General features: G+C 53.8%; 1 protein-coding gene across 1 annotated transcript; it reads left to right on the top strand.

Annotated features, from left to right (window-relative positions):
* Positions 1-64,150: 64,150 nt before the first annotated feature.
* HS3ST4 (heparan sulfate-glucosamine 3-sulfotransferase 4) lies at positions 64,151-121,831 on the top strand. Its single transcript, XM_057398032.1, has 2 exons — positions 64,151-64,927; positions 120,271-121,831. Exons 1-2 carry the CDS (start codon positions 64,272-64,274, stop codon positions 120,905-120,907), a joined length of 1,293 nt encoding a protein of 430 aa, XP_057254015.1. The 5' UTR covers positions 64,151-64,271; the 3' UTR covers positions 120,908-121,831.
* The last annotated feature ends 20,148 nt before the right edge of the window (positions 121,832-141,979 follow it).

The raw sequence follows: 141,979 nt of genomic DNA, 5'->3' as shown, positions 1-141,979 counted from the left end.
TTCTGCCCCTCGCAGCGGGGACTGTGCCACAGCCCTGCCTGTGCTGGGATAACGGCGGCTCCCAGCAGGATGGGCCCAGCGGGCACTGACCCCAGCGCTGCAGGCAGTGGATGGGGAGGGCAGGTCGGGCTGAGCCTCCATCCCCACAGAGAAGGCAGCTGCTGCAGGACCATGGGCTGGATCCTGCTCATGGAGCTGGGCAGCTCCAGATGTGCTGGGGTTGGAAATGCACAAAGGACTGAGGATGAGCCATGAGGGGTGAAGGGGAAGGGCCGCAGGGTGAAGGTGACCTACAGGCTCCTCACGTGCTGGCCCCTGAGGGCAGCTGGATCCTCCCTCTCTCCATCACAGCATCCTTCTGCCCAGAGTCACCTCCCTGGTGCCAGAGGGCTCCGGTGGCTGTGCCAGCTCTGTCAGCGTCTCGTGCCCAGGAGGTGCCGTAGGAACAGCATGGACCTGAAAATGATGCAGTCGTCAGAGTTCATCTGCACGCTGCAGCAAGCAGCAACCCTGCAACCATGCCCCGCTCCTCATCATTACACCATCATGCACGGAGCTCTGCCAGACTCTCCACAGCATCTGCTTAGGTTAAATCTCATTATCATTCCTTGGGGATCACAGGGGCAGGAGCTAGTTCTCAAATAACTAGAAATATCTCTTTGGCTCACAGACCAACACAATTATATTTAACTGCAAATGAGGAATCTGTACTCAAACACAAGCTGGTAAGTTTTTTAAGGCTTGTTTTCGGTGTCGCCTCATGCTCAGCCGGGCTCTTGCACAGCTTTAGAACCACATCCTCGCCTTACGTAAACGGGAAGGCAGAAAATAAGAAGCAGTCTGCCCCATTCACGCTGAAGGGAGAGACCCGGGGAATTCATGCTCATTCCCAGCACTGCTGCATCCTCTGGCACCGGGTGGAGGAAGACCTGCCCTCTTCTTCCTCATTGCTCTGGGGAGACCCCCTCCCTATGCCAGGAGGTGTCACTCTCCACATTAGGAGCCATGGGCTGATTATAAAGCCACAGAAGGCCAGGAGAGCAGGGTGTGGTGGAGCCCCCAGCCCAGGAGGGTTCCTGCAGTCACCCCAACACCACATCAACCCACCTGCACCATCTTCTGGGCATCTGTGAGCAGTTCCTTCCTCTTCTGACCCCTCCTGGGAGAGCAACCCCATGGTTCTGGTGCTGGGGGACCTGGGCACTGTATGGGGTACCCAGCTCACCCGAGCTCTGTGCCATGTACATAGAACCAGCCCATAGAGAGAGCCCAGGCAACACCAAACCCACTCCTGCCATACCTGCACTGCCAGAAGCCTTTACAGCCTCACCCACTGCCAATTTAAGTGTCCTGACTAATCTCCTTCACACTCCTCACCTGGGGCAGGGGAGACCTGCACCTGCAAGGTCTCTCCATGGGGATGCTTGGTAGGGACCTAGCTGTGGCCTTGCTGGGCAGGCTGGGGAGGGATGCTGAGGCTGAACCAGACACGAGAGGTTGTGACAGGAGGAGCAGCAGAAGCTTCTGTGGCAGCTTTGCTCTAAAATTAACTTCTTTGAAAGCAGTTTCTGGTGCATTTCCACAGGAGCCTGAGGTGTGAGTGAGTGAAGCACATGGGTGGGAGCTAACAGGGGAAGTGCTCCCTGTGTTGGTGAGGTGCAGGCAGTGGCCACACGCCTCCTCCAGCTCATCCTCTCCTGCGTGTCCCATCATGGCCCATGCAAGCCAGGGCAGTAAATGCACCTAAAGGAGAAGAGAGGCTCCATCTGCTTTCCTGTCACTTGATCACTCCAGCCTGCACTGGGGGTCCCGGAGCATGGGCTGCACCTCACCTCCCCACACCAGTGCCTGTGTCAGCAGCCACGGGCACCAACTGCTCCAGCTTCACCGCACCGTGCCACGAGGAGCTGCGGGCTGGTGCTGCCCCTGTTGCACCGGGGCAGGGCCTGTCGTGGCACACATGGCCCAGCACAGCAGAGCATGGCAGCGCATGGCAGAGGAGCTGCACGGCTGCGGGGCTGGAGCTCTCCTGCGGGCGCAGCCGCCAGCTTCAGAAGGCGCGTTTCCCAGCGGATGCACATCCTTCAGATGAGCTCTCTCCAGCAGGAGCACTTTGAAACACCCTGCTTTCTATTTTTAATGGGATTGAAAAGAGAACAAAACCATTTAAGAACTTGAAGAATCAAAGCAAGTGTCCCCACATCACACCCAGCGCTCACAGCGATATCCTGATTAATGGCAAGAAAGAGAGGGGAAACAATATTTAATCACACCCTGTTTATACTGGAGCCAAAAATCAAAGCGCTGCATTCCTCTTTCACGAGAAAAACGAGGTGGGCATTTCCCCTCTGGTGATTAAGTTCTCCACTATGAGCACATCAATTTCCGTGATTTGGCATGGGGTCCTCGATCACACCACAAATGAGGGCTTCCTTAGCAACAAAATATTACAAACCCCGAGCCAGATCCATACACAAGACACTAATGTATATCTATCATTTTGTCTGGATTATCTCAATATGCTTCTCCCTGGGGAGCAGGAGATAAAGCAGCTGCAGCCAAACCACTGTTAACGATTGGCACGGCTGCAGCAGCCCTCAGCCAAGGAGACTGCCACGCTCCAGCCATGGGACAGGGCATGAGGGCTTTGGGGGCTGGATATGGGAGGCTGAATACGGGACCCCATGGTGCCAGCAGCCTTGTGGTGCTGTTGCTGGCCAAACCCACAGCAGGAACCAGGTCCCACATCGCTGTGTCCACACAGTCCCTGTGCTGAGGAGGAAGCACAGGGGTCTCAGAGCTGGCACTGGGCAAGGGGATGACACAGACCCGGGGACCCCGGCTCTGCTCCCAGCCCTGAGAAGTGGGTCAGGCATCGCATCACCCCATGACACCCACTTGCTCCATCCCCTGCTTTCCTCCTGCCCACATTGATTTGCTCAGGATTCCTTGATTAATTAATCTCAGAGAAATGCAAGGTCTGTTAATTACCCCTGATTAATTAGGGTGAACTTTTAATTGTATCCCTAAGCTGGGATGTGCTGTTCAATAGGTTCCATAATTAGTGACCCAACAATCTCTTTAAACCAATTAGCCCAGTGCAACAAGTGGGACGAGCCGGTGGCAGAGGGCTCCTGTGCTGCACTGGCACGGTCTGGCTCGCCTGGGCTGCTGTGGCTCTGCCATGGGGCAGGCAGGACTCCCAGAGCTTCCATGTCCCTGGGGAGCCCCTCTATAAGCTGTGATGTCCCTGTTAAACACACAACTCAGCCCTCATCTATAGAGCGGGGACACGGTGCATGGCTGAGGGACAGCATGCACGGTCAGCCCCTTGCCCTGCTCACCCTTCCCTGCGGTGTCATTCCTCCATCCCTCTGTCCCTCTGCCTGGCACTGGCACAGCTGAGCAAAAGGCTCTGGAGGCAGAAGGAAACTTTCTTGCCATTGAGATATTTTCATCATCTGCTGCAATTTAATATCCAGGTCAGGAAGCAGATGGAGACCAGCCCGGTTGTCCTGGCTAATGGGGACAGCAGCAGTTGTTGCTGAGTCCTTGTTTACCGAGTCAGTTAACGGCACCAACGCAACAGCCACCGGCTCCCTCCTGCTCCTGCTCCCACCTCCCGCTGCAGCCCAGTGGGTTGGGAATGGGGCAGCACAGGGAGGGACTGGAGGATGGTCCCGCCGTAGTGAGCCCCCCCCGGACTCCGGGCTGGGGGGACCACATCTCAGATAGGCCTGTGGAAACGCTCCAGCTCATGTCAAGCAGCCAGGGGTGAGGGGCTGCACTTGCCCCAGCCACAGCTCTGCCTCTTGGTGCAGCCACCGGCTGCCAGGCTCAGCACTGGGGCACCAGGCCCCTGACAGCATCCTCATGGGGACCAGGACCCGTTCTAATGCCCCACAGCTCATCCTGCCACCCGCTGACCAAGGGTCCCTCCCCGCCTGCCAGGCCCTGCATCATGTCAGAGCCGCCCGGGAAGTCATTAGTAATTAATTTGGTTTCTAATCCTCTAATCCAGCTGCTCCTTGATTTGATAAGCAAAAAATCTGCTGCGGCCACATGGTCTTTGTTCTGCGGGGAATCTCCCCTCCGAGGCACTGGCAAGGACGGTGCCACCCCCTGCTCTGAGGGGCAGCCCTTCCCCGGGTCCTGCCCAGCCATGCTGTGCCGTGCTGTACTATGCCATTCTGTACTATGCCGTGCTGTACTATGCCATTCTGTACTATGCCGTGCTGTACTATGCCATGCTGTACTATGCCATGCTGTACTATGCCGTGCTGTACTATGCCATTCTGTACTATGCCGTGCTGTACTATGCCATTCTGTACTATGCCGTGCTGTACTATGCCGTGCTGTACTATGCCGTGCTGTTCTATGCCATTCTGTACTATGCCATTCTGTACTATGCCATGCTGTACTATGCCGTGCTGTACTATGCCGTGCTGTACTATGCCGTGCTGTGTTATATCATGCTGTTCTGTACTACGCTGTGCCGTACGATGCTGTGCCATGCCCAGTTGCTGGAGGAGGTGCAGGGTCCATCCTAATGATGCAGGGACAGGACTAAAGGGCCCAGATCCCGGTCCCAGCCCAGAGCAAAGGGGCTGATGTCACCACATGCCCCCCAGCTTGTCCTTTACCAGACCCGAAGCCAGACAATTCCCAGCTCTGTTTCAGGGTTGAGTTCAGGAGCCACCACACGCCTCCGGGTGCCAGGAGAGCACCCTTCCCTGTCCATTGTCCCACTATGCCATACGGAGTGGGCACAGCCTCTGACAAGCCATGCTCCAGTGGCAGCAGCTATGAAACCTGCCTATAGCACAGCCATGGCATGGTGCCGTCCCAGGGGCTGCCCTCCATTCGCCGGCATTCCCTGGGCCCTGGGCCCTAGTTCTGCTCTAAAGCCTCGCAGCAGAGCAGGAGCCATGTACCTGGTCCTGTCCCCACAGCCCCGCTGGCATCGTGGGCACCAGCCATAAGGCGACCGATGGAGCGGTGAGCAGGGATGAGGGAACATCACAGATGAGAGGCCAAACCCTTCATTAAAGCCCACATTAATCTCCAGGAACAGCCATGTCAGAAATCTTAGCAGCAAACCTGAATTTTGTAGCTATATTTCAGCTGCACAGAATCAATACTAATGATGGTGACACAGACAGGGGCCTGGCCCACGCTTACCCCTGCTCCAAGCCTCAGCTCGGGAGCTTGTTTGTAGAAAAGAACTGCACGAGTTTTTGTGGCAAACGGCTTCGAATCTGCAGGGCTGCTGGGGCTGAATGCAGGGCGAGGCAGCGCACAGAGTGCCCCAGCAGAGGAGAGGCAGCCGGAGCAGGAGGTGGTGGTGGTGGTCCCTGGGCAGTGTCTGTGGTGGGCTCTGCTCCTGCAGCACTGCATCCTGCTGGCATCACCAGCCCCTGCCCCTGTGCTGGGCTCTGCTCCATGGGGACTTGCTTTCAGCCAGAATAAAGCTCGTCTCAGAGGGAGAAATCCTGTGTTTAAACACATTTTCCTTTCAGTTACATTAAAAATTAGACCCAGAGTGCCAAGAAAAACCAAGTGGGACCTTTTCTCCTATCCAGTGGGGGATCTGGGAGGTAAATCATTGCAACTTAGCTGTGAAAACCTGACTTTCTCATGCAGGAAAAGCAGACTGCTGCTGTGCAGGAGAGGGTACCCCTAGGCAGGCCACTGAAAAGAGATGCGTGCCCAAAATCCAGATGCTGAACTCTCAAGGCTGTGGTCTGTGTCCCCGCATAGACATGGCTGGAGAACAGTCAGGGGCAGAGTGAGACTTGCCTTTTGCTGGAGCAGGGGCAGTGGCACATCTGGTGTGGCTGGGGCACATCTGGCTGATGCGCAGCAGCCTGTGCAGGGTAGGGGTGGGTGCTTGGTTGAGCTGCAGCTCATCTGGGCTTGCTGGCACTGGGGTCCCGGCAGGTCGGGCATGGGGCACCCCTGGGTGCCTGTCACAGGCACTTAGTGTCACATCAGGAGATGATCCAGAGCAGGTCGTTCAGGGGCAAAGGAATTAAAATGGGAGGGAGAGTTTTAATTAGAGAAAGAAGTCAGAGCCCATAATCAGCCGGGTGAGTGACTGTCCGCTGTGGGGAATTCTCCATATGTCAAATGGCATCAATCAAAATGCCACTTCTTATACAGCTGCCCCTGTGAGGAGCAGCCGCTGCTCTGTCCCTGCGCCCAGGGCTGTGCTGTGCCTCAGTACGGCATCCCCTGCTGCAGCCATGCACATGGGAGAACGGACAGGGCCAGCCCGTCCTGTGCCATGTGCAGCATGGAACCGGCACCACTGCCGCTTATGGGGCCCATAACCATCTCCTCTGCCAGTCCCCAGGCTTATCACAGACCCTGTTAATCACTGCGAACACTTGTAATTGTCCGAAATACGACAGGAGGAGTTTCCCGGTGTGCTGGGGCAGGAGGTGGTGTCCGTGAGCAGGAGGATGGTAAATGGGTCCCTTGGCCACGTTCCTGCCACATCCCACTCTCCTGTGTGCAAGCTCCCACCCGTGCCAGGCAGTGTCCAGCAGACGCCTGTGGGGGTTCCTGTAGAAACACGTTTCATGCACGATTGTTCAGCAGCGTGGAGGTAAAGGGGTTCGTGCTCTGCATTCCTCCAGGATGTGGGCAGCTCCGCTGGAGACGGAGCTGCTGGGTGGGCACTGGAGTGCTGCTGTGCTGAGGGCTGGGCTGAGCCATGCGGGATGCATGGATGCCGCGGGAGTGACGCAAGGCTGGGGCACCCCCACAGGGAAGTGCCCCTCTGTGGTGTGGGATCCAAGGTGCTGCATGTCCCAGGGTCTCCCTTGCTGTCTCCTGCGCTGGCCCAAGGACCAGCCCATGAAGGGTTGCGTTCCCCGCAGCTCCCTGCTCCGCGTCCCCATGTACAGGGCGTTCTCACTGTGCCAGCAGCTGAGCTAAACACTTTTGGCTCTATTCATTACTAAAACATTATGCAACTGGGTCGTGTTCCTGCTATTTTTTATGCATGAGCCAAGCAGCAAATCCCATTATTTAAAAAAACCCTGTTTTAGCTAGTGATGCACTAGACCACGCAAGTAAATGCCCAAAATAATTCCAGTTGACACCTTTATGAAGGCAGAGTGAAGTTTAAAGACTACACAAGCCTTTCATTTGTAATCTCACATCCCTCCTAACTGTCTGCTGGGAGCTGCGCTTTCATCCCGCTCTTTAATCCCCCTCACTGACTGCTCCGGGGGGTGCAACCCCCACCTCAGAACAGCCCTGGGTGCCTGGGAGAGCCTGGGCTCTGCTCCAGCTCCTGCTCAGCTCCCAGGGCAGGATTTGGCCTGGAGACCCCCTGAGACCCGCTGCAACAGCACCCACCACTTCCAAGCACCTGCAAAGAGCACAGAGCTTGGGACCTGGCCTGGGAGGGCTTCAGGGCAAAACCAGGCAGAGAAATAGGGAGAGGCTGAGCTCCAGAGGGAGCCTGGGGAGCTCCAGAGGTTCCCTGAGCCCCCGGGCACTGGAGGCTCCGTGGCTTGCTCTCAGAGGCTGTGGTTAATCACACAACCTGATCACTTCCAGCTAAATCCCACCCTTCAGCCTGACCTTGCTGCTTCAATGAACAGGACACTGAGGGTTTTCTTACCATAAGAGAACTTGGTTGACCCCAGAAGCAGATGATGACAAACAAACCATGATATAAATAACCTGGCCTTTGGAAAAAAGCATGAAAGGTAACCTAGCAATTAGCACTTTTCTTGCCAATAAATTGCTGCACTGTGGCGTCTGACCCGAGGCTGACATTTCTATAACCCATTCGCCACTGTTCATGTATTAAATGGCTTCCAGTCACCCTAAATTTGGAGATTTTAATCCCTTATATTAAGTCAGTGATTCTTAGTAATTCAGTGATTGTATTTTTATTGGCTTTGTAAATCAGAGTTACCCACGTCAGCGGCCGTGGTCAGGGAGAGAGGCGCTTGTCTGTGAAATTGGGTTGACACAGGCCATTGACTGCAGTGATGACAGGTGATGTGCGGGGCTGGCTGGACCGGCCGCTCACACCAGCAGGTTATAACACAGCAATGGGGAATTTCATCACTGGAAAACAGCCGAAGCTTCGGCACTCCGGGACTAAAGGGGAGGGTGGGTGCTTGCTGCCCTGTGCAGCTCGCTGCCTGCTGCTCCTGCTGCGGCATCCCCCCGCCACCGGGAGTGCCCTGACCTTGAGGGAGAGGAACTCCCGGACAGTGACATGTGCCGTTTTTAAGAGCTATTGCGATTATTTAACTGGCTTCAGGCTAAACATCGATTCCTGCAGAGCTGTGAGCACCCCCGGGAACACAACCTGTAATTAATATGTTTGCCAGCCCACGCTGGTGCTGCTTGTGAACCAGCGTCAGCACCAGCTATGGTGTGCGTGGGCTCAGTGAGCAGCACCTGAGCTGCACTCGGGTCCCTGGAGAGGGGACGGAGGGTCTGGGGGCACCACGGGACCAGCAGGTACAAGCCTGGCGTAAGCAGTGGCAGCACCCCTCGTAAATCTGTGCCTGAGCAGTGGCTGGAGACGTGGAGGAGAGCTGTGATTAACGGCGTGTGCGGAGGGCACGGCAGCTGCCCCAGCCGGCTCTGCCGGGAGCAGCCAGCAAGGGCTGTCGCTGGCCGAGATTTACACACTGGGTTGGTGATCAGTGCTGAATCTCCTCACGCTTTTGGGATGTGCGCTGGAGGGTGCTCTGCGGATCAGGAGGGATGGGACCGGGAGCTGAGAGCAGCTCAGTTTGGACTGGGAGGACCAGCACTGGGATAAGGGTCTGGCCCTGAGCACCAGAGCTGGGCTGAGCTGGGCAGGGTCTGCGGTCTCAGGTGCAGGATGCCCCCTGGGTCTGCTGCAGGCTCATGGATGCTGCTCTCAGGGATGGATCTGCAGCATGAGTCCTGCATGGCCAGGATCACCCAGAGACGGTCCATGTATATATAAGGTACCACACAGCAGAGAGTTCTGTATTTAACAGCCCTTCCCAAGAAGGGGCATGAGGGTCCCTGTGCCACCTCGAGGCACAAGCCTTGTCTGAAGCATCTGCTTGTTGCTGTGGAAGTGCTCGGTGATGCTGCAGGGTCTGCACTGTGCAGAGCACCTTGTCACTGCTGGGGAAACACATCCACGGGTATCTGGGAGTAGTAATTCCCTGGTAGAGCTGAATAATGTCATCAGCTGTTGAACACGTGTCAGATGACCTTTCCCTGCACTCACCACGAAATCCCATTACTCAGAGAGCGGAGCAGAGCTAAGAACTCCTTAACAAAATTATTGTACTCTCTGGGCTTCCCATTCATCATGCAGCTGCTTGGCAGCCTCTGTGGGTGTTAGAGGATCCCGCAGCCTCTGTGGGTGTTAGAGGATCCCGCAGCCTCTGTGGGTGTTAGAGGATCCCGCAGCCTCTGTGGGTGTTAGAGGATCCCCCAGCCTCCGCTGTGGAACACCCTTCCCCTTTCTGCTCCTGTCCTCCAGCCCTGCAGGCCTGGGGCTCCCTTCCCTGCTAGAACCTGGCAAGTTCCCACTCATGGGCTTTCAGGTCACTCATCCTTGGTGGGAACCTTCTGGCACCTTCCCAACTCCCTGCCGGAGCAGCAAGAGCTGTGGGGGGTGTGAGCTGGCCATGGGGTGACACTGACACGTGCCACCACAGCCAGGAGGGAGCAGAGGCACCGCAGCGACCTCGGCTTGCCAGGGGCTTGGTGAAGCCTCCCTGCTGCAAGTGCCTGCACGCATGCACATGCATGGGCAAGGATGTGGCCCCAGCCCATGGGGTGATGCTGTGTGTGAGGCCGTGGTGCTGGGGTTGAGGTGCTGGGGTTGAGGTGCTGCAGGACCCCTGGGCCTCACCAGTGGCTGCAGGGCTCCAGTGACAGCACTTTGCAAGTCCCTGGTGAGCCGGCGGCTCGTGGCAGGGAATGCTGAGCTCCCCGCTGTGCATGCTTTGAGCTGACCTGGGTCTGCGATCCAGAGCCCCCGCCAGATATTCACTTTAACTCAGCCCTCTGGGGAAGGGGCTTGTCAGAGTTGCTGGTTTTGCTGCAAGATGAAGGAAAAGGTGTGCAAACAAGAGGCTGGAGAGACGGAGCAGATTTACAGCAGCGATCGGCTGCCTGGCAGGGGGATTCCCAGGAAGGCTTTCTCCTGGAGCACTCCTGCCAAGCGGCTGCTCACCCTGCGGTCTGTAAGGACCTGTGAGCCTCTCGTGCCCCTCACAGGGGGATGTGAAGCTGAATCAGCCCTTTTCCTTGGGAAACACGGGTGCTGCTGGCTGGGGCTGGCGATGGACCATGACCAGCTCGTGGCACACAGGCACACTGCTCCCCAGGCACTGGTGTGAGCATCCTGAGCTGCAGTCCCTGCACGCACCCATTTAACATCAGGAACCCGTGACGGCCCCAAATCCCTCAGATGTGCTGCACAGATCCAGAGCCTTTGATTTGAGGAGTCTGAGCTTGGCCTGGTGCTTCTAATGAGGATGACGGCGATGCAGGAGGATTGGGGTTGCTGGCTGATGCTGTGCTCCCAAACTAACAAGAAAAGATCGGTTGAGGTAACTCTTTGTCTTTTCAAAGCTTTGCAGTCAACAACTGCAGACAGGAACACTTCTGGCCAGAGCCTGCCTATTGCTCATGCAGGAAGCACAGGGGCTGCTCTGCCGATGCCTGGTGATGGGCGATGGGCAGCGGGCGACAGGCAGGCAGGGTGGGCGCTCCCATGCCATCTCCACCACCCTACGGGACAAAGATCTTCCCTGGTTGCTGGTAGCCACAAATCAGGACAAAGTCTCATTTTGAGGTGTCTTGCGGGTGGATGGCTGGGGACAAAGCGAGTTCAGAGGCTGCAGGAGGATCCCACTGGAACATTTCAGTGTGAACACGACAGTGTCTCATAGAGGAGACAACACTGCAGGAACACTGGAACAAAACAGGGGAGAGCTGTAATGAGAGGTGGCGTTTACACTTCACATCATCTCTGGTTTTCCCAATGAGGGTTTCATCAGGGCTGACACTTCCCTTCAGAACACCTCAGTGTCAGCGAGCTGGGGCTGGCAGTGGGATGTGATCGGCCAAGGGGGTCCAGACCAGCTCCGGTGGCACCCCTGGCTGACCCCGCTGGTGTGCTTTGCTCCCAGTCAGCCCAGCCTGGCAGCTCCTGCCCCCTGGTTTGTGGGGCTGAGCCCTGGCAAGGGAGCTGCACTCCCAGTTTGCCCAGCTCCGGTTACAGTGGGCACCACAGCCCATGGTGGGATGTGACTCCAGCAGCCCCCAGCCTCCCTGCCCTTGCTGAGCGGAGCAGAGCTCCTCTCCAGGCAGGCCTCTACCCCAGCAGTGTCTCTGGCTGGGACTGTGGGATCCCAGAGCTGCTCATTACCAGCTCCAGCCTGGCGCTGCCTTTTAATCCACCCAACATCTCCAAGAATTAATTTTCAGCTGTAGAGCAGTGCTCAGCAGTATCCCCCGGCATCTCCCTCCTCAGTGAGTCCCAGCTTGCACGCTCTGTGCTTAATTAGTGAGTTAAATACTCCAGAGTTCAGACTGCCTTGTTGTTACTCAAGTCATCTCCTGCTGCGGCGTCCCTGCGGACACCCTGAGCACTGGGGATGGTGCTGGGCCCGCGGCAGGGCTGAGCTGAACGCCCAGGAGCTGGTGGTGGGATGGGAGCCTCCCATCCAGTCTGCCCAGTATGGCCGTGCTCCCGGCCACCAGCTCTGCTGGCACAGGGGGCATCTCACACACTGAATTTCATAGAAGGGTTTGGGTTGAAGGGACCTTAAAGCTCCTCCAGCTCCAACCCCTGCCACGGGCAGGGACACCTTCCACTGGAGCAGCTTGCTCAGTGAATTTTGGACACTGGGGAGTCAGGAGCAGGGAACAGCTTTTCAAAGGATGGTTTTTCCCTCCCTCAGAGAGTGGCAGAGATGGACCGAGGGGTCTCACATCCTCCCTCCCACCCCATACCTAGCTCTGGTCCTGGAGCACAGGGCAGGAGGAGCAGGCACGGTGGCAGTGGGGCAGCCAGTGCTCCCAGGGTTCAGAGCACGAAGGTGGCTGCAGTGACAGGGGAGTCCTTCAGCACCAAGCTGAGACCCTGCACCCAGGGCTGGGCTCCATGGCCAGGATGAGCCACGCTGTGGAGCTGCTCAGCCCTTGGTGGCCTTGGTGGCAGTGGGAGAGCCATGGCCCCGTGGGGAGAAGCGGCAGGGGGGAAATGGGGCTCCTTATGGTGGCTCCATACAGTGGCTCTGCGCACTGGATTTGCCAAGGCAAGTCAGTGGAGGAGCAAGCAGCAAGCAAAGGACCAGTAACTCACAGGACCCCTGGAGTGAAGCACCAGTGACTCAAATCCAGCACTTCTAAAAGCCATCTATCAAAGCAGAGCAGTCTGAACTCTGGCCCCCGTGAAGGCCACTTATTCATGAGTAAGCACTAGGTATAAGCACAGGGCGTTAATAATGCACGTATTGATTGGCTCCAATGCTGCTCCACATACGTGCTCAGATCAATGATCCTGCTCAAGTACACGCACCACAGGACTTTCAAATAACAGCACCCTGCACTTCAGCACAGAGCCGGCTGTCCCCTCCTGACAGTGCTCCCACCACACTGAGCCATGGCCGAGACCCCCTCTGCCAGCACCAGGCCCTCACAGCCCCTGTGCGAGCTCCTGAGCCTGCCCAGGGGAAGGGAGATCACAGACACGAGTGTGGGGACGTGGGAACACGGAGCGGGCTGTGGGAATGTGGCTGCAGGTGCCAAGTGCGTGACACGTTCTGATATGGATGCAAAGGGCTGCACTGCCCGGAGCAGCAGGCGAGATCAGCTCCGTGGACCACGTAGCTCACCAGTTTATTGCAGGGCTGTTAAATGCTGCTTTACACATCTATTGAATTGGAGACAGTTCCTTCCTATGGAAGCGTGTGGGCAATCACTCCGCCTGACAAGCAGCAGGGCCAGGAGCAGCATCGGATGCACAGTGCTTGGATTTGCCGTGTTATCCCACAACCCTGCTGCTCAAGGTGCTCAGCAGCAGCCAGGATGCAGCGGCTGAGGGGAAGATTTAGGAGAACACCGGTGTGATGATCCCGGCCCTGGGTGCTGTGTTCTGCACGCCCAACGTGGCACCTCTGATTGATGAGTCCTGCACTCCAATCTGCTCAGAGTTAGGCAATGGCAGTCATTTTTTCCAAGCCTTGTCATATATAAAAGCAATTGAGTCAGCAGGCACCAGTTGTCTGGCACAAGCAGGGATTGTATTTTCACAGGGTTTTGCAGAAGGTCTATAAAAGTTTGTTCTTTCTTTAAGGAATAAACACAGAAATGTCAACACCCTCTGAAAAAAAAACAGAAAAAATTAAACTTGCAAATGGAAACATTATGTCTGCAAAAGATGTGCTTAAAGAGCCTTTCATCACTCACATCAAATGACAAGGGGTTTGTGTATCAACTGCGTTTCAGGCCAATGCCTTTGGAAAACCGGGAATTTCCCTGGTAGTTCTGGTCCCAGGGTGCGGAAACCCTGCTGCTGTGGCTGTGTGCTTCCTCCCAGGGAGGAGAGCAGAGGCCAGTGATGCAAAGCCGCTGGTGCCCCCAGTTTGGTGGCAATGGCCAGCACAGTGGGCACAGGCAGCTGGAGTCAGAGCTGGGGTTGGCATTGCAGTGGGCACTACATTACCATGGATCCATAGGGAATACCCTCAGTCTCTCGTGGAGGGACCAGCTGTGATCCCCACTGGGGACTGGAGCAAGAGCCGAGGGGGAGGGTGCTGCTGCTTCGCTTGCACTGTGACCAGCACCACCCAGCATCATCCATCAGCAGCCTGCAGCACCCATAAACATCCAGCATTGCCCATCTGCACCCAGAAGTACCCAGAATCACCCATCAGGACCCATCAGTGCCCCGCTCCTGCCCCAGGGGAGGCTGTGCCATGCTGGTCCCTCCGTGCCGCGCTGCCGGTGTCAGTTCATTACCGCTGGTTGCTCAGCGGCTGTTGGAGCCGTGGAAACGTCGACATGAATTTGCAGCTATGGATGTGTTTGACAGCCGCTGACCCCGCGGGATTGCTGCTCTCTCCCTGCTCGGCAAGGAGCTGCTGTAGTCAGAGCAAATCTTTTTGCAATGATCTTTCATTGCAGATGCAGCCTATTAATTATTAGAGGCTATTAAAGCAAGCATTACCCCTCTCACCTCTGGAGACGGTCATGGGCGTTTCAAGTGCCTCCCGCAGGTCTATCAGGCCCCTTGGGAGCAGGCCCTGCTCAGCATCCCCTGGGATCACCCGGCTCCCGTGCCCTACTGCAGTAAAACCTACCTGGGGGCAGAGATCTCGAGACCAGGGTCCCCCCTGACCACCCGCCCAGAGGAGGAGGTGATGGGCACTGTGGGGCTGGGCACTGTGTGCACTCCGGCCCCTGCTGCCCATGGGTATGTGTTGAGTGCTGCTGGGTGCCGCTGGTGCTGGAGCTGAGCCGCAGCCCCGCACACCTCCCACCTGGACACACTCATCCTGTGCTTGAGATGCATGTTAAAAATTTGTCTTCGCCTTCATTAATGCCGGAATTTATTCCAGAAGAGAGAATTCCTGCGTCTTAAAAACCTATAGGTGGAACACAAGCAAATTGCTACTTTTACTAGCATATAAACTGGAAAAACCTTTGAGATACATCTACATTACACTAAACTGCATCCATAATTCATACCTAAAGGAGAAATTTTTAGCTCCCTCGGAGGTTTGCTGGTATCTATTATTGATGGGACCATGTTAGGCAACAATAGGCTCCCTCTTATTCACACGCCATTTACTGGCTGAGTCAGGCTGCAGCACCTCCGCTCAGCAGCGTGAGCTCTCAATTAGGTTTTTGCAAGGATTTGGAAGGGATTTACTTAAGAAGCTGAAGTGATGTGGATTGAGCAAGTTGGGAGAGTATTTCTAGAGGGATTCCCACTCCTGTGGTTAATCAATAGATCAGGAATGTGAAAGACACTCGGAGCAATTAATTTCTATTCAGGTCTCCGAGAGCAGCATTTGCTCAGCAAAACTCTGGATACCAGGGCCTTCTGAACTGGGAATGTCGTAATCCGTTAATCCCAGTGACCAGGGGCGGGTGGCTCCTGCAGAATCACCAGTGTTTAACTGTGTCTGGTGCAGGCAGGTCCCAGCTCCCTGCCGGGCAGGGAATTACAGCTGGATTGCACTGCTTGCAGACCTCTCTGTCCCCTCTGTCCCTGGTTTCGGGGTGACAGGAGGGGGGCTGGATGCTGGCATCGCCCTCCCAGCAGGTCTCGGGTGTGTATCCAGACCTGGGCTTGCTGGGGAGCCTGTAGCTGCCGAGGGGATGAGAGCCCACATCCATCCCCAGCCCCTGCCCCATGTTATGGCCCATGGGATGAGGAGGCACCAGCCCTGCACCCCTCTGCCTGGTCCCAGAAGGCTGGGGAGGGATTGCACGGACACCAAGAAGGAGCATTGGCACCACCAACCCCAAACCCTCTCTGGAGAGAGAAGAGGAACCGACAGCAGCTCTCATCGTGGTTGTAACGTGAGGAAATGTGTCTGGCACATGCACGTATTTACACAGCACATAGCAGTTAGCTTAAATCTAAGATAAAGGTTCCTGTTACCATAAAAATCCCATCCTTCCCAACGCATCAATTCGGCACTGAATTAGATCCAGGAACCACAATGCAAATCTCAGGGCTACAAATCTCGCTGACAATATGTTTTGTTCCACAAACAGATGCAAAGACAAGTATAAAGCTGCACAGCAACCCTTATCTGGCAGATTTCTCTTTGATTAGCTTTTAATTGCTCATTAAGATTTGGGTGGTTTATGTCTTTTCTGCACAGCAGAGGAGCAGCATCCCTGCAGGGCCAAATGTCCGGTTGGGTAACCAGTCTCCCACTGGAGAGCAGCATTCCCGCTGCTGCTCTCTGCCTTGGGTGCTGCTTTCTGGTTTGGGAGCTGCTCTCTGCCTTGGGAGCTGCTCTCTGTATCTCCCCCTCCCTGGTTCATTCCAGTGTCAGTGGGGGATATTCGGCATGGATGGAAACAAACGACTGCTGAAGGAGCAGTCTTTGTGGAAGGAAAGCCACCAGCCGTGGCTCAGCACCAGGGCGGTCATTGCAGGATCTCCCCGGCATTACCCACATTGCAGGGATTTGGCTTTGCCTCCACTTGTTGGCGCAGCTGGAGCAGGATGTCAGCACCAGGGCAAAGCTGGTCCCGTCCCTGTGCCAGGCAGGGGCCTTCGGCTGCTCTCTCAGCATCCTTGGGTGCGCTGGGTGCTCCGAGGTGCTGTGCTGCAAGTGCAGCGCAGGGTGCTGGATGTGGATACTGGACCCCTCCATGCTCCCCACTCTGACACTCTGCAAGGAGCCAGATGCTCCTGACTCCTGGAATGAGCAGCGGGATCAGCAGACATGCAGTGTGTTGGGGTCTGTGTTCTTGTTTACGAGAGGTCTGCCTGAAATTTAGGGATTTATAAAGTACCTGTATCATTTAATCCTCTTTAATGAGGTTTGGGGATTTATGGACCAGACACTTCCACTCGCAGCTCACACAATTAACCTTGGTTAACCTATGAGGGAAACTTCAGGAGGAGTTTGACTCGTTCAGTTCCCAAAGCCGAGGCAGCCCATGGTGCCCCGGCTCGCACAGGCCATGAGGTACCGTGTACAGCAACAGCAGCGGTACCCTGTGTGTGAGGAGCTGTGTACGTGCCTGCCTGCCTGCACTCCTGCTCCAACAGTTTATCCAGGGATTAAGTGTTTGCTGGGCTGGGAGCAGCGTGTGCTCACACAGGGACCCTGCAGCCCTCCTGCGCCGTGGGGCTGCTCCCCACACTGCAGCCACGCTCCCTGGAAGGGAGCCGAGGGAACAAATCCATCCAGTACCACCAGCAGACATCACTGCTGTGGCTGGAAGCGCTTCATGGAGACAGCAGTGATGGTGCTGAGTGCTCGGCTGCCAGCAGCGTGGGACAGCAGTGGCAGTCCTGTCCCGGGGAACTGCAGCTACACAGGGCATGGGTGGCTGCGGAGCATCGAGGATGCAGCACATGGATGGGGCAGTGTCCGGGGCAGTGGGAGAAGCTCTTCATCCTGGACCCCGGCTTTGCTGCGGCACTGATGGCCCTGAGGAGCCACCCAGAGCTCCTGAGCACCGGGGACTCCCTGTGTCCTGGGTGAAACGTTGGGCTCCTCCATCCCCAGCAGTGCCTGTGCTGGAGTCCTCGGCTCTGGTGTCTCAGTCAGCATTCAATGCGCTGGGAGGACAAAGCAAACCCTTGGCACCGTGCAGCACAGCAAGGGAGGGACAGGGAAGGCCTGGGCAGTGTCCCCAGCCAGCAGTGACATCGGGGCAGTGCTGCCAGCCGTTTAAGTTTCTCCTAATTCCCCAATAAATCAGTATGGTAATTTCTCCCTGCAATAAAGCCCCTATTCCCGTCGCAAGCTCTCATAACCGGCACCTCGATCTTTCTGTGCTCTTTGCTCTTTATTACCTTTCAATGACTTAAGCCCCTGAACTGAATAACTTCATCAAGGTGTCAACCTAAACAGATTTTTCCCTATAATGGCCCAACTCTCACAGGTTCTTAATGAAAAATATTGATTCCGAAGGATTAGTTGCAGATTTATGTGGTGGATGCTGATCCCTCTGTCACCTGATACCTTATCAGTGGATGAAGGAACTGATCCTCCCCACATGGTTTTAAAAAAGCAATCACAGACTGTGTCAAGCAGGAGCTTATTCCCAGAGAAATGCATATAATGCCGTGTCTGGATCAGATACAATGCTTAACAGATAGCTAATAACAGGGTTGCGGAACCGCCAGCATGGCCAGGCCGGTTTGCATCTCCCTGCCCAAGATGTGAGCCTACGTAAGCAGCACCCTAGCAGCCTCCATGGCATGAGTTTGCTGGGTCTCAGCACACCCTATGCAGTCACACTGCCCTAGGAAAGCACCCCCAGAGCTGCCTGCACAGCACCACAAACAGCCCCATGTTCCTCATCTCCCGCTTTCCCCCTGGGACTGGTCCTTCACATCCCAACAAACCCCTCTGCTCACCGCAGAACCCAGTTAAGGCTGCTTCAGCATCACCTAGAGGAGGGTTTGACGCCAGGAGCACCCACCACTGGAGGCAGAGACCCCCAGCACCCATGGGGACATGCTGTGGCCATCGGGTCCCAGGGCAGTCCCCGGTGATGAGCTCTGCAGGATGCTGTGTGAGTGCAGCGGAGGGGATGCTGGCAGAGCTGCATTTAGTGGCAGCCACACATCCGATCATTAATCTTCCCTTTTCCCCTCCCTTCAGAAACTTGTAGCTGAAATTAATGCATAAATTACGGCCCGGAGCGAGGCGTTATAAATAACAGCAGAAGGGCTTTGATTATTTACATTTTTATGGAATCTGAACTGATCAAACACATGGAAGTCACCAGGCACAGGGGAGAATTATGGGGTGCTTAAAGGCCACGCAGGAGGGACCTTCCAGGAAAAGGGACCGGGCAGGTTTGGTCACCATGGGCTGGATGAGCAATGTACGGACACCAACAGTAAACCTCAGGCCTCTGGAACCTGGGGGAGAGAAGAGGGATCCCTGACTGCCCACGATCTGGCATCCACCCCTCGTACCCCATCCTCCGCCCGCCCTTTGCTGGCGCTGTAATGAATGTTTTGGCAACAGCCTTGCTCAGGACCTAATGAAATGATTCAGGGTTCTGCGAGGAGCCTTGGCAATGGGGCTGTCCTACAGTGACTGTGGCAGCACAGCTCTGCCTTTTGGGTTGATTTAAAACCTCATTCGTTTTTCATTAGCTCAGAATTGCTGCAGACGAAGGTTCATTTCTCCTACGTGCGTGGAACGCGAGCGAAAATCAGGGTTTTGTTTCTTCCATTTACCCAGTGTGTAAACTCACCTGATTTGAGGATGAAAGGCGTTATTTACTTCCAGCTACCCAAAAATGACTGAGAGCAGGTATCTCCCTTTCTTGCTATCAAACGACTCCCATGTTACATGCTCATCCTGACAGGCTGCAGGGCATCGTGCCCATGGAGCAGGTCCCGCAGTGAGCCATGGGTGCAGTGTCCTGCAGCACCCACTGCCTGTGGCTGTGTCCCACTGAGCATGGAGCAGGCAGGAGCTGCCCGTGCCTGGAGCAGAGCGGGCAGAGCTCCCCCAAAAGGGGTATCCAGGCCCCCCCTCACCCTGGCACATGGTCAGCACTGACCCCCATTCCCTCTGCCCAGTGCAACCAAAGCGCTTCCCGCAGAGCACGGAGTGGTTTTGGGCTGGGATGCTCTTCTTCCTGGTTTGTAATTTACACGATCATCACCCTCCGTTCCCAGCTCCAATTACTTTGCCATCCAGCGGAGAAAAAACTATCCTGCTGATTAAAACCGCAATAATTAAAGTCGAGGCTTTGCCTTTTCCACGTGTCACAAACTGCCCCAAATTCCAAATTTCAAAGCTCCCGTCGGGGTCCCAATTTCATGGCTCATTCATAGAGCCAGCGCCTGCCGCGGGGGCATTCCCGCGTGCCCCCTGCATGCCTACATCGCTATTACTGTTATTATTGTATTGTGACTGGTATTTCTTCACTTCTCATTATTGCTCTGCAGACATTGAGTGTTGCCCTGCATGTGGGGGGTGCAGGGGCTTCTCACCCCCCCGTTTACCTGCTCTCACCCCCCCCGTTTACCTGTTCTCACCCCCCCATTTACCTGCTCTCACCCCCCCATTTACCTGCTCTCACCCCCCCATTTACCTGCTCTCACCCCCCCCGTTTACCTGTTCTCACCCCCCCATTTACCTGCTCTCACCCCCCCATTTACCTGCACTCACCCCCCCATTTACCTGCTCTCACCCCCCCATTTACCTGCTTTCACACCCCCGTTTACCTGTTCTCACCCCCCCATTTACCTGCTTTCACACCCCCGTTTACCTGTTCTCACCCCCCCATTTACCTGCTCTCACCCCCCCGTTTACCTGCTCTCACCCCCCCATCCCTAACCGTCCCCGGGTCCCATCCCTGCCTGTGCCCTGCCAGGATTCCGGCAGAGCCCCCTCTGCCCGCAGCCCCCCCGCTGCCCGCACAGTGGGAATCCGTTGGGCTGTAACCACAGGAGGCTCCTTCCCAGCCGCCCATCGAAGCAGCGGGGCCATGGCGCAGCTTTGTTCCGGTTTTCCTCCCACAGTATCACAGTATCACAGTATGTTAGAGATTGGAAGGGACCTCGAAAGATCATCTAGTCCAATCCCCCTGCCGGAGCAGGAGCGCCCTCTGCTTCTGGTGGAAAAACAGGAGTGGAAAAGCAGCACATCTTTTGTACACATTTATATATGGTGTCCCTGCCCGTGGCAGGGGTTGGAACTGGGTGAGCTTTAGGGTCCCTTCAACACAAACCAGTCTGGGATCCTGTGATTCTACAATTTTGTATGCAAGAATAAATGAGAGTGGATTTTAATTACTCCTAATTGAGCCTCCAGAATTCAGACAACTTCCACATTAACACCCATTAACACAGCATGCTCGATATCCCATAACATTTAATTAAACCTCTTAAAATAAGATCTTGAAGCTCCCCTCCACGCTTCACAGAGATGATCCCATCGGAAGCTGCACCATAAGGGTACTTAAACCCTCACATCAGCAGCGGTTGCAGAGGCTGTGGGGAAGCTGCACCAAGTGCAGGGTGCTGGGGATTCCCCTCACCACTGCCTGAAGATGTCCCTGGGTGCTGGGAAGTGATGCATGGGCTCTCTTTAGCCTGAGCCTGGTTTATCTCAAGCCCAGGGTGCCCTCACATGGGGCTGCCAACCACCCCCACACAGCCAGGGGCTGCTGGCTGCATCCTGGCCACGATGGGAGCTCGCTGGTGGGCGCACAGATACACGTCCCCCCCATTCCTCATTTATTATATGACATCACAGGAACACTTCCTGTCCTCATGGCATAAGCCGGTTACACCAGACCAACAAACACGACACAGCTTTGGAAGTAAACATCTGCTGGGGAGCCAGCTGAATAACTGCTAAAAATTGGTATTTTTCTGCTTGTCACCATCACAGATCACAGCCCTTATAATTTGCTACCTACAGCTCCCTGCTGGATGTGCGTTTCTCCTTCCCAACCTGCATCTAAGGCAGAATCCAGCTGTGCACAATTATATTTATTTAGTGTCATGGAAACCTTTGCCTAGACAACAGAGGCACAATGCCAGCCTGGTGCAAGGCACTCAGCTCAGGGGGGGCAGTGGGGTGAGGTTCCCGTGCTGCCCTTGGTGTCTCGCTCAGCCCTGGCCATGGCACAAGCCCCTGTGGTGCTCAATGTCCAATACCAGACCAGCCCTGCTGTGCTTCAGGGGCTGCTGGCTGAAATGGGGGTGCCTCCGGCTGCAGGCAGCATCCCCACTGAGCCTGAGGATGCTCATGATGCCCTCAGCAGCCTTGTCCTCAGGTCTCCCCCTGGGTCTCCTCCTGGCCCCGGTGCTGACCAGGGGGTTGTGGGGTCCAGGGGGAGGCAGGTTCCAACAGTGATGCTGCCACAGCCTGGGGTGCGAGGGGAGGGAAAGAGAAGCCCCTAAATAACTGACAGGGTGGGGAGGCAGGCAGGGCTCTGGGAAAGGCCACGAGGAGCATCCATAGCAAATGCATTATAGAAACCTGATGAACTAACACAGCCTCCCCTCCTCCGGCAGCTGGTGACCTCAGCCGAGTGCCGGGGATGAAAATAGCAGAAAACACCAATTAAATATTAAAACTCGCAAATGTGATACAGAGGAGGGGAGGGGAAGGGGTGTGTGTGAGCTCCAAAGGAAAGGCTGGGCGCTCGGCCCAGTGCCTCCGCCATCTGCAGGTAATAAGGATGGTTTGTATCGGAGGTGAAGGAAGAGCATCCAAGCTCATTTATAATGAAAACCCTCGGTGGTAATGACAGCGCTAAGGGTGTGATGGAAACCCACCCACCGCAGGGGCCTCTGGCACACTCACTCCTGACACTGCTCTGCTTTGCTGTTCCTCTGCGCCTCAGTTTGGTCCTCAGCTGTTGGAGGCAGCAGGCAAAGAATGGGGAGAGATGCACTGCATCTCCTGCCCCCCAGGGACCCCCAGGGACCCCCTGCCCACCCTTTGCACCTCCCCACAGCCCTTCCCTTCCCTGCAGCTCACTCCTTGCTCCGGGAGCCATTTGTGGAGCCCATGTGAGGGCACAGCCCTGTGGACCTGCTGGGGACAGCACCAGTAGAGAATCCAGACAACCCAAAGGGTCCTCAGGGAAACGAGGCTTTAATTAGCCAAGAGGGAATCACTTTCTTCAAGGGCAGAAAAGAAACCAGGGCCTTTAAAGAGGGGATTTAGGCAGGACATGTGCTTATTGAGCATGGAGATAAATCTGCTTTGAAGGAACAGATGAGAATGTTTCACTCCCAAGACAGGCAGAGCTGTAACATCACCTCCACCTTGCTTGGAGCCTCCACCAGCAGTGCTCACGTGTGGCCTGTGGATGCCATGCTGCTGCCATTAGGGAATGCTGCTCTGGGAATGCTCCGCAGCCTTGGGGACCAGGGACATGCCAGCAGCCAGGATCTGCCCCCAGGGGACGGCACTGGGGAGCAGCCAGTGTGTCCAGAGATGCATCCAGCTGGAGGGACCGTGGAGTCCTGGGGATGTTCATCTTCCACAGCACCCCTGCTCCAGCCCAGCATTCCAGCCCTGCAGCACCCAGGAACATCAGGAAGGGAGCTTCTCCGTGGTAAAAGGTGGGGAAGAGCAATGCAAACAACAGGAAGATCAGTTTTGTGCCTCCTTTAAAGTGTTATCACACCTCAGGAATATGCATAAAGGTCAAAATCATTAGTGTTTGAGTTCTGAATTAAACCCGTTGCAATTAGCCCTGAAAAGATAACTGGAGATGCTGTTGAGATAACAGAGCAGGTATCTTCTGTAATTGATAATTACTAGGTGTAAAGACATGTGCACTTGCTTTGAAAAGCATAATTGTTTCTCTTCCAAAGAGATGGCTTTATTTTAATGGTCTGCACTTATTTGTATTTCAGACAGACTGGTGCTAACATCTGCATCCTCAAAACAGCCCATTTCTGCAGGAAATGGCTGCAGTTTGCCACTTTCCTCCCTCCTTACCTGCGAGAGGATCTGGTTGCTGTTGGAAGGGGCAGAACTGGGGCTGTTTTCTAAGCCTTAGAAGGAAATCATACACCAGAAGCACGTTGTGGGCATCCATTTCTTGATCCAGTCCTGCAGAAGCTCCAGCTCTGCCTGGGATACCTGTGAATGAGGCCATGGAGCACTGATGAAGCAGGAGCCTCTTTTGTCCCTCCCCATCACCCAGCCCATGCAGCAGTGGCACCTTCACCTGCGGGCACACACTGAGCAGTTACTTCATTGGTGCAAAACGGGCTGACCCCTGTTCTCTCTGCGCTCTGACTGCCAGACACCAGCTCTCTGTGCAATATCAGCCTCTGTGGCTGACAGCGTCCCGGTACCATGGCCTCGAACAGTCAATGAGCATCGATTGTGTCATTAGGGAGCAGCCTGATCACAAAGCAGGACCTGTGAGGTCTCTCCCTTTCCTATGGCAAAGAGCTTATCTCCCCCGTGAGGACAGGTCACAGGCAGTTGTGCCAGGGGTTGAGCCATTGTCCTTCCTTGCTGTCTGCAGAGCTGCACTGGAAGCAGCAGCAGCAATAGGAGCGGAGAGGGTTTTACAGCAACCCCAGCTCCACCAGCTCGTGCCCTTGGCCATGAGCCCCATGGGGCCAGGAGCTCCAGCTGCTGGCACAGCCCCATGCCAGCCCTCAGGCAGCTCCCTGGGGAGCATCTGAACACCATTAACCAGGAACACAGCGATTCCCCTGAAGTGAACGTGCTCAATCAGTGCTGAGAGGCCGGTTATACTTCCATAACCTCTCACACAGTCTGATGACAGCACATACATCTCTGTTCATTACTGCAGATACATCAGGCGCCCTGTGCTGCTCTAGGGCAGGGGTGGCAATGGGGCAAAGGGGCTGAGGCTCTCGGCCCATTACTGGTAACCCCCATGGCACCAGATGTTACACAGGCTGTGGGTACCACAGTGTGTGCCACAGGAGGGGACTGCAGGTCGGGGCTGCCCCATCCACTTTCATCCAGGAGCCACCTGCACGGCTGCAGCAGTCACCTTGAAAGCAGAAGGGGCACCCGTGGGTGCAGGTCCATGCGCCGTGCACATCGCAGCAGCCCGTGGGGCTCCAGAGATGCCAGCCCACAGACAGGCTTTGCCAGAGGTGCCTCATGTGAAGCACTGTCCCGTCTGTTTGCAGTGCACAGCAGTCAGGTTTGATTTAAATATTTGCTCTGCTCATGCCAAATAGTTGCTCAAAATCACTGGGGACATTAATATTTATGCATGAGTTTTGAATAAATCTGTTATGATAGAAAGGTCTCACATAATTGTGGCTCGTTGCTGCTGTCCAGGACCCTTCAGAGCCCACACAAAGCGGCCGGATGGAGCGGTGCCACTGCCAGCCCTGGCACTGACCTTTGCGAGAGCATATGTGGGGCTATCCTGCTGCTCTGCTGTCTGTCCTGATGTCCTCCTGTCCTCCTCCATCCATGAAAGCAGCCAGCCACTCTGTCACTGTAGCAGTGCTCCAGGCTTTCTATACCAGCACCCTGCTCACAGTGCTGCCCATCTCTTCTGTTCTTGTCGCTGCCTCTGTCCCTGTTCAGTGGTGTGGCACCACCCAGGAGCAGCAGCAGAAGCCCTCAGGCTGGCCAAGTCCAGTGTTTCACTGGTCCTGCTCTAACCCATCATGCAGCAGACAGGAGCCCATCACTCAGCACCTCTGCAGGATGCTGGTGCCACGTGCCAGGTGCTGACAACCCTGTCCCACCGTCCCCTCCTGTGGCTCCAGGGCCCTGGCATCGGCCAGTGCAATGCTTGGGAGATACAGGGGGATGCAGGAGCATCCCCCAACCCATCACTGCAGCACCTGCATCCCCCTGGCCAGAGCCCTCCTCTCCCAGCAGTACCTTGGAGCCGCCTCTTTAGCCCAGGGTAGGCTGGTATTGAGGGGTGATTCACGTCTCACGCGGAGGGGCCTTCCAGCCATCCGCCTCCTGGATTAGTTTCTCAGTGCAGAGGTCAGTAAATCAGGGTGGGTGGCGGGGCCCAAGCGGAGTGTGTCACCCATGGGCGTCCCTGCAGGTGATGAAGGGCTGGCTGAGCCCCGGCACCGCGGGGGCACCCTGGTAGGGATTTATCACCCCGTGCTGCTGACACAAACACAGGCCAGGGAGGCAGCACTGCTGTAATTATTCTGCAAATATAATTAGGTTCAGATGCAATGAATAAGAAATACTAAAATATATTTATTTCCTGCTATTCTCCCGACTCTTGCAGCCCATTAAAATGCATTATTATGATAATTTGTCAGGAAAATGACAACATTTATTAATGCATTAAAGTTAATTCCTAGTAAATTAGTAATTGGCTAAACAATGCCACTCAGATCACTGCGCCTTGGCTCTTAGCAGGAGAGAGAAGTACAAGAGGAAAACAATTTGTTTTCCATGGTTCCTCCACAGTGATGGCAGCTCCGGTGCCCAGTGGGAGAGCGGAGCTGGGAGCCCCACATGGAGCAGAGCTGCTGCTGCCAGGGCTCGGGACGTGGCAGGACACGGGATGGGAGCCCTGGCACCGGGCTGGGGACATGATGGGGCAGCTGAGATGTGTCTGATCCTCCCCTTTCTCCATTAGACAAAAGGGATGAGCAGCAGACTTGCACAGGGAGAAGGAGCAAAGCCGGCACTGCTTGCACAGCCCTGGCACCACTCCTCTGCCAGCTGGATGCCAGTGCCAGGATGTGGGATGTGAGGAGCTGGACCAGTGGGTGGCTGAGAGGACGGCCAGGCAGACACCAGCTCTACCAGGAGGCCGGGACTGTGGGAGCTGCCAGCAGTGATGGGGATGGCAGCAAAGTGCATGGAGGTGCAGAAGCACCCAGGCGAAGGTGAGGAGGAGCCCTGGGCACGTCCTGATGGTGTTCCCCAAGAGCTTTCCCATCCCACAGAGGCACGGCAGGATCCAGGGAGCTGTGCTTGAGCAAGGGGGTGACGCCTCTCACCCGGCCCCGTGGCTGTGCCGCTGCAGCCACAACATCATCCCCCGTCCCCATCGGGGCTAGCCGGGAGCGGGCACAACAGGATCCCACTGGAATAGCTGCGGCTGCAAAGTGCTTCCTGACTCCCCAGCCCATTATGGAAAGGCCCAAACCAAGCAGACGGCTGATGTATGTGCTGCAAGAGCCCAAATGTTGAAACCCAGGAAATTATGTAATTTTTCATGTACACAGCTGGAAATATTTATTGCAAAAGATAAATGCAAACATGCGTTTGCACCAGCGCTCCCGGCTGCCGGGGCCCTTTACGCTGACTGCAAATGTACTCTTAGCAGGGTTGTTTGGGATTTAAATGTTGATGTCATTTCTGTTTGAATGCAAAGAGCTTCAGCTATTTGTTAAGTCCAGCTCCTGCAACCCCGGCTTTCCATCTTATTATAAGGAAAATAACAGAGTGATGTATGAGTCATCTTCCCCGGCGCTGGGAAGGGAATTTCAATTACACTTCTCCTTACAGCACTCACGGAAGGTAAACTCACATTCTTATACAACACTTGTGAAATCAGCCAGGAGAAGACCCGGCGAGAGAGGAGCTTTGCTGGGGGTTCCTCTCAGCAGCCTGGAGCTGCTCTCAATGAGCCCTTGGAAACAAAACGCTTTGTCTGCTTTTTGCTTTAGGTGCAACTGGCACAGTTGTTTGCAACACCAAAGCAAGCATTAAAGTAATGAAATCCACCCACAGCGGTCCTGGAGCAAGACATGGTGTGAACGCTGCCGAGCCTTCCACCGCCTGCTTGCACACACACGCTTTCCCCCCCTCCTGGCTGGCCCAGGTACGGAAAGGCAGGCAGGGAGGCAGCAGCAGGCGGAGGTCCATCCCTGCCTCCCGGCCTCAGTTTTTCCCAATTTCACCTCTTTTGCATTGTCCTCCATATAACATTTCTATGGCCAGAACATTTCCAGAGGTGAGGTCACAAACCGCCCTGGCAGGATGCTGCCTAGGGTAAGGCACAGATTGCCACCAAGCCTCTCAGCAGGTCCCCTTCACACCCCCAAAAGGCATCCTTACCCAGCGGGTCCCACAGTGCACCCCTCTGCACCTCCTTCCTGCCCCATTTCACCCAGGGCTGAGATTTCAACCACTCACACTGCCTAGAGATAATGTGAAATACCAATAGTACTAATGCTGCTATTACTAATAACACTAACAACCCCTCAGCACTCCCTTGGGTTGCTTTTGAGACGAGATCTGCCCCTGTTCCCTGGGTATCTTTGCCTGCTCTGGGTTCTGTCTCTCTTGGCCATGCTGGGGTGGCAGAGCACGGTCCCTGCTCGCAGCGGTGGCTGCGGTCGGAGCAGGCAGGACCACACAGCAGGCAGCCTGCCTGTCTCCTTGCTGCCGGGGAGGACACAGCGCAGTCAGGTGAGCGCTGAGGCCCAGGTGTCTGCAGACTGATTAGGAATGACATTTGACTTTACCACATAATAAAAGTTTCCACTTATGACCTTTTCTACATTTATTCCACGCGCTCCAAGATTTCATCCGGAAAGGTCATCAACAATCTTTTATCCCCGGCAGCGGCGCGCAGATGCTATATTTATCACACAGAACTGGCACTCCATGCCGAATTTTGAGGATGCTGGACAACCAAACTGCAGAGGTGGCCGCGAAGGCGAGAGCCCTCTCGTCACAAATTGCTTTTCCTGGTTGCTAATGCCGCCGGCTCCCTGACAAAGCCACGAATCACGGGAGCACGGTGGGACGCTGGCTGTGATGGGGGAGCAGCGCTGAGGCAGGAGCACTGCTGGGACCTCCCTCGCCCAGGCTGACCTCCAGCCACGTACATAATGAAGTACCTGAACTGAACTCGTGGTTACCTCTGCCTGCACCCTGTGAGGTCGTGAGGATGCGCTGGCCCCGCTCCTCCGAATTATGAGTTTCACACAACATTAAGTTTGTGAGAGCAGGCACTCTGGCAGCGCAGCCTGGGAAAGCATCGCTGGACTTGAAACAAGCTGCTAACTTCAGTTAATTAAACCTCCTCTTGCTCGGGTGCCCAGGAAGTGGTGCTTCCATCTCAGGCACAGCTCTCACCTCGGCACCCTGAGCACCACCTTTGTGCCTGGGAGCCGTGCGTGGTTTGTTTGGAGCTGCTGCTGTTTTCTCCCCGGGTCCCAGTGGATCATGGACACGTTGAGCAGCACCCAATGGGCCAGGCCTTGCGGCCCGGCACCAGCACACAAAGCAGCCCTGGCACAGCTCAGCCCCGGCAGCAGCAGGAGGAGCAACAGCACCATCAGCACTAGTTAGTAGATTTCCAAGGCCAGGTTGGATGGGGCTTGGAGCACCCTGCTCTAGTGGAAGGTGTCCCTGCCCATGGCAGGGGTTGAAACTGGGTGAGCCTTAAGCTCCCTTCCAACACAAACCAGTCTGTGGCTCTATAATACTGTAATTCCCTTAATTCCCTTAAGTGCCAGCCACAGCCTTCTGATTCGGGCTAAATACCAATTTCCTCCCTCTCCTTTTGCTTTCCTACATGGGGCTCATTACACACACGCACCCCAGTCAGGGCAGGGATGAGAGAGGCTGTTCTCATCTGATACACAAAAAAGTTAGTGAAAAATCAGAGGTGACAAGGACTGGGCACATCTGAAATTGCACAGGCTTCTGATGTGGTTAAAGCCAGACTGTGCTGTGCAGTTACACCCTCGTTATCAAGTGTCTCTTTTACTGATTGCCCCAACTGCCAGAGGTTACTGTTCTCATTAAAAACCAATCTGGAGTAACTCAGGTGAGCTCAGAGAGATCATTTTTCAGTCTTTGACTTAGCTTGGCAAATAAACACCCAGCCCTTGGCAGGTGTTGGACGAGCAGCTCTGTGTGAAGCTGCACACGGCATCCCCCTTGTTTACAGAAACCCGCTCCTATGGGCTTTGGTGTCTCCAGAGGGAAAGCCTCCATCAGGCAGGGACAGCCAGGGGGGACTCAGAGAACGGGGCCCTGCCATGCTGTGTGCCCTGGGCTTGCTGGTAGTGCCTGGCCAGGACAGCAGCAGTGGTTCATGGGGGCAGGTGGCTGGGGACACCCCACTGTGATGGGGATGCTCCATCCTCATCCTCACCTCAGGAGACGTCTCTGCAAACCGGGGTTTGCTGCTCTCAGTGACGGGTCTGTGCCCGCTGTGCCTGCAGGCAGGATGTGAAACCTGCTCATGAGCCTGAGCATGAGCTTGACGTGCTCAAGACATGAACGTGCAGAAGTGGGCAGGGCAGGCAGCGCTGTCCCTGCGAAAGTCCACTGCTCTCTAGTGTTCAAAGCGCAGCACTTTGCTGGCAACAGCCAGTCTGGGGAGCAGCGGCTCGCGCTGCTGCAGGAACCCCGGGGGTTCGCTCCCCTCTCTGCTGCCATGACCCATGGGCCTTGGCTGCGCCCACCCCAGCTCCAGGGCTGCAGTCACTGAGGGATCCATTTGAAGCATTTATTAAGGACTCCAGCTTCCCATGCCCATCAGTGGGTGCTAAGGAGCATCGTGTCGTGCTTTGTTCTCATTCCCATTGCAGTTATCCCCAGAGCCACAGCCTTGTCTAAATACTGCAGCCCGCTGGGGTGTCCCTTCCAGCACCGTGCTCCCTGGCCTGCAGCCCTCCTGTCCCCAGCAGCGGTGCTGGGCGCCTGTCTGTGGGCACACATACCCCAGCCCTGCCAGTGCCCCATTGCCTGCTGCAGCTGTCACTGTGCTCCGTTAGTGCCCCACCACCGTGTGCCCGCTGGGCAGCAGCATCAGGCACCAAGGAGCTCTCCAGCCCAAACCGTGGCTGAGAGATGGCTTTCAGGCGGTGGCCCTGGCCGGCTGGACACGCTGAGCACCCTGGGGTGTCGGACAGCTTCTTTCTGGGCTGGTGAATGAAACATGCTGTCATCGCGTGTGGGCAGCGGGACAGGATGAGTGTGCGCGCTTGAGGGAGCAGCGTTAAGCCAGTGGGGAGCTAGGGCGGTTTGTTAGGCACCAATGACTTTGGAAGTAACAAGGAAGAATACAAGGGATTGACTGATGGATATAGAGATCAATAGCCCTGAAATATTTCATCCAAAGCCTCCTCCAGGTGACTGCAGAAAATGTTACATCTAAATCAGGTTTCCAGATGGCCCAGGAACCAATATAAGTTGTGCTGTTGCTAGTCCCTCGCACCTTCAGGCGAGCTGTGATTTAAAGAGTTTATGGTGAGAAGGAAGGTGCTGAGATGTGTGAGCCTGCGGGGCGGGCAGCAGGGAGGCACGGCGCAGAGCTCTCCTCCAGAGCAGCACGTATTTATAGGGCTGGGAACACGCTGCAGGCAGGAGGGAGGCTGGATGGAACGGAAGGAAGGGAAAAGCAAAAATCCCTCTCCTAGGTACTGGCACAGAGGGAACGCCAGGACCATTACACTGAAAGACACAAGGGACTGTGGGGTGATTCAGAGCTGGGTATCTGCACTGCAGAGGGCACTGGGCACTGTGTCCTGGTGCCCAGCAGAAGCAGGAGGAGGGAAGGGCTGGGGCAGCACATCACAGAGCAAGAGCATCCCAAACCCCCAAGGACACACAGCACAAGCACCATGGTATTAATCTTGCTTGTGTTTCTATCTGCAGGACACTGTCTTGAGTCCTGACCAGGAGCACATCCTACATGTGCCTCTGGGACAGCATGGAAGGAAACAAGCTGAAGAACACCATACGCCTCTCTCGGCAGCCCAAAGACCCCAGCAAGAGCCAATCTGTGGCCTGATGCCCCAGTCTGTGTGACTACAAAACATTGTGTGGAAATGGCATTTCACAGAGTATGCAAAGCCCTCCCCATCCACACTGGAACGAACTTCAGTCCTGGGGTTGTGAAGCCCAAAGAAGGCTATAAGGGAAGCTGGAAGAGGTAAATAGTTGTGAGCAAGGAAGTTACTTGTGAGGAGGTCAGCAAAAGGGTCTCATACAGCACGAATTCAGCTTGGCCATTCAAGAAGGAAACCTGGCCCTGCTGGCTGGGCTGAACTCTGAGCAGGATGCTCCGGCTCTCCTCAGGGATGGAGACGCAGCAGCAAACTGCCTGGCTCCGGTGCAGAGCTCTCCTCCTTACAGTCTTCTCCCACTGATTCTCTCTCTCGGTGTATTCAGCACTGCAGTTTTGCTTCCACTGTTGAAGTCTCTGGACAGAGGTCCAGGCTGAGTGATGTGAACAACACTGCCCACAGCCACCCCAGGCATCCCCTGCCTGCAGCAGCAGTCACCCTCCCTGGCCCCAGGGAGGGACAGGGGTCACAGAAGATGTTCTCTCGTGTCCTGCAGGGCTGCACTGAAGCCCCTGTCAGAGCCCACACAACGTGGGAAGGTTTTCCTTAAAACAAACACAGACTTTTTAGCACTCCTTGGCTGTCATGCTGCCACTGCTCCAGCTACACTGTGATGCGTCAGGATGTGAAGCTATGACCCCAACATCTGCGGTCCCCAGGGTGCCAAAGCTCCTTGGAAGCAGAAAGCAGCTTGTGAGCTTTGGGCTGGGGCTTGGTTTGCACCCATCTTTGGTGGTGGCCTTTTACAGAGCATGAACTGGGTCAAACGTTTCCAAAGAAGAGCCAGCAGAGATTGCACGATTTCCAAACTTACCTACATATGGCCATAGGCAGCCAGCTTTTCATGGTGGACCTGCCACATCCTTGTCTCTTCGGGCATGGGGAAACTGCCACGTTAATGTACACCAGCACTCAAACAGACCGCGCTCACCACTGCGCGGGGTTAAACATGCTGGAGGAGGCCTGAGGGGACAGGCCCTGCTGATGGGTGCCCCACAAGCACACAGAGAGCAGCAGGCAGTATTTTAGCGCTTGACCACTGAACGTCCTAAGCCCATGACTGATGGCCCCAGTGTTTTAGCGTGAATTACGGGCCTCACACGGCGCCAACAGCTATCGATTATAAAATAAGGCTCCGCCACCGGGGCCCTCACAAGTGTCCGCGGGGGCTGCTTTGTAAACACGAGCGGCTCGATTACACCGAGGGAGCGACAAGGGGCGACCGCGCCTGGCCGGGCTGCGGCCGCGGGGCTGCGGGGCGGCCGCGCAGGGGGCTCTGCGGAACGACACCGACCCCTGGCGGCCGCGCAGCGCAGAGCAGCGAGAACGGGCGCGGGGAACGGGAAGGGAACGGGAACGGCCCAGCCCGGGTGCGGTGCGGCGCTGGCTCGGCAGAGTGTGCTCTCTGCCCGCGCAACGGCTGCGCCGGGGGCGAAGCGGGCGCCTTCTGCTGCTGCTGCGCTGGAGAAAGCCTGGATGGAAGGAGGAGGACCCCGTCCCTCCTTGACCAGCCCTTATGGAGGCGGGCGGCTGCAGCCCAGCCCTGGCCGCGCCGCGGCTCGCTGGGCAGTGCTGTCCCCTGGGCCAGCAGCTGGTTCCAGTGATGGTCGGAGCCTCTCTCGGCACTGCTGAGCCCCTGGTGCTCATCAGCTGCCCTGGAGAGCCTCTGTGGAGGCTTCAAAGCAGCAAAACCCTTCCTTCGCCTTCTGTGGTAATGAGGGAAGCAGGATTAGGCCGGACTTTAGCTGCACGGCTATCATGTTGCCTGGAGATCAATCTGGGGAAAGGGAAAGGAAACGCAGTAGTAAAATGCCTTCTGCTAACCCCGGGTCTGCGTTGGGTTGTGCTGAAGGGACAAGATCACCACTCCTGCTGGATTTGTGTCTCACCTAGAAAACACGTGGCTCTCCTGTAGTTAGCAGGCTCACAGAGCTGGAAAAGGCAAGGGGAGCAGGGATGGGGGTTATCCAGCTCCCAGACAAATTTGTGCCAAGGGGGCAGCTGAGGTTGGGTGTCAACAAACACAGCCCTGTGCTGCCCGGTGCTGCCTGATGCTGCCACATGCAGCAAGGGCCACGCTCGAACTGACTGCTCCAGCTCCAGCTCTGCAAACCTCTGGGCCACCCTGGGTTTAGAGAGGCCCCAGCAACCTCAGAAGTGCTGCCCGTTGGAGTGGCTCTGGACCCTGCCTGTCCTGTGCCAGCCCCTGTGCTGGGCAGCCACATTCCCTCTGTCGGGAGGCTTGGTGGGATGGGGGAGCCGGTCCAGCCGCAGAAGCAGCAGTGCTGGTCCCCAGCACTGCCTGTTCCAAGGAAAGCAGCGTGCTGCAATCCCCTATGAGCAGAAGCTCTCTTGATGCACTTGCCAGGCTGGAGATGGGCTCATTCTCTTCATGGGCTGTGTGCTGCGGCCATGCTGGCGTGATTGAGCATGCTGTAGTCTAAGTGCCTGAGTATATGGGTGTAATATACTTGTGCAGTGCAAAGCTGGGTAGCAACAACATCTCCTTTTATCTCCCCTGCCTGAGGGAAAAGAAAGAAAAGCAACTTTCTGTTGTGGGCTCTTTAATTTTGTGTGGCATTTTACTGCCAGGGTGAAGGAGCTCTAAAAACCAGGGCTCTCCAACCCCAGGCATCAGCCCAAGAGCCCGGCTGCCTTCAGGGCTGGCTGAGCTGCTCCTGCCCTGTTTGGTGCAGAGCAAAGGCTGGTCCTTGTCCAGAGGCAGCTCCCCCTCTCTTGGATGCCCCAGTCGGGGAGCTGCTGCCTGTATTTACAACCAGCCCCTTGCCTACTTGCCTGTTTGATTCCCGAGCAGCAGGCAGCGATGCACCCGCTGTGACAGTTCAAGTTGTGTTTGTTTCTGCCTTTCTTCCAGCTGAGAAATTCACTCTGTGAACTTTTCATCCTCTTCTCCTGGGGCAGAGAGGCCACAGCTGGCGAGGCAGGCGGTGGTGCGGCTGCTGCCTGCTCACGAGGAGGCTTCCCCAGCTGCATTAACCTTGCAAACCCGAGAGGCGGGCAGGCAGCCGGTGTCCCTGTCACACACAGGCCTGTGGAGCCGTGATCTCAGGGATCCCCTCTGCTCCTCGTGGTGCTGGCAGCTCCTCAGCCTTGTCCCAGGCTGCACAGCACTGCAGGGATGGCGATGGAGGGCACCCGGCAGCTTGGAAAAGAGGAGGATTTGCTGCATTCCTGCAGGCCAGCTGGGGCAGCCTCCGGCTGGAAGATCCCCGTGTGGGCACAGAGAAGCCCAGGCCGGGCTCAGGAGCAGGGATGAGGGATTAGCAGTCACATCGATGGGGCTCCAGGCAGCGCAGAGCCTGCACCCGCTGTTCCATTACCCTTTGTTAAGCACCCTGTAACTGTGAGCGATGGCGCTCCCCGGGCGGCTGCTGCTCTGTGTGGTTCAGCTGTATTTCTGCTGTTCTGGCAGCACAGAGCCGAGCAAAGGACAAGTGTAGCTGTGTAGAGACATTCACTCAGGCTCCTCAGGTGATGCTGAGGGAGCTGCAGCAAGAAAAGCAACAGCTCTGTGGGGAAATCCGGAGGTGGGGAAAATGGCTGCTTCCAAAGCTGCTGCGGCATGGCCGTGGCACGGCTTAGCGAGCACCTAATGAAGGCTGGCACCGTGCTTGGGCACCGTGTCCTGCTGATGTGCTCCTGCCCTCTCCCTGCCCTACCTGCCAAGGTAACCTCCAGTCTGTCCCATTCTGTACACCAGTCACCACGTGTGAAGGTGAGATGCACCAGTGCCACAGTGCATCCATGCTGTCCCCTGCCTGAGAGATCTTGGAAACGTTCCATCCATCCTGAAGAGGCAGAGCAAGTCCCGGTGCCATCAGCTGGCAGGGAGGGAAGCTGCTGGAATGCTACTGGATGCCATGGGCTGCGCTTTAAACGTGCTGCATGTGGGTAGACGCTGCCAATGACTCTTGATCAAATGGGGGACAGGTGTCCCATGGACTGCCCCTTAACGGCTGTACTGCACAGGAGGTGCTGCCCTGATTAAGTGTCTCAGAGACTTTTCTGTGTCGGAGTGAAGACAGGCAGTGAACACCTGGTAACTCTTTGCACGCCAAGGCTGGTGGTACAAGAGGAAACAGATGGTGCTTTGAATTCACACAAGACAAGAGCAGAGAAGTCTCTTCTGGCACTTAAAGTGTGAGCTGGGCGAGGAGCGGAATTTTGTGTCTTCGGAGAAAATCTTCCCCCAGACATGCTCATGTGCTGGCAAGGAACTAAAAAACCCCAGATCTTGGCAGGCCTTATTGGTGCATCAGCCTTTGCCCTCGTGGGACTGAGCTGCAGCCTCCAAGAAAGAGCAGTCTGCAATGACAAAGGAAACTTGGGAGCACGTTGCTGTTTGATTTGCTCAGCAGCAATCTGCAGCCCTAAGGATGAGATCGTGAACCTGTGCAAATCGTCAAGCCCTCTCCTTGCAATAAATCAGCATTTCAGTGCTTATGTTACTTATCTTATCAGCTTAATACAATCCTTATCCCCAAAAGCACTAATCCAATTCCTCTGGAGGGATGTGTCTGATTAGATTAATTAATCTGTTTGCACTGTGGATTTTCCTAACCCTTGAACTTTTCTGGGGCAAACTCCTCTCTGAACCCTGAGCTGTTCTGCCTGAACTGGGCAAAGAAGGGGAGAAGGGCAAAAGCATCACTGTGGTAGAGGAAACGCCGGGTGCTGCAGCTGCTCGGATAGAGCAGGATGGGAAGCACATGGTTTTGGGAAGTGGGGCACTGCCTGGGGATGCTTTCACAGGGAGCCCCATGCTTGTGGATGCACAACCCGGGACACAGCAGCTCCTGCCTCCCTCCAGTGCTGCGCATCTGACCCTGGAGCTCTGCAGGGCTCTGCTTGCTGATGCATTTCCATGTTGCCCCACTTTTCATACATGTTTTGATGAGTAAATTTGCCACATCAAGCTAATCTAACTCCCAGCAGAGCCTTGTGTGCACTAAAACATGATGGAATCAAAATGATGATGTTTTAATTGCCAGCCGGCATGGGCACACCTATTTTTAGCCATTATCTTCATAGCTGCTGAGATAAAAGCTTTGGAAAATTATTAGGTTTTGCTCAGATATTTGCTTAATGACACCAGGATTACTGTGCTGGTTAATGGTGTGTAGGTGAGGAGCTGCGGGTGGGGGGAAGGCTGCAGGGGTCCCCCTGCAGCAGGGCTCTGGGGGATAGAGCTTGGGGTGCCCCCAGCTCCAGGGGACATCGCTCCTGCAGGCCCAGAGCAGCAGCAGCAATGGGTGGGTGAGCCCGGGGACTGCCCCATGGGTGATGGGAGCTGTGCTCCGGTGCAGGCCCAGGACATGGGACAGCTGCAGGTGGATTTGTCCTAAGGAATAAAACCCATCATTAATGTTTGTATTCAGATGTTCTCCCGGCCCCTTCTCACACACAGCAAAGGAGGTGATTTAAAATTTATCAGCAAGTGTCAAGATAACCTACGCAATTCAGAATCAAAGTGCAAAGACCAGCACGAAATGACAGCTGCAGCATCCATGGAATCACATGTTTTATCCCAGTAAGTACATGAAAATTGCAATGTGCTTTTCTGCTATTCAGGCTGAAGGGCTCCTTTAACACAGACCATCTCCTGATATCAAAGTGAATGATTTCTTTCATTATTCCTGGTTATGAAGCCTATTTTCATGTTATTTGTCATTTGTGAAGCCATTTGGTTTAAAGATGGCTCAAAGCTTTTGTACTGAGCAATCAGGGACAAAGTAGGGAAGGAATAACTAAGGGGAAGATTGGGATTCTTCATCTGCTCTTGCATAATCAAATGCAGAAGCTGCTCTATTCAGGGCAGGGATCCATTCCCTGGCAATTGGATTCCGTGAGCGCTCCGAGGCTCAGCCCATTTCCAGGCGGGTGGCTGTGCAGGAGCAGGGCTCAGCTCTGCAGCTCAGCTTCCCAACAGCTAACGGCTCCTCTGGGACACGTGGGGAATTCAAGTGATTTTGGAGCCAGCGACTGTCTGCAACTCACAAATTTGGACGTAGGGCCCAATCGATCGTGCAGTTGTTTTCGCACCACCAGAATCGGGGAATGGATCTGCTCGAGGACTTTCAGAGGGACTTTTTACCCTCCCATCTGCAGCCAGGCTCCTATTCCTCATGCTGAAAAGCCGGCCGTAAGAGTGTCCCGAAAACCCACCCCTGTGCTGCCGCAGAGCTGATATATCGTTCACCGAGGAGCGATACCGAGGCACTGGCTAGGAGGGAAACAAGGGGCAGAATCAATTCTCCAGCAAGTGTTGTTTGATTTTGTCATAACCCCTAATGTTCTATACTGGAAAGCATAGCTGCTCAGCCTGCGGATGGAAAGCTGTTGCATTAACATGCCGCAGAGGGCAGCTGCAGCCACTGGTTGATTCCCACCCCAGGACATGGGCATGCTGCCCTCCTGGGCTCAGTCAGCCCCGAGCCTTCCTCACACCCTGGCTGGGAACCGCTTCCCATCTCCATCCTTATGTGTGTCCTTGTCCCCAGAGCTGCCTCCATGCAACACATCCCTGCCGGCCCACGGGAAGCTTTGTCTCTCGCCCAGTTAGTGCACAGGGCTCAAGGGAAGCGGGGACCCTGCCTGCTCCCTGCATCCCTGGGGCTGTGGGGAGCATGGTCAGGAACACAATGGGAGCAGGGAGAGCACATGAGGGCTGAGCAGCCTTTGTGTGGGCACCGCGGCCATCCCGAGTATCAGGGGCTTGTCCTGTGGCTGCAGAAGATGCTGCTGACCCCGAGGAGCTGGAAGCATTTTGCACTCGAGATGAGCAGCTTTGCTCTAAGTACAGAGGTAGGGATCCCATCGCTTCCAGGAGGATATTTTTATTGGCTGCTTGCAGAGAAGTGGCATTGCAAGTCTAAAATAGCTACTGATGTAAAAGCAAATATAGGGAATGTGCCTGCAGAGTCCCCTCCCAGAGGAAACAGATTCCATCTGCTCTGGCATCAAGCACATTTTGAAAGGGTTCTAGTTCAGTTTCAGAGATTTTGTTCTCTCTCTTTGTACTCTGTATTTTAAGACTGATGTGAGATAGGTGACATGAGCAGAACCTGGCACAGGGGAGCCCAAAGCAGCTTCAGATGGGTCCCTCTTGGGAGCAGGGACTTTCTGCCCTTAGGGGCTCTTTCCAGGAGAGAGGAATCGTGAGAGCTATCACAAAACAGCACTGGAATGGGAGCAGCCTCTTGCTGCTGCCAGGTACCCGCTGAGGGCATAAACATAACATCTGTTTTCCCACTGAACACCCCCTCTCCCTATCACTTACCTCCCTGTGTCACCATCACACCTCTCCTGGTCCCCACATGGAATGTTTGCTGACAGCAACATAAACACAGCCGTCCTTAGAAATGGGCTTTATCAAACTCACCATTCTCCCAGCAAACCTGCAATTAATTCTGTGCTGATTAGAAGTCACCGCTAATGAAGGAAGCTGGTGGAGGTGGGCTGGGGCACAGCAGGTAATAACCACACCGGAGCACTTGAGAGTTAATTGGGAAGGCAGCGGGGAGGTGGAAGAGCTGTGTAAGCGTGAAGGAGTCAGCGGAGCAAAGTGCCAGCTCCCCCGCGCTGCCTTGTGCTGCATCCCAGCCCCATGGCCCTCGGTGCTCACTGGGACTCACCTCTGGGTGCTGAGGACCCCGGACAAGGGGACTGAAGGGATCACCCCGCAGAGCTGCCATCAGAAGGGATCACAGCACAGAGCCTTGGAGTGCGGCTGTGCTGGGAACCCTGCGGCACCCTGCACACCAGGGGAGCCCATTCTGGTCCCCAGACCTTACACGTCCTCCTGCGAGAGACACACACGTGTAGGGGCTCTATTTGAATTTGCATCCTTAGAATTACAAGTCTGGAGACAAAAGGAAAGCCTCTTCCATGACTGAAAATAAAAGTTACTGCTTCCTGACCATCGTAACATTGACTTTTACAATAAGATACTTAATTAAATGTATCCATTCTTGTGATACTACTCACAGAGTTAAGTCCAGAAACGATGCAGAGACACTGTGGGGTAATGTATTCATGTGGATGGTTATCTTCCTCATAAAGGCATTATGAAAGTAGCAAAAGTAATTGCATTATATTTATGTCAATTCTCTTATTTAACTCGGCTGCAAATGAAGTATTCTGTATTGAACTGCAACCCATTTTAATTTACAAAACCAGCTCTGCTTTGCTCAGTAATATTGCAACTAATGAAAAATGACTCAAAGGAGCAGATTTTTTCCATATGAATGCTCCTATAGACCCCGAACAGACTCGCTCCATAGCTGGAGCAGCTGCCAGGGCTGAGTCAATCTGTGGGCTCAGAGAAAATACACTGAGTTTTACCTTGCTCTGAAACTCACAGGGGCGGGGGCTCATGTCATGCCAGGCCCCTCTCCTGGGGGATGCAGCAGGAGCCCTTCACATCCCGTGGGCTCTGTATGTGCCTCAGGTGCATTCAGGATTAGGCCCATTGTGTGACAGGGCCGTCCTGGGCACGGCAGAGCTGCCGCTGTGTGGATGTGCCCTTCGGGCAGCAGCAGCTCTCCCTGTCCCCGTGTCAGTGCCGAGCACTAACCCGGCGCGGCGTTCCTGCACGCAGGGGCACCGCTGAGCCTGCTCAAACAGGTGCTCGTCCCTGTTCATTTACAAGGACACAACGTCCTCTGACCTCTCAGCCCCACGGGGCCGGGTCCCGAGCCGTGACTCTAAGGGCGTCTTGTGCATCCAAAGCACGCCAGGAGCGATGCTGTCCTGGGCTGAATCCCGGCGGCAGGAAGGGCTGGTGGGACCACGGGAGGCTGCCTTCGCTCCCGCTGAGGAGCGCTTAGAGCTGCTGGGCTTGAGCTGCTGGTTCCATCCTGGCGGGCAGCGAGGGCTTCACTCAGTGCCCACTCCTCCTCTCCACCATCCTCCTAAGTGATTGCCTCATCTCTGCATCCCCAGGCCCAGCCTCAGCACCTCCATCAGCAGGTTCCTGCACGTCCCAATCAGTCTCCCTGCCAGGCACTTCACATAGGATCTGTGGGAGAGCACAGGGCCCTGCCTGCAGCGCACTCATCTCCGGCTCCTGCTGGCTCCATCAGGCTGGCCCTCTCCTCCTTGCCAGGCTGGAGACATGTGCACGTCCCCATCAGCTCTCAGCAGCCATCATGCCCTTTCCTTCTCCTCCTGCTCTGCAGGTCCCTGGCCTTGGGATGCTCTGCCCTGCTCCATGCTTTGGCCTGGCAAAGCCCTCCTTGTGCCATGGTCAGAGATGGGATCCCAGAGCAGAGCATGGCTGAGGTCTCTCTGTCTCCATCTCCCCTCCCTGCTGCGGGTGCAGGAGCTCAGGTGCTTATTAAGCACATCTGAAGGCCACCGCTCGCAGGCAGATGCAGAGATACAGAGATTTTCATTGTCAGTGACAATATTAATGTTGCATGATTTACAATCTCCTGTGCGCCTGCTCTTCTGGCAGCCAAGCGTCCGCTTCAGGCCCGTTCGGGTAGTTTAGATCTGTCCTTGAGGATGTAATAGAGTTATTGAGAGGCCACAAACATTGATTGATTTGTACTGACTAGCTTGGCAGGCGGCCTCGCGTGGTTGTAGGGGAGGGAAGGTTGTGGACAGGGTGTTTGCCATGCACCCCACAGCCGGCCCCGCTGTCCTCTCCCGGGAATGTCACTGGTGCTTGGTCTCTGGAGCTCTGGAAACACTCAGATGAATAGAGATGAGGAAAGATGTCCATAAAAATTCACCCTGTTCAATAAGCTGAAGCAGAAAGACACTGAAATCCATCATCCTGCAAAGCCACCTCTGTTTCAAAGCTTGCAGTGTTTTCAAGTAGCCAGAGCCTGCTGGATCTGGCTGGGAAGGGAGGGTGGCAGTTTTCCAGATGGAAGTCATGCAGATCCACATGCTCCCTCATTCCAGCCACCCACCCACGGCAGCGATGGAGATGCTGTTGGTGTGCGGGCTGGAAGGGGCAGCGCTGGAGGAGGGGAAAGTTGTGAGCACATGTTCTGCCTGATGGACTGATGGATGGGCTGACACATCCCTGGCTCTGCTGGGCAGTGAGTACCAGCCAGAGCCAGAGCTGCAGCCCTGCCAGCAGTGCTGGGGTGGTTTGATGGGGCCAGAGCTGGGGGAGCCGCTGGCTGAGCCGTGGCAGGAACAGACAACACAAACAGCTCCTCCCGAGGCACAGGACACCGGTACAGGCTGGGTCCCAACAGGCCATTGCCAAGGCCTGCCCCCAGCCAAGGGGGGCACACGGCAGCGTGCGAGGGGCAGGGTGGGCTTGGGGTCATCCCATCACTTCTGGCTGCACTTGGCCCCAGGGAACTGCGGCTGTGGCAGGAGGGGACTGGGGAACATCTCCAGCGCCTGCTTGGATGGGAGCAGCCTGAGGTCGGTGGGAACCCCTGGCTGGCACCCGGCTGCTCCCTGTGTCGCCGGCGCTCCAGGTACGTGCTGTGGCAGCTCCCACCAAGCGGCACCCTGAGGTGTAATTGGAGTCACACTCTTGGATTTAACTCATTATCCTGCCAAGATTCTGGCATTCCAAACGATTCACGATTGCTTCAGTTACAGGAATTGGGGTGTTGAGACAACTCCGCCCACCCTGCCTTCCACCCTTCCCATGCCGGGTGTTCCAGGCTGCCAGGCACATAACCACTACCTGCTCCAGTCCTGGGTCATTGGAGGGTCCGCCCCTGGGGCTTAGCTCTCCCTGCTGCTGCTCTGTCCTTCCAGGGCATCTTTGGGTAGCCCCAGATGAGGTCCCTCATGGCATGGTGCAGGGTGATGCTGGGGACCTGACCCTTGTTGGTGCATCTCTCCTTCCTTCCTGAAGCGGGTAACATCTACTTAAGCAGTATCCATCCAGGAAGTGCCCTGCAGACTTGCAAGGAAATTAATTGCTCCATTTCCTGCTTTTGTGGTGCAGAACTGTAATTCTTCATGGTGCTGTAAAGAGCCGCATACGGTGGAGAGGGGCGAGCTCAGCGAGAGGACATTGAGACTGGAGCTCTGGAGAACATCAGTTTATCATGGTGGGCGCAGCTGGGGTAAAGAGCAGCTGCCTGCAGGCAGGGACAGGCAGGAGGTGGGACTGTGCAGATGGTCCTGTGCAGAGCTGAGGTGCTGCCGGAGCCCAGGAGCAGTTCCCATCACCCCCAGGGATGTGGGGCAGCAACGCAGGATGCTGGAGGGAGGGAGGGAGTCACCGTGTCCATTGGACAGCCCCCTCCACCCCAGAACCCTCTCAGACTCGCAAGGCAAAGCCTTCTTCTGCAGACCCTGCGCCCTCCAGGGCCTCCTCGAGAGCACTTTGCTCCGTGGTTATTTATCCAAACCACCAGGTCGATACCTGATCAATTTATAAGTTCCCAGGACCGGCTTTGGAGTCTTTAAATAAAGACCTTCAGAAAGAAACAATTAAAGAAGCAGTTGCAGCATTTGCTACTTCTGTGGGATAGAGACATTTCAATGCAATTCCTCAGGACGAGCTTAAACATCCCACGCCTGAACATCCCAGCTCGGGGCCTGGGCACTCACCGCTCCCATCTCCTGCTCCACAGCCTCTGCCTTTCTGCAGGATCCCACCTTTGGATCTGAGCAGCTCCCAGCCAGGGATCTCCCTGGAGTCACCCCCAGATCCCTGCAGTGGGGAGCAGACGTTACCTCCAAACCCTGAAGGCAGTTTCAGTGCCAAGGTCATTTGTTGGTCTTTGTTCCTTCTATTCCACATCGCCCCTCCCTGTTTGTGCTCTGAAAACATATAGCACCATTGCAACACTTCATCTGTGCTCTGAAAGTCATCAGTCAGAGGCATGTAAAATATATACCAGGAGCACAAAATCACCACCTTGTGCACATTAAATACTTCCTATTTGGAGTTTCATGACAAAGTGTGCATCAAGACATATTATATAAAATGGACAAGTTAAATCCAGTTGTGCCTGAGTTAACATCAATACCAGAAACTTAACTTTTGCATTTCCCAGCTTTTTGACATTTCTAATCCATAATTTCAGTGTTGAGGTAAGGTTGAGGAGGTTGTTTTTGATACCTGGGGTCCCCTTGCTTCATGCAGGTGATTTTAATGTGTTTCCTAACACACGCGATACCCCAATGCCCGGTGCTCCCAAACAGCAGTTTAACAGCAAACCACCATGCTCTGAGGTGCTTGCGGCCATCCGTCTCCATCACCCTTGTTTGGATCCAGCAGAAATACGTGGATACCCCCATCTATTCCCCTTTGGTCTGGTAGCCAGGCTGCTATTATCCTGGAGGGTTTCCAAATGCCAGTCTGCTGAGGACAATGCTTAAAGACAACCACTCAACTGGTTGTTAATGTTCTGCAGATACGTTCAAGCCATCCCTATTATTTTTCTCCAGGTATTTTAAGGATCAGTCAAGCGTCTCAGGATCCGCCCCACAGCTCATTCTGCTGAAGGAAGGGGAAGGCAGACCACAATGATTTGCTGTTCCTGTTCGGAGAGCAGTGCTGGGCTTCCCTGACCACAGGCCATCCTTGCAGCCCCAGCGTGCCCAAGGGAAGAGCTGACCTGTCCTGGCTCATCAGGAACCACTGGCTCCAGGCTGGCTCCATTCCTGACCAGGCTGATCTGGGGTGACCCAGTGCAGGGCTTGAGCTCCCTCCTCAGTCCTGTGGTCGTTTTAGCCCCTGTTTGTGCTGAGCCCATCTGGGGGATGCTCCTCACCTTGTGCTAACAGGTACATCCTGCTCTGCCAGGGAGTAACAGCATTTCAGAAACGGCTTTCTCCAGCCACAAAGGAAAGCCTTCACCTAGAAAATATCAGCTCAGACCCCCTGATGTGCGTGTGGTCATTGAAAACCATCTCAAGTCTTTAACAGAAAAGGTAGAAATTCCTTTGCTATTCATCTCTGATATTTATATAACTAACCACTGGGCTAAGGCGCACTCAGCCCTCAGCTCAAACAAACACGTATTCAAGGCTAGAGGTTTAATAATACCTTTGAAAACATAGCTGTTATTTTCTGGTTGCATTTCAGAGGCAGACAGTGGCTGCAGACCGGGTCTGCTGCAGGTTTGCCCCTGTGCTGCTGTACCCCTCCTCGCTCTGGCACCCCCCGATCAGCCCCAGCCTGCAGAGCCCTGATCAGCACACAGGTCAGTCCTTGCTGACTGAGCCCAGGAGATGCTCCAGGGCAGTCTTCCACCGATGGAGGTTTTGCTCCTGGTGCTGGTTTCAGAGCAGAGGCAGGGACAAGGCATGGAAGAGGCGCAGGCTGGGACGTGCTCTGAACTGGTGTCAGTGTGAAGGATGCCCCAGCTCCTGAGGGGATTTGGAAGAAGCTGCTGCACCGGGGTTTGGCAGATGCAGGGTGGCAAATGAGGGTGCTCCTGCTGATGTCCAAGGCTGGCTCCTGAGCAGTCCCCAGAATATCCATGTGAAGGTGCCCTCTGGGAGGCTCCATGGGAGCGCTCACAGCCCCATTGCTGTGATGCTGGCAACGGGGCAATGTCTGCTTCCCTGTGAGCAGGTTTCCCCTGCACAGCTTGCAGGGCTGTCCTTGCCACCCAGCTGGGTCACCAGCTCCAGCGCAGCAGCTGCAGCGCCTGGGGGCTGCTGCTGACACCAGCACCCCCCCAACACCCCTCTCAAAGCAACAGGGCAGCGGAGCAGCTTAAATTAATTAGGCCTTAAATTGTACGACAGCACAGCCAGGAGTGCAGTTTGTTTGTGTGCAAACGGGGCACATGTCACAGTAAATGCCAGCAGTCCCAGCGCTTGGAATAACAAATGTGCAAACAGCAATTAACAGTTTGCGTCTTTTGCTCACATGCAAAGGACATAATTAGCTAGTTCCATCTGTTAATTATACCTGCCATGGATCAGATATTCATATCCCAGCCAGAACTTGGAGGAGGAAGGTGAGCTTGTGCAAGCAAAACTCATCACCGAGACACGAGCTCCAGGAAGCTTCATTCTCTCTTTGTGGCTGCTCAGAGGCACCGTGTGCTCACAAGGGTAAAGAGAAGCTCCTCCTTCCCCCGTGCTCCAGCCCCTCGCAGGGTCCCTCTCAGTGCCCTTGTCCTGTCACCACTTTGGGAAGCCCCAGCAGCGGCTGCTGTCTGGCAGCGCCTGCGGAGCCCTGGGTAGGAGGTATCCAGAGATGACTTCCCCACACCCCTTTGAGGCTGGGTTTGGATGGACCTTTGCCAGGGCAGGAGTCAGAGCTCGAGTCCAGCGTGGCAGCAGACCTGGGCCTTGGTGACTGAGGAGGCTGAGCCCAGCACAGGCTGAGCAGAGGCTTTTACACAGAGCCCTGGCAGCGCCTGGTGCTTGTGTCCCTCCACCTGAATTCTTACCTCAGGAGATAAAGGACGGATGCTCCTGCCTCACCATGCATCAGCCATGGGGAGCGGTGGAGACAAGTGCACGGCACCAGGGAAGGGGTTGGGGACAGTGCTGAAGGGCAGAGCACGAGGGATGCTTCCAGTTGCTGTACACCAGTCCTGCTCCTCGGCCCAGCCCAGTGCCAGTCCCTGACCCAACTGGCCCCCAGCATCCAGCCCTGCCCCTGAGTGAGCACCTGGTCCTGTTGCTCATCCTCCCCTCCTGTCCCACTGCCGCCCCGTCTCACTGTTTGCAAACAAGGACTCATTCTAATCCCCCCACCCTGCCTGTGCCTAATAACAGCCCCCGTGGAAGCCCTGACAATCCTGCAGGGAGAAGGGCAGCACAAGCCGTGAGCGGCTCCCTCACCATTGAGGAGTAACTCCAAATCCAAGTGCGGGGGATGAGGAGTGAGCCCTGGCTGCCAGACACATTCCTCTATGCTAATTTCAAACAGACTTTCAGGATGAGCTCTCGTGGATCTAAGCAAGCAACAGAATCTTAACTATCAGAGCTCCTCGCCGGCTGATAAAATATGGATAAAGGAGCCATCACTTTAGAACAGCAGGAAGAAAAATAATTGCCAAGGTTGGCTCTCATTTGAATATTCTTTCAAACCCTCGTAGCATGGAGATGGTTGTTGCTGTTTCATTCTGCTTGTGTGGATAATTTTGCTGGACAAGATCTGTACTCGGCGCAGCCCGAGCAGCGGTAATGAGGGGCTCTGTTAATTGCTGCGTTGGACCCAGGCAACCCGTCTGCTCCAGCACAGGGGGAACGCCGGGGGTCCCATCGCAGCCTCCTGCGCAGGGCCCCGGGGGGGAGCAGCAGCAGCGATAGTGTGAGCAGGAAAGAACGAGCTGCAGAGAGGAGCTGCATGGCAGGGCTTGGAGGGTTTGGGTTTAACAGGGCTCTTTTTGGCGGTTTCCTTTTTTCCCTCCCCGGGCTGGTGCAGAGGCTGACAAGGACGGTAAAGTGACACTGACTAATTGAATTCTGAACTAGCAGGAGCAATGCAAATATCTGACAAATTGATTTAATTGCATTCACGTACAATAAAGCTGAGATCTAAAAGGTCAGCTAGAAAATGGAAAGGGTCCCTGGAGTGCTAACAGGAGGAAGCTGACTTTAATACACATTCATCACATTTTATCATCTAATTAGTTCACACAATGCCAGGCTGATAGACAGAGGCCCAAACAAAAGTATCGATTGATTATCAGCCACATATCTATCATATTGCCTCCAGCTGGCTGTCAGGGTGCGCTGGCAACTCCTGTCCAGTATCAGCAGAAGGGGGGGCACTTGATAAATAGTTTTTCTATAGCAGAATTTAGACTCTGGAAAATGTTTTACACAGACACTGAATGATAAAGATCCTTGCAAAAGCTCTCAGCAAAGCACGATTAAACCCCAGCCAGCCTTGGCTGCATTGGGAATATTTATGAACCTGTGGGCAGGCAGCTCTGCTCCATTGGGAGCGCCCGGCCCTGGCATCACCAGCACCAGCTCTGCAGCCATGCTCACCAGCATGCTCAGCAGCTCCCCAGAACACTGCTGCTGCTTCCCATGACATCCACCCCCAGCTCCTGGGACGCTCACCTCTGCCATGGGGGGAGCCTGTTGGTGCTCATCCCACAGCTCCATGTGGAGCTGGTCCAGGACCTGTGAGATGCACAACACAGAGTGGGAGCCAAGAAGCATCTTGGCAGCCCAGCCCAGGGAGATGACTGCAAGGCCTGTGCAGTCTGTGTGTCCCCTCACAGGCAGGGATGTGCAGCCTCTCCTGGGCCACCTGGAGCAGCTACATACACAAAAGGTCTTCCATGCACGCAGATGCAGCCACTGCACAAGGTTTGGGATGCAGCTGGATGCTGCTCCTGCCTCCCTCTATTTCCCCACGGTGCCAATACACTCCGGAGAGACCTGAGCTCTTTGCATGTGCTGGTTCAGAGTGAGTGCTTCCCCTTTCCAGGGCTTCCAGGGGAAGCTTGGTGTCCCCAGGAGCTGAGGCTGTGGCAGAGACCTTGCTCAGCTCTCCCATGCACCTCAGCCGCTCCTGGGGAAGGCTCTAGGCGCTGACTGTGGATCTGTAGCACTGCAATGTCATGAGTGTGATTTCATCACGCAGGAAGCGGTTGTGGCTGCAGGACATGGCAGTGGGATGGAGCCCCTCTTAACACCCTGCCAGAGGTGAGGGGTTGACAGCACACACTCCATGCACTGGCACAACCTGGCACTGTGCAGCTTGTGCTGGAATCAGCCCGGAGCCAGCACCAGTGGGAAGGATACCCATTAGGGAGGGAGCATTCCCGAAAGCAGCATGGGATAAACACCGGTTTAACCACGTGCCAAAAGTGCGTTGGTCCTCGTTGCACAGCCACAGCTGCATTGATTTGCATTAGTTTTGTAAGAACATATGGGATGGGACCTTGCTAAAATGGCTTGTTTTTCCTTTTCCTCAGGCTTTATTCATTTGTATTCTGGATTATCTAATCATTCGGGCTTTAAATACCTACAGTTAGAAAACAGAGAGTTGACTACGGCCTAATTCACTGGAATTGGCTTCTGCTAAGACTGACACGTTCAACAGCTGCCAAAATGCCATCAGCCTTAGAAAGAGAATGTCTTCACTTTTTTATTGTTAAAAAGTGAGCAGAGTTAATCACTGCAATGGAAGCATTTAACTGGTGCACAGGATGTGCTGAATCTATTTGGCAATTTGGCTGCAGACTGGGCTTTAGCAGCAGCGCTGTTCTCAGTGGAGGCTGTTCAGGGGCCCACAGGAATCTTGGCCAGATCCAGCTCCCCCAGACCAGTCCTAATGCAGGGAAATCTGCCCCAGAGCCTTCCTCTGCCTCCTGAAGCTCTGCAGCAACACAGGGCTGAGCAGGAAGCATCCTGCAAAGCCTTCAGCACCCCGACCCATGCTCCCCTGCCCACTGGTAGATGCAGGCAGGGGGTGCTTGTACTGAACTTGGCAAAATGGGACCTACCATAGTACAGAAGCAGCACCAGCTTCATCACTCATCAGCATTCCTTCATTATCCTCAAATGCTGTGGGAGGGGAGAAGAGAAGGTCCTAAACATGGTGGGATGCATAGGCTCATGAGTAGGGCTGAGGCTTCAGCTTGGCTTAGCCTCAGTTAAGTCTATGACTTAGAGAAGGCTTCTTACATTCCGGTGGTTATCCCAACTCTAATTATCTCTCTGAACAGCCTACACATCTAATGCATTCTGAGCAAAGCTAGAAATAGAAGGATAATCAGATTATCCCAAATGACAGCTGCAACATCTGTATTTTCCAGTACACAGGCACATTTGTTGTACAGAATATTGTAATGAGGCCGAAACTCGTCAGCGTTACTTCTTTTGTCCCTTTCTCAAAGGAGCAGCGGTTCGCTCTCCAAAAGAATATTAATTGGTGCAAAATGTGGGAAACTGCTTTTCTGCAGCGAGGTTTGTTTGCTCCTGGCTTTCTGCAGAGGCACCTCTCCCCACAGCAGCCAGCACACACATCCCTATCCCTTCCCCAGCTGCCAGGTGCTTTTGGGATCCTTCACATCACTCAGTCCTGCCCCCTCCCAAATCAGGCCACAAGGTCCCTCCCGCTCTCCAGGTCTCTGCAGCCCCCCCCCTGCCCCCCATCAGCACGGTCACACAAGGCATTGCTCCACAGAAGACACCAAAACCGTGGCATCATCTGCTGGGGCCAACCAACAGCCTGAGCATCACCCAGAGCAGCCAGACCCTGCCAGAACCCCACCCTGGGGCTCTGGTGCAGGAAGCAGCTCCCCCCATAGAGATTTTCAGCAGGGACTTCTCACGAGGGGCTCAGAACTGCTTCAAGGCAGCAAAGCCTGGAGAACAAAACCGGGTTCTCTGCTTATGCTCATTTTGCTTTCAGCATTTTAGCTCTGCTCGTTCTGCAGGGGATTACACGCTACTCACCAGGCTGTGGCTTCAGTATTTTAATTTCTCTTTTAGCTATAAACCCATTTTCCACTCTCTTTCAAGGAAAGCAGCAGGTACTGGAGTGCTGCTGGCAGGTCCAGGGCAGCTCCCCCACCACGGCCAGAGCAGGACCAAGCCCTGGGTGCCCCTTGGGCACTGGTATGTGCAGCTTTACCAGCTGCAGGAGTGAGAATCTTCCTTAAGCCCTGATAACGCTCAAGCACTGGTCCTCACAAATGGCTCCTGTTCCAGCATTTCTCTTTCCCCAAATCATTGCTGCTCATATCCAAGTTTTTAGTGCAGGCTTGGCTGAACTTCCTGTTAAGACTGAAACCACCACAAGAGCAAATCTGCACCTGAAGCTAGTCAAACTACAAACAGCAGAAGCTGCTGTCTGAGCAGGTACCCTCTCTCCTCCATCCAAATCCTTATATACAGTAAACCCACTAATTCAAGCATCACGAGACGCTTCAAGAAAGACCCTGTCATGGTGCAGCCCCTCTCCCACCCCAAACACAAGAACAGTCAGCAGAAGGCAGCTCGGATGCTCTATTCTTACCCCAGTCAACAGTTACTGCTCCCACCTTGTGCCCAGCTGCAGCGCCTTGCCCTTAATATAAATACCACAGGTCCTGGCTGTCTATCTTCTGTTACTTGAGGAATTCTCTTTGGTTGTGAGCTTGCATCTTACTCCTTCTTTCCTTCCTTCCACCCTTCACATGGGCTCCCTATAGGAGTGACTGGAACCATGCAGGAGCACCTGCCATGTGCTGGGGACCCTGCCAGGTCAGCAGGACAGAACTGGGTGCTGGTCTTGGGTAACAATCCATAATTTGCTAATTTTCATTTAAATTGAGCTTTGTGCTGCTTTGATGAGGAAATGTATTAAAGCCAGCATGGCTGACGTTTCTTAAATAAATTCCGAGATGAATTCCATGCATATCCTGCATTAATGTGGAAGGTGGAGATAGAGGCCGGGGTGAGCTGAAGCAGAAAGTATACTGTAAATTGAAACTTGGCATTGAATATAAATGGCAAAGGTTGGTGACTGCCAATAACAGTAAATCAGGCTCAAGCAGTGCGTGGCGATAAGGCTGGGGATGGATTGTCCTGCGGCCGGGGCCCTGCTGGCAATGGGGCAGTCGCTCACCTCAACCAGCAGCTCCCGGTGGGTAGCCTGGAGGGCTCAGGGTAGTTTCTGTTCTGCACTGGCCAATCTGCTTTGGGATATAATGGAGGAAATTGATGCTTCCCCTGGCTGGGGCCGCTCTGCTCCAGCCCATCCCAGAACTTCGCCAGCTGTTACCAGCTGCAGCCCCTCTGCAGCTCTTGGCTTGCAGGGGAGATGCTGCTTTGCAGCAAACCCGTCTTTGTGCCGTGGCAGGAATGGTGAATGTCTCTCCTGAGGCTGTATCTCGTGCATGGGAAGGGGCTTCCTGGGGTAAGCCTCTAGGCTTAACTCCTGTACCTCTCCCAGGGAAGATGCAGGGGTTAAGGAGTTTCTGAGTCTTTTGCTCTCCCAGACAGCATGTGTAGGGGAGGGTAATTTGTATTGGCAGCATGAGGGGAGAAGGAAGATGACCACAGAGAGACAGTGTGAGAAATGAGAAGACGGACCAGAATGTTTTTATAATGAAGAAGGAACCTGTGCAAAATTGTTTTCGATTAATCTGCAGCTAACTGAGCTCATTAAACGGGAATTATTTCATATGGGACTGGAGAGAGCACCTGCGGAACTCCTGCTGGGGACAGGGAGGTACCAGCCCTGCCCTGCTGGCATCAGTGCTGTGAGCAGGAGGCAGGAGTGGGAGATCGGCTGTGCTCCTGCAGTGGGGAGCTGCCCTTGGGAAAGATGGCTCCCAGTATCCCAGTGCTCGCAGGGTGCTGGGGTGTGCTGGGTTGACTGGTATGTGTAGAGGGAAAGGTGACCATTTGGCAGCAGTCAGCTATAACAGGATGATTCAAGAATGAAGAGGATGTGTTGGGAGCCTCCAGGCCCTTGTTGAGACCCTTTAGTCACTCGTTTCAATGCCAGCCTCAGCTGGGCTGAGTTGCCCCTGCAGGCTGTTCCTGAGGCAGCTGAAGGAGCAGCAGGAAAACACTGGCGCTCCCCACACCTGCAGAAGAGCAGGGAGGAGGGCGGCCGGCTGTGTCCCTGCTGTCCCCTGGCACTGCTCATCATCCTCCGCTTGGGAGTTGCCCAGCGTGGTTCTGCAGCCCAGGAATGGACTGTGATCAATGGCAGTGCAGCAGGATGAGAGCTTTCGCCAACCAGAGCTGAGGACCTGAACCGGCTCCAAGTTGCTCATGGAAATCCAGCTGGAGCGGGGTGCTGCAGGCGGTGCTTGGCTGCGGCTCTCTCTTCTCAAAGGCAAAGCAGCTTCAAGGTTACACCTGCAGAAACCTGCGTGGCTTAACGTCAGTGCTAATCCCACGTCTGCTGCTCAGGAGCAAGTCCTGGTTTTGGACAAGTATCACCCAAATCATCATTGCCTGCACTCCCTTCCCAGGCTGGGTTTTGCCTTGACAGCAACCGTATTCCTCTGACCTGAAGGATTATTCCAGATCTATGCTGGGATGTGAGAAAAACCAGGATTGATCAGGCCTGGTGGGAACAACAGAAAGCGAATCCCAGCTGTCTTCCTAACATGTCCCTAATAATTAAAACCTTTTAACATGATAATTTTGCAAACAGATTTATCTCAGACAGGTCTGACAACCCCTCTGCGTGTGGAAATTACCCTCCCAACCCCAGCCTGCAGGAATCCACTGCACTGTCGTGAGGGTGAGTCCCAGCTTCCGGTGCCTATCCCAGGGAAGCAGCAGGCACTTTGGATCTATGGGGCAGGAATGGCCCTGGCCTCTCCTGGGTTTTGGGTGGGCAGCTCTCAGCTTGCAGAGAGCTTGTTTTCCTCCTCCAGGAAAGGATGAGCATTCACTGGAAGTCCATGGAGGTGCCATTGCTCTGCCCCTTGAGGATCAATTTCCACCCTTATCACCACAGTAATGCTCTCTGCAAGGCAATATGATTTTCTTCTGTGTAAACAGCAATAACTTCAGAATTACTTGGGAAAGATGGAGATCTCAAGAGATGTTTAAATTACTGGCTATATCTCATTAATCAAACACAAATGCAAGACTAGCAAAGACTCCAGTTGCTGAGCTGGAAAATGCTTAAATTCATTTATTGAGGCAGCAGGGAAAAGGGGATCCCTGCCAAGTGCTGAGGGGTCTGAGTGCCGGGAGATGACTGTGCCCAAGTGCAGCTCTCACTGCTGTTCTTCCTGGAGGCTCTGCGGGTCCAGGACCACATCCGTGCCGTGGGTTTGCTCCTGCCTCGCCTGAGCCGAGCTCGGCCCTTTGGCCGCATGGAATCCGTGCCTGGGAGCCGCTCTGGTTGGGATCTTGGCACCGTCTGCCCGGAGCAGCAGGAGCACCGGCACGGAGGAGCGGGGCTGTCTCCAGCCAGGAGAGCTGAGCCGGCTGTGCCATGGCTCCTCCCGGGTTGCCATGCCAACCAAGAGGAGACAAGCACCGCTTTAATTTGCAGAATCACCCTCTTGACACAAAATCCAAGCAGCTTGTGAGGAGCAGGGTGAAAGGTGTCAAGGGAACAGGGAGACCTTCGCTGTGCCTCTCCGCATGCAGCGCGCGGCTGTTTCATCTCCCATTCTCCAACACCTACGTTTCAGAACTGGAAACACAAGAGCCAGATGCGAGCCCCCAGGAAGGTCCCTGGCCAGTCTTCAGAAGGCAGCAGGGAACCCACTGGATATCTCCACACAAAATACATCAGCATGCTCCTCTCATACGGCATGGCTGGGTCACAAATGGGAAGCACTGTCCCAAGGACATGGAAATGCCTTCACCTCATGTTCTTTCCTCTTTCTGTAGCAAGGAGGAGAGACATGGTGGAAACCGCAAAGCCATTTCTGCTCTTTACCCTCATATTTTCATGCTTGATGCCAGCTGGGTCTGTAGATGATGAAGATGCAGCACCATTTCTCTCTGACCAGCTTCTGGCTGGACTTGCAAGGCAAGGAGGCTCATTCCCTGGAGAGATGTCCAAAGATAAGGGCCAGAAATGACTGCGTCTGCTGTGTCTTGCTCAGGAGCTGACAGTGTGCAGGTAGCATGATATATCATGTCTGGCCATCCCTGGAGCCCTTCAGGTCTGCCCTTCCAACGGCACATCATGTTGGTAACATAAAAACAGACACTGGAGACACCAAGAGCTCCATGCTGAGCTGCCGGCAGCAGGGCATGCCCCAGTGTTGTTCCATGGTCAGAACAGCCCATGCAGGGCATGGGGCTTCCTGCGTTGCATTTCCTTGTGCCCAGCTGTAGGTGTCCACACACAGCAAGGTCATGGATGTAAAAAAGGAAAGCATCCAGTGGTGGTGCTGCATCTGCCTCTGCAGCAGCCTCTGCTCCATCCTTCTCCATGCATTCACCATCCTGCCCAGGTTAAAATCTCATTAATGAAACCCCACCACTCAGTGAGGGGCTGAGCTCCTGCCTGTGGTTCTCCCATGCCAGTGTGATGGATGTGGCAAACAGCGGTAACAGTGAGACCCGAAGCAATATGGATTGTTCTGGGAAGGAGGTTTGGAGTTTTCCTGAGTGTCTGGAGCATCCTGGATCACAGGATCTGGCCAGATGATCTCAGCATCGGCTGCCATCATCACCTATCGATATCCCAAATTCTGTTTTGTACCAAAGGAGCTTTGCTAATTTTCATGGCTCTCCTGTGTTTCATGCCCTTGGTGTCCTGTCATGCACTGATAGTTTTAGTCCACAAGCTAGAGTGCAATATGCTTATGAGTAATAGCATCTTATTGGAGTGTAAAGATGTTCCTATTTCACTGATTTATCCTGCACTTAAACTAATTCAAAATTCACTTACTTCAAAAGTACTGGAAGCAAAATGCTTTCTGTAAATAGCTTAGCTTTTTCTAAACTGATATTGCTGAAAGGGAAGACTGAATAACTCACACTATCTATTTTCTCTTGGAGGTAGCACCACTGTATTATTTTGACTGTCTTCCATAACAAGAGCCATAGTTGATTCTTCTCGGTAAGAGAGGCTCTTGGGCTGGCAAGGACTGTTTGACCTTTATATCCGAGTCTTTAGAAACACCGTCCAGATGAATCTGAAGTTTGTTTAAGCAGCTTGTTAGGCAGCCACCTGGGTTCCAGTTCAGTGCACGGTGCATTTCTGAACCAGAGTGCAGCAGCCCAGGAGAGGCAGGTGCAGCCCTGCTGTGGTCCCTGGCAGCCTTAAGAGGTGATCCCGGGCAGCAGGGGCTATTCCCCTCTGCTTCAGCTACCGATGATGCCCTGTCCTGACACGCAGTGACACGAGCTCACTGAAGTCTCTCAGCTGGCACTCTGCAGGGGTTTCTGCTCCCAAACATTTCGCATGAGTCAGTTCTACCTAGAAATCACACCTACGGCTGGGTGAATACATTTACTGTGCGTGGCAGAGGGCAAGCTTAGGCTGCAGAGTTTATCAGAGAGGGTTGCATGCAACTGGTGCAAGGGTGCCAATCACTCACTCTGTTTCCTGGCCCTTTTCTTAATCCTTTGGTGTTCTGTACTCCAGAGCAGGACTGCTCCACCACGTGCAGCTGTGGGATGTGAACTGTCATCCCTAGGGAATGCCTCCTGAGCGCCTGTGGGCAGTAAGAGTTTCATTGAAGTAAACTTTCCCCAAAGCCCTGGCTCCCTTCTTGCTTCCTCTCTTTGTTGCCTCTGTCAAAGGCTCAGATGCTCTGAGACACCCATGGGGAGGTGCAGGGATCTCCTTGCCCTGCTGCCCCTGGGGGATGCTCTGGTGGGGGAGAGTGTTGTGTCCCTCCCCAGTTTTGGGAAGCATTGGCAATGTCACCTCATGCTGCTGTGGCTGGTGGTGCCCTGCTTTGGTGGCAGCAGTGCAGGAGGGTGACAGGAGGTCTGGGGCTGTGAGCAGGCTCTGGGCCCGCACCAGCAGCCGGATGGTGGCCGGGTGATGCTGAAGCAGCAACAGGTTTGTAAAATTTAATGTCCCAACAACATTTCTACCATGAGAGAACAAGAATTTCTCATTTGATAGGGAAGAAATGAAGTCAGACTTTGCTAAGGGCCATCCCAGGCTACATTAGTGCTGACTCGCTCAGAGCCCGCTGTTTAGTTGGTTGCATAAGGTGCACAGTTCATTTCCCACTTGGAGTTCAGGTATTACTTATGTCCCAGCAATTAGGGATACACCATCAGAGGCTTCTTTTTCTAGACTATAGAATATATCAGGAACAAGGAAAGCAGGTGTGGCCCCAAAATCTAGCAAATGAATAGTTGCGATCACTTACTAATCCTGTTACAACCCCAAGTAAAATCATTCAAACTCCTAAAAGAAGCAGTCTTGAAGCAGTCAAGAGAGCAGAGCCCCGCAGAGTAGGTGGCATGGGTGTTTCTGAAGAATAAATCTTAGTGGGAGCATGCTGGGTACCTCGTTACCAGGCAGAGAGTGATAAATCAGGCAGCTCACAGAAGAGCTACAGGAATGATGAGGGAGGTGGAGGATCCATCTAATGAGCAGGGATTAAATTACTGAAACTGGCAGGGCTCGGCTGAGTGACAGGGGAGGAGGAACCGCGCAGGGAAGGGAAAGGGTGAGTAAGATGGATGATTTAGAGACTCACACTGGGCATTGCTCCTGCCAGCGAAGGGCAGTTGATCAGGGGCAGCTCCTGGGAAGCCTCATTGTCCCTGTAAAAGCTGATGCTGATCCAGGGGCAGCTCCGTACGGTGGGGCAGGGTGGAAGCCTGAGCACTCGCTGACCAGGGCTGGGGTGTGTGTGTGGCAGCAGATGCTGTGAGGTCCCTGTGGCCGTCCCACACTGTGAGATCAAAGTCGTCAGAAGCTGAGTCGTGTCTGAGGCGACACTGGGGAATTGCGGGTTACGGCACAGGATCAGGCTCTGATGCCAGAACAGGTTTGTCAGCTCTAATTTAACAGTTTAAACCGGCAGCGTTGCTGGCTACCAGAAGGTCTTCGGCAGCAAAGGGACGAAGTGAGTGATGTGACGGTGTCCAAGCATCAGTGTGTGATGGAGAAGGAGAGGGTGAGCATCTCAGCTGATGGGGCTCTGGACTGAGGCTCAGGGAAGCTTCAGCCCCTTGGACACGTGGCTGCAGAGGCTCTCCAGGCAGCCCAGCCAACCACTGTGATAATACATGGGGACACCTTAGAGAACAGCACAGCTAGCTCCCCGAGGTGGGGCAGGGCGGCTGGCATGTCCATGCTGATTCAGTGGCGTCTTGCCATGGGCAATCACCCTACCCCGTGAGCAAGCGCAGGAGATGTCCTGTGTGAGAGGGGGTGATGCTCTGCAAAGCTGCAGCACAGTGGCCCAGCACCCTCCTTGGGCAACCAAGCCACCCAGACAGCGCATTCTGCTCCTGGAGTGGACCGTGCAGTTGGTGAAGGACAGCTTATACAGCACAGAGTATGTTGGTAGAACATTTCTAATCTGGCCTCCTGATGCAAAGCTGGCAGCAGGCTGTGCTGCAGGTGAGCTGTCTGTGAGGCCCTGGGCTCTGCCATGTCTGTGGCTACATCCTGCTCATTCCAAGTTTGGAGCTGTAGAGACTTCCAGCACCAGCAGCGTCAGCTGCAGGGCTCAGGTGGTGAGGTGCAGAGCGCAGCCGGTCTCCCGGCTCTCCTGCTAATCTCTCGCCCTTGCTGGCCGGCTGCGTGATGTCAGGATGGCTCGGAATGAGCTCGCTGCAGCCAGCAGGGCTGTGTCTGCACCAGCAGCAGGACACATCCGTGCTCTGTTCACAGCTGCCCCGGAGGCAGCTCTGTCTGCAGAGCCGCAGCAGCTGGGGCCAGGTCTCTGCGTGCTGCGTTGCCAGCCTCTGCCCTGGGCACCCAGACAGAGCTGTGCCTGCACTGGGACATGGACAGTGCCTTCCAAGAGCTAAGTCCCTTTGTGAGCATGGGTGGATCCCTTCCTCCCTCCCTGCCTCGGTTTCCCCTTCTGTAGCCAAGCAATAATGTACTCTGCTGCCTCGCAAACATAAGACAGCATCTCTGCAACTGCTGCCTTCCTCTTCCCTGCCATCGTCACTACTTGAGCACAGGATGGATGCAGCCAGCTGACACTGTGTTCAGCCGTGTCACCCTGTCATGCAATCAGCCAAGGGCTGCCTTTGCAAGCCCTGGTCCTCGTCCTGCAATAGCTGAGATTAGAAGAGGAGATTATCTCCTGATAATGTGCAGATAGAGCCACTCACTTGACAGTAAGACCGAGGGCAGCTGAGAGGAAGCTGGAGATTTCGGTCCTGAGTGATAACTGGGACCTGCAGAGTGGGAGCAGGTTGTGAGGAGCAGTGGGAAGTTGGAGCCTCTGGTTGTGGCAGAGCATCACCTCAGTGTGCAGCCCCCTCAGTGGGACACTGGTCAGACTGGACCTGCGCAGCCTTGTTGTGTGGGGCTGTGGCTCTGTGGATGCCAGCAGTGGGACCATGGGGGACCATCCAGTTTGTTCCTATGCCCGTGTCACCTGTGGCTGCCCCTTGTTTAAGCTCTCCTGTTGCCTCTGCCAGCAGGTACATCTCAGACAATGGCTTTCCCTTTCCTTTTCAGGACTATTCCTTGTATAAATCATGGACCACAACATATCTGTGGCACATGCACTTTTCCAAGTGTAAGAGCTGTTCCCTCTTTCATAGCAACTGTGAACAATGCATCAGTGCAACAGGGGACTGGTTTCTGAGCAGCTTGCCCAGAGATGCTCTTCTTCCTTCTTTTGTTAATTCTAGGCAAGAAAGATGGATGTAGGTTCCTAGGCTGTATAGTTTAGATCACAGGAGCCACTATTAAAAGCTATCAGAACAAACACTTACTCTAAACCCGAAGCTGTTTCCATGAATGAGAAAATGCTTTGACAGCGTGGAATGCCGCTGCAGAACATCTGGAGTGCCTTCTTGGGCTAGAGTTTAAATGTCATTGCACGCTCGCTGTTTATTTTCTGTCTGGTATACATTTACAAACTTCATTCATCCCCTGAAGGAGGCAGAGCACCGTGTGAATTAATCTACCTCTTTTCAAGGTGTTTCACTGCTTCTGATGACAAGTAAATAATGAGGAGGAATTATGGGGGATTAACCTCTGATGCTTCCCGGAAAATAGATTTGTAGTGTCTGTAAAAGTCAGGAAACAAAGGTGATAATCTCTGAAGAATATTTCTTAGCAGAAGCAAATAACTGGGGCAGCAGCATGCAGTGATACGCAGGCCAGAGCCTTCCCTTCAGGGATCCATCCCACTTCCAGCCTGGTCCGGCAGGACCATTTCTTTCAAGAGACTTCCAATCGCAGTGTAAAGCCTTCCAAGGGAGGAAACCTCCATATTCCTTCACAAATCACTGCAGAAGGAAATTGCTGTCCCTGATAAAGTATACACTTCCCATTTCACTCAAATGTGTCTAATTCCAGCTTCCCATCAACGGGTAGTGCTAAGCCTTTGATAGATTAGAGAGCCCTTTCCTGTCAGAGGTCTTCTTCTCAGACTGGTGCTTGTGAATCACAACAGGAGTGTAGAACTGGAAGGGACAGCATGGGCCATCAGATCCCATTTCCCTGCAATTGCTGGCAGCCATGTTAGAAAGTCCATTTCAAACTCAATTTTAAAGCTAATTGCATGCCTTGCCCCCAATACTCCTCTCAGGAATCTGTTCCAGAACAGCATTTCTCCCAGTCAGAAACCATCTGATTTCCAGCCAAAACGTATTTGTGCCAATTCATACCTCTTTGTTTTTGTGCCAGTGCTGCCTGTTCTCTGAGGCCACTTCCCTCCTTCCTTGGTGCTCACCTGCTTCTGCTTTTAGAGCAAGGGATGAGCTCCCTCCCCAGCCCTCCTCTCACTTGGCTGAACATGCCCAAGGCCCCTCAGATGAGCTCTTCAGTCTGGAGGTTGTCCTCGGGGTCTGGCTCTGCCCTGTTGCTCTCCCAGTTTATGTTCCCAGAGCAGAGCTGATGGGAATAGTGGGCATTCCCATGTCTAAACAGAGCCAACCTTCACCTGTCCCTGCCCTGGAGCAGAGTTCTGCTTCCCCTTCATGAGCCTTTGCATGGTCCCAGCCTGACCCTTCTGCTTCTCGGAGGTGCAGCAGCATCTCCAAAAGGGCTTTCCGGTCTGTTATGTGGGAAACCTGGTTCTGATTAGGGCCTTGCCTTTAGCATGTGCAGGTTCAGGCTCTACCAACTGGTGTAAGGAAGGGCTCCTCACTGCCTGCCATGGCTTTAGAGACGAGAGCAGAGCTCCTCCACCTTTCTCCAAAGCAGCTGATCTCGACCCCTCCCCAGACTCTGGGGCATGAACTGGATGATCCCCAGAGGGATCTGTCCTGGCAGTTCCCACATAGGGCCAGCAGCACTGGATGGCCTCTCTCGGCTGGACACTTCCTGAATGCTGGAAGTGCTGAATGCTGGGGATGCACTCCTATTGCTAATTAAGGTGAATAAAAGTGTGCAGATAGGCAGTGTAAATACATAAGCCTTTAAAAGCAGAACTGTCAAATAAAGTGTTACACTCCATCAGCTCCTATTGCCTGCACTGGCTGAACATCACCAGACGCTTGGATAACGCTCCGATCTGCTCATGGATGCGTTTGACATCCATGCAGGAGAAATACACATTCTATGATGAATAAAAAGAGTCAGAGCCCAGGCAGCAGGCATTTAAAGCTAAACCATTTGTTTTAGAGGGCTTTACATCCAGGCTGTAAAATTTCCTCTGGGCTGGAAGCTGGTGCCTGAGAAGAAATAGTCTCTCTGTTATGTATGATTTGCTGCAAATCCTATTAGTCTTCTGTACAGCATGTCACAGGAGAAGAGACACAGGGATGTCAGACCAGGGCGTTTTGCTAAGCACTGCAGTTCAGATGTGTGCTCAGTGTAAGAAAGACCAAAGCACTGTGACTCTTCATTAAATGGTGTCTGTTTTGAGGGTTATCTTATAGTTTTGGAACCGAAAATGATCTCTTGGGTTTTATTTTTATGTGATATTGGGAGAGTTTAGAGCAGGCTTGTTGATGCCAGCAGACTCTCTGTGGGTTCTACAATTTGGAATACATGTGTTTCCATGTCTGAGGAGGGCTCATCTCTCTCAAGGTAGACTTAGGCATAACAATAATACGTATTGTATATGTGAAAACTCATGCATATGTGAAAGGACAGATACCTGAGCTAAGCAGAGCAAACCCATTCTATGCAGGGCTTCCCGTGGATGCCAGTCTGTCCCCACCTGAGGATGTCACCCCCAGTCCTGCACATGTGCCCCCTCCCTGCTCCATGACCCAAACTTCAGCTACTCGGGGTTTTCATTGAAGGTTCAGTTCTGGTTGCTGAACCTGCAGCACCCGCTGTGCTCCCCTGCGCCCTGGTGGGCCCCACAGAGCCCCAAGGACACCTCAGGCAAACCCCTGCCACCAGCCCAGCTCTGCAGCCTCCTCTGGGCACCGAGCAGGGCAGGAAGCTTGGGAGGGGATGTGAGGATTCACTCCTGTCAGCTCCAGTTAGTCCCCAAACGTTCACATTACCGTAATGCAGTTGAAAAGGAGTTACAGGAAATGATTTAGAGGACACAAGACACTGCATTTCAGAGGTCTCATGTGTGCCATAAAAAATATATTATGAAGGAATAATCTCTCTTGGAACTGGCGCTGCACAGAGAGAACACATGTCCAGCTGAGAGCAGCATTGAGCTTTTGTTCATTATGGGAAAGCCTGTGCTTTCTCTTCTTCAATGAATGTTTTTCCCAGCTCTGGGAATGGAGTTCATATTGGAACTTAATTTTTTTCTTCAGACGATGCTTTTGGCGTAATCGCAGCACAGCTGAGACTCCAGTGGCACGGTGCCTGGGGCAGTTCACAGTCTCGAGGGATATGGGTCAGATGAAGAGTAAAGTCAGGGCCCTGCATTTTTGGAATGTGAACTGCCAGGAGCCAGGCAATGGAACCCCCTCAGGGACAGGGGAGCAGAGCAGAGCAGGCAGAGCATTAAGGACACTTTCTGTGGAACATAAGAGCTCTTGATGCCCAGGTGTAAGAAATCAGGAAGGGAAGGCAAGAGACGGACCTGGAGTCAAAACTAAACGGCAGGAATGAAATGTACAGGCCGTGGTAGCAGGAACAGGTATCCTGGGAAGAGCATAGGGACACTGGCTGGCTGTTCAGGGATGTGGTCAGGGATGCCAAGGCAGTGCTGGAGCTGAACTTGGAATGGATGCAGATAATAATGAGAAGGGCTTCTATAGGTGTGTCAGTTAGAGAAGGAAGGTCAGAGAAAACGCATCCCCTCAATGAGCCAGCCTGACAAACTGGTGACAATGGATGGGGAGAAGGCTGAGGTACTCAGCAACATCTTCCTGTCAGGCCTCTCATTCCACAGCTCTCAAGTGGATGGACTGCAAGACAGGCACTGGGGGAGCAAAGTCCCTCCTGCTGTAAGAGATCAGGTTTGAGATCCGTGATCTTCCCAGAGCCAAGGGGAACTGGCTGATGTATCTGCCAAGCCTCTCTCCATCATATCTGGTAAGTCCTGGCAGTCAGGTGAACTCCCCTGGGACTGGAAAGGGGGGAACACTGCACCCCTTTTTATAAAAGCTAGAAAGGAAGACCCTGGGAACATGTCATCCTCAGTGCTGTGCCTGGGAAGATCATGGAGCAGGTCCTCCTAGAGAATACCCTCATCAGTGACACAAACAGCGGGATCAAGTGCACCCTATTCTCTCTCCCCCTCTGCTGTACTCCAAGGAGAACCCCCTGCAGTCCTGATCCAGCTCTGGGCACCAACACAAAAGGGATGTGGAGCTGTTGGAGCGAGTCCAGAGGAGGCCACAGAGATGCTGCGAGGGCTGGAGCAGCTCTGCTCTGGAGCCAGGCTGAGAGAGCTGGGCTGGGTCAGCCTGGAGGAGAGAAGGCTCCTGAAGGAGAGACCTTACAGTGCCCTTTCAGTATTTCCAACCCAAGCCATTGTATGAGTCTATGTTCCCCCTGAGGTTCATACAGCAACAGGGACATTTGGAGCAATCTCTGGACTTCCCCCATGAAATCTAGGCCATGGCTCATCAGCGGGGGGCGTATGATGGAGCTCTGCCAGCTTCCTCCCACCCAGCCCTTGCCCAGAGCACCTCTGCATGACGGGATGCACAGCTCTGCAGTTTCCCAAAGCAGAGAAGGGTCACAGCCTCCAAATACTCCAGCTCACCAGCGCTCACAGCCACACAAAGCTGTAAACGTACGCTGCACTTTTCCAGTGCCTGCTCAGAAGCCCAGCAGTGGCCCTCACACACATTAACAGGCAGCTCTGCAGCTTCTGCCATGAGGATCAGGTGCTGGCTTTTTGGGTGATCTGCAGCATTCAAATGCTGGTGGTTTGGGGGCAGGAGTTCAGGTGCAGAAGATGTGGTTGCTGCTGGTTTAATTGAGGGGGCATTAGCAATGGCTGTGCTCCTCAATTCCTCTCTGTACTACAGCAACGCCAGCACTGGTCTGCTGCAGGGAGGACCGCGATGGCCAGGATGCCAGGAGCTGTGATGTGCCCCAGTGCCACAGGGCAAAACCTACGAGGAAGAGACTCCTGGGAGATCCCAGAATGAGGGAGAGGAGGAAGCTGAGAGACACTAAAGCATTTCTTCCCTTCATAAAAATCCTTCCAAAAGCCAAAGCTGAGAACTGGAGGTGGGAAGTGCCAGAAATGTGGAGCTGAGAAGAGGTAGTGGCTGCTCCAGAAAAACTGTGAGGAGGGAGACTCTCAGCCCCAGCCTGCACCAGTAAGGCTGGGCATGAAGCTCCTGGAAGAGCAGCTTGTGAAGGCGTAATCGGTCTCACCTACTAGTGCAGCTCCTGGCACCTAAACTATGAACCCCCCTTGCTGCAAATGGCCCTTAGCTCCACCGTACCAGCAAAGAAGCTGCTTCCTGCCCCTGCCCACGGTCTGCCACCTCTCCCCAGGCTCCCAGGAGACAGCAGGCTGCCCTGCGGAACCTCTCCACTCTGCTCCTGGGTCTCAGAGGGCTACAGACAGGAGACCTTGCTGGAAGGGGCTGTCCCAGGGGACCTGTCCGGACGTTCCCCTGGGGGAGCTGGAGGATTTCCGCAGGAGCCACGGGCGGGGGGCAGTGGGCTGGGACGGTGGTGATACAGAATGCACTGGGGGGAAGCAGAGGGGAGCAGGGCAGGACAAGGGGCCAAGGAGCTAGCTGTAGCGCGGTGGTTTCTGCTGAGGGAAGGGAGCGGAGTTGGTAGAGGCCATGGGCGCTGCCTCCCGCCCTGGCCCGCACCCTCCCTGCTGCCGGGAGCGCTGGCAGGGGAGGACGTGGCACCGCTGCTGGGTCTGCGGGGCGCGGGCTCTGCCCCGGAGAACGGGGGAGCAGCGGGGCTGCAGCGCGCAGGGGGTTGCCCTGCCCAGCCTGGCGCTGCCGTGCCCGGTGCCGCCCGCGGCGCCCCGCGCTCCCGGGCCCCGCCGCTGCTGTCAGCGGTGCTGAACGGGCGCTGTCCGCGGTGTCGAACGGCAGCGGCGCTCGGCGGCCCCAGCGCGCTCCCCGCGCTCTCGGCGGCGGCGGGGGCGGGTCCTGCCCTCCCCTCCCCTTCCTCCCTCCCTCCTCTTCCTCCTCTCCCCGCGCCGGGAGCTCGCTCCCGCCTCCCACCCGGCACAAAGTTTAGCAGCAGGAACTCGGGCGGGAGCAGCGCGGAGCCGGCGGCACCGGAGCGCAGCCGCTCTGAGCCCAGGCCGCCCCGGTGCCCGGCGGGGGGCCGGCGGCGACCGTGCCATGCGGGGCTCCCCCTCCCCACCGGCGGCGGCGGCGGCGGGGCGGGAGGGCAGCGGCGCCCCATGCGGCGGGGGCGGCCGGGCGGCGGCTGACACCATGTGCGCCCGGTGCCCGGGGCGAGGAGCGGGGAGCAGCCATGGCCCCCCCCGCCGCCCAGCCGGGGGTGCCGGGCGGGCGCGGCTCTAAGGTGCCCCCGGCGCGGAAGCTCCTCTGCATGTGCAGCCTCTCCCTCTGCCTCACCTACCTGTGCTACAGCCTCATGGGGGGCACCGGACCGGGCGCTCTGCGCTCTCCGGCCGCGCTCCCTGGCACGGCGACCCCGCGGTCCCCGGCCGCGCTCCCTGGCACGGCTCTCCCCGGGCCCCCGCGCTCCCCGGCCGGCTTCCTGGGAGGCTCCTTCGCTCCGGACCCCTCGGCGGCCCCGGCGCGGGCCGGCAACAGCAGCCAGGAACGGGCGGCGGGGCCCTGGCCGCGGACGTCGCTGGCCCCCGGGGAGGTGATCACGGCGCAGAGCGGAGCCTTCGAGAGGGACCCGCAGGAGTCGAGCACCACGGACGAGGAGCTGAGCCGGGCTGGCAGCCCGGGGAGCCGCGGCGGCAGCAGCGGCAGCAGCAGCAGCACCACGCCGGACTACGGGGAGAAGAGGCTGCCGCAAGCTCTCATCATCGGAGTGAAGAAGGGGGGGACGCGGGCGCTGCTGGAGGCCATCCGGGCGCACCCCGACGTGCGCGCTGTGGGCACCGAGCCCCACTTCTTCGACAGGAACTACGAGAAGGGGCTGGAGTGGTACAGGTGAGGGCGCGGGAGCTGCGGGGCCGCGCGGGGTATCCGTGCGCAGGCGGTCCTGGGGGTGCAGTGCTCGGGGGATGCCCGGTTCTCCCCCAGGCTGGCCCCGGTGGGTGGCTGGCGATGGGGCCCGGGACTGGTGCGTGGGTCCGCGGGGACGCGGCGGGAGCGGAGCCGGGGCAGGCCGGGCTCTCGCGCGGACCCCTCGGCTGGTCGCGGTGTTGATTTGGAATGCGGCGTTCTCATGGGAGGGCAGAAAATGTGCGGAACACCCTCCTCTAAGTGCCGTGCCCGGAGAGCTCGGGCAGACCCTGGCAGTGCCGCTGCACTTGGTCTAAATGGGTCAGTGATTAATAATTACTGAAATAAACAAGATCGCGAGTGGCTCGGTGATGGATGGTCGGGGCTCCGAGTGCAGGAGGACGCCTGCCTTCATAGAAGCTGCAGGGCTCGCTTCACAAATAAGATTTACTCTTTTATTCAACAAGTTCCGCGTCAGAAAGTTTTTTTTTTCCATTGACAAGATCTGATATTACCCGTGAAGAAGCCTCTACATGTTCTTGTCTGACACAGGGCAATGTTTTAAGGGAATCTTCTGCTAAAAGCCCTGATTGTTAGAAAACAGCGGGCTGCAGTAATGAAGTGTTAAGTGCCTTGGCAGGTTTAGCAAATCAATGAACTCAGGGCTCGGGCTTCCTCTCTGGCTTTTAAAAACGCAGGGCATCCGTGGAACCTGCAACTTACCAGCAGTTTACGGTTAAAAGCAATCCATACTAGCTTCTTTGTAAGAAACAGTATATGGCTCGGCTGGTGAAGTTCTTTTTGCTGCACTTAGTGTGGTATTTGCTCTGAAATGAAGGGAAAATAAATAGAGGCAGCAAGTTAGTTACTGCTTGAATTATCTGGTCACTCTTTATCAAATAGACTACGCAGTCTTCATGTCAATGGCATTTAAATGTGAGGAACTCCAGGCAATTTTCTGTGGCAGTTGTGGAAGCAAAGTCTTCATAACACTTATTTGCTCTAGCATCTGCTAGACTGTGTTGAAATGCTGAGGGATTTTTTGGGGGGGATTTCATCAGCAGACATCAGCCCTGAGAGTGTGTTTGTCTCCAGGAGTGTGCTCAGTGTGCTGTACCAGCATGGGGAAGGAATAAAGGACTGACTGTGCTGCTTGTTTTTATATATATCATTTCAGACACAGTATCTTATTTCACTGAATTTTCTTGCAGGAAAGGTTTGCCTTGAAAAATAAGTCTTAGAAACTTGCTGGAACAGGCTAGAAAGTGGCATATAAAAGGTTTGGGTTTATTCAAAATAGGCAGAAGATCAAGCACTGAGTATGGCAAGTAGCTGCCTTTTCATCTTCTAAGTCATGCTACAAGGAAAGGGCTGGAGAGTGGGTGTAACTCCTCTCGTGGAGTGAAAGGCACACAGAGGTTTTCCTTCGCAGATGCATTGTGAAATCTTTCCTCCCTGCAGCAGCAGCTCTGGGGTTTGTTCAGCTCCTTTCCAGCATGGGCGCTGTGCTGTGCTGCTGGAGGGGCTGGGTCAGGGCTGGTCTGTGAGGATCCAGGGCACAAGAGGCTGGGGTGGATTCTCTGGCTGTGTATATTGACTGTATAGGCTGTATGATAGATTACGCTGCTGTGTATCTGCTGTTGTGCCTTGAGGATGTTCCCCGGTTGTTTCACCTGAAGCCATCTCCACACCGGCCCAACCCCAGCAGTGTTTTCCTCTCTCCTTGCACATGTCTGTCAGCCTCCCTGGGAAGGAACCAGGTCACCCCGCGCTGGTGGCTGCACCTCGGTGAGCGACAGGTTTCCCCCAGAGCCACACCGGGACCGGGCTGTTGCCCTGGCGCAGGAGGCGAGTGCGCTTGGTGCTGTACGTATACGATGGAGGGGGAAGGTGGCCATCCCCACTGGCTGCTCTTCCTTCCTGCCCTTCTGGAGCTCACCTGATTGAGCTCACCCAAGGCGGCTGCTTCCAGCTGCAGCCCAGGATTGGTAATTGGAGATCTTTCCTATCCACAAAAATACCGATTTTCTTTAAGCAAAGAAGCAACTCTTGACGTGTTTATACCAGCATCTCCTTATAGCCACCTCTACTGCTTGTTTATGTTTTGCATATAACACTTCTCTGTACGCCTTATAAACTGTTAGCTTTTAATGCTGTCAGGTTTTCCCTTATGTAGCAAAATAAGGGAAGAGCAGGCCCTTGGAGTTCCTCGTTTTGTCATTCAGTCCTGAGGATGTCTTCTGCTCCGGAAGAGAAGCAGCTTTCCCAGCTTGGTTTCTCTGACTGTAAAATGAAGACAGCACTCAAACACTACCATGTCCTCTCATGTGTCCCATGCTGTGTGCTGTGGGTTTGCTGTCTTGGGACAGTCAGCTATGAGCCCAGTGCTTGGGTCTGTGTGGGGACAGTAGTCAGAGGCTGAAGTTGTGGTGCAAGCAGAGCCCCAGTGCCAGCTCCCCACAGCCTGTGCTGCTTTCCCAGTATCCTTTAGGGAAAGCTGTGCTCTGGCTCTGCAGTCAGGGTTTGTGTGGGAATTAGCTACCTGAGGTCTTCCTGCACATGTATTTATGCGCAGTGGGTCGAAGGCTTGTTTCAGTCGGTTGGTGTTGTGCTGCCAGAATCATTTGTGTAATTGTAATTTGTGATTCTGCACATCCTGGTGTTGGGATGTCTGAAGGACAAGTGCAATGATGCCGCTTGCCTTAAACTGCACTTAATACACCCGTGTACATTAACTCTTGTTGATAAATTTCCTAGCGTGTCTATTTAATGCAGAATGTAAGCTGACTGCTGTTAAGCAGTGTGCTAAAGGCTGAGTGGGAAGTGACTTTTAACCTTTCCTTCTGTTAGCAGACTGGCGATGCTTCTCTCTGGTGTGTTACTGGCATAGCTTCATCGCTCTCTCAAGTTGGGGACATGGCTACGTAGCAGTAAATGTTATCTTTGATCATGAACTTTGCTGACTTCATCCCTTTCACTGTGCCAGGATGTGGTCCCACTGTGGATGAAGGTTGTGGCCAGGGGCCGGTACTGCCTTTCCTTTGGAAGTTGCTGGCTGCTCTTTCACCTGCTGGTTCCTTCTAAACCATGGGACACACGGTCCTTCCCTGCAGGAACTGTTGCTGATTTCCAGGCAGTGCCTGAGCACCCTCCTTCTCCCTCTTGTGCCCAGGGCAGCTCTTGGTGCCCACCTACCCCAGGCATGGGGTGACCCTCACATGCAGCAGGGCTGGACCAGAGCCTTTTGCACAGGGATATGCTCTCTCCAGTGTGATGCTCGTGCCTCAGTGGGCCTGTCCCACGCTGTGAACTCTGCCCTGAGCTGTTCTGCAGTTGGAAATGAATTGAGAGCCTTTCTGAGCAGAATGATGGGGGGACTTTGAGGCCTCTGAGCACGGAAGGAGTTAAGTTTGTATCTGTGAATATGAAAAGTGGTCGGTGCTTCAGACCTCAGGCTTTGGCATCTTGGAGCTCTCTGAGCTGAACAGAATAGCTCAATGCTCCAAGTCCACTGCTCCCACCACAGGCTCAGCACCGTGTGGTGGTTCAGTGCTGCCCACACTTTCAAGGTTTTTTTGCCATCCTGTGGTTAGCAGAAAACTGGAGATTTGTAACAGTATTTTGAAAACAAATTTGCAGTTTTAACAAAAACATAATCCCCACAATGAAAAGAGAGCAACTGCTAGTGGTGGACTGAAATTGTGGAGCTCTAAAGCTCACTGATTTGAGGATTATTCCAAATAATCAGGAGTTCAATTCTACATGTACCTGCACACTGCTTTACTCCTTGTTTCCCTGTCGGTGGAGCCTTCACAGAGAAGCTGCAGCAATGTCTGTAATGAGACCACGTTCCTCTTGCTCTGCCCTAGGTCTCCGTGTGTTAAGCACTTACACAGGGGCATAGCTTTCTGCGTGGCGCAGCCCCATCGCAGGCGCTGCAGGAGCAGTCACCATGACAGGCAATGAAGTGGCTTGCATGTCTAACGCTGTTTTTGCCGCCTGTCTGGGTTTTTTGGAGCGCTCTCGCCAACCGTCAGGCCTGCGCGTTGTGCTGCGAGCTGCTGCCCTCATACAAATCATGGATAACACCACGACAGGGAGCTCTTCTCCTGGTGGCAAACACGTGCTCTCGAGCCAGAGGTTCCAAGGAGCAGCTGTGGCTGCGGAGCCAGTGCTCACACTTGTATCCCTGTGGGCACTATCGCCTGTGTTGGGAAGCGTCTGTCACACACTGCTGCGATGGGCTCAGCTCCTGCACCGCCCTGCGGGCTGCGTGGTGGGACTGTCCCTGTGCACCGAGGCTGATCCTCCTCCTGGCTATTGCTGTGTCTGAGGAGTGTGATGAGACCCCCCTGCAGCATCCCTTAACAGCTGTTGGACAGCAATAGCTTGGGGCCGGTTCAGCTGCGGTCCCACACGGTGTGACCCTCGCTGTGAGCAGTAATTGTGTGGCTGGGTAGTGCCTGTGCCTCTGATCTGCTCGGGGTATTCAGAAAATCAAACCCCTTCCATCATGCTGTGAGGCTGTGCTGATGGGCACTACAGAACACCTGCAGCGGATGGATAGATCAGTGCTTGCTGCTAATGAGTGGCACCACTGCCGAAGGCTGGAAACTGCTGTATTTCTCTGCAAAAGTCCTTCCCAGCGTACAGTGCCCTCTGCACTCTGGTAACTTAGGGAAAGTGTATTGATATTTTTTTTCCTGGGACCTGCTGTGAGTTGGCTTTTGCTGAAATGTAGTGACTCAGCTGCCCTCTCTCCTCTGGATCTAATGCATCAGGATTAATCCGGGTTGAAGACTGTACAAGGCTGTACAGCTCTTTCAATACCTTGTCCCCTTGTGCCTGTCCTAAACCTTTAAGTCTGGGTTAGATCCCACGTGTGTGCTGGTTTTCCTAGCCCAAGTCTTCCATGACTTGGAAGCGCACACGCACACACCTACAGCACTGGCCTCCCGCTGGTGCTGAGGTCTGGCTCCCAGTGAGGCTGCTGCAGGGTTGGGGCTGACCTGGGTCCTGGGCTGGAGGCTGTGGCAGGGGCCAAGGTCTTGCCCGGGCACTCTCTGTGTCCTACCCATCTGGGGGCTGAAGAGAGGTCAGTCCAGCATCAGGCATGGATTTTCTTCCACATCCAGAGCTAAAGGAGTGAATTCACCGAGTGCCAGAGCTAGGGGCCTCCTGGCCCTGTGTGCTGAGCTGCTGAAGCCCACCCTGCTCCCTGATGGGCAGCAGACTTCTCCCAGCCTTTCTGCTCGGTTTCAGCTCGGGGGATGGATGGGCTGCAGGAGTGATTCAGGCCTGTTTGCGGTGTTTTTTCACCTGATGATGGTTACCCGCAGGCTACTTGACTGTAGCCATGGGAATGGCAGCTCCTCGCAGCACCCGCAGCCCCTCCATGCTGTGCCTGCTCCTCTTGCAAAGAGAGTGAGAAGCGCAAGGGGCCGGAGCGCCTGCAGGGCTGCTCACTGCTTCCACTGCTGTGTAAACCACTTGCAGCTGAGTGTGTAGTGTGTGGGGAGGCAGCGCGGGTGGGGGACTCCGTGGCCATGTCCCACCACTGCAGCCCCTGGGTCCTGCCCTGCTGTGATCAACAGGGTTATGAACGCAGGGCTCAGAAACCAGCCATGGGATGTAGAGATGCTCTCAGAGCATCCTTGGAGCATGTAGGGAGCTGCCATAAGGCTTGAAATGCTCCAACTGTTGCACTGTGTTTTCAAGAATGTTTTCTGTGAGATTTTGCTCAATAATCCCCTAAACAGACACTGCAGTGCTTTGCTATTAATGGCTTAAGTGTTACTTGTAGTGTTACAGTTTGTGAGCTTCGCTCCGTGTGTGAGTGCAGCATCCCTCAAGCATGTAGATGCTACAGAAATCCCGAAATAGGCCTGAGGAAAAACAGCCCCCTTGGAAAAGAGGAAGGCAAAGAGTCGGTTGGTTGTGTTCATGGGTATAACTGGCGAGCCTGACCCTGCTTGCTTCCTAATTTAGTGCGGCTCGTTCTGCTCTGCTCAAAGCCCAGACTAGCAAAGGAGGTGCAACAGGTTCTCAAAGGAAGTTATGGACAAAGGCTTTTGATTTTCAAAGTGAAAATTCCAGTACAAATTGGTGACACTGTGTATCGAGAGAGGTCAGAGCCTTTTGCTTTTCATGGCTTTCTCTTGACTCTTGTTGTCATGGGGACTTCTTTTCCCCGACTCTTTCTATCATGCACTTCAGCAGAAATTTTATTGCTTTGGGGGCTGGAGAGGCTCATGTGGGACATTTCTCACTGCTCACGGTGCAATACACACAGGTAATTTCTTTCAAATGATTTTTGCTTGAAGTGGTTTCAATGAATTGCGAAGGGTGCGAGTATGAATGGATGGCTGCCTGTTTGTACTGGGCTCCGGTGAGGAACATGAACTGTCAAACTTTCCAGAGCATGAAGTGTGGATATTATCATCTCACTGTGGTATGTATGTAGGCAGCAGTCCATTTTATCCTGTTTATTCACTTTTTAAACTAACACTTAGGGTTTGAGGTAGTTTACATTGGTGTTCCTCCCTTTTAAAAAGTTAAAAAGAAAATCCTAAGTTATAGGAGTCTTTTCGAAGCAGTGATTTCTTGCTGTGATTGAGAAAAGGCACAGGCATCTCTGTGGGAGCAGCTTCTCACACCTCTGCTGCACAGGTAACAGGGCTTTGAGTTGCTTCAGGGGATACCAGTGCATGGTCAGAGTCCTGTCCCCTCCAACCAGAGGTGAGCATCCCCCAGAGCCCCATGTGTTCAAGGCCAGGTTGGACACAGGGGCTTGGAGCAAGCTGCTCCAGTGGAAGGTGTCCCTGCCCGTGGCAGGGGTTGGAGCTGGAGGAGCTTTGAGGTCCCTTCCAACCCAAGACACTCTGTGGTTCTGTGCCAGGGGCCTCCTTCCCACACAATCCCTGCCTGGCCCTCTGTTTGCTCGTTCAGGCAGCTGCTGTTTCCAAGCCGAAGGAGGGTGTTTAAAAGCCAGTGGTTTGAAAGATGTGGAAAGGATTCATATTTATGGGGGGGAAAAAAAGGAAGAAAAAATAAACCAAAACAACCTCAAAAGCCCTCCGTGTTTTTTCAGATCTCCCATTTGCATCCCCAGAGTCAACACACCAATTTAGTAAATGTTGCAAGGCACACAATTTTCCCCCTTGTCATATTATACATCCAAGCATCAAGGATGGATCATAAACTTGCTCTTTATGGCTTTAACATTTCAATTGCTAGTCACATTTTATGTAAATGAAGGTATTTACCTTGACAAGCTCTCCTGTGAAGTACAGTACTTCTTTAAAGAATTTATTTGGCAACATAAACAGGCCAAATACTGAGGGTGGATGCAAAATTCACAATTGATTTTTGCAGCTGAATAATGCAGGGTCCTCCCAAAATGTGCCCGGGTTTGTCTGCTCCAATCTTGTCAGTGCCTTGGAGAAACTGAGGCAGCAGGACCGGGGGAATGGAAATAGAGCAGCAAAGGAACGTCAGTTATAGGTACAGACCTACTAAATGGAACTGGCTTTGGGTAAAAATAACTCCAGCTGCCAGACTTTATTTTGTATTACTGAGATTGCTGTAACACATTTCAAGCCAAAATCTGATTTCCATTCCCTCCAGAGCCAGGCTGGAGAGGATGTGGCCCCCTCCTTTAGTAGCAGGTAATCATTTTGGATCTGAACAGAGCAACCTTGCTCTGGGAGCCTGAATTTGCAGCTCTCCTTTGTTTTAGAGCATATTTCCTTTCATCTTGCATTGAGATGGGCACAGTAATATAATACACTTTCTATTAGTCTTCATATGCATCTGCAAATAACTTTATTTCAGCCTCAGCTCTGCCCTTTCTGTATTTGTTCTTGATGGACATTGATATCATTAAGCTGAGCAGTGAGTGTGCTCATGGAAAGCCAGCATCAGGGCTGTGCTCAGTTCACATTTGGATTCTGCTGCCAACACAAGCTGCTATGGCCCAGCCAGGGCACAGACAAAGCCGGCCAACTGCGAGGGGCACCAGCCACAGAGGCTTTGGGGCTCCCCCAGCTGTCCCCCCCCTGCCAATCCCCATGGCTCCCAAAGGGTTTCCTTGCTCATCTGTGGGTGTGAGGAGCTGCACCCCTTGGGCAGGTCATTAACTGGGTATTACTGGGCTCCAGGCCTGTTTATTGCATCCAGAGCACTGACTTGTGAAATCCTGGTGGCAGCCCATGGATGCTGGAGTCCTTGCTGCTGGAGGGCTCTAATTGGCCTTCAGTCCATCCCTCCCTGTCTGTCCCCTGGGGAGCATCAGCACTGATCCCACTGCTGCTCACCTGCACTGTCAGCACTCTCACCTCTGATCTCATTTCTGGGCTGTTTATTTGAACTGTGTTAATCCAAAACCACCAACCACCACCCCTGCTGCTCCATGGGGCCAGGGACAGCACCAGGGGGTACGGGAGGTATCCCAGGAACAGCCTCTGCCTCTTTTACCTGAGCTGCTGAAATCATCCAGGAAGGCAAATAGCTGCAGCCCAGAGCTCAAGAGGTTCCAGAGGAGCAGGATGGGGTGATGGGGAGGTGTGATATCTGGTGTGGAGGGAGGTGTAAGTGTGGTGGTTGGGGCTGGATGTGACTTGTGCCATGGGCAGGAGGGGATTAAACTTGCCTAGCAGTGGGCAGGAGCTCTTGGCAGGCATTCTTGCTTGCCACTCTTCACTAACAGCTACCCAAGACAGATTAACCGTCTGGCCAAAAGAGAGCGATCCAAGCTAGCCAGGCATCTGCTGCGAGTGCTGGTATGACCATGCGCATGTGTCCCTGGGGAGCTGTCGGGGTCCGATTAGGAGAAAACCCCAGTGTCGGACCGTGTTCCAGTTTGTGATCCAAGAGTGAAATTTAGACACAAATGAGGTCAAGTACCAGAATCGACTGGTAAGTTTATAACAAATTACAGAAAGACAGTTATTATAAAAAAGGGAAATTATTGTCATAAAGGGGGCAGTGATAGGACAGGTTGGAAAAAAAAAAAGGTAGAAAATGAAGCAAGGATTCTCCCAGGGAACTGACACTGGAGTTTTAACTCGACTCCTCCCATCCATCTCAGTCAAAAGACAGGTGGAATTCCATCTCAGCTTCTCAGACCAGTCTTTGAGACGATGGACACTGGAGTCTGATTTCAGATCAGTCTCGCACAGGAGCTGGGCCTGATGGGACAGACAGTGGAGGCTGAGGGGAGCCCTGGCACCGTGAGCAGGGTCCCCAGACCTCCCTCGTGAGGGGCAGAGAGCCTGGTCCCCACTGAGAGGGGGCTCTGGTCTTTTCTCGCATCTGCTGCTTGGGAAGCTCTTCTGCTTGTGCCTCGGCATAGGAGGGAGGCTGCCGAGGCTGCTGCACATGCCTGGATCAGAACAATAACGGTTCCTTACTCGGCTCAAAATCCTCCAGAAACCCCCCAAAAGAAATCAAAGCACTCTGGAAGAATGCCCGAGGCAATAACTTCATTGGTAAACTAAAGCACTGAGAATGTCTTAGACCCAGCAAATCATAACGCAATTTCCTATGCAAAAAGGGTTTATCTCTATCTAAATATTATTCTGCATCGTTACTCATTGTAGGGAAGCTATTGCTCTCCTAGGTTAACTGATTGAACTTTGGAAATAAAGCTGCAAGCTTATCATACAGACGAGAGCTTGACTTTTATTGCTCCTAAATTGTAGTGATATTGTTAGATGTGAGTAAATGTATACTCCATTAGAAAATATTAAAGTTTGATACTACTTTAGAATTAAGAAGATTAAAAGAAACATTTCTGCAGTCTAGCCCACCATGAAATTGGAAATCTATTTGGTATGTAAAACGTGTAATACAAATAGCCTAACAATTAATGGCAAAAGAAGAGCTGGTATGGATTTAAAGCTCAAACTACCCTGGAGTTCTTGAGGCTGGAGTGGCAGCAGGGGAAATGTGTTATCAGATCATAACAGGCTTTTTCAGCTAGAGCCATTACTGGTGAAGTTACACCAAAGCGTGTTACTTTTACCCTGCTCCCACATAACACTCTGAAGCGCTCTCTTCTTGGAATGGGGCTGTCTCTGTGGAAGCCCATCCGCGTCTCCGCCATGGACTGGTTCATCTGGAGAACCCGAACAGAAATTCCTCAGCCATTTTTTGCTGTAGGCAATGGTGCGAAAGTGCCTTCCCTTTGCCGGCGTGTGCAAGGAGCTTGTTTATTAATGCTCGAGTTCAAAGCTGCTGACTGCAGTCGGGGTAATGCATTCAGGAGCCGGGTCCCCGCCGTGGATGCGGAGCCTTCAGCCTCTCGGCCGCATCCCTCCCAGGCAGCCGCTTCCCGGCGCCGCTCCCCCCGTGCTCCCTATTAACTTCTGCTAATGCTGGAGCGCAGTGAGGCGGAGGAGAGCCTCAAGCCCCTTGCTGTGCCCAGAGGGTGAGGATGTGGGATGCTGGTGCTGGGGCTCTGCAGAGAGCTGGATTTCATCTTGCATCCTCCTGTGAGCCCAGGGGTTGCTGAGCCACAAGTTGCCCTAATGTGGGGCGTGCAGTGCTCCACGGCAGCACGGGTGGGGGGGACCTGAGACCAGAGTTGGGTTTTTCTATGGGAAAGAAGTAGATTACAGTACCACAGGCTGTTTGTGATTCCTTTGGGATGCAGATTCAGGGCCTGCAGTTGTGGTGGTGCCGCTGAATGAATGTTGTGTGAACCTTCAGAGTATAAATTGCATTTCTAATCCAGTTTTTCTCCCAGAGAACCCCCTTGCACCTCATGTAATTTTGTATGTTGGTCCTCTGTGCTTAAACGTACAGTGCAGAATATGTAACTCCTTCATTAACAGGAGTTATGTCCTTGGTGTTTCTTGCTGGATGACTTAGTATTGTAATGAAGAACATGAATGCTGTCTTAATTAAAATGCAGCCTCCTACATGAATATATATGTTGCCGCTGAAAGTTAAGGTTCACTGGAAACAGTGAGTTTAAAAGCTTGTGGCGGATTTAACTGGCAGCATGTGCAATGGGAAGTGATGGGATTTGGAGCGCCCCAGCTCTGCAACCCAGCCATGCAGGACTGTGCTCACAGGGATGGGGATCTCAGCTGCCTTCACAGCCTGATCCTGCAGGGGCTGCCTGTCCCTGACTGGCAGCAGAACTGTCCTGGGGTGCCCGCTGCCCTTGAATGTGGCTCTGCAGGGCTGTTGCCCACCCGCTGGCAGGACACAGGCAGGATGCAGGCAGTGTCGGCACCGTGCCATGACCATCCTCATCCTGTGCTGAGTCGTGGCTGGGAATTGCCCCAGCTACAGCGCTCACTCCGGGCTGGTTTGTTTGACCAGGGAGATGCAAAGCAGCTTTAATGAACCAGAGAATTTGTTTCATAATATCGCTTAAAAAATATATATTGTAAATGCAAACACTGCCAGCTCCTGTGAGAACACGGTGCATGCATCGCCGTAGGCAGTATTATCAGTTATGAAGATATTTTGCATTCAAGGATTTGCAGTTTCTGGGCCCATGAATATTCAGGCTCCAGTTTGCCCTTTCTGTCTGTGCACTGCACCGATCCCTTCCTTTCCTCACTCCTTTATTTTTTTTCCAGTGGATTCAATTTAGTTCTATTTGCTGGTTTAGCAATAAAACAATTCCCTCTGTGGTATTAAAATGAGTTTCTTTCATTATTTCATTTGGCTTCTTGCTGTATGTTGAAGGAAGGCGAGGGGGCTCTGCTAATCCTCTGCCCTGCTTCGCAGGGGCAGGCTGCCAAGGCAGGCTGGACATGGAATGTACTTGGGGCAGCATTAAGCATTAATGAAGGGCACTTGCTAGTGCAGAGGTGCAGGATCCTCACTGACAGAGCTGTTCTCAGAGCCACAGGTAGAATTTGACTGATCCTAAAGACTTCCAATAGGACTTTGTCACCCGACTCACTGTGAGCTGGCCTTGAACGTGCCAAGCTTCTGAAGAGGTTCAAGGAGTTGGGTTGGATCGGTGCAGAGCCTTTGCATCAGCTGTTGGTAATGAAATGCAGAGGCTGAGCATTGAGAGTACTGGGTTTAGCTGAGGCACAAGTAAATCTGGAAATACCAATGTAAACCCAGCAGATCAGCTCATGGAAACGGCGTGGGCAGTGCCTGGTGTGTGGCATCGGGCTGGAGCTGGTCAAAGGTCCTGGTCCCAATTTCTCCCAAAGCAAAGCCCAGCGTGGCGTAAGAAAAGCACGCAGGCATCGTGAGAGCCGAGTAACAGTGATTATGTGGGCAGGGTGTACAAATAATTACACGTAACGCCAGAGCCCTCTCTCTTGGAGTGCCCTTTCGGGGGGGTTGAGATGGCGTCAGGTAGCCGTGTACTGCTAACAGACCCATAAATCATTCTTGTTTCACACTGTGCTAAACACAAACCATATTAGTTACAACACTGAAGAGCATCTACATAGAGAGAAGAGAAAGGCAAGGTAGAAGGAGGAAACTGGATTTAAACCTCATTGCTTTTCTGTGTATGTTTGGCTGGGACAGAGTGCACGCAGCCTGGGCAGAGGTGGGAGCCTCAAAAGGCCGACACGGGTGTTAAGGGTGGATGAGAGGAGACGTGGCTTTGTGAATTCAAATTGTGTGTGTATGGGGGGTTAAATTACTTTTCCTCCTCTCTCTGTGTCTGGGGAAGGTTAAAACACTTGTGCTGGTTCCAATTCCCTTTTCATTACAAGATTAAATCTAGACCCAAAAGAGAATTTCCAGGCTGGCAGAGTGGCTGCGACTCCCCGGGGCTGACAAGCGCCTGAGCTTCGGGAGGAAGAGGTTTGAGCTTTTCCTCTTCCCGTGACATAGACCCGAGTCCTGCTGCCGTGGGTCACCCACTGCCTCCATAAAATCTGGGATGGGATGGGTGCCCTCTGGTCCCGGCCCAGGAAACCCTTCACCAGGGGAATCAGTCAGTAACAGCGAGCTTCAGTGGGACAGAGTGAAGGAGCTTAAACAGGAAATATGTCTGTCTGGCATGGAAGACCATTTTAAAAGGAAGAAAAATTAGAGTGTACAGGAGGGTAAGTAGGATGGCAAAGTCAAGCAATTAATCACACTGGTTGTAACTTGGAAAGGAAATAAACGTGATAAAAGGATTTGTCTGAGTGGATTACAGACAAATTAGAAAAAAAGGAGGGGTCATCATGGACTTGGGAATTGTGCTCCTCAGAAATCTTCAATCATCCTCACAATCAATTCTGCGTTTCCTTAATAGCGGTGTGAGACACGGCTCGCTCCGCATTGTCCTAGATTAACCGCTAACTGCAGCCCATACATTAAATGAGGTATTGAATATTTGTCTCTCAACAATACGCTTGGAAATTGTTTATTTCCCTACCAGGCCATCTGCAGTGCATCTGGGTACTGTAACTTAACAGTGCAGTGCATCTGGGTACTGTAACCTAACAGTGCAGTGCAGACAGGCAGTACCTGCACTTGACACCCTTCACTGGCATCCAGGACAAGTGATCACAGGAGCTGCTTTCTCCTAAACTGATTGTTTGTTTCTGGAGACAATTACACCGAGTTTATTATACATTGTATGTTTCTCTGCAACAAACAATCCGCTTTATGGGTTTTCCTAGTAAAATACCAAGTCGCCATGCTCACTAATATGATTCAATTGTATTGTGTTATCTGACCTTTAAGGAACTTGCAATCTATAATAACATGGTTCTACAGCCAATGCACTAGTAAAAAACTGCGGCTTCTGGGAAATTCAGTCTGCAAATAAGTGGAGCTCAGGTATGAAAGGAATAACAAAGCTCTTCAACCCCTTGGCTGCCTGCCTGCCTGCCTGTGGTGGTTTTGCCATCCGTGTGACGAGGTGCTGTGGGGCTGTGCGTGCACAAGGAGGCTGGGAGCATGGTGCAGTGGATCCCATCCTGGAGCATTCAGAGTTGGCATCCCTTGTCCCTCTCCTGGGAGGCATGGGGACACAGAGAGGATGTGAATGGGACGCAGGAGGGACCTGCTCTCTTGGCTGTGCTGAGGGCCGGTCACCCGTGCCCCGTCCAGCGTGTGGTGCTTGGCAGCGGTGCAGCCTGGGCGCTACTGCTCTCGTGAACGGTGGCACGGAAATGATGAACGCTGGGCTCCCTGCAGCCGCCCAGCGCTCCCCCCTGCCCGCTCGCTCCGGGTGTGCTGCCACACAGGAGCACCATTGAGCTCCGCTGCAGACCAGGGAGCCCCTGCCCAGTCCCTTGCCCTGTGGTAGCGTGGGTCCCATCACCACCAATGACCCCAGGACGACCACGGGTGCTGGTTATGGGCTGCTGCTGGAGAGCATGGCACAGCCCGGCCTCCGGCTCTCCCTGCTCCCCTCAGCTGTGATTTGGAAAACACTCCAGGCAAAAACTTGCCAACAAAGTTTTCAAGTTGACAAGCAGGTATTCCTTATTGCGGCACCGGGAGACACAGGGGATAGCTCCTCCTGACGTGTGTCCCCTATTGCTATACAGACCATCCTTGTATGGTCACTGGGCATACATAGAATCATAGAATAGTTAGGGTTGGAAAGGACCTTAAGATCATCAAGTTCCAACCCCCCTGCCATGGGCAGGGACACATCACACTAAACCATGGCACCCAAGGCTCTGTCCAACCTGGCCTTGAACACCACCAACGCCCTGGGCAACCCATTCCAGTGCCTCACCACCCTAGCAGTAAAGAATTTCTTCCTTATATCCAATCTAAATTTCCCCTGTTTAAATTTTAACCCTTTACCCCTTGTCCTGTTGCTACAGTCCCTGAAGAAGAGTCTCTGCCCAGCATCCCCATAGCCCCCCTTCAGATACTGGAAGGCTGCTATGAGATCTCCAGGCAGCCTTCTCTTCTACATACATATTTATGAGGCTACACGTGAATTACATCGTTTTCCAGGTTTCCCGGCTGCATACAAAAATGTGATGGTGGTCTTTAAGGGTCGTTTTCCTACTCCCAACAACCTTCATCACTTCTGGCAGTCTTTGAAGCACCAGCTTAATTGACATTACAGACATAGCAATCATCCTGTCCTTCTACTTATCAGTTAGTTTAACTGCTCCCATCCTGGACACCAGCTAGGCCCAGGTACTCTCCATCCCCAGGTACTGTTTTTCTATTCTGCTTTTCTTACACTTTTGTACTAAGGTCCTAAAGACCTAAAACTATGTCAACTACCTTCAAGCACTGCAGTTCTTTTCCATTACAAAGCCATCAAACTTTAACGTTACTTAGATCTGATTACATTGTGCTTTGTGCCCCCTTGTCTCAGCCGGCATTGCAGCCAGTTGACCGTATGGCACAGTGGAAGCTTAGGAGCCACATCCCCACGTGTCCACATCATTCCTTAGCCCAGGCTGTTCTCCTGCCTGGAATTCATCCACAAGGTGCTTAGAAGAGGTCTGCAGGTTGTGGTCTCGGCCAAGGCTGGAGTGACCCCTGCCTCCTAGGTCAAACAGCCCAGTCCCCCCAAGGAAGGGATTTGCCATCCACCAGCTCATGCTGCTGGTCCCTCTCTGCATCTCCCCTGCCATGACCAGCAGGACCAGGGGCCCCTGCAGGGCACAGCACTGCCGAGGAGGCCTGATGGGGACAGAGGGGTCCTCAGGCAGTGCCTTCTCTGCCCAGCAGACAGCCACGGGGTCTCCATCCGTGCTCTGTTTGGATGCCTTTCCAGCCCACTAATCACTCTCTAAGCACCCTGATTGCTTTTGTCCGCCCTCCCTCCAGGGTGGCAATGCTTCTCCTAACAGGCATTGGAGTGATTTTATTTAGCCGAGTGAAAGATGGGGATAGTTGGGAATGTGCTAGACCCAGGAACTGAACAGAGAAAGAGCTACCTCCGAAGCGTTTAACGATCCCTTTCTCAGAGGCCGGAGGACAGCCTGTGCCTGGCTCTGGGTGCTGCGTTTTTAAGAAAGTTTTCCTGATGCATTGACTTTTGGCAGAGATCTCTGCGAAACTTTTCCACCGAGGAACAGGAGATCAGAGAACCGCTCCCTTTAACGCTCCAGCGCGCTCGAACTTGCAGGGATATCGTTTGAGGCTCTGCTCACCTTGTTAAAGGTCACCGTTTGATCCCATCAAATACCCTCTTTACCTGGAGATAAGATTTAAAAATGAAAGACGAAAGAGAAAGAGCTTAAGAAAGAAGGAGAACCTGGAAGTTCGCTGAGCACGCCCGTGCCTGGCTTGTGGCAGGAGAGAGATTAAAGCAGGCGCTGGTACAGCCAGGGGAAGGGCTGCGTGGGGTGGGAATGGGGCAGCCGGGGCACCTCAAGGGCTGTGGGGCAGCCCCATGGCACGGCTGGGGCCGGGAGCACTGACTGCCCCGGGTCACCGGGGCTCCCCTGCCCTGTCCTGCCGGAGCCTGTCACCGCCAGCGCCGCGGTGCGAAGGAAGCGGCGCCGGGCCAAGGTCGCTGCTGAGGTCAATAAATAATACATGACAATTAATCTTAGCAACCTGGAGAAGGGCGAGGACACTGCGGCTCCTGCGCCGGGCTGGCAGGCGGTGCCTTGGCTCCGTGTCAGCCCGGGCAAGGCAACGGAACACAGGCCTCTGCCGCGATGCTCTGAGCGGGTCGGTGGCACGGCTGGCACAGCCCCCGTGCTGGTGGAGCTGGGAACCACGGTGTCCCCCGGTGTGCTGGGAAGCAGGTGGCTGATGCCTGCTCCCTACAGGCACTGGGCCGGCTCCCAGGGTGTCATCCATGGGAGCCACGCAGCCTTCCTGCGTTCCAGCTAGCCGTGAGCCCTCTGCGCTGGCGGGGTTCAGCAGTTGTTTGCTTTACAATCAATTCCCATTTGAGATGTTTTAATATGTATAACTGTCTCCTTGAGACTACAGCATTCCGCAGGTGGTAACACTCAAAGCTTTTTTTTTTTTTTTTTTTAATCTGTAGTAAGGATTTACAAAGGAAACCTTGACTTTTAGATTGATTTTTAAGTAAGCATATATTTAGCTGTTAGTGCTTGAAGTACATATTGGATTATATTCTCCTGCAAACAGAATATTCTAATTGATCTTGCTAATAAATAATGAAAGCCAGCCCTGCTACAAATAATTCAAGGTTACACTGCATTTGTACCAGCAGCACTGGGGAGTTTTTTAATGCTTAAAAGATTATTTCTTTTAAAAAGGGAAAAAACGGGGGGGGGGGGGGAGAGACTAAGTGCTGAGCTTTTCTCTAGAATTTCCTTTTGTTATTCTCTAAAATGCAATTAGCAAGTGTCACCGTTGGAGACCCTGATATCCATATAGAACTGAACTTGAAAGCCTTTCTCTCTCCCTGCAGCCGCCCTCTCGGGAGCGGCTCAGCGCCAGTGCCTGGCTGGTGGGTACAGAGCAGCAGTGAGTTTGCAGAGCCATGGGGAGGAGGGCACTGGGAGCTGCTGGAACGTGGAATCAATTTTAATGTTCCGCCTCATGCTGACCAGTGATGGGGCACTTGGCTGTGGCAGCCATGCTGGGATGGGCACTGTGTGCCCAAGGGATGTGGAGCTGCCACGGCTGGCGCTGAGGTCTGGTACTGCACTGGGAGCTTGGGCTCTCTGTGGGGCCATGGAAACCAGGCTGTGGGCCAGGGCCCAAGCAGCCAGTGGTATGCATGGCACACAGCTGGTGCCGTGCATGGCACACAGCTGATGGTGCTGTGCATGGCATACAGCGATGCTGTGCATGGCACGCAGCTGACGGTGCTGTGCATGGCGTGCATGGCATGCAGGCAGTGCAGCCCAGTGCATCACATCACGACCAGGGGTAACTCTGGGGCTAGGTGGCTTCTTGGGCATAGCCGCAGCTCCTGACACTGGTGCAGAACATCCTTTGTCATGAGTCCTGCTGCAGTCGTGTTGTGGCACATCTGGAGCCCACACTTCATGTTGTCTCCCCAGGCCCCAGCAGTGGTGGGCTGATGGGAACGGAGGCTATGCAGAGCTCAGTGACTTGGGGAGCTGAAGTATTACAGTTTGCAAATGTGGTGCAGGCTCTCAGTGTGTAGAGCAGGCATTAATCACTCAGTGACATTGCAATTACCATAAAGGATAGGGCATTTATTTGGCATTTAACTTGTAATTAGTGGAAATAACTATTTCTTCCCCGTGCTAAGAAAGAGCAAGTTGCAAATGGGCAGATTTGACCTAGTGAGTTTATGCAGCTCAGCTGCATTGGCTTTGCCACAGGGCAAACAGCTCTTTTGTCCAGCTGAGGTGAAGTCTGCTATTAAAGCTGACATTCGTAGCAGTCATCCCTGCTCTGTACAAAAAGTCTCCCTCGTGCTGGAGTGATAGCAGTGGCTGCGCAGTGGGGAGAGCAGGACACCCGGTGAGTGGTCATTGTGGGGAAGGTCGCTGAGCCCAGTACCCTGCTTTTGGCCACAGGTGGGTGAACAGGGACACAGGATGGGGCATCCCTGTACGTATAATGTATTGCTCCCTAATATGTGAGGTATTTCTCCCTCATAATCTCAAATATCCTCAGCCCAAGGATTAGGACAGAGGCCAGCTCAGCACCCAGTGCAGAGCAGTGTGCAGCTGGGTGGCTTTATCCTTAGCTTCCTGATGGCTGCTGGAGGAAAGGAATGGTCTCTGGGGACAGGGCAGCCATCCCAGCTGGGGTGCTGTGATGCAGAAGGCTATATCCAGTTCCACCACTTTGAGACCAGCAAAGCTCCTCATTTCTGAGCAAAACCCTATATATCTTGTGGCTGGACTTGCTGTTCTGCTCCCTTTTGGGGACAGGGAAGCAATCTGTGTCTGACCCTCTTGTTGCCATCCTGCTACCCGCTGCAAGAAGCCATTCTTCTGTAGAGCCAGGAGTGGTGCCCAGGGATGAGCCAACATAGGTCTTGAGGCAAGAGAGGAAGTTGCTATCTTCCTTTTCCTGTAGGCAGCTGGCAGCCACTCTCCCCACCAGCTGGAGTGACGATCAGCCAGCAAATACTAAAGAGCTGCTGACATCTCATGGGAAACTCACTTTTATTTAGGTGCCCGTCTGTGAATTTTCCTGTTTCTTCCCCCCCCTTGCTCCACAGAGAACAGTGCCTGGAGTGCAGGCTGGGTGGGATTCTGTGACTCTTGATGGAGAGAGGCCAGGGATGCAGAGCCGAGTGCACAGAGCATCTTGGGCCTGTCCTGCGTCTGCAAGGCTGCCTCATGCCCAGCACATGATGTGGAGCTGGGAACAGCCCGATGTGTTGCTGCAAGGCCCGTGGGCTGCTCAGGGTGGGTGGGCCAGGCAGGAGCAGAGGGAAGGACACAGCAGGGCAGCCAGGAGAAGAGAGAGGACCTACGGACACTGCTGCCGCCGGGCACGACCGAGAGCGGCAGCCAGTGGCTGGTTATTAGCAAAATACTCCCGTCTTTGCCTGGTGGTTGCTCTCGGGAGTCGGGATGGATGCGGGTGGGGGTGCGCAGGGAGTGGGGTGGTTAATGAGAGTGGAGTCCTGCGAGCGGGAACCCCTGCGCTGTAACCGCACCCCGGCAGTGGAGCCGGCCCCGGGGGAGCTGTCAGGTGTCCCCGGTCGTGTGCGCTGCCTCCGCGCTGCCGCGGCGCGGGGCCCGGGGCTGCCTTCCCCTCCCCGCAGCTCCCATCGTAGCTGCCTCGCGGGCGGTGCGCGAGCCGCAGTTAATTAACGCTCATGAAGCCGCTCGGCACCCTTGGAGAAGAGCAAAGTGTCATCGCTGCCGCTGTGATTCGCAGGCGATGCAATCAGTTTAATTCCGGGAGGTTCCCAGCCCGGCAGCCCTGCCCGCAGCCGCTGTCCCTGTCTGTGCACGCTCGCGGGGAGCCGGCTCGCGCTGTCTGCCGGGGAGGAGCCAGCAGCGCTCGGCGTCTGCTCCTGCCACCACCTCGTCCCCCCGGTGCCCTCCTGGCTCCTGAATCATCCCCCGTTGCCACCCTTTTGTCCCATTAACGGCCTGATGTCATCGTGACCTGTGGCTGGGGTCGCAGCAGCCACCGGTGATGTCATGAACAGACGAAGAGTAAAAGTCACCTCGTTTATCCTCAGCTGCTTACCTCCATGTGAGCTCTGGGGGTGCCAGGCCCTGTTCTCCAGCTGCAGAGAGGTCTGGATGACACCCTCGTGCCACAGCCCAAGCTGCTGGGAGCCCGGATGAGGGATGTGAATCCAGGCTGGCCTCTGCTCTGGGCACAGTGCTCTTTTTCCGTGCTGCCTTTGTGTTGTGGGGACCAAACAGCTCCCGGTGCTGCTTTGCAGTGATCCTGGCCAGCCCTGAATGTTCACAGGATGGGGCAGGTTGGGGGTGTCCATGTGGGGGGTGTGTGTATGTATATGTATATGTATATGTATATGTATATGTATGTGCATGTATGTGTGTGTATGTACACATTTAATAGGTAAGAAACTCAAAGACCATCTGTTCCAGCTTTTGGGGACACTAAAAGCCATTTCTGGCATATGCTGAGGCTGTAGGTAATAAATCACCGTGGGCTCAGTGATTCCCCTCCACAGGGGTTCTGCTCCATGCTGGCTCTGATACCCCATGTTCTGGGTCCTGTGCAGCCTCCAGCCCCGAGGCAGGGCAGGGCTCAGGCCCTTCCGAGACAGCCCGAAATAATTGAATTGCTTGGTTCTCTCTGGGCTGCCTGGGAAAGAATGCCTGGCCTTTCCCTTTGTGGTCCATCTCTTCACAAACCCATCCTTTGTTACTGGCTCTTCTTTCCTCCCAAGACATGAAAACTGGGGCCTGTCATCTTTCCCTCTATCTTTGCAATAGATGAAGATGTCAGGGAGCTTGATTAGCTGCTTAAGAGACCTGCCATTACCTTTTTCCTCCTCCAATTCTTGAAATCATTTCATAGGGATCCAATTTTCTCTTTCGTATTCACTCCTGCAAACAGATTTGAAAAACTCTTTGTTAGTTGAAATAGTCTCTGAAATGTGCTGCTGTATTTCTTTTCGCTATTCTAATTAGCCTTTTAACTCAGTGCTGCTTGTATTTATAGACGGCTAATCCTCCCTGTGCAATCCTCCTCCTCCATAGCAGAACATTTCCACTGTTTAAAAGCCGTTTGCTCTTTCCTGTTTTCTGTTTCCCAGTTCCTCTGCTGTTGCTGTTTAAACGCTCCAGCTCTTGACTGAGCTTCCTGATCAGACGCAGGGTCCCCTTTGCTGCGGCCCCTCTCCCTGAGCGAGATTCAGCTCCAGGCTGGCACAAGCCTTTGAGCAGCTGCCTCGCTTCTCTCCTTCAGGATTATTTCAAGACCGCCTGTTTTAGCTGTTCAGTTCCTACCACCGGCTCCTGCGGGAACGGGCCACCCGGGGTGGCCATGGGCACAGCTCTGGTGCCCTCGCACCTTCCCACTGCACTCCTGCATGCAGGAGCCTCTTGCCCTTTCCTGGTAGCCACAACCTCAAGTCCTGCTGCTCTCCAGGGCTGTGCAGGCTGTGACTGTTCGGAGCAGCACCTTGCTCTGAGCATCTCGGGTTCTCCCGCTCAGAACAGCTTCAGCATCTGTGTGTAACCAGATTTGTGTCCCCATCCATCATCTAATTAAATCCTAGTTTAAAACACGTTTTTACTTTTTGATGCTTTTATGTACTTAGGAGCTTGGCCGAAGTGCGCTGCTGTAGTTTTTCAGTAAGCCCTTCAGCTTAGCACCGGGGAGGACGTTGTGGTTTCCCAGGATGGGGGTGTGCAAATGTGCACTTATCCCCCAAAGCCGGTGGTAGAGTCCCCCATAAGAGCCCTTTTTTCTGTGAGCCTCTAACCCTTGACTTAAGAGCAATTCCTCTGCTAATGCTTTAGCTCTGCATTTATGAAGCTTAAGATAACTCAGAGCTCTTCTGGAGAAATGCCAAATTCTAGCATAAAATATCAAAATGTCTTGTATGGTGCAAAGCTTTATCTGTAGGCTGGAGATGTAGGGCTTTCCCTTTATGTGGCCCTCCTGCCAGAGCTTTTCATAGCACAGTTTCAAAGAGCAAATATGCAGGAGATCTGCTGGCTTAGCGCAATTCCTAAATGCAGATAAGGCTTACAGCCCTTGCGCCAGGTAGAAAGATTCCAGTGACAGCTAAATGTGCTCAATTGTGCAAATCCCTGGCTGTGGCAAGGAGAGATGGGGAGCACAGGCAGATGGTCTGGCACAGAATGCGTGCTGGGAGCCTGCAGAAGCACACTTCCTAAAAGGCGTCCTGACTGCCTGGTGGCAGAGTCCTTTATAGACATGGAGGTGAGGGTAATGAATCGCAGCTCCCAGCCCCACCGTGGATGTGTCCCACCACCATAGGTCCCTGCTCCTCAGCGTGTCATCCTCCTCTGGGTCGGACTCAAGCAGTCACAGTGAGCAGTTCGCCACACAAGCCCAAATCACCAACACTGCTGAGCTGCAGAGCATCCCCTATGTTCCAAGTGATACCCAGTGCAGGGAGCAGCGGCAGGATGTGACCAGAGCATGCAGGCTGGGCTCTGCAACATGGGGAGTCTGCACATAGCGTTATGTGTCGGTCACGGGGAGAAAGAGCTGCCCCACACAGAGAGCGGGAGCAGCGATCCCAACCCAGCTCCAGCAGGGACAGGAGAGCTGCTGGGGAAAGAGAGGGCCAGGGAGGACAAGAGTGATTAAATACAATGCTGAGTGCAGGGTGAGGAGGTTGTGCTTGTCAGGGGCTCTGATGAGAAGCAGGGGCAACCAGGACTTTCTTCTAATATCACATTTTAAAATGTGCATATCTGTTACCAGTGAGTTATTTGCTGTACATAAAATATTAGTCCTTGTCAAGATATATCTTTCCAGTGCATAAACCGCATATTTTGTTGCCTTGTTTCTTTATTCAATCTCTTTGCTCCCAAAAATTCATCTCCATTTTAGCATTTGCTCAATTCTCTTCATGTTTACATGGCATTTATGAGATGCCCACGGCATGAATCCTCTGCTGCGGGCATCTCAAGACGCCTCAGCTGAGGAGAGGGGCTCGCAGTGTCCCCAGTCACGATGCCACCAGCACTGGGTTCCATGTGGCAGGATCTGGTACCGATGGAGGAGAAGCAGATGTAGGTGGGTGGCAGCTTCCCAGGGACCCTCAGGTTTGTTCCAGGAGTGGTGCTGAGAGGCTCAAACACTGGCTGCAGCCGGGGGCACACAGACCAGCGTGCTCCAGCCCACCAGGGCACGGTGACCTGCCATTTGCTTCTCAGCAGCCATGAGCCAAGGACAAAGCACCAAAAGAGTTAGCCTGAATGAGCACGGAAAGCGTAGATGGTGCCAACATCTCTCTTGCTGCTACATTGCTGCTGCGGCAAGGAAACCCTGGCAGACACTGGGAATGGCCCTGAGTTTCACAGACGTTTGCTAAGGAGAATCTCAGCAGCTTCCAAAGGACGGAGCTCCAGGAGTCGCAGTGTGAGCGGTCTGGAGAGGTGCCTCCTGCAGCCCCTGTGCGAGGGACCTCTGCAGCTCGTGCTCCATGAGGCTTTGCAGAGTGCAACCTCTTTAATTCCAGAGGGAAGGAGTGTCCAGAGACCTCAGGGAAGGCTTCAGGATGAAAAAGAACTGTATTCCATTTGACACTGCGTCAAAGCATAGGGAAAAATATAAAAAGATAAAGCAAGAAAGCCCACCAAGAGCATAGCTGGCTGCCAGGTTTAGCCTTGGCTGCCTTCATGTTTCAGCTATCACAGGAGTCTTCAACTTCACCTCCCCATGTGCATGTGATGCCCCAACCTCCCCATCAGATGTGGGGTCTCAGCTCCTTGCACTTTGGAAGTGTCTTATGGATCTGGAGGAGATGGGATAAACCTTCTCTGCCCCTCTCCCGTGGGCTCAGGCTGCTCCCAGCCCTTCCCCAGCTTCCCCAGCTTTGCTTTCAATCCTTCCCAAAACTGGCATCCCCTCAGCTGGCGTTCCATGCTCACAGCCTCCTTCAGACCTTGCAGTAAAACTTTACACACCATTTATCATGAGATGTATTAACGGTACAAACAATCTCTTAGCTTCCTTTTATCTCAGCATGCCCACCATGTGGTCTACTCATGACTATTAGCAGCACAGATGACAGACTAGGCAGTGAGAGGATGTTTTCTAATTTGCTTTCCTCACCCCCTTATGCTAGGGGGGTTCTGCCACCAGTCTAAATTGAGAATAGACTGGGAAGGAGTTTATAGTACGCAAGGGGTCAAAGTTGCGTGTGTCATTATGCACAGACCAAGATTTCTGTCCGTTTCCCGGTCCAGCCAGTATTTTTTAAGCATCATAAATCTGTCTCCTTGCTGCTAAAGCCAGCAAGAAATCACGCCTCACTGTGTCAGTCTCTTGGCCTGATTTAAGCAAAACCATGCAACTGGTTGCTACTGTATGGGAATGCAAAAGTAAACGCCTCATCTGCTATGCTGCTGGTGGTTCCACAATCATTAATCTAATGAAACCGATAATAACTCTTGGGGATGTGGTTCTGGGTGAAATCTCAACTCAACCAGAGACAGGCTGAGCAGCCCGAGCATTCAGGGAGTGATTTGTCATCTGCAGGATGGAGGCACCTGCAATGAGCAAAGTGAGGAGGAGGGGTTTGCTCTGGGTGCCGTGCATGCAGCACTGATCCACACGGCCTGTGCCAGCCTGGTCAAGCAGGACGTTGCAGGAGCAATGTAGAACCTGAAGTCTCACTGTGACACCTGAGCAGACCCCTGGGAGCCCAGGCCCATGCGTGCCGTTGCCCTCTCCCAGCAGCGTGGGATCATAGAATCGTGGAAGAGTTTGCATTGGAAGGGACCCTCAAACCATCCCAGGCCAAGGGAAAATGCAAGTGCTCATCTTCATACTGGCTCTCAGTGAAGAGCTCAGAAAGAGCAGCCAGAGGAGAGGCAGGAGGTTTGTGCTGCCAGGGAAGGGGCTTTCATTGATTTGCCCACATGGACAGGTCTGCTTGCTGCCTAAGGATGATGCACACATGTCCATGGTGGCATCTTCTGCTGCTCATCCGGAGATTTCCTCCTACACCAGGAGTACCTGAAGCTACAGAGGCCAGCACTGGCCCAAGCTGCTGATGCACAACCCCAAGGACACAGAGCCATGGCCAGGACACCACATTCTGTTAAACATTACACCATTTTGTCTTCTTTATGGCTGGAGGCTTTTACAAGAACATGCAGTTTTTGTCTGCACTCCAGCAAGAGGAAGAAGGATGCTTATAATCCGGTGCTGGAGAAATTGGCTGAGGATCAGAGATCTGTGCCAGCCCCCTTTGCTCTCCCAGAATCTGCGGCAGAGATGCCTGGGAGCGTTTCTGAGCCGTTCTTTTTGCCGCAAAAAAGAAGCTGCTAAGTCAAACCCTAAACAATCTGCAAACTAAAGTTGGTTCTGATGAGCCTTCAGGTTTTAAAGTGTTGGGGGAGAAGTTCCATTGTTGACAGAGCACCTTCTTTCAGCCACTGTAGTGAACAGGTTTGACAATGAGTCAGAGTTTGAAGGCTTAATTAATTCAGCCTTAGCATGTGAAAAAGCACCCAATTAATAGGGCTGAAATCAGGAAAGGCTGTGTTTGTACAGACCCCAGATAATTCACTGAGATCATAACATTTCCAAGACATTGACCTTTCATCCGCATGGGAAGAGCTTTTCTGTTTCAGAATCTCTCTGGAGAAGAGGACCACCCCGGGCTGGTCTGTGAGCAGGAATTCCTTCCTGACAGCCCCACGTGAACCGGGCAGGCCCTGCAATAGGGGAGGATGAGCTGGTTTTGAGGCAGCCAGTCCTCGGTATGCAGGGGTCCCTGCTGTCCGGCACGTGCCCAGCTCACAGCACTGCCCATGGAGACATCCCAGGGGTGATGGTGCCGGTTTTGGGGAGCTCCCCTCAAGACCTGCCTGGCTGCAGCTGCCCCCTTTTAGCTGGTGCCTCCTCAGATGTTTCCCAGGATGATGCCGGTTTCCCTGCAGGTTTTATGCACTTCCAAGGGGGCAGAGGGAGGAAAGCTTATGGCTGCGTTTGTGAGGAGCAGGAGACTATCTGCATACGCTGGGAAAATCACAGAGGCTGTATAAAGAGGGGACAGTACCATCCTCCGGTGAGCGGAGTGAATTGGTATTAGCCTGCAGTCAAAGAGGATCTTAAATTATTATTGTCTTTTTTGTATTGCTGTACAGTAGTTTAAAGATAAAAGCCATCTGGGAAGAGTTCAGATAAGTTGTGGGGGGAGCCAGGCAAGCTTAGATGCTCTGACTGCAACATGCTGAAATGAGCCTGCTGCCTCCAAGTGCTTCTGCTTCTCCTCCTCCTCCCTGGGTCCAGCCTGATAAACCTGAGGTACCCAGGGCAGGGTACTATAAATCCTGCCCAGATCATTCAGCCTCTTGCCCTGTGGCACATCCCCTGTCCCAGCATCTGCCTTTGCAAAGCAGCATCACCTCTGCAGACCCTGCTGACCGTAGCTCTGTTGGAAGCAGGCTCATTACCGCCGATGGCCATAAATCCACTTTCTTCCTCGGTGTGTATTATCATGGAACTTTCTCCAAAACAGGAGCCGCAGGCCCTGATGCAGGGGCTGACAGCTTGTATCCCTCTCCCTGTTCAGGACATCTGCCCCACCGCTGGCACAGACCAGATGAGGGATTTGCTCCCGGTGCCCCAGAGCTGAGGTGTGTGCTCAGGTGCATGGTGATCCCTTTTGGACTCCCTCCAAGCACAGAGAGGGGGCAAGATCCTCAGCTGTGGAAGCCCAGAGGAAGGGGGGCCCCATGCCTGCCGGTCAAGGGGTGCAGTTGAGAGCTTTGCCTAACTGCAGCACAGCTAATGGAGTAAGAGGCCAACTCAGCTGGCCCCTGCCTGGCTCTGCAATTTAAGCACAGGATAATTAGGAATAACAAATTTAGCCTGTGGTGGGCTGGCACAGGGAGAGTGGTGAGTACAAGGGGAGCTGGAGGGCTCCTGCTCCTGCTCCTGCTCCTGCTCCTGCTCCTGCTCCTGCTCCTGCTCCTTGGTGGATCCCACAGCTCCGTCCCATGGGGATGGCCCAGGAGCATCGCTCCAGCCGGGCAGCATGGCTGCAGTCATTGCCTGAAGGTGTAAGTGGTATTTTGGGCCTTTCCTGGGAGGATGGGGTTTCCGTCAGCTGCTTCCCAAGCATTTTTCCACCACTCCAGTGGGGCACTGACAGACGTGTTCAGCCTCATGAATGCCAGAACAGTTTTAGTCAGCAGCATGGGGCACAGTGGTTGCCTGCAGCAAGGGGTGAGCAGGGACACAACTGGGATGCAGTTAGAGCAGCTGCTCTCCTGGCACAGTGGGGAACACTGAAGGTTCCTCTGCCAGGAAGCAAACCCCGAGGGAAAGCAGTGATGGGTGCAGTGATGGGTGCAGTGACTGTGCAGGGCCCCACTGCACTTTGCAGTTCAGGTGATGAGGGCACTAATTCTGTGGAGCACTCATTAAGGCAGGTGACCTGGAGTAATCTTCTTATTAGCCTTTCCAAGAGGGAGAGCCCCTGGGAGAAGCCCTGGTGCAAGGCACTACACTGACAGTGCTCACGCTCCGTGGGACTGTGGCACTGCCCTGCGGGGCCCAGAGCTGGTAATCGCCCTCCTGGCAAGCTGGAAGCTGCAAGGCATTACTGTAATCTAGGCTGCAGGAGATAACAGTGAACAAGCTTTGCGGAGTCAGACAAGGATAAGCACTGACAAAGTCTGTTTTTTTTTCAGATGATAATGGCTGTCCTTAATAAAACACTTAATGCAACAGCAAAGGCTGCATGTGCATCCCTGCCGGGCAGGCTGGCCACGGGCTGGCTGATTGCAGCAGCGTGCGGCTGGTCACAGTGCTGGTCTGGCCTCCAGCATCCCACCAGGAGCTCGCTCCCTCAGCAAGGAGCCAGCCCAGGGGGGCACGGTGCTGGTGGGCAGCCCATGTGCCCCACTGCAGGTACTGCGAGGACTTACCCCGCACCAGCCGCTGAGAGGGAAGTGCCATGAGGGGCGTCCAGGCTGCACTGGAGATGCTGGGACTAAGTCATTGCCCTGGGACTTGTGGTGCTGGAACACAGGCTTAAATCAGGCAGGACAGGCGCAGGGCGAGCGAGTCTTTGAGAAACTGTATTGCCGATTCCCCGGTGGCTTTAAAATCTGCCTTTGTGTGGTGCTGCTTTTGTATCGCCTGTGTTCACACAGCAGCTTGAGGGCAGTGATAAGACTCATGAATATGGAAATATTTCTCAGGGGGTGGAAGGGGGTTTGCTGGGACTTGGGGTGTTTCCCTGAGTCGCGCGCATCCCGGCTGTCTGCAGGGGCCATGTGCTGAAGTGATGGGCAGCTCTGCTCCAAAACAGTCCCACATCCAGAGCGGTGCCGGAGCAGGGGCCAGGAAGCAGCCGGGCAGGTCCCTCCTCAGGAGGAGGAGAGCAGAGGCCCAAGGATGTGCCTGGGGAGCTGTGTGAAGGTGACGAGGCGTTTCCTGTGCCTGTGCAAGGCTCAGCAGTCGCTGGGACCGGGATGCTCCATGCGGTCTGCAGAAGCAGGCACGTTGCGTTCAGCACGCGTCGTCCCCGCCAGCAGCACAGCCCAGCATCGCGCTGTTTGCCCACTCAAGTGGTTTTCCAGTTCCCTGGCACTGAGCACCCCGCTCCCTGCTGGTTTGCCTGCGAGGCTGAAGCTCAATTCCCCCTTGCTCCTCATGGACGTCTGTGTGCCTGCATCCAGCCCAGGCAGCAGCCCCAGTCTGTGGCTCACAACAGGAATGTGGGAACCCCAGAGCAGCTGGGGCTCAGTGAACCCTGTGCCCACAGGAGCTGGTGTGCTCTGGGACACCCCCACCGCTGCTGGCCTGGGTCCGTGCTGCCTCAGTCCCCTGATGGCCCCAGGCTCAGTGTCAGGAGCCCCCAGTGCCATGGGGCTTAGTGCCCCAGTCCCTGCCCAGCTCAGCGCCTTGGTGACCCCAGTCCTGAGCTTCAGGGACAGTCACACCGCCCGGCACGGTGCTCGGCGTGGGAGGTTCTCTGGATGTCGCTGCAGACAGCTCTGCATACATCCACTTGTGATCGATCTCTCTAAAAATCTTTAAAGATTAACTTCTGGGGACAAATATAACATCTTTATGGAGCGCCGGGAACAAACTGCTCTCGCATTCGGGTGGCTGCCTGGCGGCACAGAGACATCTGTTTGCAACAGGACGCGCTGAGCGGATGATCTGTCAGTGTGCGAGGGGACGCGTCCTACAAGCGGGTGCCCCCCCCGCGCTGGCAGGTAGCGGTAACCTTGCATGGCTGCAGCTGCACAGGCCGTGCTCCAGGGCTGTGTTGGTGGCACTTGTTACCGCACCGCGTTCTGGCGTGTGCTGTGAAACCGGCCCGTGTCTCCTCTGACTTTGACCTCCAGCATCACGGCAGGCGGGGAGCAGCCTGCAGAGGAGTGGAGCGGAGCCGGCAGCAGGAGGGTGCATCCCACCCTTTGGGCTGATGCCTTTGCCACAGCTACAGAGAGTGGTTTTGGTGTCCATGATTACACAGCACACCCGAGAGGGGGGCTCTGGCTCCACTGTGTATGAGCGCCGCAGCACAGCTCCGTGGTCAAAGAGGGCTGGGAGAGCTCTGGGCCCATTTGTCACCCTGAGAAATGCACAAAGCACCCGGTGGTGTGTCACAGGTGGGTGACAGCACGGTCAGAGCTGTGCGGGGAAGAGGGGGGTTTGAGCCTCAGCTCAGGTCTGTGTGTTCACAGGGGTGCACTGTGCCTGCAGCAGGGGCTCGGTGGGCTCCAGCAGTGCTCTCGCGCTTGCTGCAGCGTGCCCAAACCCCCAGAAAAGCTGCTGTAAAACCAGAATTTATGACTGGGGCACTTTCCTTCCTTCACCTTGAAGTTTTTACTCCTTCAAAGGCTGGCTGGAGCCCAGTGCTCCTGCACACAGCTCCCCTGCAGGATCAGGTCTCTGATGTGGAGCTGCGGGATGCCCTGGGTAGCTGTCAGGCAGACCCATTTGCCTGGAACCACTCCTGTCCTGCTGCATGTTCTGTGAACCTCTGCTCCCAGGCAAGGCCATAGCAGTAACTACTCCACAGAGTTGCAATTACTGCTGCTTCTGCCCAAGCTACTGACGTGTGTGCCGAGAGCAATCCTGACTATTAAGCTGGTTTTATTCAGGGGGACTGGCAATTCCCAGTGCAGCTGGTTCCATTGCCCTCCCAGGCAGCATTGCTCATTGCGTCTGCAGTGCTGCATCCCCAGGGCTGGGGGGCTGCAGTGGGTGCAGGCGCTACCACTCAGCTACAGACAGTGCTTGCCATGGCCAGCCTGGGAGCAGCAAGTCCATGAGAAACCAGCCCTGGTAGTGCTAGGGTTGAGCAAACAGTGGCCAACACACTCAGCACTGCTCCTGCCTGCCTGGGAGCCTGCAGTTGATGGCACACGCACAAGGACTGTGAGCTGCACAGGAACAACCTTTGGCACGGCAGCAGAATGAGCATGGGGACACCTGGGCAGCAAATGCTCTCACCAAGTGAGGAGATCTAGGTGAGTTTCTGCCTTGCCAGGCAGCCGTGAATGAAAGTGCCTTTTCCCAGAGCAGTGAATCATCGTTAGAAATCGCTCAGAGATTGATACTAGAAGCAGTCGGTATTGGGTCATCCTGTCCGTCTCACTAGCCAGCGTTTGTGCATTCCCCTGGGATATTTGCCAGGCATCTCTGACCTGCATCATGCCGTGGAGTTTCCCCCTTTCCCTGGCATGGCAATTCCCTGATTGCCATGGTTTGCTGCCAGAAAACTTTCTCCAGTATTCAGCCTGTGTTTTCCTTACGTTAATTTCTTGCCATTACAGCACCCTGATTAATTACTCTGTTTATGCCTCTAGAATATTTGCAGGCTGTTGCCATTGATGCAGGAACACTTTATAGAAGAGGAATGTCTGTAGATCTGTAATTGCCTAATAAGTGCTGATAGCAGGAATCAAGGATATTCACTGTAACCCTGGGATTTGTAGGACCAGTGAATGTCTTCGTGGCCTGCAAAAGACTGATCTGTGCTTCAGTTTATGGCCACCTCGCAGCCAGGCTGGGCTAGCTCAGGCCTTCTGCTCACCTTTGTAGGCTCTTCCTCAGCTGGTTGACTTTGCAGCCATTGCCTGGCACAGTGATGTTCATAAGGACTCATGCCACAGACTCCTTGTCCTAGGGAACGCTGCAATCCAGGAGTGGGACGGGGCTTCCGTGTGGCTTCACTGACTTGCAAGTTAGGATAACAAATCCCTGGGAAGGTGCCTAGCACTGAATGCATTGGGATCCGGGTTCCTTGGCCCCCTACGCCAGCGTGCTTGCATTTTGCACTTCCTACCTGTCCGTTCTGCCTGTTTCCCAGCTCTGGCTGCCGGGTTTGCTCCCTGGCCCTCGGCAGTTCCCCATCCACAAGCACACAGCTCTGTGCATCCCCAGGCAGGGACTGAAACCCAGCCCGCTGTGCGGTTCCCACACTGCCCCAGTTTTCCCTGTGGCATCGCTGAAGCCAGGCTCCCTGCACGTGCTGGGTAGCAGATGTGTGATGGTGAGGCCGGTGCCCACCGGGAGGTCCGTGTCCCTTCGTGCCACCTCCTTCACCGCAGCAGCTCACAGGGCAGGCGCCGGCTGCGCTGGTACTGCCACAGCTTCAACATACAAAGATGCTCCAAAAGGTCTCCTGAGTCCCCAGCAGGGCTCCCCTGCCTCCTCAAGTGAGAAGAGAAGGACCCATTAATGGCTCTTCATTTCTGTTTATCAAAGAAAAGAAAGCTTTTGTCAAGCATCAAAGCCGGGATTTGGGACATAAAGCAAACGGCTTTGCTGTGGGCTTCTGAGGAACCTCAGGAAGAAAAACAGTTGTTTGAAATTCCTGACTCAACCGGTGACTCCAAAACCCACCCTTTGTCTTCAGCTGAGCAGAAGAGGATCAAGAAATTACCTGCCTGCTGTGAACCTCTCTGAAGTCAGGAGCTCCATCCAGGTCTGGAATCCAGGGCAGTGAGGACGCACTGAGCGGGTGTCCGGGTGCAGGCTGAGGCTGCAGCAGCCCTGTGCCTTGTGAGGGCCGGCAGGAGGCGGCTTCAGAAAACCCAGGACAGGGTGAAGCAACTGGCAGGAAAATGCAGACTAAACATGTGGCCTGGAGTGCGGATGTGCAGTTTATTTTAAAACCTAATAACTCGAGATAATTGATAGGGGAGTGCAGTGTTTCCAGCACGTTGGATTACGAGCGTCTGTCGCTCACAAGAAGCTGTAACCCTGAGCTATGAGACGTTATTGGCAGTATTTAACACAAATCTTTTTTCCATCATTGTCAAATCCCACTTTAACATGCACCACAGGAAGAAAGCCGAATACTAAATTGATTTCCTTAATGGGAAGTGTTCTTCAGGAGATACCAACCTGTGTGGAGATGCATTAATAGGATTACAATGGAACCTTTTTATTTTGCTTTATTTTTATAGAGATCTTTTATGGAGATCCCGCGCTGACACACAGGACCCTGTGCTCACACACTGCGCTGCGTGGCTGCGGTGCGGCCAGGACGAGAGCATCCTCCTCTGGGGACACAGCTCGGGAGCTTGGGACTGTTCCTGCAGAGGCTCTGCCAAGCCCCTGCTGCTGGGAGCAGCCTGGGGACCAGCGGCGTTTGCCACACACCGAAGAGCTCCCTCCCAGGGCACTGCATCTGCTGGGATCTAAGAGCACCCAGTGCCTGTCCTCACCCAGAGCCCCGTATCCCCAGGCCCGGGGAGGAAAAGTAGGAGAGAAACGAGCAGGAGCACAGGGCAGAACCAGCATGGGGCTGAGCACGGTGTGCCCAGGGCTGGCCCTGACCTGCAGAGAGCCCGCAGCAGGGGCTCACGTCACGGCCCTCCCTGGTTTCACTCCTTCCCAGCTGCTGAAAGCCTGATGTGCGGCATCAGCGCGGGTTGGGCTGTGCCGGTGCTGTGCCCGGGCAGCCTGGGGCACCGAAACAGGCAGTGCTGGCCATCACCCGTGGGCAGGGGAGCTGGTGGCTCCCTGGAGGATCGTGTGTGCCAGGCAGGAGGAGCACCACGTGCCTCCTGCGGGAGCACAGGAGCGCTGAGAGTGAGAAGGTAATTACCTTCTTCAGCACAAGCTAATTGACAGAGAACTAATTGACTTTTTAGAAGTTGCCGTTCCCCTTTCCTGGGCAGGGTGAAAGGGCCTGGAGCTTCTCTCAGCTGTACTGCTGAGAGCATGTACATGCTGGAGCACAGGGCAGGTCTGGGGCTGTACTGGGGTGTCTGCAGGCAGAGCTCAGCCTGTGCTCGACGCGGGGCTCACATGGCAGTTGCTGACTCAGTGCATAGTGGTGCCGCATTAGAAGGTCTGTGCCAGTCATGGGGCACTGTGAAGCGGTTCCCAAGTGTGGCTGGCAAAGCTGAACCTTTCCTTGTGGTACCCCGGTGATTTCTGTCTGTGAATAGAGGAGCTGTGTAGGAAGCAGCTGGTGGCTGGGCTGTGAGGGGGGGATCGCTCACAGGAGGACAATTTGCTCCTCACAGCCCCGCAGGTTGCTGCTGCCCCACCGAGGGTCACTGCAGGGAGCTGAGGCTGTGAGGGTGATGAGCCACTGGGCCCTTCCTGAAGCTGGGGACATTCACTGTGTGTTTGCCTCTTCTGTCAACTGCCACTGCTGAGCTGTTTGCTCTCTCATCAGAGGCAGAGGTGTACGCAAACACACACTGAAACACCTTCCCCCAGTGTAAAATGAGGATTCTGAAACTTCAGCCCAATACTGAAGCCAGTGACTGCTCCTTTGTGGTGACACATCTCTCCACATGTATCTCCCAGAGTCTGACAGTCTGTTTGGCATCCCCAGGCCCCGCAGGCATCCCAGGATCCAAGCTCAGCTCCTCAGACCTTGCCCAGCATGCACCATTTCCCAAGCTCAACATGACAGTTTAACCCCTCAGGAGATGTGATAGAGATAGCACAACACTGGCAGCAGATGAGCACAGACACAGCGCTCCTGGTCACAGTGCGAGGTAACGAACAGGAATTTGTAGATTTACAGGAAAACACTGCACATTCCCAAGGGCTCGGTACACGGGGGAGCTGGCCGGGAGCATGGCACTGAATTCAGAGATGTGTTGCCCCAGGTTTGACTGCCAAAGAAGGGAAGAATCGTGGTGGTTTCATTCATGTGCCCAGGGTGCAGTGGGGCCGCACAGTGGTTCAGAACCCCCTTGGCTTCATCTGCCCCTCTGCTCTGGCTGGGATCACAGGATACCCATCAGGTGCTCCCACTGCTTCCCTGCCATCCCACTCCCCCACTTCTGGAGCAGTAACAAGTCCCAGGCAGGTAGAAATAAGCTGCCACTGTGATGGATAACAAAATCACAGCAGCAGTTAGGGTGGATTATGGCTTTTTTCTTCTCTAACAGGAAGGAGACGTCTCTCCATATGAGCCTCAGGTTGCTCAGGGCAGCAGTCACTGCCATCCATCACTGCTGGTCCCCAAGCACTCCCAAACTGGAGATGTGTTTGGTCTGAAATGTGTCCACACGGCGTGAGGCTGCCGAGCAGGTCGGAGCTGATGGAGGCTGCTCTGCCCCAGAGCTCCAGCTCAGGCAGGCAGGTTATGCTGCTGCCTCTAGGTTGGCTCTGGCCCCAAAGGCTGCTTTTTCCGGGGGCACAGGGTGTGCACGGGGCAGGAACTGGGGTCCGTCAGGGCTGCCCCCTTGGCTGGGTACCATGGCTGGGACCTGCAGCTCTGCACCCAGTCAGCAGCGGGGTCACTTAGTCTGGGGCTGCAGTGGCTTTGGGAAGGATGTCCCTGCCCCGCTGGGTGTCTGGTGGCCCATTGGCCAGCATGGGTGCTGAGCCTGGCCACTGCTCCCCAGCCATCTCCTGGGGAGCAGTGTGAGCCCCTGCCCACAGGCTCTGGGGACCAGACTGGAACTGAGCATCGCTAGCTGGAGCCTGCAGAGCCGGCTCTTCCTTAGAGCAAGGTATTTGCGACCAGTCAGGTAGCACAGAAACATCTTAACAGGATTACCTGCGATGCCGTAGGTGCTAAATGTGCAGGTGGTTTTGTCCCATGCTGGTGCAGCAACAAAAGGACAGAGCTGTCAGGAGCCCTCGGTGGCAAAGCCTCCGAAGAGCAGGAGTCAAACAGGAATAACGGCCTTTCCAGAAGGGCCGGGGCAGTGTTGGGGTTTATTGTTCCGGGCACCATGAACAGGTTTCCCCAGGAGGCTGGAGCCTTCCCAGCAGAAGCTGTGTGGGGTGAGTGCTGCAGATCAGCAGGGTCGGCAGCACAGAGCCGCCTGGCGCTGCCACGCTTGGCACATCCCTGCCTGCGCTGGGACATTTGGGTCATTCAGCCCCAGGAAGGCGTCCTCCATGCCTGGAGCAGTGCCCAGGGCACACACCGTGCGTGTTTCCTGCTCAGGGGCAGCAGCACCCCATGCACTGCCTGGCTGGGAGCGCCTGTCAAACAGCATCGATCCGGACTCTGTCTTATCTGAAATGACCGCAGCCCCGAGCGAGAGCAAGGAAGACACTCCTCTTAACAAGCACAATTAGGGCATCAGGGCTGTGACACAGTGGCAGGAAAGGAGCTTAGCCATGGTGATTAATTTCCTGGTGCCGCAGCGGGGCTGCACGTCTGCCTCTGGCGCAGGACGGGCTGACCTCGGCTCGGCTTCACTGTAACCCCAATTTGATGGAAACTGTCAGGAAACATTCAAGTACAGAAGGAGAAATGCTTCCTCTGGGAAACTCCGTGGGGATGCGGTGTTTGGCTTCTGGAACCAGACCCCTGGCGCTGTCCCTGGCAGCCGGAACCAGGGCGTGCACCAGCTCGGGGCAGGGCAGGGGTGGCACGATGCTGCCCTGTGCTAGCAGCATGGGAGCCACGGCGGGACGCGGTGCCTGGGGCGGCTGCCTCGGGCAGGACAGCGCACACGCAGGCCCTGCAGCAGCACTGCTGGGTGGAACGGAGCTGCTCATGGCACAGACCCGTTTGCACGCGGGGTCGTGGTCATTTCGCTTCCACGCACCTTGGGGCTTCTCCAGCTCCTTCCCGGCCATGCCCCAGCAGCACCGAGCTCGTGCTCCCAGTGCCAGGGCCTCTGCTCTCTGCAGAGGTTCTGGGTTTATTCACCAGCTCCCTCCCCTGCTGACAGCCAGCCCTCTGCTCTGCTTGTAATGTCTGGGTGTAGCAGCTTTCATCAGGTGATAAACCTGGCTCAGTGAAGCCAGACCTTGCGTCAAACACACTCTAATATTCTCAAGACACAGCCCCAGCAGCGCACATCCTAATGCCAGACGTGCACATCGGGATTAGGCGGCAGAGCCCCTGATGTTCTGTCAGTCAGGATACAGCAAATCCCATATGTGCAGCACCGGGGAAGGTTCTGGTGGAGCCGTGTCTGAAGCCTTCCTCCATGCTCTCTCTGCTGCAGACATTTACCTTTGAACCAATGAGCTGGGAAGGTTTTCGTGCTGATTAGAAGCCCGGCATTAGTATGCAGATGAAAATGCAAATCAGCCCAGACGAGACTTCCTGGATGGCAGTGCAAGTCAAGGATTTAATCCAGCCTGATCCTGGAAATAGTTTAAGCTCCACAAAACAAGAACACACAGCCTGATGCAAAGATCTCATCTCAATAAACCTCCCTGCCAGCAAGCTCCTGGAGCCTCTGTTTGCCTTAGCAATGATGTTTGGGCAGAGGTGAAGTGCTTGGCACTGATGCCTGCTGTGATACCTCTGCCCTGGTGTCCCCTTGTGCTCCTGGGCTGTGCTGCTTCCCCCCCTGCCGGGCAACCAGTAACTGTGCTTGCTGCTGCCCTTCAGAGACGTGGGGCAGCATCTTCCTCTCCCCTCTGCCTGCCTCTGGCTCTGCCCCATTCCACACTCTCCAGGTCCCTCCAGGAATGCCCAGCTCTCTGCTGTGGACCAGGACGGTTACTCTGGGCATGCTGGAGTCCTGACTTGGGTGAATTAACTGCATCCCTCTGAGCTTTATTTCATCATAAGAAACTAATTGTCATCTCCATGCCAGGTTCTGGGATTTCTTCTGCCAATTCCTGCCCAATTCTCTTCAACATATAGAGGCCAAAGCTGCAGAAGGGCCAACCAAGCCCCAGATTCTGGTCACAGCTTGCAGTGGCTCAGATTGCCAGCTACGGGTCTCCAAATCCAAACAGAATTAATGGTCTGCAAAGTCCATGAACTGCACATCCTGAGTGCACATGGGGCAGACCCAGCGGCACTGCCGAGCCTGGTGGCTGCAGGGTCAATGCTCCCATGGGAGAGCTGCAGCTCGCGCCCAGTGCAGAGCAGGGAGCTGGGAGCCCACGTCCTCACTGCTCAATCGGCTCCTCTGCCAGAGTGCCAAGGGGCCACGTTCCTGCTCCTGTCCTAAGGGAACCGCAGGGAGAGCAGCAGGCAAAGGGATGCTGAGAGGGAAAGGTGCAGGCATGGCGGAGCAGTGGACCAGCCTGATTAGAGAGTATTTAATTAGCCTCTGTGTTAAAGGTCTGGTCCCCAGATGTACATAGGAGATGTGGGGACAGGAAAACTTCTTCAGCAAGAACAAGCAGGGGGACTGTGGGCTTCCCAGCTGTCCCTTTCCAGAGCTGGAAAGCCTTCACACTAGGAGCGGGAGCCAAGGAATGCTGGCAGTGCCAGGCAGCTGAGCACAGCCCTCACTGCTCCATCCTTGTGCATAAATTACCTCCAGGCTCTGAGCTAAACAAAGGCCCCTGAAATAATTCTGCATTTTAATACAGTCGGGGCTCATGCCACTGTTGTCCTTACAGAAAGGGAATTTGCATTTCTTTCTGCCTGCTCACCCTGCACAGCCTGCTGGCACCGGAGACCTGCTGCGCTCCCTCCACGCCCCACCTCAGACTTATGGGTTCTGTGGCTTCATCACCGTGACACAGAAACGCAGAGCTCCTCCAGCCCCCCGGACTGGGGAGCACACCAGTGCCTCAACAGCCTCCAGTGTGCGGGTTCCTCTGAAAGCAGCACGCTCCAAATCACTGCTGCTGGTGACCAGGCATCTCCCGCAGCCTCTGCCCGCTGCTCTCCCGCAGCACCCCATGCAGGGCCCTGAGCTATCGGAGCCAAGGGAGGAGGAGCTGGCACCTGCAGTTCTGGTTTATGTTTCTGTGAAATCAGGAACGAAACAAACTGCAGCTTCTGCCTCCCCAGGGAAAGGCATTCCCCTGGGCTTGGAGCCTGCTGTTAGCTATGCCTCCTGTGGAGAGCACACCATGAGCCGGTGAGAAACATACATAACAAACATAACATATAGCATAACATAACACACAACATAACATAACATATAACATGCCAAACACAACATATAACATAACATATAACATACCAAACATAACATATAACATAACATATAACATACAGCATAACATATAGCATAACGTAACATAACATAACAACACAACATAATAACACAACATAACATGTGCTTCCCCTGCCTGGGAGCACCTGCAGTCCCAGGGCAGGCGGCAGCACATCCCCGGAGTGCTCTTCTCCTGGGACAGTCCCTTCAGTCCTGACATTCCTCAGCCCCTGTGCTGGACACAGGGGCCATGGTGGGGTGTCCAGTCTGGAGGATGCTGCTGTTCCTGAGGGAGCACTAAAGCACAAGCGTCCCACCTCCATCCCGCTCCCTCCGCCACAGCAGCCGCGCCAGGGCCTCCCGCTGTGGGGAGAGCCGTGATCGCAGCTTTCAGCATGTTCAATTACTGTCACTTAATGATGATTAATTTACAATTAAGGGCCTCTAAAGGGTAGTGTGTGTGTGTTAAATAAATATTGATCTTTCATTTGTGGCCACAGATATATTACCCCAGTTACAGGCAGCACTTCAGCAGCAGAGCTGGGCTCCTGGCACCCAGAGAGCTGCCCTGGATCTCTGTCAGGAGACCAGGGTCTGCCGGGGCAGGAGGGTTGTGCTTGGCCGCATCCTGCCAGGAGCTCTGTCTGCTCAGGACTGGGTGAGGATCTCTTCACGTGGGCTGTTGCAGTATCAACAGCAGTTCCTCAGTCCTGTTCTCACTTGCAGGAATCGGGTGAGAGCAGGGGGGTGCCGGCCGCTGGCGGTTTTCCTCTTGCACAGCCCCTAATTGGCCTTGTAAAGCAAGCAAACTGCCCAGAGCCTGTTGCGGTTTCATTAGCAGCTCAGACAGCTCACGGCTCCTCACTGAATGCACAATGTGGTCTTCAACCCAGCTCTGGAGTGCTTCTGGCTAGCGTGGTCCCACCACAGCCCGCAGACCCGTGCCACATCGTGTGCTGGGGGATGAGGTGCTCTCAGCATCCTCCACAAGGACACCATCAGAGGACGTGGCGCAATGCCTGTCGAGGTCCCTGGTGGGGTTTGGCCAGGGTGGCTGGGAGGACCCACGTTCCCACAGGATGCTCCTCACAGGGGATGAGCAGCGCAGGCTCAGGGCTTCAGCTTCCCGTGTGCCCCATCCCTGTGTCACCGCCTCGCCTGCCCAGCCAAACCACCCCGGTGACTGTCACCTGGACACAGCTCCTCTGCCCCGGGAGCACAACCCTCACCCGGCAGAGCTGGCTGTGGTGCACAGCTCCCTGTTTAAGGCCTCAAGGCACAAGAACTGCCACCAGCCCAGATGACCATCATTATCTCATCCTGTCATGCACGTCGATCAAGTTCTCTTTATGTCAGAGCAGTGCCTGACAGCTGCCTGACGTTCCTGCCTGTAATGAGCACATTCTTCGAGATGTATTTCTCTAAAAACCTTGTAGTTAGTTATACAGCTCTCCACATTTTCCCATTTTCGCACTGTTTTTAACTTGCACTGGTAACTGCTTTGTTGGGCTCACAGTGGCTATCTGTGCTTATCAATATTCACAGCAAGATCCAGACTAAGCTCATGGAGAGCCCTTTGTGCAATGTACCACAGGGCCCTGCCCAGGCCACTGCCACTTTAAAGCACATCTGGAAATTACAGGTAAGGCAGCAGGAAGGGTCCCAAACTGAGGAATATGCTCAAGCTGCCTTCATCCATGCATGCTGTGGCCATCAGCTCCTGGACCCACCACAGCATGTTACAGTGGGAGAAGGCAAGGCAAACAGCACAGTCAGAGGTAGAGCATGAAGACCAGGGACCAGCAGTGACTGGAAACATCTGCAAGGAACAGTCATCTCCTCTGTATTATGTTTTTCCAAAGACACAAATTCAGTGTAGCTGCTGCCGTATCATACATCCTGCATCCATTACTATGGCTGTGTGCATACAGCCATGCATGCAGATGTTCTTGCATCCTCGCAAATCCATGTGGAGGGACATTCAGAGGTTCCTTGCATCCTCCTACACATTGGTGAGTGATGCCCACAGGCGTGGGATCCTTTTTTCTTTAAATTCATTCTGGTTTCCCAATACCTGGTGTTCAGGATTCTAGAGAAATACCTAAACATGGTGCAATTCAGCCCAGAGGAACAAAAGCCATTTCAACAGGCACCAGAGCCAGCAGGTCAGGAATGCTGGAGCTCAGGGCTGCTTCCACAGCACCACAGCCCTGTTTTTCCCCATCTGAGATTCTTTTCCACATATAGATGATTCAGGGGGTGGGGAATGCAATCCAACCCCCCCTCCAGCCGTGTCCCAGACAGCTTCTGAGTGATCTCTGCTCCTTTTCCCCAGCACATTCCCAATCAGCATCCCTTTGCCAGGAGCTTGTTTCCCTTCTCTGCAGTGCATTTCTTGGAAGCAGGCTCATGAGAAGAATATTGTCTCTGGCTTTCTCTTTTATTTGAGGCATGTATTTAAAATGATGCTTTTGTTCCAAATGAATGAGTCAATTCATTCAGAAGTGCAGTTTCTGTTTTTGAATCAGCAGAGCTGTTTATGCTCATAGTGTCCATAAAACTGTTATTTTAGTCCTGACACTGATGCTTATGAATAAAATTTAGATCTCATTCAGAAGTACATTAGCTGTAGCTATTTGGCTTCTTGTTAAAGCATTAATTTTTATTGAGAAGACTACATTGCCAAGCAGCTCCTTCTGCATCTTGCAGCCAACCAAGTACCTCAAAGTACAGAGGCCAAATTACAGCACACGTTCCCCTGGTACCCTAGGGTCTAAACGTTCAGTTTCTGTCTGGTTTTGTTCTGCTGCTGGATCCTGGTGGGAACTTCCCAGGTACCCTGGGTGAACAGGGAGACTGGAGTAGATACACCATTGTTTGGGCAGCCAGGGTCTGCGGGAGTCACTGGTGGGCTGGCACTGCATTGCTTGTTCATGACGGGCTGGGTGCTGGGTGCGCTGGAGCCAGTTTAGCTCTCCCATGTATTTATTGCACTTTTTTGCTTAAAGCAAGCTGTTAAATGTCAGAAATACTTTAGCATTTTAGCAGAAAGATAATTTTTTAATAGATTCCACCTACAAAAAGGAGCTGACTGGCAGAATATTAAACTCAGGAAGATTTATTTTTAATCCGTGCCTCCAAACAGCTTGAGATAACCAGTTTTTTGCATCACTCCTGGCTGGTTAATACTGCTGGCCCTTGTCTGTCCTCCTCACTTGGTGCTGTGGCAGCTGTGGGCTCTCACATCCCATTAACCTTGCCTGCAGAAGGACCAAAGCCAGAACGAGCTCTTGTAATCAGGAATGTAAACACCACCCACCCCCTATCCCTGCCTGCTCCCGGTCTTCCTCAGGGCAGGATGCCGACAGCCAGGCTCTTCCCATCACCGACTTCCCACACACCAGCTTCCAATAGTCCCTAAATTAACAGGCATATAAACCCCCAGCAAAGCCAAAGCAGCTTTGGTTCCTCAGGACTGAGTCTGGTGCTTTGTCAGTGTTGGCTGTGCTGTAGCAAGTGGCACCAGCAGCACGGAGCATTTGACAGGACTGTGGTGAGTCTCATCCTCTTCCTTAGAGGAGCTAATGGATGCCCAGGACCGGTGTCTGGTACCAGCAGTAGTGTTCTGCCCAGGGGTCACGTTTATGTCTTGGCTCTTTGAGCTGATGGCACAGCACGGTGGGGGGGATGTCGAGTGTCTCTGCAGTGAGGCTGCCATGGGTGGCACAGGGCTGTCCTCTTGTCCCCTCTGCCTCTGGTCCTACTTGGTTTCATTTTCAAGCCAAGTAGTATCAGGCTCTCCTCAGTATCAGCGCTAAGTCCCTGGTGCTGGATGGAGCAATTAAGTCATTGTTCATAACACAGTAGGTTCTGAAAATTAAGGTGACTTTATTTGTTTCTCAGTAATATAATGAGCTATTTTGAGTGATGCTGGATTTAATGGCTAAATCAATATGTGTATTTAGTGTTAGGCTTTATTTTAGCACTAAGTGACATGAGATAAGCAGACTTAGAGAGTGTTAATTGGTTTGTGTTTAGCATTTACACTAATCGGAGGGTGCAGTGCTGCCCAGGGCTCTGCAGCACTAGTAATTCTGTTTATCCAAACCAGGAATTGTTTACTCTATTGACTGGGATGGCAGCAGTCTTTTTTCACTTACTTGAATGTTATACTGCATATGTGAATTTAACAGAGTCCTGGCCTAATCTAAGCTGTGCTGCACATAGTGTGTATGGGGAGAAGATGGCTAAACAAACGTTGAAGAAAACAAAACATTAGCAGGCACCTGTACTGACCTCCGCAGTGCAAGAAAACAGCCTTTATTTTCCTTTGCTGGTGGGCCTCTTTCTCTGCCTTTGTATTGAGGGTGTGCACAGCGAAAGCTGCCCTCCCCTGCTGCAGTCAAAGCAGAGCCCCCATCACCCCAGTTATTCCACCTACCCTGCTGAGCCTCCTTCTGGGGTTGTGGTGCTCTCTTGTCATGAGCCAGACCTAGGAGATGGGGCTTATCCTGGGGGTGCTTGGGCTGTGGTGCCCAGGGAGGGATCCTGCCCGGCTCTGTGTGTGATGTGGACGTAGCCTCCAGGGTCTCTCCAGGCACAAAAGCACTTGATGTACCAGATGCCTCCTCCGCTGCTGTCACTGAGCTGCCTGGCCCGGGCTCGTGCCCATCCTGCACTGACAGGAGCAGATGCCCAGGGAAGAACCCACCGCAGCATCCTGGCAGCCGAGGCCAGCACACCACAGCCAGCCTGCAGTGCATGGCATGGCTGCCTGCAAACGGCTTGGAAGCAGCCCCGCCACCACTGTGCTCCCATCACCTGGCTGCTCTTAATAGAGTTGCTTTTGGATCATTTAATTTTTATCTAAACATTTGCTTCCCAGCTGAGGTCTTGGAGAGCCCAGCTCCGGCTCCCTGGACCGGTGCTGAGCCCCTGGAAATAGAGCTGTCTGCTGCAAGCACTGACAACACTTTCTGCTGCTGGAAGCTGCCTCCTGAGCCATTCCTGGGCCCTTCCCTGCTGCAGACCAGGACTTGCTCCGTCCCCAGCCCCTTCCACTCGCAGCAGGGCAGGAGACCTGGGGCGCTGGAGGCTTGTGCAGGATCTGCGATGCTGTTCCCCAAGCAAGGATGCTCCATGTAGAAAAGGTTAGACACGCCACAGGCTACACCTTCTGGCTGCCCTAAGCTGTACTGAGAGGTAAAACAAGATGAAATCCCTTTTATTTGGCAATTGCTATTTTACTGATTTCTGCCAAGTAGCCCCTGGCTGGGTGGGAGGGGAGCGGGCGGCAGTGGGCGGTGGGGAGAGGGGAGAAGCCGGGAGCTGCCGTTATCTGGAGCTGCAGCAGCTTCTGACAGCTCCCGAGATGGACGTTAAATCACTGCTGCGAGGGAGAGTGAAGGGATGTCAGTTGGGCTCGGAGAGGAAGCTCTGCTGTACCGATTGCACTGACTGTGTGATCCAAGTCAGAATGAGAATCATAAATCTTGATTATTCTCTGTCTCAGCTGATTTGAACCAAATGCCTTGGACAGGGATATAGTTCACATCTCGCTGAAAACTGCAAAAAAACTGATTAAATGTACAAACTGATATAAATAGCACTCGATCTGTGTTAATGCCCAAACTGTCACTGCTGAGGGTGAGGAGCCTGCACGGCCGGGCTCTGTCCCAGCCCGGAGCAGCTTCCCGGGTGTTTTCAGAGGACCCTCTCTCCACTGCTGTTTATTTTGGTACTTTGTTCCTGCAATGCTCACTGTTATTATGATGCTGTCAATTACAGATGGCATCTCTGATTCTGATTGCACTTTGCTTACAATTAAGCATCCTATAGAAAAATGGAAATGCTGGGTCATTAACATAAAGTAATAATAAGGTAAACCATTCAATTATGGAGGAAAAAGCATTTTGAATAATAAGGATATTGTATGCCTAAAAGACATTCAGATGCCAGTGTATTACCATTTTTGCATACATAATAAATGAACTTAAACCCCAAAATAATCGGCAGAAGCAAATAATAAATAGCTGTGCCCTCTGCAGTGAAGAGCAGCTCCGGGGTGGGAAAAAGGAGTCTCAGACCTGTGTGGTGCTTGGCAATCACTTGGGGTTTGCCTTGGCTGCCGTGGGGCTTCTCTGAGGCTGGGACCAAGGCAGTGCAGTGCCCCTTCTCAATGCCTCCAGGTTGCTCTGGGGACCTGGGAGCTGACACAGCCAGGCTGGCTGTGGCACAGAGTGGGACACATCAGGAGCTGCAGGGAAGAGGCAGTGAAGGGGGACAGGGCAGCAGTGTTCAGCACTGCCTGGTGATGGCGAGGGAGAGCAATGGAGCTCTGCCCAGGGCAAGTGCTGGACGCCAGGATGCAGACCTCCCCCACTGTAGATTAAAAGGTGGGATGTGTTTTGGACAGGGGAGGTTGGTGCAATCGGGAAGATCTGGCCACCTGGTGTGTATGTGGAGGGATTTGGGACTGGCTTTGCTACCTCCAGCATCTGCTGTCCCCTCCCTGTGGGATCCCATCCTCCTTGTCCCTGTCCCCCTGCATTCAGCCGCTCTATCTGCGGCACCAGTGGCCCTGCATGGACCCATCTTGTCTACAGCTGAATTTGAACAAGGACTCATGAGGGTTTGAAGCTGCATAAGGGCTGAGCTCAGGGCTGTCTGCTGGCCCCTGCCCAGCCGGTACCAGTGGTTTCATATCAGACCTTTCTGTGCCACTTGGGTTAGAGTCCATCTCCTTTTCCCAGCTGCCAGCGGGGCAAGAAGTCGGCAGCGGGATGTGCACAATTACTTCTGTTATTCAACTGTTCTGCAGGTACTGCTCCTCTGTTGTCCCTCCATAACAATTCCCAGCCTTTTAGCTGTTGATGGCTCGTCTATTACTCTGGCACTGTGTTAGGATAACATCCAGATACATCTGAAGAGTGGAATTTATTTACTGTTTTTCCCTGAAAAGCTTTTAGCATGATACAGCAGCAGTGCTTTCACTTAGGCAGCCATTATTGTCAGGGTGTTTTTCCTGGTAGAAGTAAATTCTCCAGAAGATGAAAAAGAACTCCTCATGATGTGTAGCTCCAGACTAATACATTTTAATAGTCTAGTTTCATGGTGTTCCTTCTCAGGATGGGACCGTCTTTGGGAAACAGGAATGGTTTGAACCACCCAGCTGAGTCAAACCAGTATTTAAAGTGGACTGGACTGTTTGTAACATCCTTCCTCAGCTGTATATTTTCCATCTCAAACTGGCTTTTCCAGGAACCATAGCCTGCAACATCAATGGCATGTATTATTAACAGTCCTGAAACTTCCACAGATACTACTTAGCAACCAGCAAGGGCTGGCAGCGCTGGATGGAAGCACTTCTGCAGGGGTGCCGGGCTGTCTTGCCGGTCTGCTCGGGGCAGAGGGGCCTGGCTGGTGCACGTCTGAGGCCAGCTCCACCTTGGGAAAAGCTCTTCCCAAGCAAGTGGGAATGGCAGCTCTGCCCTGGGCTGCTGCCAGAAGGTGCACTGGGCCTGCTGTTTTGGAGAAGACTTCTGTCCTGCAGGCACCATTCAACACGTGCGTCAGCATTCCATGCACTTTAAGCCTCTTTTACCTGTGGGTGTGCTGGGAGAAACGGGAGCATCCCCAGCCTTTGGGGGACCCGCTTTGCAGAGCAAGCTGCCTGTGACTGAGACGCAGGTATTGGGACACCCCAGTTTTTCAGCGAGTTTGTATTTGCTCATTAAATACCTGCTGTTTGCTCCCCAAACTGCCTGCAAGACCTGTCTCGAGTGTGGAGCTCGATGTGGTTTGCACAGTCTTTGGGGCGGGTGGGCTGCTTTCTGGGTTGGCTGCTTGCTCAGCCCTAGGATTTACACGCAGTCACGGGCATCCAGGTCTTTTCCCTTCTCCTGTGACAGTGGAAAATGAATGAGCTCACTCAAGGGACTTGTACTCATACGCTGAAGGGAAGCCTGGTCTTAGAACAGACCTCTTTGACTTGCACATCCTCAGTCAGAGGAGGCAGGCTCTGCCAGGGAGTCCCTGTTCCAGCGTGTGCGAGGCAGGGCACTCACCAGTGCTGCTTAGCTGTAACTGTGATTAATACAGCAATTAAACCTGGGAGATGACACTGAGAGATTCCCAGAGAATAGGATCACAGTGCTGCTGTAGAGAGCAGTAGCGAGGCTTAGTCAAAACAGCGTTGACTGCAGTGGGGTTAGGAACAGGCATTTCCAGCCTTTTTCACAAGCTGTTTCATGGCTCAGCACTGACCAGCAATAAATCATACGCTAAAATTGGAGAGTCTGGGCCAAATTTATCCCCGGTAGAACAATGTGACACAGCATGCGTCTTCATCCTCGGCGCTGAGATGGCTTTGCACAGCCAAAGCCATGTGGTGCTGAGGGCCGTGGCTGTGAGCCCCTGAGGTGCTGTGTGCCAGTGCAGATGTGCCGAGTGCCTCCCACTGTGCCAGGAGCTTGCAGAGCTCTGGGGGCTGCTCCTAGGAGAGCTGCTAGGCCAGGCCAGGGCAGTGAGTACAGCCCTGTGCATTCACCTTGGCTGCTGGGGAGGAAGGGGGTGATTAAGGGCACCCCCGTGAAGAAGGCAGTAAAACCACAGCAGCACTGTCTATCTGAGACACTCCAATTTGCGTGTGAGCTGTGCAGTCAGATGGGCAAAGGGATTTCAGCACAAGGCAACAGCCGTATCCCAGAGGAGATCCACTTGAGGAAAGAACAGAAGAAAGCAAGATTTAGCATTAAGATCATAATTTCAGATTGCATTGTGTGAGCATCAACACTCTATATACGTGAGAGCCTTTGGGGAGCATAGTGCTGTAATAGCTATCCAAGCCAGCCTGAACAGCCAGGGTTATTTTTAATTGCAACTGAATGGATCTAACCTTGTGATGTTTGTTCACAAAGCGTTGCTGGATTAATACAGGTTCCATAGTTGCTTCAGCTAAAAGACTTTAATGGATCAGCTTAGTTCTCTGCTCCATGATTATAGCATTCTTACCCGCCTATCATGCATGAGCCAGATGGTCCCAGTGAAATCAGAGCATATTTATATTTTTGTCTGCTACTCAGCCACCTGCCCACTGATTTAGTTGCAGAGTGGTAGGAGGAGAGGAGCCTTCCTGAGTGAGGTGCACCCGCCTCGGTCCCTACCCCCGGTATCTCCTCCACCTCCATCAGAGGAGCCATGGATGTGTTCCGTGCCCAGGGCTGCTGGGACGCTTGTCTGCTGGCCATGGAGGGCGGCCACGCTCCAGTGGCAGTAGCTCTGTCTCCTGGCATGGATTCAGCCACTTCCCAGTGAGCAGGGGGATGTTTTCAATCCTATTGGCAATGAGAGCCATTAAGAAGGTACAAATGCTAAAGAGATCCTGAGCGATGCCTATAAAACCTTTGAATCTCTGACAGAATCAATAGTGGGCTCTCAGGAGCAACTTCTTATCCAGGCCAACCTAAAAACACGCCAATGCGCTGTTAAAGATTTTGCATTTTGTGGAGACACAGAATCCCTTTCACCACCATTGCTGGACTCCAGACTGGGCGAGATGATGAAAAATCACATTAGAAATAGACTGTGCTCCAAGGGCATTTTCCTCAGTGTCTGGGAGAGTGCCTCAGATGATGCTCGCAGGCGGCATCCTTCCTCCATGTGGAAGCCCCACTGGGATTTGTTGCAATGAGAGGCACAGACCCCTCTGGCCATGTCCGTGAGGGAAGCAGGGGTGGAGGAGCAGGAGAGCCCCATGGAATGGGAGTCCTGGGAGGCAGCCAAGGCTCCGCAGTGTCCCAAGCTGTGCATCTGCCCAGGAGGAGCTCAGCAGGGCTGGGGCCAGGCCCTGCTGCACACACTTGCCTCTGTTTGGATAACTTTGCTATTGGCACCATCTCCAATTTGGCATCTCGGTTACCATAGCAACTCGATGCTTCCGTTGGGATCAGATCAGCCTGCAGTTAGTCAGCACCTGCGTTGGTATGGCAACACTGGGCCCTTCTCCATCCATCCTGATGCTGCTGTCCAGGGATGGTCCAGGCGGCCCTGAAGGGACCCTGTGGCCCTGAAGGGCAGTGCAGCCCCATGCTTGGCCCTGCTACAGGGCAGTGAGATGCTCCCAAGCCCTGGCTGATCCTTATTCCCTGGCTGCAGTGAGAGCTGGGGCTGCTCCTGCTCTGGCTGCTGTGTCCTGAGCTCCTGAGTCCTGCACGGGAGGACCTCAGCAGGGATGTGGCTGGCATGGAGCAAGGCAGTGCCCTTGGATCTCAACCTGCCCCTCGTGAGAGTGTTCTGCATGGACACCAAATGGCTTTGCAACCTTTGGGAGTGGGGAAAGCTGCTTGTATTGGTGATGGAAACCAAGAGACCCAGGCAGCCCTCAATTTGGGGTATTAAGTCCGCACGAGTAGGGCTCAAGGCACAGAGAAGGGTGGTTCATCCCCTTCTCCCACAGCCACCAGCTTCCAAACCACTAAACTCTCTCAGTAAGTCCCTGGGGGAGATTTGTTTTGCTTTAGCCCCAGCCTGATCTGGCACCCGCTTTTCTGAAAGTGCTTTACAATTTGTTTAATGATTTTTAACAGACATGTGCAAGCCATTTGAATTAGAGCAGTATGAATCTATTAGGCAGCAACAGATGCAAGTTTTGTGTCTCTTATTAGAAGGGATTGGATTCTGAGGTTTAGTGATGTGCAAAGGATTGGACTTTGGAGAGATTAAAATTATTTTCAGCGTTAAGCACAATATTTCTAAGCTAATGCACTCAGTCTTGAATATAGATTCACAGAGCAAAAAGATTATAAAACATTAAACCTATGTAAATTCAGCTGTAAATTTATGTTTGAACAAATTCAACAAGAGATTTGACTTGGGAGCTTACAGCAAATAGGTTCTGCTTTTAATGCACGCTGCAGCGTGCGGCTGCAATGCCACTCTCCCCTTCAATGTCCCACGGCTGCTGAATTACTGGCAGGTCACAGCTGACAGCTCGAGCAGCTACACTGGAATGTGTTAGTAATAAAAGGGAAAATGACTTCATGTTTGCCTTCGCAGAAGACAAAAGCAGATGTTTGCTCCACCCTGCGGAGCGGAGCCGAGCTCCATGGGCAGTGACACTGTCTCAGTGCTCGGGCATTGCCTCTTTCGGGCAGCGGTTGTGCAACTCAGAGTCCTCCTCCGCTCCTCCCGGCCCTGGGAGTTGCCGAGAACTTTTTTCTCTTGCGAAGAAGATGAAAATCCAGCCAACAAAGGCTCCTTTAGAGTGGGATTGCGGGAAACCTGCAGCACCGTGAGCAGGCTGCCTACACAGAGATAAATGACAGCTGTGACTGAAGGAATAAACAAGATAATCTGGATTTAAATAAAGCACAAGGGGATTTTGGCAACATGCAAATTCACAGATTTATAAAAGGTATCCTTTGAAAATAAAGAGCTTTTCTGAAGCCGGCGGTTAAGAACAATTACTGCAGCACTTCTCCCAACGAGCGCTCCGAGCTGGCCTTTGCCACGAGCCGGGGGAGGCCGGGAGCCGTGGGGTTGCACTTACGGGCCAAAGCAGTGAGTCCCCATCCTGCTGCAGGAGCTGGGGCACGCAGGGCCCCAGCCTGGTCCTGCTCTGCTCCAACTCAGCACCAGGGGATGAACACGAAAGGAGTGAAATATCAAAAGCCCACACAAGCACCCAGTAATGCATATTTGATCACTGCTTGGAGGACCAGGCAGTTTTGGATCCAAGCCCAGGAGCGGCAATAAAGTTTCATTTTGACATGGCACAGCACAGGAATGCTGCTACCAACGTGAAGAAATGAGGCCCATCCCCACAAATGAGTGATGGAGATGTTGATGCCAGAGGGTAGTGGAGCTCCCTCCAGGGGCTTGTTGTCATTGTTCCCTTTTTTCAGGTGGGAGGTGATGGAGGGGGTGGGATGTAAGTAGAAACCAGAGCAGAGCCATGAGCAGATGTGTCCCATTCCAGCACTGCTCTGCAGAGGTGCATCAGGCATGGTCAGCAGCATGTCAGCAGCCTAGCATCAGAAGGCAAAGGAATGCTGCAAGAGAAGCTAAAGTGTGTCCAAGAGGCTATGGAGTCCACTCGAGGAGCAAAGCCTTGTCCCAGCACTGCAATTGCTCTGCAGCAGCCACCAGAGGAGAGCAATAGGAGCATTGCATCCTGCAGGAGTGCTTGGAGCTGGTTGGCACTCTGTCAGCACATGTGCAATTAGGGCAGAGCACGTGCGAGCAGCTCTGGGAAGGTTAACTGCTCTGAGGAGTATTCCTGCCCTTCCAGGGTCTCGGCCGCTACAGGTTTAACACCCTTGTTACCCTCAGCAGCAGGAGCTGGCGATGCCGTGCATTGTTCTCTGCTGTGCACTTGGCAACAGCTACTGTGTGCAGCAGGATGGGTGCGTGTGGTGGGATGTACACATGCAGCAGGATGGGTGCAGTGGGATGGTTGCATGCGGCAGGATGGATGCAGCAGGATGCGTGCAGTGCCATGGGTGCATGCGGCAGGATGGATACGGCAGGATGTGTGTGGGGCTCACTGGCTCTTGGTGCTGATAGGCTCCAGTTGCCAGTGCCCGGTGGGAGCTCAGGAAGGCACCCGTGTGCCTGCCCAGGACGGGCAGCACCTAAAAGTAACTCTGAAACAGGGCAGAGCTTGGGGAAAAAGCTTTTCTGTGTGCACATCCCAGAGCCGCGGCAGTTGCGGTGCTCTGCAGGGCCAGGGGTGTCTCAAGGACACGTTGCAGCTCCCAGTGTTATCCTTAAAACTGTGCAGCAAGAGCTGAATTTGCTTTTCCTCCTCTTTTCCTTGATCGCTCCTTCCCTGCTGTCTCTCCTCAGTGCCAGCCTCTCTATCCATTTGTCTTTATTGTGCATGGAGTTAAACGGGGTCTGTAAATGTGGCAACACTTTCAGGTTATTAGCTCTGCAATTCCTTGGCTCCTGTTTGGTGTGATAACATCATCTGAAGGGGCTGTTGTAATTAATAGTTTGTTCGTGCTTCTTTTATAAACCCCTGGTGTGTTTGTTTTATACTCCAGCATCAGCCACTACAGCTTGCTTCCAGTGTCTTGTCTGAAGCATCCCCACTATAGGGAAAGGGCTTAGAGGTTTGTTTTTTTTTTTTGCAATAGTTTATTGAAACCATAATTTAAAGGCAAAACTCAGTAAGTACAATATGAAAGGCAAGACAATCATGTTGCCCTGACCATAGAGCAGAGGGGACCAAAATCCTTGTCTACAGAAGTGCCTGTGAAGGGGCAGCTGGAGCATGGCAGTGCCTGCAGGACAGGACCCTGCTCCTGTCACCCAGCCCTGGCCAGTGCTGGGATGGGCTGGAGCAGCAGCAGGGGTGAGAAGAGAGCAGAACTGCCTCTGAACTCTGAGTGGTTTCGTCTCTTTTGAAGCACTGCCATCTAAAACCCTAGAGACCACAGGCACAATCCATGATGCAGAGCAAGTGAAGACTTGTGTAGGTAAAGTGCCACGTCTCTGGGCACCAAGAGGCTCCGAGTGCCAGGGAGGTGCTGGTCGGGGGGGAGTAGGAGCAAATGAAGCACAAATGCCACCAGTAACACCCTCTGATTGCACAGCCAGAGCATGGGCACAAGGGGCAGGGCCCAGCCAGTCCCCGTTTGCGCCGAGCTTTTACTTTTAGAGCCCACAGGCACTTACTTGCAGAGCAGCATCTTGTCAGCTGGCAGAGAGACCAGGCTCAAGGGTGTGTTACAGAAACCCATCAGGCAGTGGCTGCGGCCAGCCCGGTTCACGCTGCAGCAGAGGCGCTGGGTACCGGTGAGAGGTGTTAACTAACCCGGAGCCCCCGTTCCCCCAGCTCCCAGGGCAGAGCAGTTGTGCTGGTGGAGGCAGTGCTGTGAGGCCAGGGCAGAGCTGCCTGTGCCATGCAGAGGGTCAGGGCTGGTGACAGCCACCGTCCCCTTGAGCCCTCCTGTCTGGGAGTCCCTCGCTCCTAATCCCGGAGAGCTTTTAGCGTATTCGCCCCATTTTGACACTTGGACAGCCTGTGTTTGACGCAGAGGAGCACACACCAGACACTTCTGCCTCTGCTGGTCCCTCCTTCTGCTCAGGAAAACAGCTTATCCTGTCTGAGGCAGCACAAACAGCGTGCGGGTGACCGGGTAATTAAACACCACGGGGGACTGGTGCTCGCCTGGCAGTCCAGCTCCATTTGCAAGGTAGAAGAACTTTGCAAACTGCTCCTTCTGCTTTATCCGGGCTGCTGCTGTCTCAGCTGATGCCCTCTTCAGTCAAAAATCAGAGCTGCCTCTCCCCACTCCCCACAGTGCCACCTACCACAGGCTCAGTGATCCCACGGCACCCATTTGACCCTCCTGTCACAGTGCTGATCCAAGCTCCCAGCAGCAGCAGTAGGGACAGCCCCAGGTGCCCAGTTTCACCCTCATTATCAGCTCATTATCAAACATGCCTCTGGCCTGGAAGAGATGCCTCTGGAGAGCTTGCTGTGAACCCTGACCCTCGGTATTCCTGTTGGGAGCTATCAAAGGGAGCATCAGAGCTGGTCCAGCACTGTCAGGCTTTACCGTGCTGTAAAATGAAGATTGGGGTAAAGAGAGAAGGCGGTAAGCTCTATTCTCCCATCCTCTCAGAGCAGGCCAGCAGTGACTACAGAGCACAAAGGAGAAACACTGCCTGAGCCCTGCAGGATGAATTAATGGACCTTGTTGCTGCTTGATGTCTTCGAGCAGAGACGGGTCCAGCGGGACTGGACACCTTTGTGCATGTTAATGTGCCTGTTAACTGCATCTAGAGTTGCTACTAACTACAGAGATTGGGAAGCAGTGTTAACACTTTCTGCTTTGGAACTTCATTAGATCTTCAGTGGCAGAAATCAGGAGGAAAGGAGCACAGGCAGAGTAATCCACTGAGATTGAGAGATCCTTGGTCCTTCCTTAGGAGCTCCCATTACTCACGAGTGTCAAGGAGAGGCACCTGACCAGAAAACCCCCAGCCACTACCTAGGATGTGGTACCTGTGTCCCTGCAGACTGCCAGCACCGGCACTAGGGATATGCTCTGGCTGTTAGCACAGGACAGCAAGCAGCACCGTAAAGTGTGGTCTGCAGTTTGTGATAGAACCCGTTAAGAAGGAAATGCACACAAATTGCTAGCTATAACTGATGATAAAATAACTATTTTGTGGAGCAAGGAACACATTGATTTTGGTAATTAATGGTTCAATAGAAACCTGTTCTCAGAGCGCCCTGGGCAAAGTCACTGGATTAGAAGCATCTCTATTCCCTGGCCTCAGTTCTCTGCCTCACTCCTCCACATGTTCTCCCAGCCCCAAGGACAGCCGCAGGCACTGGCTGCTGCTCCCCGCAGGCTCCCACTGTCCTGGCAGCTCGTCGGGGCAGGGACTGGGGCTCAGGCTGTGGCAGTGCTCACCCAGAGCACAGACACCCGCCTGCCACTTCCAGAGGGCAGCTCCGATGGGACATGATGCTGGAGGTCCTGGCCATGGGTGTGCTGGCAGGGGTGAGCCGGAGCCCTGCAGCCCTGCTCCCAGCACAGCCCCATTGCCAGGACGCAGAGAGAGGTATTTTAACAGGGAAGAGGTGACTGCAGGACGCCAGGATGCTGCTGGCATCTTCACTCCAAAGTGCTGGTGGCACGAGCAGCCCTGTGGCAGCACCAAGCCCCTTCCCTTGGGCTGGGCAGCAGTCACACAGAGGAGGCAAGGCTGGCAGTCAGACCCAGCTGGGCCTAGCCTCACTCAAGCTGTGTAATTCCTGAAATGGCTGTTTCCCAGGGCTCAGCCGTTTGACGTCAGCATCACCGCGGCCGCCGGTGCCCAAGGTGCTCTTACAGAACCATTTCCAGCCTGCTCACATTGTTCCCTCACCGTATGTTTGTACTAAAAATAGTCGCAATGCGAAGGGATAATCCTGTAAGACCCCGAGCATCGCCATCCTCTGTGCCTCCTGCAGGAGACCTGGCCAGTGCTACCAGTGCTTCCCGGAGCAGTGACACTGCTCCTCCTCCTGCCTCCCAGGCACCCCATCTGCAGGGCAAACCAGCCAACAACAGGTTAAACAAACAGGGGTTGTGGGGCTGCGTCCATGCAGGAGCGCTTGGGGAGCTCAAGGTAAAAATACTGCTGTAACTCAGTTAAGAAGCGGGCAGTTCATGGCCATGGCACATGCAAAGCCGGAGCTTGGCTCCTGGCACCACTCTCCAGCATCTCCAGCACCCTCAGGAGGTGTGAAAGAGGCTCTAATGCTCTTGCCAGGGACATCACTTAATACCTTCCCGCTTGCTATGATAATCTTTAACTGGGGGCAGCGGGGATGAGCATTTACCTCTTCATTTTCTTAGATATAAATGCTATCTCGCCACAGTTTCATTTTACAGTATGGTAATATGCTATCCAGGAAAGTCTTGCTATGCTAATTTATCCAGTAGGCAAATTCCTTTTGGCTAATAAAAGTGCTTGCACAGGAAGCTCAAAACCCAGCAGCAATTAATTATTGACAGAGCATGTGAATTAGAGATAAAAAAAAGTCATTCTTTCTCACATACAAGATAGTAAATAAATTTAATTATTGTACTAGAAGCAAGGGATCTTATTCTGTATTAAGTTTTATTAGCTGAGACATTTAAAAGCATGTCATCATAACAAAAAGGTCTTGTGTAATCCTAACTGCACCACTCTGGTACAAGGCTCAGAAGTGAATAGGCTTAATTGAGCAAATGGAAGCAGATGGCTTGCTGAACAGACAGGTATTGTACAGGTTTATTGTCAATTAACTTTTGTCTACATATGCCTATGGCGAATTGACTGTATAATGTGTTACCGAGGCTGATTTAATGCTTCAGGTCCCCACCATGTCCAGGGTCCAAGAGGAAGCCAAGCCAGAAGTGCTTTGGTCACTGGGGCCCTCAGGCACACAGCATCCCCCCCTCCTGACAGCCCCAGCAGCACCTGCACGGGGCAGGAGGGACACGGGGTGTCCCCCCATGCCCAGCCCTTCACTAACATCCCTCCTCTGCTTCCACACAGGAACGTGATGCCCAAGACGCTGGACGGGCAGATCACCATGGAGAAGACCCCCAGCTACTTCGTGACCAACGAGGCCCCCAGGCGCATTCACTCCATGGCCAAGGACACGAAGCTGATCGTGGTGGTGCGGAACCCGGTCACCCGCGCCATCTCGGACTACACGCAGACGCTCTCCAAGAAGCCGGAGATCCCCACCTTCGAGGTGCTGGCCTTCAAGAACCGGACCCTGGGGCTGATCGACGCCTCCTGGAGCGCCATCCGCATCGGGATCTATGCCCTGCACTTGGAGAACTGGCTCCAGTACTTCCCTCTCTCGCAGATCCTTTTTGTCAGTGGCGAGAGGCTCATCACTGACCCGGCTGGGGAAATGGCCAAGGTCCAGGACTTCTTAGGCCTCAAGAGGATTGTGACAGAGAAACATTTTTATTTTAATAAAACCAAGGGGTTCCCCTGCCTAAAGAAGCCAGAGGACAGCAGTGCTCCCCGGTGCTTGGGCAAGTCCAAGGGTCGAACTCACCCCAAAATAGACCCAGACGTCATCCACAGACTGCGGAAGTTTTACAAACCCTTCAATGTCATGTTTTACCAAATGACAGGCCAGGATTTCCAGTGGGAGCAGGAAGAGAGTGATAAGTAGACCCACAAAATCAGGACCAAAAAATGCTCTTTTCTTTTGAGGTGTAAATCATCATTAGAGACCCAAAACTCACCCAGGGCTGGAGGCTCAGCATCGTGAGCGCAAGGCTCCTGCACTGTCAAGGTTGCTGCCAAAGCCACCCCATGTTTCCAGCCCTGAAACCTTATTGGCACCAAACCTCGGGTCGCACTTGGGCTCTCCCCACTGTGACCATGAGAAGCCAGGGGCTGGTGGGAGGAAGGAGGCAGAGGGTGCGGGACTCCTCGGGGTGCTGGGATGCTTCGTGCCCACATTTCGCTGCTGGCTCCCCCTCGCAGCCAGGCAAGGCAGGAGCAGCTCCTGCAGGGCTGCCTGAGCAGGAGGGTGGCCCAAAACCCAGCAGCATGGGGTCAAACTCCTAGATTTGATTTCTTCTGTCCTGGCTTCTAGTTTTGCCCAAGCGGCAGCATCAGATCTGTTGAAGTCCAGGCTCGTGCATTCACATGCACACTGGTGTTTATGTGTGGAAGGAATAAAGCCAGTTATGCTGCAGGGGAACTATGTACAGAAACTTCATTTGCACCAGATGTTCCAATTACCTGTTGCACTAAAACTAGTGTTTACCAAGTGCCACAAAACGCCTGGGCCTGATTCTCCTCCAACTGATGGGTGCATCCCCATTGCTGGAAGGGAGCCCTTCCTCTTTGCTGGGATGCTCAGTGAGGTCAGACCTGGGTCCTCCCCAAGCCCCCCCCTCCTCTGTGCTGTGCCCTGCTCCGAGGTCTGGAGCCAGGTGTTCCTGGTGGGAATGGCGGGGTGCCTGCAGGCAGAGCCATGGGGACAGCCCCAACGAGGGCCTGGGCAGGGCTGGCTGTGGGGCCTCTGGCACTGCCCTTTGCACCTTGAAAACGAGAGCTCTCCTGCTTGTCGGTGACAGAGGGGCCCGCACAGCTTTAGTTCACAATTACAGAGAAGCAATGGATTCCCAGGGAGAGCACTGCTCTGCACAGATAATGTGTGTTTTCTACTGGAAACGGCCAAGTCAACCAAATTTGCAGTGCTGATAGCTGTAGAATAAACCCGGATCCCAGCTGGATCCGCCAGCGACGTGGTGAGTGCTGCACGCTGGAACCAGTGGAGAGCAGCCAGCAGCACTCTGACACAGCAGCGCTGTTCCCATCCCCATCACTGAGGGAAAACAGAGAGAGGGAGCAACAGGGAAAATGCGGAGCTGCTGTTGCTGAATGCTCCCCTCGTAGGGGTGATTTCTAAGGGCACTCCAATGCTGCTGGCTGCTTGCTTTGTTTTAAGAAGTGGTGAGGATGCCTCCTGGGCTGTGTGTGAGTCCTGTCCCCTTGCAAGAGGCTGGCCCCTGGCTGTTGGGAAGCAGCGGAGATGCTGTGCATGATCACTGTGGGAGGACAAAGACTCAGTTTTGATTAAGGTGGCAAGAAATCCCTCCTGAGCCAGCTAACCAAACGAAATCACTGTTTTCTGGGTAACAAGCTGAACCTGCTTGGGTTTCGTGGCCTGTCGCGTGGTTCATTACGCCATGAAGTGGTGCTGGTGCCTTGGATTGGATGAAAGGCAGAGCTGAAGCCATTTGGACAATTTAGCCCGTGGGCCATGCTGGAGGGGCACCGCGACGTCCCTGCTCACATCACGTCAGTTCCCGTTAGCATGATTAGATTTAAAACCAGCTCCTGACACAACAGTTTTTCACAGACCCACAATCCCCGAATTATGACCTGAAAACTGGAAGTCTGTAACAGGAATCATTTTACAGTGTTTCACATGTTATTAAAATGTCAGATCAGCTCCGAAGTGAAAACCGCTGTTACACAGTTCAGTGCAAGCTGCTCGATGCGTTCAGTGGAGGACGAGGGAGGGGATGACCGAGGACCAGAGTCCAGGCTCCTCACCGGGGGTATCCAGAGATCTTTGCCTGTTCCCAGCACGCTGCAGCCCCAACACCCGGCTGAGCAGAGCCTGCCAGTGTGGGGGGGGGGGGGGGTTGGCCCTGGGGGATGCTGCCCCAGCTCATGGCATGGCCGGGGTCTGGCAGGTTGCTGGCTGCACATGACCGCAGCGTGGCCCTGTGCATCACCTCATGCCCAGAGCTGGGACTGCCTCAGCCCCCATCCCCAGCTTAACCACGAGCAGTTTTTCTCTGAGCAAGGTCTTCTTGAGCTTGAAGAGTCCCCGAGAAGCCCCATGCCCACCCTGCAGGTCTCCCTGCGTGCCCCAGCCTTGGTGTGGTCTGGTCCAGGCGCTGCCCTGTGTCTCCCTGGGCAGCTCAGGCTGGCTTCTCCCGGGAAGAACCTCTGGTCCCCAGCTGCCATCAAGCCACTGTCACTCTTCCCACCGTGCCCCTCACTCACTTGGAGGGACAGGAGATCTGAAACCACATTTTTGTCTGAGAACCAGGACCCGATGAAGCATCCCGATAGGGAAGTCACGGCGTGTGGCTGGAGGAGCATCTGTCCTGCGCTGGGATGAAGCACAGTCACACCTGGGGCTCAGTCCTGCCGCTGGGACAAGGCCCTGGAGCAGGGTGCACCGCAGCCCCCAAGGGGGGGTCACCGCATGGTTTACAGCGGTGCGGGGTGCCGGGGGTGCTGGGCCTGCCCGTGCGCATCTCTCGCTCCCGTTCTTTCTGCCATATGTTCAGAGGTTTATTTTTTATACTGGCTGCAGCCTCCATCCCGGGAGGAGCCACCGAGAGCCCCATCCCGGTAGGACACGGTGCCACCGGCCCCTTCTGCTTCCCTGACACGCGCCCCGTGTCTGCCGCGCCGATGCTGGGGATTGACAGGGGAATTATTTTCTATCTGGCCGAGAGTGGCCTGCGAATGGGAGAGTCAGGTTAATAATGTGTTTTTTTTAAACTATTCAAATGTCAGCATTAGAATACACAGGAAATTGAATTTTTGTATTTGATTTCAATTAGCAGAGCATAAATTATATTTAATTTTATACACAGACCGGGTGATTCATTGTTCTGGAAAAGCTGGTGCTTTATGGTTCAGAGACTGGAAATGGAGAGTTAAGTCTTTTCTGAAACCAAACTGCTGTGCTGTCGCCTCCTCCCAAACGCGTCTCTGTCTGTCAGTGTCAGTGTACCTGAACAATATGAAAACCCCGAACTGACAATTGAACCCACAGCACTAAACAATAAAACGTTGTAGCAGCTGCATTTCTCTGCTCCATTTCTCCCACTAACACCCTGCAAGCAGCAGAGCCACGATGGGTGCTGGCCATGACCCATCATCAGACAGCCCAGTCCTGAGCAGCCACTCGACCCCGCTATGGGACACGGCCCCATTGGTGCCAGAAGGGCTGGAGGAAGGTGCGTGCCATAGTGGGACCAGGACCTGAACCAGGACCTGGGCCAGCTCCAGCCCACAGGCTCTCAGACATCCTGAGATGTCCTTCATGGGATCCAGTCAGGGACCCATGGAGAGCACAAACCCTGCTTTCCCCTGCAGGCAGGGATCAGTCACTGCCCCCAGACCCAGAGCTGCCCCAGCTGGGGACAGCAGGACTGTCCCTGCAATGAGGGACAGCTTTCCTCACCGGCCTCACAGCTTGGGCTGCACTTCCCAAGGTCACAAAGAACAAATCCCTGGGCAGTGCCTGAGCCATTTCACTTGCTGCTCATCAAGGACAGGTCAGTGGATAACAAGGGGAGGGAGGGGGCTGGCTGCAGGCAGAGAGATGAGGGGGGATTTTTTTTCTCTTATTTTGTGTGCACAATTTCCTGCTAGTCTGAAAAACGCCATTTCACAGCACAGTCCCATTGTGTCATCTGATAAAAACCACTGAAAAACTTTTATCAACAAAATGAGGAAGTAGTCAACTATAAAATTGCTAATTATTTTCTAGTAAATTTACTTTTAAATAACTTTGGACACCAATTACAGGCACCATTAAGCCCCATTAACACTGGGTATATTTGCTAAACAAGGATGGAATACTTATTCAAATCAAGATCATTTGTGTGTAGATCTTGCTGTTTGGAAAGCAGTCCCCTCTTACCAGATGTTTAGAAAGTCAGCAGAAGATCAATTACACCTCACACATAATCAGATTTCTAATATTTAGGTTGTGGCATGATATAATTTAAACCTTGAACCAAACACCCCCATGAGCAGGGACTGTAACGCTGAGGAGATGCCCTGGCAGCACTGGCACTTGATGGATGCAGGGCCAGGGCTCCTGTGCAACTTCCTCTCTTGCAAGACCCAGGTGAGCCCCACATTGAGCTGCTCCAGCTGCCTCTTACAGCATCTCCTTCCTCTGCTCCATGCAAGGCTTCACCACCCTCTGCAAACCTCTCCTTGTCTGGCCAGCGAGCATCGCTACTCCCTGCAATCCACTGCCCTTTGGCTCCTCAGCACCATAACCAGGCGCCTTTTGCTGCTTACAGGGATTTGCTCCCAGCAGACCTGTGCAGCTCCCCGCTCCCTCCACATGCTGCACGTGTGCGGGATGCCCTGGTGCTGGCATCACCAGAGCCCCGGTGCTGGTACTGGCATCACCAGAGCCCCGGTGCTGGTACTGGCATCACCAGACCCCAGTGCCAGTACTGGCATCACCAGACCCTGGTGCTGGTGCTGGATGTGCTCCATGTGGGGCTGAGCACCAGCGTGCACCTCTTAATTGGCCGTTGCCAGGCGGCTGTCAGAACGCCGGCTGCAAAGCTGCTGCCTGCTCTGACTTTCCTGCTGTTATCTTTGACATCCTCATTATTTATTAACTGCCCTGTACCCAACAGGCTGCCACCGATGCGGAGATGCTCTTATTATGCAGGTTCAATATTCCGCCTGCCTTCCAAGGTCACATCCTCCAGGATGTCTTGCAAACCAGATTGAAGAGGTACCAGTAAAGATTCAACATGTTCTGTGTGTGCTGATGCCAGGTTTCAAACAGAGCCCTTTGAATAAGGATGACATACTAAACAGAATCATGGAATTGGTTAGGTAGAAAAGACCTTTAAGATCATCAAGTCCAGCCATTAACTCAGCACTGCCAAGGCCACCACTAACCCAAGTCTCCAAGCACCTACATCTACACATCTTTTAAATCCCTCCAGGGATGGTGACTCAGTCCCTTCCCTGGGCAGCCTGTTCCAACGTTTTCAGTTAAGAAATCTTCCCTAATATCCAATCTAAACCCTGATGCAACTTGAGGCCGTTTGCTCTTGTCCTATTGCTTGTTGAAGAAGAGATGGACCCCACATCCAGTGAAGGATGGAGATTTTCCTTAGCCTTCCTTTTGCTGCTAATGTATTTATGGAAGCATTGTGTCTTTTACAGCAGTAGCTGTATTAAGTTCTCATTGGGCTTTGGCCCTTCTAATTTTCTCCCTGCATAACCTCACAACACCCCTGTGGTCCTGAGTTTCCTGCCCCTTCTTCCAAAGGTTATAAACTCTTGTTTTGTCCCGAGCTCCAGCGAAAGCCCGTTCAGCAAAGTTCAGCCAGGCTTGGCTTCTTTCTGCCCTGCTGGCCTCTGCACCTTTAGGATTTCCGTCTCAAGGCATGTCCACTCATCCTGGACCCCTTTGCCTCCACAACTGCGCCCTGAGGGACTCTGCCACCCAGACTCGTGCTCAGTTCAAAGTCTGGCCTCAGGGAGTCCAAGGGAGCCGTTCTGCTGACCCCCTCTTTACTTCTCCAGGAACTGGAACTATCACTTCATGATCACTGTGCCCAAGACGACCTCCAGGCAGATGGCGATACGAGACCCTGTGCCTTACTGCCCTTCCCTGTCCTCTGTGTAGCACTGGGCTTTCTGCACCTGCATCAGCAAAACCAGGAAACCAGAGCAGCCGGGAAGGGCTCCCACCATCGGCTTTCACACACTGGGACAGAGATGAGCTGGAGAAGAGCAACGTGGGGTTATTCAGCTGCCCAGGTCCAAACCACCATGACCTGCTGCAGCTTTGCCAGCGAGAACAAACTCCCTGCCCCAGCACCCTGCCCTCTGCCACCACCTCCCTGGCACGGAGCCGGCGACCCCGCGTGGTGCTGGCTCCTGCCTCCGTGCCAGCAGGCTGTGACCTCCCAGATGTTCCAGGCAGGACCACCAAAGGAAGCGATGCTCTTGCTTCAACAGCTTTAGTGGTGCCTTTTGCTCAGGGTTTTGCTTTGCTTTGCTGACCTCAAAAACGATCCCTCTATGAGTCACTCGCTGGAAAAACAATCTGATTAGAAAAGCCTTGATGCCTTTTAAGAAGCTCTTCTGACTTCAGGTGAAAGACTTGAAATCAGAAGAAATAATTTGAGGCTCACTTTGCTATTGCTTTATACCACCAACAGGAATATTTTGGAATGTTTTTAGACGTAACACAAGGTCTAACAGCCCAATAGACGTGAGCACTTGCCTACATGCACCCCACGCAAGGACAGGGGCTCCCAGACCAGAAGATTACTCCAGGGAAGGTTTCACCTACAGATTAAGATGAATTTCTGCTCTAAGCTAGTGACGCTCTAGGATGCCAGAGCAGAAAGACACTGGGGCTTTGCAGACTCATGCAGAGAGCTCCCCATGCTGCCATCACCAGCCCCATGGGTGTTCTGGATGGGGTTGGACACATCCCACCAGTGTCAGAGGCACCCCGCCAAAGGAGCTGTGTGGATCTGGCAACTTCTGAGGGCCGGGGCTTTGCCTGGAGCGAGGCTGGAGCCTGGGCAGCCAAGGGACCTCAGCCCAGGGTGCAGGCTCTGAGGAAATGGGAGGGAGAGGACCCAGGATCATTTCAACAACATGTTTTGTGTCTAAAGTCATTATGTGCACAGAGATGTACAGGGAGCTGAAGGACAGAATTAATATAGTAAGTAATCCTCTCCCTTTAGCAATATCTTTCTGCATGAAATAATGATTTAATTTCTAGCTTCTTCCAGCATACACATTTCCTCATAACAAACACTTAGATGATATGCAGCTCTTTATGTTTCAAGGCAAAAAGCGTGGAGTGTAATGGACTCTACTCTGACTATCTTTCCATGAAGAAATTTCACTGTATCATGGGAAATGAGGAAAAACATTTTATTTGGAGACAATTTCTTCCTATTTAAGGCATTCTTTTCTTACGCCTTTGTTCTGTGTCTGAAGGAGGATGTACATGACTCTGAGCTCCTGCCCCACACATGGGGTGTCTGTGCTCCCCAGGAGCCCCTGCCCACAGGACCCCCTTGCTGCCCTTGAGCACTTCCCACATGACCTGGCCCAGGGGGCAGGAACCTGCTTTCTGAGGCTGCAGAACCCAGCCCAGGCAGCCCTGGCTGCTCTGGAGCCCCCCTTAGGAGGCTCTCAGCTCTGCTGCTTCCTTTTCCTTCCACAGAATTGATATGCAGAGCAGCAGAGGACAGAGCTCTGCCCCATAAGCAGGCTTGCCTCTAGGGTGTTGCTCCCCACGCTCTCTAAGGCAGATCCCACAAACATCAACACCACGAAGAAGAAATGAGCTTTCCCCTGCTGGTGACACACCGCTTAAAAGCCCTGATCCAGATAACAGGAGACATGCCTGTGTAATGAAGGCAAATGACACATCTGGCGATTTTCCACCCAACTGACAGAGATAAACAGCTACAAATACACCCCATTAATAGCGTGAGCATCCTTCAGAGTTTGTCTTTGAGAGTCCATGGGCTGGCGGCTGCGGACACCTCTCCAGCTGCATCCTACATGGACAGGCCCTGCAGGAGCCGATGAAGCACCAGTGGCTGCACTGCCTCCGGCTGCTCCTGCTCCACGGGCTGGGAGCCGGGGCAAGGCTCAGGACACGGATCGGGCTTCAGCCTGCTCGAGCCGCAGGTGGATGAATCTCTCCCCTGGTCCACACCGTGGTAGAGGATAGAGAAGTGCTCCGTTCCCTCAGAGTTCCCAGTTTACTTGGGCAGAAGTGTCTCATCACAGCTAACTCCTGCTAATCTAATCCCTCAGCACTATGATGTCTGCTCCACCCTGCCCAGCACCTCCGAAAGCACTCTGGGCTGATGGACACTGATGGAGTACCACGAGTACACGGTGAAGAGGAGCCCCTCTCAGCAGATGATCTTCCTGAAGGCGGTCAAGCAGTTTATGGGGTTTTGCCCAAGCACCAGTGATTTTGGCTGCCCTTTGTGTGCTGACCTGATTGCCTACCAAAGGTTTATTGCTCAGATGTTTGCTTCAGCTTAAAAGCCCGGGGCATTGCCTGAGCCAACTGCGGCAATATCTTAATCCTAAACACTGGGACCACAACAGCTTCTGCCTGCGTGACACCAATCTGCAGAGGCAGTTCATTAGTGACAGTGCAAAGAAGCTCTCTCTATCTGCGCTGCATTTGGCCACCTTCCCGTTCACACAATCTGTCAGAGTTCACACAAGAGGAGGTCCCGCTGCGAGGGACCCTGCAGTGTCTGCAGAGCTGGAGAGCACACAGTCAGCAAACACCCAGCACAGCCATTTGGTCGGGGCCATCTCTGCAGTGTTAAGAGAGAAAATACTTTAACCTTTCCTTCCTGCAACACTTCCAGCAGAAAGTCTGGTGTTTTCCTCGCAGGTACGACAGCTCTCGTGGCGAAGCAGATTTGTCAGGTTTACAATATGGGCACTACTCCCTGAAATTAAAAACAAAACCCAAACCTGAGCCTGTATTCCCAGATGTACATTAGAGATACTCTAATGGCCTGGGAACTGTGAGCGTTAGCCCCGTTCTATCGTGGAAAATGCCTTTTCACACAACTCAGAGAGGGAACGGCATACGCCACCGGCTTGTCCATCTGTCTTGCTCTGTTTGCAGCAGCAGAGCTCTCAAACCAGAAAATCAGTCCCTGGTCCTGCCAAAACCTGCACCACCCGCTTTGTTCTTCTAAACACAGGGCGCAAGAGCTGCAGCGACAGGAGCTGGGGGCACGACTGTAACACACACAGGCCAGGTGTTCCTACAGGCACCGGGTACAAACCAAACCAGAACCAAAGAGACGGACCCAGTGCTGGTTCAAACCCTGCAGAGGAGGAGACTCTTCCTGGACGACGTTAGGCACAGAGACACAGCCCATCCATTACAGCCCATGGCTGGCAAGAACACGGGTGTCTGTAGGAGGTTCCTGTGTGCCCCTGCACACGGGTGCCGTGCAGGCAGCTTGGGAACTGCAGCTTCCCACCACCCCTCTATGCAGAGCTGCACCCGGGGCCTCCGTCACGCAGAATTCCCATTTTCAGGTGGGGAAGGCTTTGTGCATTTGAATATCTGAGCCAGGAGCCAGGCCAAACAACAGACCCCAGCCCTGCACTCCTGCTGGCCCCGTGATCCCCGCAGGAGCACAGGGTTCTGCAGCTGTGGAGGTGTGTGCTTGCTCAGAGGGTATCGTAGGAGCTGTGCACTGCCGGCTGCCATTCCTCCCTACCCAACTGCATCTTTCTCTCCTCAGCTCCTTCAGCTCCTGCCCTGATTGCAGCTGTCAAATCGTTTCAGCTAAAGCCTTTTTCTCCCTGCTTTTGAAGCAGCCTCTTCATCTCCTCTTCCCAGCTGTGCCCAGGTGATAGCAAACACTCCTGCTGTGGGGCTTTACCCCTCTGTGTTCTGGACGACACCCTGTCAGTCATTCCAGTACAGCTCTTGGGTGATATTTGGATTCCCTTGGCAAGCACTGGATGCTCTGAGTCCAGTCAGACCAGTGTGCAATGATGGTGACAGCTCCTACCCCAGCACAGAAGGAGCAGGAGAAGGAGCCACCCATCTGGAAGGCTGCAGGGAGCAGCAGTGCTCAGGGATGGTGCTTGCACTATTAACAAAGACACAACTCCTGTCTCGCATTAACCCCTGCCTTATCCTTGCTAAATCACAGAGCAGCCCAAACCAACAAATTCAGGGCTGGTTTTCCTTTCAGATCTGTGTGCTTCACCCTGACACGTACTGTACAAGAAGCTGTTAAAGCCTCTTGCAGAAGGGCAGCTCAGTCATCCCCAAGGAGCCTGGCTCTGCTGGTCTATGCCATCCACACTGCAGGCTTCTCACGGGTCACACATAAAATGCTGCTTGCACGTTTCAGTATCACTGGGCACACACTGGAGCCTGCTCTCCCCATGGGCTTGGCTGCTCGGGTTGAGCCCACACAGCACCAACAGCTTCTCTGGAGCTCACCTTCTTGTCATGGGTTAAGTTTGTGTAAGTTTCTGTTAAGCACCGAGGAAATGTTTTCCGGGGAAAGCCAATTCCAGCACATCCTCCCTGTGTAGGCTCCATGTTATGGAACAGTGGGTCTGTGGAATTCATTAGCATACCGCTCTTCACTTACTCAGCTAATCTGCATATTCTGCTCCAGGATGAGGGAAACCTCCTGGCGCTGGTAGGATGCTCGGGCTGTTGAGGCTCCAGCCCCAGGCAATGGCGATGCTGGCACTGCCCTATGCAGGGCTTCCCAATGGCCTGGGCACTGCCTGATCCTGTCCTGCAGCCAGTTGGGGTGAGTGGGACCTGTGTGAGGCAGGGCTGCCTCCTGCCAGGATGTGCACTGGTCCCCTCCCCATCCCGTGCCCGGAGCAGGCACTGCCCCTTGCGGACCATGCAGCCCGTGGGGCAGGACGAGCAGAGCTGCCCCACAGCTCCTGCCTAGGCTGTGCTCACACAAAGGCACAAAGACGCCTCTGGGATCTGGGCATTTGTTCATCTCAGCACAAAATTCTTTCAGAGATGATTATTTGAAAGATGAGTCACCAAATACAATAGCAAAGGCACATCCTTGACTTACTGGCAGAGAAGAGAGATGTGACCAGCATTAAGTCTCTGTGCAATGTCTCCATCACACAGTGTCTGGCGTTTATTCTAAACAGCTCTCAGTCTTGAGAAGAATTGGTTTTTTCACATCAGAAATCCAGCTACTTTTCCATAAGAAATGTCCCTTAATGAAAGACAGACCATGTGTGCAGATGTAAAAATCATTGTAGTGCAGCTCTGCCCTATACAGCTGTTTTCTTTCACAGCCTATTTTTGTGAACACACATGCACATGTGGAGATGCACATTAGCATCTCTGCATTGAGGGTGTGCTCTGAAATGGGGCATAAATTCCAGCTACCTTTGGGGAGCTTCTGCTTGTTGAATTTTCTCCCTCGTTCTGCCTGTTTCTCTTCACAAGGAGCCTGAGCCTCCCTGCGGGTCCATCATCCTGCCCATGGCTGTGCCCACTGAGGCTCTGCAGGGTGGGTTGGTGCAAGCAAGAGCAGCCCAAGAGGAGAAACCTCCCTGGCCAGAGCAGTGACGGGAAGGGGCAGCACAGGGGTGATGGGGCCGGAAGGCGATACATGTGCTGCAGCGAGCGGGTTGCCCTGCAGACGGGATGCTGGAGCAGCCGCCCTTGCACAGGGGACAGCCGGGCAGCCTGGCCCTTGGTGCCTCATCACCCCCTGGTCCCCATGCACCCTGTGCAGTGGGACCCCTGAGCCGGGGCTTGATGCTCTGAGCTGTGCCCAGTGCCTGCCTGTGAGTGACCCAGAGCACATGAAGCACAGCAGCCCCTGCTTGCCCCCTCTCAGCCCCAGGACAGAGTCCCCCTTGTCTTTGATGGGTGAGGAGGGGTGAAGCTGGGAGCGGAGGTCTGGTTTCTGCACTGCCGTGTGCTGTGAGGGTGGGTGCTGTCTTGTAGCCTATTCCAATTCAACAGTGTGCTCTGACCTTGATTATGTTGGTTTAACTAGGATATGAAATGCAAATATAGCCTAAGCTCAACAATTCTGGCACCTAGCAAAGAGACTGAAGGGTGGAACACTTTCCAGAAGGGTCAGCAAGACCAGGAAAAATTATATAGAGCAAATAAACAGAATAAAAGGCTTCTCTATTATCCTGGCACACAGGGCTGCAGCTCCAGGGGACCGCAGGAGATTGTGCTGCTCTGAGGCTTATCCTCAGGGACAAGCTGATGATCAGGAAACAGAGAAAAGGTTAAGGGCAAGGAGACAATTTGGTTTTAAATAACTACAAGCCAGGAGGGAGTCACCCTCATTCTGCTCCTTGGCTGATTCTGCATCATCATCACCCACCCCACAGCCAGGGCACTCGCCCCCGTGATTTCCCTGGGTCTGGGGCCAGGCCTCAGGAGAGGGCTTAAAGGGCTGTCAGGATGGGGAAGGGAAATTGTTTCCTGTCCTGTAGCCAAGCAGACACCCTGCAGGGGAGGGCAGCCCCTGCTTTGGAGGAGCTGCTGTCACCAGCCTTGTAGGAAGCTGAATACACACAAGCTACTACAGCAAGCTTTGAATGCCACGAGACATGTGAACACCGTAACAGGCACAAACCCCTTCTTTCACATCAGGGTGGGATTTGCGCATTGCCAGTAACTTGCAGTGAAACCACGAGAGTGCCGGTCCCGGCTCCGCATCCCAGCACAGCAGCTCGTGCTCAGGGCAGGGTCCTGCATGCCTCGGCTCCCAGGGTCAGAGGGAGCTCAGGCTGCTGGCTCCATGGGGATGGATGGGAGACACCGGAGCACGCAGACCGGCTTCTCCCACGGGAGCCCCGGACAGTGCCCGTGAAGGGTGATGTGAGCCAGGGTGAGGATGTCTCCCTTCTCCCTGTGCTTTAAGGAGCCGATACCCTTGTCTGCACAGAAGCAACTTGTAGCTCAGATTCAGCTCAGACTCAGACAAGCTTCTCACCTCAGGGGAATGCAGTGATTTCTCCAAGGGCTGCTGCATCCAAATCACTGCAGGAGGATCTCATTGCCCGCTCTGCTGCGTGGCACAACACCTACGTGTGCAAAGCTGGAAGGTGCTGTAAGAAGCTCTGCCAGCCCTTGGAGCAGTCCAGAGAGCACAGTTACGATGCTGGGACGGATCCTGCACCAGGGTGCCAGAGCACAGGCTCCCCGTGCGAGGGGCACCAGCCTGCCCTCAGCCAGGGCCGGAGCTTACCATGGCCTTGGCACCCTCGACGCCCCCCAGTGCTCACCTCGGACAGACCCACCAGCCACAGGTCACGGGATGCAGACCTGCAGCACTTCACTGCCATCCAGCCCATCCCACCCTGTGCTGCGACTCCTCAAAGGAGGAGCACGTCGGGATTCTGACAAAACCGAGGTGATGGGAGATCCCCATGAGGATACCAAGGGCTGGGGGCAGAGCTGGAGGGTGCTGGATGCTGAGGAACAGCCCCACCATGCTCCTGAGGTCCATGCTGTGGGCAACACCTCATTTGGGCCCCTGCAGTGCCATCGTGGCTGCATCCAAAACTTAAAACACAAATTACAACATTCACCGGGGAAGAATTGCTTTCCTACCAATTACAGTTAATAGGGTAAAATTAATGTACCAATTAATATGGCTGTTTCCAAACCTCAGTCTAATATGTTAAATACTGCTCCTGCCTCTGTCAATGCAGCAAAATAAAGTGATGATCAGGATGGGAGCTAATAAAGTTTTGCTTCTCTGTACTTAAACTACTTGGCATCACTGACTTAAGGCACAGGAAAAAGGAGATTATTTAACATTTTAAGGTTTGTAAGACCCATAAATCATTTCATACATGCCATATTTGTTGAAAAGGATAGAATACATTCAATTTTACAGTATATTAAACTTCATCTAATTTGAACGTAAGAACAGACCAGCAAAATAAATGACCAATTTCTGAAGCAGAAATTACCATTTGGCTGCTGCCATTATGAAGCTACTGGTATTTTATCATGTTCTTAACATAATATTGCTTGTCTATTGATGCATAGTTATAGTGCTAGTCCAAATTGGAAGGCGGTGAAAGAGGACAGTGCAGAGGGTTTTTTTAATAGGCATCATTTGTCAGATGTTATTTCAGAGGTCTTTGCACTGATGATAATATGCAGATTAAAGCAGAAGTAAATAGGGGGGGGAAGAAGAGAAAGAAAAGAAAGAAGGGAACTGAGAATTTGAGCACATTCTGGCTTCAGCGGACAGGCAGGTGGGCCTGGCCCCAGCGGGTACACACCACAGTAATTAATCTGGGTTGAAGGGTTTCTTCTGAACCCCCTCAGTGTCTGACAGAAGGAGCATCCTCCTCTGAATCTCAATGCTGCCGGGACCGGCGGGCACAGAGAGCAGAGCGCAGGATCCCCAAGCATGGAGCGGAGCTGCAGCACCAGCACTGCCCAGTGCTGTCCGTCCTCCCGCCCCATGCAGCCCCCTGCAGCAGCCACAAATCTGAGCACGAAAATTATGTTTAGTTTGCAAAAGAGGAGGAAGGTATCTGCATCCTCCAGAGTTCATTGTTCTGCTCGACTTGGTATTATAGTGGCAATATATTACAGAGGAGAAAAATCAGCTGGCTGCCTTGCCTCCAGAATGACAATGGGAAGGCACAAAACATGACAGAAGTGCGGCTGGAGGAGATCTCTGCTGGGGCACTGCCGGGTGCCTGTGGGAACAGCATCCTATGGGGCACAGCCCACTGCCCCACAGCAAACAGACACCTTCTGTGCAGAGGGGACAGCCACACTGGCAGCGGCACAGCTCTGACCCCAGTGATGCGCTGTGGGCATGGCTGCAGAGCTGGGATTGCCTTCAAACCAAACAATCCCAAACAAAACCAGCAAGATGCTTCATTTGTATTAAGGATAATTCCTGTTCCCAAACCCCGGAGTTTCCTCTGCTGAAGGGATCCTGCTGGTGGCGGGGGGGGGAAACTGGGATGTGCATGGGCAGCAACACCGCTGCCGCCACGCAACCCATGCGTGCTCTGAACCGATGCTTGAAAAGAACAGCTCAGAGCCCGGGTCTGCTTAAACCAAATGAATTGCTCAGATATTAGAGCTGAAACCGGGTTTCACAAGTGCAAATCGGCGCAGGGATGTATTGTGCTATAACATAGATTTCAATTACTTCCCAACCGTCAGCGTGATGATGCGACATTACGCTCCGCTGTCGGAGTATGCCAGCATGCTCTTACTTTTATTTCTCTGTTAAATATGGTCTTTGTTGCGCTTCATTGATCTCTGAGCATATTCTGCTGTTTACAACTTTGATAATCTTTGTGTAATCTTCAGGGGTAATTGAATTCCAGCAAACATAGCTGAATTTTAAACACCAAGCAGATGTAAGTACATTAAAAAGCCATGATATGAAAGTCAAACCTGGAGACAGGGACAAGCCCTTGCTCTCAGCTTCTTTCCTGAAAAAGAGGAGCTGAGCCAGGCCCAGAGCCCCAGGGATGTCATGAGTGAGTCAGGAGACACAGCAGGTGATGGGAGCAGCCTCATCCCAGCATTTGATCTTAAGTAGTAAATACCACATCATTTAATGATTTTTGAATATGCAAACCCCAAACACTTCTGCATTTACACAAAAACCCAGGGAATTCCACTGGGTCTCACTCTGCTAGGATGGGATATAGTCAGCAGCTATCAATCTTTGTTTAAATATCATGGGGATTGCCCTTGCACCGATAAATTATCGTTTTTATGAGCATATTTTGTGAATTAGACAAGGGGGAAAACGTTGGGGTGGATTTTGATGTAAAAGTTTTCCTGCAGAGCCCTGGGGGCACATGCACACAGCTTTCACAATCATTATCGTTATTATTAGCCAGCACCAGGAACGTGCCCAGCACAGGCACAGCACAACGCAGCTCCTGTGCCAGCACCAAACTCCCACTGCCAACAGACCACGGGCACTGACCAAACCCACCCCTTGCTGAGCCACCAGCACTGCATCCCCTGCCCCAAGTCCCTCTCTCCTCTCCCTGCTGACCCCCGAGTGGCTGCAGTTGGTTATTGCCTCCTTTTTGGCAGCTGGAAAAAACAGATCTCTAGCTTGAGGACATCAGACTTTTGATGCATTTCCTACAAATTTTAATTTCCCAAACCATCCTCGCTCAGGATGTAGGGGGACTGCTCAAGTATGCTAGAAATTAGTATGCTAGCAGAGCTGCTCCTGGAAAGCGGATAAGCTCAGCCAGACGAGAAGGAGCCTCCAGAAATCTCAGTGCTGGAAGGGAAAACTCGCTGGTCTCCTGCTATTTGTGCTGGAGCTCCGTGTCTCCGGTTTATTGCAGCGGCAGCACACAGCAGCCTCTGCGCAGCAAAAGATTTCCTGCCGAAGGGTGCAAGCTGCAAGGAAGGGTCCCCATGCAATCGAAAGAAAAGGAATTAAAGGCTTGTCTGGCTGGAAAAAGGGATATTGAATCTAATCTGAGCTGGTGTAATTTGGAAATCCAATTGCGCTTGTCCATCAGCAAAGGCAGCAACTGGCAACGGGAGCCAGGAGGCTGCGGGCAATGCAAGCCCACAGCACCAGGGCAGAGGAGTGAGAGCTCAATCCTGCATGACCCCAGCCTGTGTGGGGCAGGAGGAGCCCCAGGGTAGCCAAAGACTCTGTGCTCTACCACAGTCCATAAAGCCCATTTTCAGCAGGGCTTTATAGAGCAGCACTGACATGGGACGGAGCCATGCGCAGGACAAGCTGCAGGTTGGAGAGAATCAGGAGGGAGAAAAGTAGCTCAGCCTAAACCCTCCCCACCTTGCCCCAGAGATGCAGGGAGGGAAGCACAGGCTGCCCTACAGCCCTTGCAGCTCGTCCCCATTGAACCTGCTGGGGCCCAGCCCCAGTACCCCATCCCCAGGGAAAAGCACAGCGCTCCCTGCAGCTCCCAGCTTGGAGGGTTTCCAAGATAGACCAGACACTGATTGCAATCGATTTAAATGTTTCTGCTCAGGTTTTAACCTGGGCTCAGACACCTCCTTGTGTGTCACTTGCCCTCAGTCACGGCATTACTTTACCAGAGCCAGGCAGTTTAAGGTCTTTGCTGGACTCCAGAGACCCAGCTGAGGCTCGAGGCTTCTGCTGCATGCCCGCAGCTCAGCCCTTTGCCCAAAGGCTCCTGAGCACCACTTGCAACCATTTCCTGCTGGGTTTCCCCCAAGGCAGGAGCCTCAGAAGGCCCATCAGTATTTCAGATGCCAAATGGAAGTTACCTTGTACCCAGGCTTCGGCAGTAAGGAAACGATCCAACTCTGATGGCAGAGCCCACAGCAGGCTGTTCCCAGGCTGCTGCCCTGTGCCTGGGGAGCCCCTTCCAAGTCCCCTGCGCTAGGAAGGTGCCAGCTCGGCAGCACTGCCCCTCACCAGCCTGCAGGGAATCACAAGACAAGCGGGAAGGAGGCACATGAAGGTGCATCAGGACCACAGGGCAGCCCCTGGCACCTTCACAGGCAAGAAAAGGAGGGCACAGAAGAACGGAGCCAGGCTCTCGGGCTCAGGAGTGTCTCCTGTAGGACTGGAGACCCTGAGGGAGCCCCGGGGTGTCTGCCCTGGCCGGGAGCTGGGGAGCAGATCCAGAGGCAGTGCGGTTTGGATGTCACATCCCCACCACCGGGGCTCCCACCAGCAGGAGAGATGGAGCAGAGCCACCCACAGCCATTATCCACAACACACGTGCTTCATTTCCTGAATTAAAGAGCAGAATTATAATGAGACTCGACTTTAAATTCCATAAAAAGTCAAGCTAATCAGTGACCAAACCTGTAATTGATTCTTTTGCTGGTTCAATACTTAATGCTACATGTTAAGCAACAGGATTTTACAATTTGCTACCACTTCACTTACAGAGAATTAAGCAATAAAAATCCATTCTGAGCACAAACAGCAGGAAGGGAGCCACGTCTGCTAATAAGTGAATGAACCAACAAAGTGGCTCAACACTTGCATTGATAGCTTGTTTTTCAAATGCCTCCCTGTATGACACATGGAGCATCTTTAACACATGCAGGCACAGTTTGAACCCCCCTCCGGAGGGAATGCCGCAGTGGGAATGCCATAGATGAAGTCTACGATGGATCATCGCCAGGGAGCTGCAGACCGCATCACAGCAAGGGGAGAACCCCTCTCCCGGGTGCTCAGTCCCACAGCTCCTCTGGACATGGATCCGGGGCACAGCCGTTCCCCAGTGCAAATGTTCCATGGCAGACGAAGCCGGACCCAGCCAACCTGCACGAGAGCAGCACTGGAGGGGCTCACAAACTCATTTTTAGAGGAGGTTGCTTGGTTTGGAACTTCCTGATTTTACTTAAGGAAAATTCAGAACAAGGAAGCAGTTTCCAAGGCCATTTTTCACAGACAGGTATCAGAACTCAGTTAAAACCTGGGGTTTTTTAGTGTAAAATCGCCAGCATTTTTCTCTGCCTCCTGTCTCAAAGATGTTTTCCTCCACCGGCCTCTTACTGTTTTTCAGCACAAGTCAAACCTTTGTCTCAGAGCAGCAAGGTGCTGCTGCTGAAAGATTAACCCGCGGCAGAGACAGAAGAGCCAGCAGCAGCAGGTCTCACGTATCCCCAGGAAGGGAACGCTGGCCATTCATTTCCCAACTCACCTGCTGACCCCCAGGAAAACAGACACTTTTGTGCCATGACTCACTGCTTCCAGGGCACCGGTACCCGCACGGGAAGAGGCAGCACACAGCAGCCTCACCATCACCTTCACAAACTGACAGCATTTGATAGATCTCCACAAAGGGAGCAGGAATGGGTTAAGGGCTTTTCTCTGCTTCACAGGATGCAGCAGCCAGCACAGGAGTCTGTTGCAAAGATGCTGCCCTCACCCCTGCACCAAGCCCCAGTGTGCTCACTGACCTGTCAACTCTGGCAGGTGGCTGGGGAGGGGGTGCCAGGCAAGGACCCTCTTGCGCATGGGAACCACAGCTCCTACCTCCTCCCATCACCCCGTGCCCTCATTTGCCTGCACCATCCTGCTCCAGGACCGTGGGCAGCTGCCCTAGGGCAAGGGGTGCTCCACAGCCCTGGTCACCCCATGTCCTGCTCCCCACAAGCTCAGTGTGTGCCCATCCATGCACGGGGTGCAGCGCGGGCCTCAGCAGATCTTACTTCGGATGCCGTCTCGTGGCAGGAGACACGCTTCAGAAATACAATTATGATTGTGAAGGGAATGCCTGCACTCCCGGTCTCCACGGGGGTTCGGCATCCTGCTGCAATGATTCAGGGAATCTGTCGAGGCACATTTTATGAATTCCACTGAAGCTGTGGAACTGCTGCATTAGGCAAATACCTCAATGGTTGTCAAGTCAGCCACATGCTGTCAGAGCTGCTTTACATTGCCCAGACCAGAGACAGCAGATGCTCATAAATAGCAGTCATTTTCTCCGCTGCTTTCAGTGCTAACCCTGCGCTGCCCGCGCATCTTACCCAAAGCCCACAGCAACACATGCTGCAGACCCAGGTCCGTTTTCCCCAGCCTCTCTTCAGGGGCACTTGCTAATGGCTGCAGAGATGCTGCAAAGGTGCCTCTGGAGCTGCACTACAATCACCCAGCGCTGGACCCAGTCTGAAGACATCCTTCCCAACATAGAGCCAGGCCAGCCTGCGCATCACACAGCACTGCTCCTTGGGGGAGGAAGCGCGGAGCATGGAGGGGCTGATTAGAACTAAGTCTGCCCCAAGCACAGATGCACAGCACCGAAGTTTTCCCACAACAGCCCCGAGCCAGGCACACAGTGTTGTAGGATCGAGGCGCTGAGGCACAATGAGGAAACAGAGCTACAGCCCTAGAAAAAGCTCCTGAATTGAAACTGTAAGCAGCAGTAAATCTCAGTTTTCATAACGCAGATGAACACAAGTGTGACGGAGCACATCAAGCTCTGCTGAGCTGGGGGAGAAAGCACAGAAACAAAACCCCATCACAAGGCAACGGCCCCGGGCTGAGGGGGCAGCTGCTGTGCAGGAGCTGGTGGGCAAAGGGGGTACAACGGGAGAGACCTGCGGAGCCAGTGCTGCCGCTGCCAGGGGCTGCCGGGAGATCCCATCTCCAGCACATACCTGGCTAATGAATTTGTGTCTGACAGCTTCAAGCATTAGACAATTTGTACAGTACAAGAACGTGCCTGAACACTTGTCACCGAGGCTTGTAGAGGAGCGCTGTGCCCAGACACTGGTCATGCCCCACATCTATTCCAGGCACATCCATCACGCCCTGCAGGCACGCTATGTAAATATGAGGTGCTCGGGGACGTGCTGCTGCCACCGCAGCCGCCGCGCTGAGGACACCCATCCCCAGCACCCCTTGTGCCGCCCCAGCCCCGTCCCGCTGCGCACAACCAGCTGGTGGGTGACGGGAGAGGCAGAGAGCGACAATCCCCGTTAAAAGGCGTCTGCTGTCTCCTGGGGAAGCCGAGGAAGCAACTGGAGATGCAGGTGCCCGCACAGATGGGAGGGAGGCAGGAGCTGTCTGTGCCAGCTCAGGAGCTCTCCCAGGCAGACAGGAGTTACAGGACAGCAGAACAGGCTCTGACGGGGGAAGGAAAGGGAGATCACAGCTTTCTGGTGACAAATTCCAGCAACAGCAGGTCCTGTTTCTAGGGGGATCACAAAGATGCCCGTTTGTATGTACCTTTCCGACATACACTCGACAGGCACTTTTGTTCTGCACTCGGAAGCATTGTGTCCATTTGTCACACACAGGTAAGCGTTCTCTCTCAATCAGTGAGTAGCTGAGGATATCACAACAACAGGGACTGTAACGATTCTCAGTGTCCCATGCCTGAAAAAAAATCTTGTCTGTGAAATCTGGGAAGAGGAGGAAGGAAAAAGTCTCCAGTGCATTGCGCTTTCCCCCATGGGGCTGGGGGAAATGCAGTGCTCTGGAAAACTGAAAGGGGACAAACCAGGAGCTTGAGAAAGGCTGAAGAGAGGAGCAACCCACAGGGGAGTTAGAGACTGCTGGGGAGTGCCTGCAGTCTCAGGGAAAAATCAATAGGACAGCGTGTGTCAGGACCCATAAGGATTTAGCAGGGAGGGGGTTAAATCCAGCTGGCATGGAGCAATGGAAAACAGGTCTCATCAAAACTTCCCACTTCCTCCTCCAAGGAGGTTACAAGCTGGCCTGATGAAGGCAATTACACTGATGTGATGGGCTTCTGTGGGGTGCTTGGCACTACATCCCATGCCAGTGAGCGACATAACACACACCACACCAGAGTCCTGCTAAAGGGATTGGGGCACTGAAGGGTCTGTCAGTGAGGAATCCCCACACGGGTCAGATGCTGCTGAGCCTTGTCACCAACACACACTGGGCGGCCTCACGGGACCCGGGCACTGACCTTGCAGAGCACTCAAGATGCACTGACAAGCACC

Source organism: Pezoporus wallicus, unplaced genomic scaffold (genome assembly GCF_028554395.1).
Source record: "Pezoporus wallicus isolate ANWC-B61680 ecotype Strahan unplaced genomic scaffold, APGP_CSIRO_Pwel_v1 contig_6274, whole genome shotgun sequence".
NCBI lineage: Eukaryota > Metazoa > Chordata > Aves > Psittaciformes > Psittacidae > Pezoporus > Pezoporus wallicus.
The sequence above is the reverse complement of the archived record's forward strand: the minus strand, read 5'-3'. Positions and strand labels throughout refer to the sequence as shown.

Bases quoted from the DNA above. Each gene is read 5' to 3' on its own strand.
- HS3ST4 (XM_057398032.1), top strand. From the start codon at position 64,272: ATGGCCCCCCCCGCCGCCCAGCCGGGGGTGCCGGGCGGGCGCGGCTCT. The intron at 64,928-120,270 runs GTGAGGGCGCGG...GCTTCCACACAG, and splicing joins AAGGGGCTGGAGTGGTACAG to GAACGTGATGCCCAAGACGC.